At 37.4% G+C, this 144,179-nt stretch overlaps 1 protein-coding gene across 3 annotated transcripts; it reads right to left on the bottom strand.

Annotated features, from left to right (window-relative positions):
- Positions 1-18,998: 18,998 nt before the first annotated feature.
- LOC145984514 (uncharacterized) lies at positions 18,999-103,407 on the bottom strand. Of its 3 annotated transcripts, none has more exons than XM_083118169.1 (6): positions 103,325-103,407; positions 73,304-73,480; positions 55,142-55,367; positions 45,151-45,496; positions 34,359-34,497; positions 18,999-19,832 (listed from the first exon to the last, which is right to left on the bottom strand). In XM_083118169.1, exons 2-6 carry the CDS (start codon positions 73,459-73,461, stop codon positions 19,769-19,771), a joined length of 933 nt encoding a protein of 310 aa, XP_082974295.1. In that variant the 5' UTR covers positions 73,462-73,480; positions 103,325-103,407; the 3' UTR covers positions 18,999-19,768. The 3 variants fall into 3 exon arrangements, with proteins under 3 accessions (XP_082974295.1, XP_082974293.1, XP_082974294.1); XM_083118167.1 differs by lacking the exon at positions 103,325-103,407 and adding an exon at positions 94,824-94,977; XM_083118168.1 differs by lacking the exon at positions 103,325-103,407 and adding an exon at positions 94,913-94,964.
- Between the last annotated feature and the right edge of the window lie 40,772 nt (positions 103,408-144,179).

Consider the following 144,179-nt stretch of genomic DNA (forward strand, 5'->3'; position numbering starts at 1 on the left):
TCCCTACGCGGGCGAAATTTAGTGAAAAGTCCCTATGAGTAGGGAAATGTCCCTACGGTTGGCATCACTGCCGACACGTGCAGTATGAAGCGCCCTCTCGCGGCTGACAACTCCCCGATAAGCTGCTGGCGCTGTCGCGACAACTGAGGATAAAGTAGCGATGTCTAATCTAAGATTACATGTCAGAAATAAGGTGCCAGAAATATTTGTATTTGGGAGGGCACCTTTTCCAGCATCCTTGCAACAAGTTACGTGCTTATTTCAATTGTAATTGTAACTGTAATTGTGAAAAGTGGAAACATTACAAAACAAGCAGTTTCTGTTATGGACTTCCTGCAATGCAATTTGCCGGGACCTGTTGCATGAAGAGTCCGCCGAACGGCCGTCACTTTGGCGGTGAACGACTGAAATAACCTCCCTGTATATACTTCGGTTTCATTCCAGTTTCAGTTCGATAACTGAAAGTGAACCGAAAGGTTTCATTCCGGACCGAACTGAAACTAAAATCCCAGATCATTTCAGTTACGGTTCAGATAGATATACTCAGGTTTCATTCCAGTTTCAATTCGAGAACTGAAAGTGAACCAAAAGGTTTTATTCCAGGCCGAACTGAAACTATAACCTCAGATCATTCCAGTTACGGTTCGGACATATATATTCCGGTTCCATTCCAGTTTCAGTTCGAGAACTGAAAATGAACCGAATGGTTTCATTCCGGGCTGAACTGAAACTGAAATTGAAAGTAGGTTTCAACTGCAGTCCCTGCTTAAAACAAGCTTTTACATGTTTGGGTCTCAATATAAATGTTTGTCATAAAATATGAAACAAATGTTAATAACAAAATATTCAATGTTTCGGTACAATTAAAAATCTTTACTGTTCACAACACTATGCAGAAGCATACGACGAATTATGTGAATTTGTGTATATATCCTGTTTAACAGAGCTTTGAGATGAAAGCGACACGTAGCTCTTGGAAACCAACCCTTAGAAGTACATGCAACCTATCGAATCGAAGCAACATAAGCTGCAAATGTCGCTTGTCACTTGGCCTGTACCATTTTCTCAGGGAACTTTCAGACCAAAGCAACAAGTGACATGTGTCACTTGGAAGCAGACCCTCAGTAATCCATTCAAACTTTTGAACTGAAGCACGACAACAAGCTAAACATGTCACTTGCATGTTGTTCAGACTATACTGTTTTCTCAGTGGCGTGCATCGTGCCGCTTCGGTCTGTTATTCTTACATGCACGGTGAATGTTTCGCTTTATACTGAAGGAGACTGTGTCGCTTGTCATGTGTGACTTCAGTCTGAAAGCTCCTTCATTGGCACACATCATGTAATCTCGGTCTTGTTTGTGCATGTGTGGTGGATGTTTGCTTAGACTGAAGGGGTCTTTGTCTCGTCAATGTGACACCCTCCACTGTCATGTGTTGCTTCGTTCTGAATGTTCTCTATACTTAACAAGATTGTTAGCTACTTCATCAGAGATTAAGATCTAATTTAGCCTGTAAATCACAAGAGAACAAATTGCAAGTACTGTTGATGGAAAAAGGCTGGCTTTTTGATAGAAGGTTCCTTTTATAATCATGAATGACGACCCTGGAGTGGAATAAAGTAATGCTGTTGCCTTGTAATAAGAAGAGGTCTGAGGCTGAATTCTCTGTGGAGGCAGAGTGCTTCGGATCTCATTTCAAACTTTGGGTCTAGTCCACATATCTTTAATTTATTATTTTTCGCCATTTCCACCATCTTATTTGCTTCTACTTCAGTTTTAGTGCAAGTGTTTTTCAACCGCCAGGTCGCAAATGGTCCGTTGCACCCAGGGGTTGACGACTAATTTTTTAAATCTAATTTTATATTTCACAGCAAGTCTATACATAATTGAACTATGATTATGGCATACTTCATATATTAATATTAATTAAGGTTGCATATTAATTTTCATATATACTTTAAAGATCAGAAATTTATTTATGAGTGAAATTGTTGGGATCAGGGTTTCGACATGTAAGAAATAAATTTACTGGGCTGTGATCTCACAAAGGTTGAGAACCAGTGCAACAAGCAGCCAAAATACATCACTAGTTGCTCCGTCACTAGGTTTAGCCGCCATTTAACCAAATTATACATGTTGTTCTGGAAAGCCAGAACACAAATATACAGGGTGAGCACAAAAACAGTCCCTGGATTTAATATCAAAAGTAGTTTTCTGCGGAAACATTCACACAAGTTGCATAAACTCATAAAGTTCTTGGTGGTGTTCATTGGAATTACAAACACCCAATGTGCGTGCCAACTGTTACGTGGGAAACATCGAGACGGTAATCCAGCTCCAACCCCACCTTCTCAAGCGTATCCGGTGTAATGAAGTTGACAGCTGCACTGATGCGTTCCTGAAGATCATTCAGGGTTGTGGGTAGTGAAGGTACATAGACCTGGTCCTTCACGAACCCCAAAGGAAAAAGTCACACACTGGCATGTGCGGTGATCGTGGGGGCCAGTTGCATAGATTTTGATCTTTGGGTCCAGCTCGTCCTATCGATCGGTGTGGGCGGTTGTTGTTCAGAAAGCTGCGTACAGATTGATGCCAGTGTGGGTGCGCTCCATCTTGTTGTAGAATGCAGTCACCTCTCTCCGCAGCAAGTTGAGCAATTAACCAGTCACGTAGCATTGTCAAGTAGCTTTCACCTGTGATTGTTAGCTCCTCAAAGAAGAACGGACCGTACACTCGACGCTCTGACACTACACAAAAAACATTCACCTTGGGTGAGTCACGTTGCATATCGAGAGTGGCATGCAGAAGCTCGCTTCCCCAGATCCTAACATTATTCCTGTTCACTTTTCCACTCAAGTGGAAGTTCGCCTCATGACTAAAAATATCTTTCTCAGAAAGGTGTCCTCGTGCTCCATTAAAGTGCGAATAGTTTCGCAAAACTCAAGTCGATTTACCTTGTCTTGTGGATATAACTTTTGAACCAATTGCAGCCGGTACGGGTGAAACCGCAAACGCTTCTACAAAATCTTGCATACGGTTGTTTGTGGCACCTGCAACTGCCTGCTAGCTTGACAAATTGATTTCCTCGGGCTGCGTACAAAGGCTTCTCACACACGCTACACAATTTCCTCAGAGACGGACGATCGGTCAGAATGTTCTTTTCTTCGATCAGAAATGCACCCTTTCTCCACAAATGTTTTATGCCACTTCAAAATGGATCAATGTGTGTTGGTGGATTAACATCAAAATTCCGTTTAAATGCACGCTGCACTCTCACAACACTGCTTGTTTTGGCAAGTTCTAACACATACCAGCTTCTTTGCTGTGGGGTGAACGACATTTTCGATGTCACTGCCCTCTAGCTGCCGATGTCACAACTAGCGATTCTGAAAAGAAAGATATGAAAATATTTTGAGTTAACTGAGCTTTGGATATCAATTTTATCAATATATTCAAGTAACTATTAATTTTATGACATCTTCAAATCAGGGAGTGTTTTTATGCTCACGCTGTATATTTTACTGAACACAAAATTTAGTGTAAAGAGATTTGATATTAGTTTTTCAAAAGGTAGAGCAGTATTTCCTTTCTTGCTTTATGTAGAGGAGAAAGTCTAAATATGGGCAAATGTTTAAATATGGGTTTTGGAGTTATCAGCGCTCACGGGTGCTGCAGCCTGGCAAAGGCTATGGGAACTGGTTATCTGTCAAGGACAAAGGTTGCGATGCCAATTTGCAAGAGAAAGTGGTGGTTAGTTTATGCCTTGGACGCTGTTATAGAATTGCGACCTCCAAACACTTCTTGCAGGTAAGTTTTAACTCAGCGTTTTCTGAATTCTCATCTACTTTGTATAGGTTATTATATTAGCAGTACATGAAACAAATGTGGGCTTTTATAATGCCATGATTTGTTTGTGAAATATATCCCACAGAGAGCGAAAATAAATTGAAGAAGAAAAATAGTGTGATGGTCTAAATATGGGCTATGACATGAGGTCTAATGTTGAGATCACATTTTGAACAAATATTTGGATGATTTTCTTAATTTCGATTTTTCCATTCCGCGTGATTTTCAAAACAACAGATTATTCATAAATAGGAATTTTATAATGTTTTAGCGATAAATGACTGTTCTTTTAAATGTTAATTGCTTTTTGTGATATTGCCACTAGTAGCCCACATTTAGACCAAAATTTTGAAATATATCATTTTACCACTTTTTGGAAATTACTTTTTTTTTTCAAAAAAATGAAGACCTTCCATAATTTAGCATGCTATTACATTTAAGTACATACAGGGTGGCTCAATAAGTCACTTAACACCCCCAGTAGAAGGCCACTGCGGCATGGGACGTGAAAATGGCAATGACCAATCATTATCAGGCCAAGGGGGAACCACTTTGACGTCACCCGCATGGTCGGCAGCCATCTTGATGTCCGCCATCTTGAATTCAACTTCAGAAATTTAAATGGGAAGGGGGTCGTGCGACATATCAAAATGGGCTAGAATTTCACCGGGAAAACAACTGTGACATTTGTTTTCACCTAACTTTAATTGTTGCAGAGTTAACAATACCACAAAGTTATGGCTCAATAAGTCACTTAACACCCCCAGTACAACGCCACTGCGGCATGGAACGTGAAAATGGCGATGACCAATCGTTGCCTGGCCAAGGGGGAACCACACTGACGTCACCCGCATGGTCGGCAGCCATCTTGATGTCCGCCATCTTGAATTCAACTTCAGAAATTTAAATGGGAAGGGGGTCGTGAGACATATCAAAATGGGCTAGAATTTCACCAGGAAAACAACTGTGACATTTGTTTTCACCTAACTTTAATTGTTGCAGAGTTAACAATACCACAAAGTTATAACACATGCTCAATATGACGTCCCTCTTGCGCAACACACACGTGTAATCGTCTCTCCCATGACCTTACCACATTCTGAAGAACCTCAGGAGTTATTGCAGTACAGGCATCCACAATGCGTGTGCGCAAGTGGACCAGATCCCTGATTTTCGTAGCATACACCATGGCTTTCAGGTGTCCCCAGAGGTAAAAGTCCAATGGTGGCAGGTCAGGTGAGCATGCAGGCCATTCCACAGTCCCTCGGCGACCAATCCAGTGGTGAGGGAATTGTTGATCCAGGTACTGACGGACTATCATCCCATAGTGCGGTGGAGCACCATCTTGCTGGAACCATTCAGGATAGCTCCCATCCTCGGACAGTAAGGATGGTAAGATCTGCTCCCGTAGCAGAAGCAAGTAGCTCTCTGCATTTAAGTTGCCCTCAATGAAAAATGGACCAACAAGTCGGGAATCCCAAGTACCACACCACACAATTAGCTTCCCGCCTCCCGTCACCTTGCTGGGATCTGTCCAATGTGGATTTTCGGTTGACCAGTACTGCAGATTTTGCTTATTCACCTCTCCCGACACATAAAAATTAGCCTTATCACTGAACAGAATCTTGCAACGGACGGCAGGGTCACGTTGCAGTTGTGCTATAGTCCACTCACAAAACTGCAAACGCCTGTCTGGATCGTCCTCACTAAGGTGCTGCTGCAGCTGTATCTTATACGGATGCCAGTGGTGGTCACGTACAATACTTTGAATTGAACCCCTGCTGACACCGCTTTCCAGCGCCAGGCTCCGTATGCTACAGGTTGGGGACTTTGCAAATGATGCCAACACCACTACAGCAGTATCCTCATCCGTGGCTGTTTTTGGACGTCCATGTCGCGGCTTGTCATCCACAGATCCAGTATCTTGGAACTTTGCCAGCAACTGGCTGACGGCCACATGTGACACCGGTTGTCTTGCAGGATTGTGGTTATTGAAGTCTGCGGCAATGTCACACGTACTTCTCTCCCCTGACATCAATATGATGGCAATCCGTTCCTCACGTGTTAGTGGCATTTTCGTTCAGATCAGTGAAAAAGGAAATGTGCTACTCTTGACACGATCAATTCACATCATCACTCTTTTAAACTTTTACGTAAAGACAAAACACAATCGTAATTCCCATGCCAACCAATACTACAAGATATGTACATACCGGTAAGTCAATATCCGGACATTTTCAGTGATTGGTCTAACAATAAATACCACATAATCACATACTAACGATTATTTGAACAATAAACATTTAAGCAAAAAGGAAAGGACGTGTCACTCTCCCATGCGGAAATCGCCCTTCAATTTAAAGTTAGGTGAAAACAAATGTCACAGGTGTTTTCCTGGTGAAATTCTAGCCTATTTTGATATGTCGCACGACCCCCTTCCCATTTAAATTTCTGAAGTTGAATTCAAGATGGCGGACATCAAGATGGCTGCCGACCATGCGGGTGACGTCAGTGTGGTTCCCCCTTGGCCAGGCAACGATTGGTCATCGCCATTTTCACGTTCCATGCCGCAGTGGCGTTGTACTGGGGGTGTTAAGTGACTTATTGAGCCATAACTTTGTGGTATTGTTAACTCTGCAACAATTAAAGTTAGGTGAAAACAAATGTCACAGTTATTTTCCTGGTGAAATTCTAGCCCATTTTGATATGTCGCACGACCCCCTTCCCATTTAAATTTCTGAAGTTGAATTCAAGATGGCGGACATCAAGATGGCTGCCGACCATGCGGGTGACGTCAGTGTGATTCCCCCTTGGCCAGGCAACGATTGGTCATCGCCATTTTTACGTTCCATGCCGCAGTGGCCTTGTACTGGGGGTGTTAAGTGACTTATTGAGCCATAACTTTGTGGTATTGTTAACTCTGCAACAATTAAAGTTAGGTGAAAACAAATGTCACAGTTGTTTTCCTGGTGAAATTCTAGCCCATTTTGATATGTCGCACGACCCCCTTCCCATTTAAATTTCTGAAGTTGAATTCAAGATGGCGGACATCAAGATGGCTGCCGACCATGCGGGTGACGTCAGTGTGATTCCCCCTTGGCCAGGCAACGATTGGTCATCGCCATTTTTACGTTCCATGCCGCAGTGGCCTTGTACTGGGGGTGTTAAGTGACTTATTGAGCCATAACTTTGTGGTATTGTTAACTCTGCAACAATTAAAGTTAGGTGAAAACAAATGTCACAGTTGTTTTCCTGGTGAAATTCTAGCCCATTTTGATATGTCGCACGACCCCCTTCCCATTTAAATTTCTGAAGTTGAATTCAAGATGGCGGACATCAAGATGGCTGCCGACCATGCGGGTGACGTCAAAGTGGTTCCCCCTTGGCCAGGCAACGATTGGTCATCGCCATTTTCACGTTCCATGCCGCAGTGGCCTTGTACTGGGGGTGTTAAGTGACTTATTGAGCCACCCTGTATTTCATATATATGCAATTTAAAGGCAGGTGCTTGATATATTAATTTTCTTCCTCCGAAAATTACAACATATTTCATATTGTAAATTGTATTTTATATTTAGAAATGAGTGTCTATTTTACAGCAGGGAGATAAACGGAAACCATGGAACAGGAAAAATACTGGCAACTTCTGTATTTTCATTGATTTGTGACACTTTTGTGAAAAATGTTGAGAAAAGCTCAACCAAAAAGGCCGAGAAAAAAAACTATGTTTTTTTCCAAAAAAGCCGGTTTTTTCCGACCTCTTCCAACTCTACATGTGAGGAACTACAAGAAGTACTCATCAGACTTCAACGTGTGCACTCTACAAACTGCATAAGGATGCAGGGACGTCGCAACTTATTTTGGGGTGGGGGGGCAGGTTTTTAAAATCGATCAACCAGTTTTTACAATATCTCTCCCCACATACCCCATATATATGTATTAATTATTATTAAATAGCTTATTATATTTTATTGTTATATTTATGTATTTATTACATAAATAATAAATATATGGTTATTGAATATATGAAATTCCACAGTGGCGAAGATTCATAAGAGAAGGCTCAGAGGTCTCTATTATGGATTATTTTATTTCTTACAATTCCATCAAACGGCGCTTAGTACAAGAAAACTAAAATATTATGTTTTACGATAATTACTGCAAATTTCCATCCTTGCCTGGTACTAGATCTTCGCATGCAGTGTTTAATGATTAGTAGACTAACATAACTGAAAACACGCTAATGTAAAAAGGGGACAAAGTACACGTGAAAACGTATTGAGAAATACCATGTTTCTGAAACTTTCTGATCGATGTGTTGCAAAGAAAGTTGCCAGTGTTCTCATTTACCATTTCATCATTTTATAAATCGTAGTATAATTTTAACAAAACGTTGCATACTAAAGAAGAATTACATGAACGAAACAGTTAGAGAGAAATAATTTAATGATAGATTTATATCATTTTACTTCACATTTCTGCCTTTTTGACTAATCGCGAAGGCTGTTGAGGAGATTGAGGCAATATGGTATCTCTTATTTTGTAGGCTCTATATTTTTCATATTTTAGCATATGAAACATTTCTGCTTCTAAAATGACGTACAAAAACGATTATTTCACCTTTTACTTATATTTTCAAATATCAGACTGCTATTCAGAGATTGAGATTGAGATTAAGAAATGAAACTATCAGCGATTTGAGAGCATTTGCTAGGCTAAAGTTCTGCAACGAAAAGTTTCAAATATAGTGCATGGCTGAAGAGGGCCGAGGTGTCAAATATGGGGCAAGTCCCACGCTATGCCAACAGCTTTAAAATTAGATATTTTTATCAGTAATTATCAAAGCTGCTAGGTGCCTGGTATTACATTTGAATGAAATTAGTCTGAACTTTACATGTCTTTTCAGATCAATGATCCTTCTCAGATGTTTCAGATTTGAGAGAATACCCTAAAACTGAAGACGAGAGGGGCGATCGCCCCCCCCCCCCAAGTCTAAAATACCGATCATGCCTCGACCTTGCCACCTAAAACTAAACAATTACTCCTCCCAACGTAAAAATAAATCGCCCGTGAACATAGGATAAATGGTGTTACTTCTCTCTGAGGCGTAAAACTAAGCCATCAGCCTTGCAAATGACGTTTAAAACAAAGAGTAAACTTTTAATAAATCTAAATGGTCAAGTTCCTCCTTTTCCACAAGAGAAGGTGGTTTACACACTCCAAAGTTTGCAGCGTTTAAATCCGAATGGGCAGAGAACTGAAGGTATGTTGAGACGAAACTTGTCTGTCTCTAGTCTCGTCTTTTTCTGTCCTTTCACACAGAAAATATAAATTAGTAAAGAAAACGGAGAGAAGTAAAATTTACAAGTCTTTTATTCTACAGGGTTAGTCAAAAGTATCGGCACAGGCCAGATATAACGAGACGCATGGACGAGGAAAAGTACATGTTGCAAGTGGGTATTGGTGCGGAAACTACATTGAATTGGGGTGTGGCCATCATGACAGCCATCTTGGATTCTGCCATATTGGATATCACACAATATTTTCAAATGGAAAGGGGTATGTATGACACATCAGTTTAGGCTAGAATCGTCCCACAAATGACAACCCGAACTCATTTTGGACCTATCGCCATTCTTGGAAGAGATAGGGTGTGCTATGTTTGACTGCAAGAAATGAGATTTGTCTGAAAGAATTGTTTACTGTATTCCTGTGGGTAACTGTACACTGCAAATTACAGAGGGTATGAATAAGAAAACATAACACTTACTTACAGAATGCCTCAAAGCAAGTGCTCAAACTGCTTCCCGTCGGCTGTCTGACAATATGCCGACGGATCGTAAAAACTGCAAGGTGCACGTTGTATCATATCCAGAGAATGTCCTCTTGATTCGTCCACAATGCGATTCCGTAGATCATTCAGGGAGTGTGGTTTGGTGCGATACATTTTGTCCTTCATGTGCCCCCATAGAAAGTAATCCAGGGGTAATAGATCGGAGGATCTTACAGGCCATATGATCATACCTCGTCTTCCAATCCATCGTTGTGGAAAGGTTTCATGTACGTATTGTCGAACATAGTATGGCTGCGCTCCGTCCTGTTGGAACCAAAAGGTCCTGTGTGCACACTTGCATGGCAGGGACAATCTGTTCACGAAGCATTGTCAAATACTTCTCACCTGTCAGATTGCCGTCAATGAAGAAAGGACCAAGAATGATGCCTCCCATCATTCCTACCCAAACATTCAGTTTCTGTGGATACTGGGTATGATGTTTCATCATCCAATGCGGGTTTTCATCGCTCCAATAGTGACAGTTATGTCGGTTCACCTGCCCATTTAACGTAAATGTCGCTTCATCAGAGAATACAATGTGAGTGAGGCGAATACTATCGTTATAGATATTTCGCATCATTACTTCGCAAAATTCAATACGGCGATCAAAGTTATGTTCCGTTAGTTCGTGCACTAAACTCACTTCGTAAGATTTAAACTTACTGCGCACTAAAATTCATTGCACTGAACTCTTTGAAATGTCCAGCATGTTGGCAACGCTGGTTGTCGATGTATGCGGATTTTCCACAAAAGATTGTAACACACCCAAAGAAACTGCCTCGTTGCTATACGATTTTGGTCTTCCTGATCGCACACGGTCTTTAACATTTCCACTTGCTGTAAACATAGAATGGTTCTTTTGACCGTTGACTTCGAAATTGGGTTATGTTCAGGGAATGTAACATTAAATAACTGTTGCACCTCGGTATACGATCGCTTGCGATCTCCATAACCACATATCATTAATAACGTAATACATTCTCGTTCACTGAGCTCCATTTTGACCACTGACATGGACACAAAGCTCCTTCCTTTGGCACAATACTCACCAACATGAGCAACATGCAGAACGTTCGCAAGGACGATAACAAATGCAACTGACCTTCGAGGAAGTTGACTACAATCTACAAGGGATATGTAGTAGCGTCCATATCCAGACGAACACTGTTATTGTTGTCCGTGGAAGGGAAAGTAAAACAAATACGTACATGATGCTATTCATTCATCGAATATGATTGTTAGCTACAAAAGGGTATGTTACTATGTTGTAAGGAACGATTGTTTAGAATGGCATTCTTTAATTCGGTAATTTGCGATATTATGTTGTTTTCAACAAACTATCAAAACAACCCGGGAAAAGGACTAGAGGCAGGAAAGGAAGAAACAAAGAGAAGTAGAAGTCACGGCCTCGAACTAAGGTACCATCCCGGCATTCGCCTGGGGGAACTGAGGAAAACATATCTCCCGAACTATCACCCCTGGATTACTTTATTCGGGCATATGAAGGACAAGGTGTATCGCACCAAACCACACCCCCTGAATGATCTACGGAATCGCATTGCGGACTAAACAAGAGGACTCTCTGGATATGCTACAATGTGAACTTTACAGTTCTTACAATTGGTTGGCATATTGTCAGACAGTCGATGGGAAGCAGTTTGAGCACTGCTTTGAGGTATTCTGTAAGTCAATGTCATGTTTTCTTGTTCATGCTCTCTGTAATTTGCAGTGTACAGTTACCCACAGGAATACAGTAAACAATTCTTTCAGACAAATCTCATTTCTTGCAGTCAAACGTAGTGCACCCTATCTCTACCACGAATGGCGATAGGTCCAAAATGAGTTCAGATTGCCATTTGTGGGACGATTCTAGCCTAAATTGATGTGTCATACATACCCCTTTCCATTTGAAAATATTGTGTGATATCCAATATGGCGGAATCCAAGATGGCTGTCATGATGGTCACACCCCCATTCAATGCAGTTTCCGCACCAATAGCCATTTGCAACATGTGATTTTCCTCCGTCCATGCGTCTCGTTATTACTGGCCTGTCCCGATACTTTTGACTAACCCTGTATATCAGGTGATTAAGTGCAGTGCAGTGATCTTCCGAGGTGACCTTGCAGTCAGTCTACTTTCTGCAAATCATTTACACGTAGCCTATATATGCACAGTTGTATCGCTTGGTGCGGAAGGAAATCCAAACTCATCACTACAATTTCCAGAGTAACTGCAGAAACACAACGTCTGCTGTTATTCTACTCTGAACAATGAATGTGTCGTCTGACCAAGTCTAAATTTTGAAAAGAAAGGGCAGATTAGTGTAGACTTGCATTTCCAAGAACCTCCAAGGTGCACCTTTTCTCATGGCCGATGGCCTTTTGACAGCAAAGGGTTCCGTGTTCGGAAAGTGCACAGGAAGATTTAAAGTTAAGCTATCCTCTGTCTCCCTACCCCGGTGTATTGTCATATGTAAGGACACTTGTAGGTACAAAACCTGGCAGGAAGTCTGGAAACAGAAGCAACGAATTCGTACGGGGAGATTGATTGCAGAGACCTGACTGCGATGTCACGTGCTTCTTGCTGTTAATGGAAACTTGAGTGCACGTTCACAAATCTAATGCAAAAATATTTTTCCAAATATTCTTCAAAACCAAGATAACTTGAAATAGATATAGTTTAATTCTTTAGGGCGTGACTGGGGGGAGGGGGGCAAAAAGACAATCGTGCCCTTCCTCTGTGGTCTCTTCACAAAGGCAATACTGATAGGACTTGTGGGTAGAGGTGGAAGAACCCAAGGAGGAACTTTTGTTTCTTGGCCATTTAGATTTATTAAAAGTTTACTCTTTGTTTTAAACGTCATGTTCAGGCCTGATGGTTTAGTTTTAGACCTCAGAAAGAGCTAACACCATTTATTCTTATGTTCACGTGTGATTTTTTTTTTTACCCATACATATAGCACAGTACCATGAAGGCACATGTAAGGGTTGTGAGGGAAGGGCACACACATTCTCAATCTCGGACATTTTGGTGGTGATGTGATCAGCACCATGCTCCAGACACCTTGCCGAGTACCCCCGGTACCCATTGATTTGAGGTTCGATGAGCCCCGGAACTGCTTTATGCAGGGACAAGGATGAAAAAATTCCGACCTTAGATCACTCACTCCGGAAATCGAAACTGGGTTTCAGCGTGGCAGTCAGCCGCCCTACCGACTAGACCACCCCGTCGTCTCTAATTTTTTTTACCTACAACTTTTTACCTAGAAAGCTCAAGCTTCACCTGCCCCTGGTTTGGAGTCCTTGCATCCGTATAATGTAGTTGTAGGTGGAAAAGAAAATATTTAAAATTAAGCAGTTCTCTGCTCCCTCCTCCCTTCCCATCGGGGTACACTAGATTTATTGTTTCACACCGATCGCACCTGGACGTACAAAACCTGGTAGATACAAGAAAAACTGGAAACAGAAGTGACGAATTCCTAAGAGGATATTTCCACCTTACACTTGATTTGCGGAGACGTTGATGCGATTGTTATCTGCACGTACTTCTTCCTGGTAGCAACCGAGTCCACCTTCATTTAACTAGTGCAAAAATATTTTTTTCCAATTTTTTCCAAAACAAAACATAAGATGGAAAAAATATAGTCTCAATTTTAGCATGCGACCGGGCACGGGGGGGGGGGAGGGGAGGGGGCAAAAAGACTATCTTGCCTCCCTCGATGATGAGTGGGGGCAAGTCGCCCCCCTCTGCCCCCAGGTTCCGACGTCCCTGTAAGGATGTATACCTTGTGAATTGTAACGCAGAAGCTGACCCAAGATAGTGCAAATAAGGAATTTAAAAATCTCAAAACTCTCAGTGTGACAATTTTAATGAGACAGAACTTCACACTGTTCACCTTCATTAAATAAACTTCTTTTTATACCTCAAATCCCTGTGCAATCTGCAGTGGCTTTTCACGCTCAAGACCATTATAACCAAGCACGAGGTACCATACTCTGTCCCTGGAATCTATGGAGCAAGCAAACGAAAGCAAGTCTCGATGCAAGTAGTAACTCAAGAGGGCTCGACCAATGAAAACTTGAGAGTAAACGGGATTGCATGGAGGGGGAAAAGGGACTGCCTTTAACAGCTGTTTGCATCACAGATTTGCTCCGCCCTCTCGCTTTCTCCCCGTCTCTACCGTTATGCGTGGCCATGCTCCAGAGATTCCCGGGTTAGAGTATAGGTGTTTGGTATTGAATGGGAAATCTTGCATGTATGATTTGAATTGAAGTCCCGATCAAAAAGGGAACCAATATAATGAGAAATTCATATCAAAATATTTTGTAGAACAAATTTCAGTATTTTCGTATATCAAATACAATGAATGTGTTTTTCTTTCAAATAATAAAACAATTTAATACTGTATAAAATTCAATAACTCCTACTTTTAGAAATCAAATTGGGCTGTATAAAAATTGTATTTCTTTTTAAAATGTTATTAAATATAAAAAATTGTATATTAAGGGTTCAGTTCATAGTCTTCTAACAAACATCTCGTAACTTTACAAGTTATAAAATACTATTGTTCACTTCGAGAATTTAATAAGACTTTCAACTTGCCGTTATTCACATCAACTATTATAAATAGAAAGTTTTTCTACAAAACTACTATTTCTTATTTTTCAAAAATAGATTTATTAATACAACCTTAGTGACAATGAAGTTCGACCAGTCACAAATATAGGAGTGTGTTGTGTTGTCACATGCATATGCTGAACATATTTTATTCAGCAGGCTACATGGAACAAAGGAAAACATAAATTTCCGCTGCAACGCAGCAATGTATGTTGTCTACACAAAATAAAACATTTTCGTCCATCTACACGTGACATTGAAGTTCGACCACTGTTAGAGGGGATCCTGTTTACCATGGTGTGACGCCGCCCCGTCGGCGAATAACTGTGGCAATGCGTCGGGGCATGCTGCGGACGAGTCGTTCAAGGCATTCCACATCGATGCGGTGCCATTCCTCCTGCAGGCAGGCGATAAGAGCAGCCACTGCCGTGGGTCCCCTTTGTTGCACACGTCGCTTAAGAACACGCCACACATTCTCAATGGGCGAGAGGTCAGGACTCGATGGTGGCCATGGCAGAGTTCGCACGTTTGGTTTGAGTTGGTGTTTTAAGTCCACTTTATGCACAGTAAGGCTAATCGGGACTGGACCTACAGTTTAAAGTGGGATCCGAACCACTTGTGCCTCCACCGGGTATCGAACCCGGGACCCCTTGATTACAAGGCAATGACGCTACCACTGCGCCATGGGGGAGGCCCGAGTTCGCACGTGATGGCGAGTCAATCATTCTCTTGTCAGCCGCGCTGTATGAGGCCTGGCATTGTCGTGTTGAAAGATGAGACGCCGCCTGTGGAACAGGTGCCTTCGCACTGTGGGAAGATGCCGCTCCAGTATGCGTGTATAGGTGTGTGCATTCACAATGCCCTCACAGACGTGTAGTGGGCCAACCCCAGATGCCGTCATGCATCCCCATACCATCACTGACGCAGGTTTCTGTACCCGACGTGCATAACATTTTGCTTCATTCTGTTCCTCCTTCCGACAAATGACTGTTTTCCGTATTTTCCCGTACACAACATTGAAAATGGATTCGTCCGTCCACAAAACCCTGTTCCACTGCCGAAATGTCCATCCCCGGTACATTCGTGCCCACCGTAGTCGATTGCCTTTGTTCAACATGGAAAGGAAGGGTTTACGTTCGCCTTGTACACTCGGTAACCGCATCGCTGTAGGTAACGGCGAATGGTTCTGGTTGACACTTCAATGTGAAAGCGTTCTCGAGTCCACAGTCGTAATTCGGTCACAGAAACGTGATTGTTGGTCTGGATATAGCGCCTAAATATCCGTAGGTCACGCACGCTCAGCAGGCGTTTTCGACCGGGGGCCTTACCTGGCTCTGTAGTACCCGTATTTTGGTGGTGTTTGATGATGCAGTGGACGGTTGACTTGGGTAAGTTCAGTTGGCGCCCTATTTCCCGTTCACTGAGTCCATCCCGTTGCAACTCCACCACTCTTTTCCTCACGGTGCTGTCAATAGGTTTGTCCCTGGCCATGGTGATGATGCACTGCGGTTCCTCAGTGCACAGCACGCGCTTATATACGGCGGACTCCCTTATCGTGTCCTTGACGTCATGCTTCCGTCGAATGCGCCACTATCTGGAATTTTCCGTATGGGTCTGGTGCCTGGTCGAAGTTCAATGTCACGCGTATAGTTCCCCGTTTTCGTTCTTTACATGACCTTGGGTGCAACATGCTGGAATCACGATTCTTGCCTGCTCACACGCCTCCTCTTACACACATGCGTCACTTCTGCGGGTCACCCATTCCACCACCTATGCCTCTGTGCATTTAATCACATATTCCTTTCTGGTCGAACTTCATTGTCACCAAGGTTGTATATTATTGAAGTTTGCACTATTTGGAACATTAAAAACTGAAGTTGATAGGTGCCACACTGTTCCCGAGATATATCAAATCAAAAATATCCAATATGGTGGACTCTTTTCAAGATGGCGGCCGTCAGAACACAGATGGCGTTTGGCTACTTTACTGAACATATCTTAAGTGGTACAACAATTAATTATACCAAGTCTCTTGCTTTTATTAAAAAGTCAATGATTCCGGACTGCCGAACTGAGAGACACATTCTTGGTACTATCCTCCATTTGAAGACAAATTTTATGGTGTACCCTTCATTAAAATACATTAAAACTTATATAATTTTAAAGCTTATAAAATAGGCTACAACTTTTATTCGAAAGAATTTCCATGCATTTAATTGGTTCAAAAGTTAAAAGGCAAAAATTTCATAAAGTACAAGAATAATTTCACTTTTTGAAGATTATTTTTTAAATTACGGAAAAACCACCGACATTATCGAAAATTTAAACAGAATCTTTTTCGTAGCGCATTTAAATAGGATTCAGACTGAAAAAAGGTAACATGCCTATGATGATTGGTTACGGAGATATAGGTCAATAACTGAGTGTCTGCGAAATTGATGTTTGGGGGGCACGGGGTGGGGGGAAGCACCGCGAGGAGGGATTCTGTACTACTAGTAGTGTTCTAACAACTGACCAAAATTTACGGAATTATTCCCGACATGAAACCCTTTATGACTGGGCTAAAAGTACTTTCTGTTGAATTATGACAAGTTTCGGTATTTTTCGATCCAGCTTGATGAAAGTTCTTATTGTGTTTTAAAGAAAATAATAAAAATAATTGCTTAGAGTGAATGGCAATAATAATTAAGAATATATTTTCTAAATTAGTTTGAAAATAATTGCAGACTTTTTAGATCGAGCATGCCTACATTGAGTGGAAATTGATTGATTTGCTTTATTTTACTTCGCTTCTTGTGCCACTTTTGGCTCATTTGCGAAGATGGGGATGAGTGATGATAGGTATGATGAAATTGATGAATGGACACCCACAAATATCCATGCCCAGGCTAGGATTCGAACCCGGGACCCTTGGCGTTGTAGCACAATGTGCTAACCACTCCGCCACGAAGGCCGGCAGATTGAGTGGAAAGTTAGTGCTTTGAAATAATTCTCATTTCTGAATTGTATACCTTAGTGCCAAAAAAAATGGAAACATTCGTCGAATTCTACACCGAATTAATTATTGTGAAAATTCTGAAACAAATTTATTCAACTTAATTACGAAACACCATGCTCAATGCCATACTTACAAAAAAAAATGTAGAATTTGGGATTTGAACCTGCAACCTTTAATTTCTAGGAAAAAGGATATCCTACTTTACTAAATACTCTACAACATCGCCGGTAGCAAACGTGTTGAAACCTGTTTATGATTTCGCTGAAAATTCAGAGAATTATTAATTTTCGCTCATTACAGAGTAGTTTGCAAAGTATTGTTTTATTTATTTTGCATAAACTACTCATAATTACGCCCCTTTGTGTTCAAACTAGACAGAGATTTCTTCCAGGTGGACCACTAGCGAATGCAGTGTTTCCAACCTTGCAAAAGTTCCTCTGATTACAATTTTAACATGCCAAAAAGCAAGTATTCTCTAAAATTCTAAATTCTAAAATAAACAAGTATATAAATTTTATACCTCAGTGTTTCTAGTCTAGTAAAGGAACCTATAGTAAAGTTGGCTACTCTCTGCTGGTTCTCAAGAGCTATGTTGCCAAATTAACGATTTCTGGACTTAGAAATCTTTCAGAACGGTCAGATAACATTTGGAGAAGTGTACATAAAATGTGGTCATGACATATAAAAGCCTCCTCTAAAGCATGATGGATTATGTCATTGTGTTGTATTCAAAGTATCCCAGGTTTAATTGCTTCCTAGGTCTACAGTCTTTTGGATTCCTCTAAAAATCATAGACTCAATTTCCAATTAGTCTATCTGGGCATGTAGTGAACTTCAACATTGACAAATATTTTGAGAACTACACATAAGACACAAACCCATTTAGAACCCCCCCCCCCAATCAAAAAAGAAAACAGAAAAAAAACATTGTAGTTTAGCATAGGTACCCAGTTTTGATTCCAAGTGCATGCTCATTTCAGAGGTTTATATTGCACCATGAACTTTACAATCCATCCTGATTTGCTTATTCCTGCATCAAGTCCATTTACAATAAACTGCAAAATTCTCTTATAAGCATATTTGTGAATCTCACAAGATTTGCATGTAGTTTGTTTTTATCGACAAATAATATAAAGAAGCATAAGAATATTTCATTTTCCCAAGCTGAGTAAATGGAAATGCTATATTTTCAGGATGGTTGATCAGACAAAATGGACCTCTCTCTCTTGGTTCACAAGAGTCGTATTTCGTTAAAATTGCTTGAGTAGTCATACTAAGACACATTGCAAGATCTCAGAATTGGTCCACCTCAAGGAAAACATGAATAAGGCTATTGCAGCAATTATTTCAATCTTATGAACTAGTAGCATGGCATGAATGTGCCAAACATGGTTGTTGTTTGCATTGTTTCTGACAAGTAATTCCTACCAAGAGTCCACAGAAATTGTCCTATTTCTCCTTTTTCTTCATTCCGTAGTTCATTGCTTCACAAATAGGTTTGTTGTAACTGCCACTTGAGAGCTATTATCACTTTTTACTACTCATAATGCATTTAACCAATGGAGTTTTTACTTTAATGCACATTCATTTTCTTTCCCTATCATTGGATTTCCTTGCAGTTAACCACACAGAACAAATACACAATTTTAAAAAGGTCAGTAACAATACTACAATTAACTTTCAAATATTATAATACATCACATTTGAATACATAGTTTTTTCCATTTACATATTTCTTTGGGAAAATTTTGTACGTACTTGTTCATAATAGTTTTCAGTCTTTGCATATATTTTTTTTATTCACATTTTTCTTTGGGATACTTCTTCACTTTATGTTTTGAATATGTTTAACATATAATTTTCAATATAAATTCAATATATGGTAAATACAATACAATAATAAAGTCCAGCAACAAAAATAAAACAACAGTGAATTTATATGCATGAATTATATGCTAAGCCAATACAGAAATATGAAATTGATAGTTTGTCCATTTTGGCACACTCATGTAAATGAATGATCTATTCTACCAGAATTATATTCAGAGTGGTTCTTGTGTTTTATTATTTGAGAGTTAGGGTAGGAGTAGATACAATCCAGTACGTATGTAATGCAATGTAGCCTGGTGATATGAAAAATAAATTTGTGAAACCACCACTTGCAATGACTGAATCCCATTACTATCTGAAGGTACCCTACAAAAAATTCACAATTCAGTCCAACAGACTAGTCAGTCAGTCGTTACAAGACAAACTTAACACAACAGAAATACACAGCTACAACATTATTTAATATTTAAGAGATGAGATCATTATCCACTCAAATGTCAGAAAACTTGCACATGCATGTTTCACCATATCATAACCAATTCAATCTCCATTTAAAACTCCAACTGATACTTTCTGGAATGAGCGTACTAAGAGTTTATATACATATCAGCTCTGGCTCAGCACTTGCAGAAATATAAGACACTACAACAGATTTCTCATTTGCCTTCTAACCCGTAGAGCAGTGAAATCTTCTATATCACAAATTCTGCAACAGAAACAAAACATTTCATTAAGTTGTTAACAATTGAAAGTAGGAATTTAGTTCACATATCCAAGGGTGTACAATATCAACAGAAAAAGTTGAACTATAATTGGAATTGACCTAAAGAGTTTGTAGAGAAATCTAAAGTTGTAAATGGTAGGGATCAGACTTTAACTCAGTGGTAGAACATTGGTGTGAAATGTCAAAAACAAAGGTTTCATCACAATTTTCACATAATATTTCTAATTTACCACAGGATGTTAAAAAAGTGCCTACTTTATCTTCTAAACTAATTACAAATAGAAATAAATTTGTGTACTGGTATTTATTTGTATTTCTGGCATATGTTTAGTTATAACACAATATTTCAACTGTTGCAGTTAGCAATAGCAAGTATGTAAAGTCTAATGTTGGAATGTGCACAAGTTGGTTTGACTGTTCACATTTTGCTAATCCAATTGATTTGGATTTTCTACTTCCCGAATGGCACATGTGTGCATTCTTTGCAACTTGTTACTTGACCGCCCCGAAATAATTTTAGAGTCCAGAATTCGTTAACTTAGCAACATTGCGCTTCGGAGCCAGCTGAGAGTAGCCAACTTTGAGTTGGTTCCTCCACTAGACGAAAATTGCTGCAGTGAGAGGTTTTCAACTTCTTACATTCCATGAACTTAAAAACTATAACCTGCTATTATAATACACAATCAAACAGAAATAATAAATTTGATAAATAACTTTGAGGAATATTTATGACTGCTTGCTTGACTTGAAATCAGAGGGGTTTGAAACACTGAATAGAGTTCTTCTCCACCTGGAGGAAATCGCCATTAAGCTTGTGCAGAAAGAAGCAAATTTACGAGGAGTTTATTAGTCATTTTATTTACAATGCCTTGCATAATATCGAACAGTTTTCAAAACAATAATATTTTTCATGACTTGTCGAGAAAATGTGCTTGGAACATAGGAAAATGGATGTTTTCGTAAACGTCAACATGTTTTTAATGGTGTTTTCGGTAAGTTAACATAAAGCAGTTGGACATTAGACTCATGTGGCTTCGACACTGAATTTCTAGCCTCAAACCGAGATGTTAATAAGAGCCTCCTCAAGGGGGCCTATTTATGTGATTTCGTTCCTTCAGAATTGTAAAAGTTTCATGAATGAAATTAATTATTTCTTACAGTTTAATTCCGTGTTAATTTTAGTAAAGTGGGTAATAGCAAGTAATTGTGCCTATATTTAAATCTCCCACACGTCATAGAAACTAGTTGCAAGCCTATCATACGAAAGGAACGTGTTTCACAGGTTATTTTTAGGGGTCAGGAAACCGTCGCATAACATAAACCCGGCTAATTGTGACTGTCCATGCCAAATCCTATACTTTCTTTTCCCGGTCCGGCATCATTATGTTTCGTTTACGGTTCTGTTTATGTGTTTTGAATCCACAAGATGACCACAAAGAGCAGTATTATATTTTGTTTAACCTGTTAGGCTAAAAACTGAAAAAGACTGGATCTAGACACCTACAGTTGTCATGGGTCAAGTGTAATATTTTACGCGCATTTATGCTAAGTGAAAAGAAAATACACGGCAGGCTATAGCATGATGTAGAGTAGTCTTTTCCTCTTTTCTGTTTAACGCACTGCCTTAAAATTTGGATATTTTCTTTCCTTTTGTTGTCAGATCCGTAAATTTACTTCAAGGATAGCGAAGAAATGTTTTCTAAATACTTATTTTCTTCATATTCACGATTAACCCAGATTAGTTTCACCTTAGAATTTACAGTTTACCTAGGGGTGACACCCACCATTTTTGCTGACAGTTTTCAGACCGGCCAAGGCAACCTCCTAGGGTCACACCTTGCGATGTTTATGGTTTGCTTTAAGATATTTTCAATTGATTTTTCTTTAATTATTATTTTTTTCTTTCTCAAATTCTTCTCCACCTTCCTTTTTACATTTTATTTTTGCTTTTCCCACATTTACAAATATAACATACCATGATCACAATTTACATATTTAAAACACTTCATTCACAGCGGAGTGATACCGTAATCCTGACACCCAAATTAAGAGTTCAATTTTTTCGTCCATGAGCTGAGACAGCGCTCGATAGGGCTCGCAACGACGAGAATGATACCTATTTCTGACATTACAAGCCATGGCCACATCCTCGGCAGCAGCAGCACTGATGCCATCTAAATCCCCCAGCGTGCGATTGATCTGGCGGGTCCTCCTCCAAAAAATATTTTTGGTCAGTATTTGGAGATCCTCACACCAACAGGGGGAAAATCTTGCTATGTGTAGCGCCATTTCCACATCTGGAATCCGGTTAAGGATAGCCAAACAGACATCCATAGGCATGGCTTGAAAATTCATAGTTGCTCTTATGATCGAGGTCAGAACAAATGATACATATAATACACTAATTTCTTTTTTATATACTTCAAAAATTGTCCAAATTTCAATTTTTGAGTTTCTCACCGGCAGAATTCGTATAGAAAACAATTCTCATCAATTTTGAAAAAAAATGTTTTGCTGATTTTACCCTTTAGACTCCTGATTGTCATTTTGTCTTTCATTGGTTTACTAGCAAATATACAAAATTTTGAATTTTAGTATAATTTGCTTACATCACCAACATGTTTTTCTCTCTCCCTTCCAGATATCAAGCATGGCTGACATCGCGCAATTTTCTTGGGAGGTGTCTGTCTCTTTTTATTTCTGACAATCCTTCCAACCTTTCAATATACAGTTGCAAATGAAAATGAGGATATTTTTGTAAGTTGGTTGGGTTTATTTCACGAACAACAAGGTCTTATGGTTCACAGTTCCGATTACATATATACCACCGCCAATATTTATATTGATATTAACATTCGGACCGATAACCACTCAGGCTGTGTTAACCCATGATCGTATTCAAACATAACTTCGTGAAACTTCACTTTATATCCCTTGTCGTTTTTAAACCAGCGATAGCCGGCCGAACTGCCATGGGGTGTGGAAAAATGTGTCTGGGAGCACCGGAGGGAAAAGATCAATTTTCTTTAATTTTATGAATTTATTTTCGGGAGGCCTCTTAATTTACAATTCCTTTTCAATTCATCACCTTAGCTCCACTGTTCAAGCTCTAAAACATAATCAAGATCAGATTCAGGCAGAATTGACGGAAATGAAAAAAGACTAAATCCAGGCTTTCCGAGTTGTTAATAACATTTTGGTAATATACAAAACGTTCTTTTATTGCTCTTAAAGCGGATTTAGTAGTGAAATTTTGTACTATCTATATGGAGGAAAAACATCTAATGGCACTCCTGCATGCGTCAGAATTATTTACCCGCATCGATTCTATGATTGCCGATCTATCAATGAATAAACTATCTTACCATATGATTTCTTCCGATTGGCTCCGTGTTTTTCTGAGTCTTCCTTCTGACTTTAAGGACACCCTGTACCAGACGGATATTGGTCTCTTTTACGCCCTGACCAATGTATACCTTGTCAATTATGATTTATCCACTAATTCCTTTCAAATTTTGTTAGAAACTCCAAATTTACCTCAACGCTATTTCTCCCGTTTTTCGGACTATCAACGTGGGCACTTTTGTTGATAATAAATGGTTCTTGGTTAAGGTTCTCCAATTATCATATAAAATGGAACATAATGGTCAAACTCAAATCATAGAAATTATTGATAGTCATTGTAAATTCAATTCCTTTATTCACGTTTGTATTCATACAGAGCTCTCAATTCACGAAAATATCAAATGCTTAACAAATATTCTCTTTCATAATTCCACTATTTCCTGTTCCAAAGAAATAAAATCCAACGTCAGGGGCCACCTCACAAAAGGACGAACAGGAGTGATAGTCTCCGGCACAGGAAAATTCCTCCTTTCGCAAACTATAAATGGCAATTTAAATACACACAGTACAATAACAGTGTCTGAAGGTACATCTTTTTTTCTGTAATTATAAGAATTTTGATCAATTGATTTTTGATGATGAAATTATCCGTACTCGTAGGGCTTTAGATACAGAAATAGCTCTCCGTGCAATTTCTCCCCTTTTTAATACCTCCGTGAATTTTTTAAATGTAATTCTGCCTGATTGGACTGACCTTCGCCTGGCCATGGAAAAATTAAATCAGTCAATCGTGAATGAACCAAAATTTCATGAAATAATTTTGTCACATTTTCCCGTTACTGTTATTTTTTTACTCATTTGGAACTTCATTTTAACTGTTTATTATGCAATTCTTCAGGAGTATGCAGGCGCAAAAAAACCTTGACTAGTGAGAGTTAAAAATGCGTCGCTATGTTGCTATTGTTTTATTAATCCATTTTTATTATGTATATTTAGTCAATATTGACTCTTATTTCATTGGAGCTATGTCATCTACTATTTACTATATCTCAAGGATCCAGAACTTGCTTTCTTGGCTTGGTCCACTTTAACAGCTGTGATGTTACCAAATTTTGGGTCATTATTTTTTCCCATCAGTTCCTAATTTTTACAATGCTTCGACTTTTCTGGCATGACGTTAATGGATTTTGTTGGGTTACTGTTCTGATACCACGGGTTATATGTTATTACACCCATATTTTATTCTCTATATTTATCAATATTTAATCCCAGATATTTTCGTTTATTTTTTTTATTGCCCTTCCTTTTATTGTATATTGATCACATGCCAACAAAGGGTATTTAGTGCCATATAATCACTTAAGTTTTATTGACACATTATTCTATATTCTTGGGAGAAGCCAGGGGCTATATAATTTAGTCAACTTATATTAACTCTCAAGACGTCATATTTTCATATTACTAGTGTTACAAGGTTAAGGTGTACACTTTCCGCCATTTTATTTTTCCTCATTTCAATTCTGTTTTATAATTTATATCAGTTATTGGGTAGTTTATTTCATTTTATTTTACTCATGGTTTTCACTTGTCTATAAAATGACAATAATTTTATACCCCCTTTACATAAATACTTCTGACTGAGTAATGCATTTTAACGCTTCTTTACCTATGTTTCCTTTACCCTGTTCGGAAGTCTACTCAGTTATGGCAGCATCGCACAAAGTGCTCCTGAAAGTTGGCTACACAAGGAACAGTCTCCTTTCATACTGGATCGGGAAGCACCCAGCCTCTCCATGGATATCAGTTACTCTAGCCGGTGGTTCTCTAGTCCAAGGAATCCAGAAACCCAGGATCTGTCCCTACATCACTTTGAGGCTAGTCCAGAATCCACCACAAATGGACAACGAACGAACTAGCCCTGTGGTCGTCTCCGCCCCTGTTTCCAATTACCTCTCATCAATTGGGATAGAAGCTACAAACATCCTACCTCACGTGCCAACCCAGAAACGGAACATACTAAACATCAGACCACACGTAGATTTACAGAGCAAACCTCTCCCTCCCCAACACAGCTCTGACCTCATTTAGAAGAAACATCAGCATCTTTCATGTCCATCCTCCCTTTTTGCTGTGTCCTGCCAGGCAGTGTATCTTAACGACATATTGGAACTTTCCGGGTACAGTCAAATACCTAAATGTGTTGAGACACCACCCCTGTGAATATGCAACCTGCCAGGCCATCTTTTCACAGTTTCACCCCAGCAGTGGCCATGTTTAGTATTCCCCTTCTTGGAATGGCTGAGGCGTCGCAACCCCTGGATACTTTGCATACCGTATGCAACGGCAACGTACAGTTCCGTTCTCGTATGCAACCAGCAACATTTTTCTCTCTCTCCAGTGTCGGCATAAGATGTGTGCCGGAAATATGGAATGGTGTGTGCTTTGAACTTTCGGGGTCATGTCATACCCCCACCACCACCCCCCAGTGACCGCCATTGGACATCGCATATTTTGGGGCCTGCTAACACTACTTGAACTGGCTTTTCCTGGATTGCCCTGTGTTCGCCCGCCCCACTGCCAATGTGCTTTTCATCTACTGAACTGTATTCCTGAACTTTCCACACCGAGCTTCGAACCCGGTCCCCCCAGTGCAATTGTGTTCGGCCCAGGACTGTGCCTCTCCCAGAACAGTGCATCGTACCCCAGGACTCTGGGGTTCGCGTGTGTGTGGATTGCTCTGCTTTCTGACTTCGCATGTATTGCAACAAAAACTCATATGTTTCCCGATATCCTAAACATAGTGTGCTACGAACATCAATGACAAGTGAAAATATAATCTTCAACTATTTTATTATCTTCGTGAGGTTGTGGGTAGCCAATACTGAGTGTGTTGTTTATTTTATTGGCTTCAGTGCGTCCGCATCAATGCTGAACAATCCAAGTGGAGATTGGTGTTTACCACAGTCATTTTCTCTCGCCTCTTGAACTTTCGTCCTAACAAGGGGGAAGACCTCGAACATAACGCCTCAAGGTTTCTCACGGATTACGTTCGGCGCTTAGTTAGCACCTGTTCAGATGCCAGTATTCATCTCTCCGTGTTGTTATGTGAAACGCAGAAGCCATTACCATGTCTCGAGTTACAATACAATGTGTTGAACTGTCAGCTGACTCCACGGGCCTGCGAACAACACTTGCTATCGCATGTTGATCAAACGTCAGCATTTCTCATTAGGAAAGACTCTCCCAGCGTGTGGATAATGAAAACAAAAGACTTTATTTCTGCAGTCAAGCTTTGAGCTTCAATTTTGTTCAACCAATTTTAATTTTTAGGTGAGGGTTTTCGACATTATTATTTTATTTTATGTAACCTTTTTTTCATGTAATAAAATACCTTTTAAATTTTGGTGAATGGCAGAAGGTTCACTTTAACATTTTAATGATTACAATTTCAATTCGGGAAATTGTTTTGCAAGAGGGAGATCCTAGCATATTCACTCGGTTTAAGAAATATTGACCCTGGCAGACCTTGCCAGAGCCTGCTTAGAAATGTGTACCATAAAACTTTTACAGGAAATGGTAAGAACACTGGCCTTTGGCTAGAGGTGACAGGAGGCCAAGCAAAGGTTTAAATAGTCGAAGAAGCAGGAGCTATTGGTCTATTTCCTAAACCGATCAGGGTAAGCTATCCTTCTCTCTCATCTGCCATTCACATTGCTCAGTTCAGTATAAAACCTAACCATGAGTTTATATTAATGTTCATTTAGATATTTGTACCTGCCCTTTCAGGGCTGTCTTAACCATAACTAGTATTAATTGGGAGGGCAAGTTACATCCCTATTTAAGGTCCCCGCATTCATGATGGAATGCTACGATATTACTTCCATACAATTTCACTCCATATCTGTACCAAAATCTTTCGGTCAGGATTCATTTATATGAAAAAAGTTGGTCGTCTTAAACTTCTGGTAGGGACTCTATGAACCTGATTTTTTTTTTCCTGTATTATAAAGTGGAGATATGATACGATCCCTGAGGCAGGAAAATTTACGTAAGCCACCTCCTTCCCTCCAACTTTTTCAAAGATTATAATTAGTAATTATGGTCTCGAAGTTCATGAAAGATGAATTTTTTTTCTGAGTCTTAAAAACAATGATAAACCTGATACCATGTCTATTTACCTTCCGTTAAAACCAGAAAACACTTCTAATTTTGCATATTTTTTTTCTGGCCTTTTTTGGATTTTAGGTTATTTTTCAGTATTCTTAGCAGTTTGTGTTGCATTTTCCTTTATTTTTTAGGTTTATTTTTCTCCTCGCCTGTTGTTTCGTGATTTATAAATGCATTTACTATCAAAACTTACATATTTAAATTTCCTGGCATGGTCCTTTTAGCAAATTTGCCATGAAGTGAAAATACGGTCAATGGAAAAGCACAATGGTATTCTTAACTGAAATGTTTGGCAGTGGTCTAAATACTTTGTGTGAAGCCTACTTTCAGGTTCTTTTGCTTGACACTATTGTTGCTTTAATTTGTGGTTTTAAAGCAAAATTAGTCACAATATTAAATGAAATTATACTCTTGTAACACAGCTGTATTTCGGATGCTGGCTAACTACAGTACCGTAGAAGGCCCATTCTGAAAGGAGATGAATGATTTATAAAGAAAAACTTTGTTGTGTATTTTATGTAACCTTGAAATAAGAATAAAAGAAACTACATTAGCACTTAATTGCTTCAGTAGTTTAAACCACCAAACAACCGGCTTATCGAATTATTCAACTACTCTTGTAATCTATGAAAAAAAATAAGCTTTCACTATCAGAGCGAAAATTATTTTCAGGTAATTTTTTACCATTTCTATAGATCATTTTTTGACATTTTTTAGGTCATCAATTTCCAAGTTCTAGTCACAATTTTCAATGATACAAGCATTGTCCCGTTATCCTAAAGGCTCAGCAAATATTCCCCACCTAAAACTTTCCCTTCACACTACACTACACCTCTACAGAAATGTGTATGTCTTCATCTCTCGAACTGAATGCTTACAATAATGTGAGAGGTGTGGTGTTTGCTTAATGAATGGAAGGTCATGGGTTCAAATCTACTTCTATGTGGAAACTTTTTCGGAAAGAAAGTGGCCTTGGACGAGAATGTTTATCTACATTTCTTGGAATTTGGATATTTATGCAATTTATGTTCAGCATTTCTGGATGACATTTTAATCATAGTAACGAAAATGTAACTTGAAATGTACAGAAACATCCGATGCAAAGTCTGAGGTGGGTAATTTCAAACTTTGAGTATAGCATAAAATTTTTGGTTGTATCATGGAAAATCTGATGTATGTTTTAGGTCCGCAGTGAAGAGCACAAACAAAGACCATCGTGTGTGTGTTTATTTGTATTGTTTTAAGCCTACTATATGCACATATAGGTTAATCGAGATGACCTACAGTTTAAACAGAAATCCGAACCACTGTGCTATGAGCCTCCACCGGATATCAAAACCTTGATTACAGCAATGAATGAAAAGAAAGGTCTTGCCAAAATCCTGCCAATCACTGAAAAATCAATAAAATGAGCAAGAGGTATGCATCACATGAATATTTACAGTGATTTAATATAATCTTATTCTTATATTACATTATTACAACACTTCATACTCGGTAAATAACAATAAAAAAAGAATAAGAATAGAGTAGGATTTGAACCTATGATGTTTCGTTCTTGGCAAAAAAGTATAACAAGACAACTGTCTAACCAACTGCTCCAGGAGATTACTAACGTTAATTCTGTAAAACAAGTTGATCTCAGTTGAAAGAACATTGTCTCGGAGTTCTCAATCATTTTTCGCCACAGATCAAGGAAAAGATGCACTTTGCTGAATTGTCCGGTATTGTGCAAGGTATTTTTACTGTAATTTCACCTAAAATCATGAGAAATTTGCCTCATTGCATTCAAATGTGATGCTAATTCTCTCCAGGTGGAGGAAAACCAGTTCAGCATTTCAAATGGCACATAAATTCCCCTATCTTCAATTTCAAAACAAAAAATCATAATGAAATTCAACATTTGTTGAAGATTGTAAATAGCATTGCTTTCAGCTCCTCATTTGTTTTTATTTTACTCCCGCTGGGAGCTTCTTGCAAGAACGTGGAATTCTGGGAGCATGATATTCTAACACAGCGGCATGGTGTATGTCGGCTCGCGGCAGCGGGAAGAACATTTTTCAGCTAGCCTATCGGATGCGGGCTTTAGTGTATCTTATCAGTGTGCAAACGTATTAATTACTGTATAATGCTAAGTGAATTAAAGGACTTGTATGATATGCAAATTTGTTGCTGTATCCATAGTTCCAGTCCTATGGTAAGGTATTCAATATGGCATCATCCCCCGAGGTGCTACTTTTCTTTCATGGTGATACCTGGAAGGAATCTACAGACAACATTCGTATTTCCAATTTACGATTTTTGTTTAATTATGAATTGTATTACTGGATTAGGGTTTCTAATTTCATGGAATGTGAAAGAATGGAAAAAGTTCACAAGACCTTTTTCATTTAGAAAGAAAAACTGTTGCAAAGTTGGATACTATTTGCTGGCTTTGAAGTGCTATGTTGCCAAATTTACGAAGTAAGGACTTTGAATTTTTTCAGGGTGGACAAATAAAGTGTTGCGAAGAGTACATCATATGCCTACTGTAAATGGCCTTTGGAAAGATTGCAGACAGGAGTGAGAAAAAATAACCTTCCCTCAGTTGCTTGATAAACTGATCTGAAACATTTGGCTATATTGATAAAGTACCAATATAAAATTTACTAATAACTTATATTCTACTAATTCATTATAAATTGTAAATACCCATGAAGCCTGATTAGATTATTTGCCTTTTTAATGTAACCAGATTGTGGTAAAAGGTTTGCCCTAGAAAACAAATTTCTGATTTTGACATTTTATTTTTCAAAACCAGAGTGCATGAATTATATATTTATTATTTGGAAAGTTTGATGCGTGCAATAGCTCAGAGCAGGGTCCCAGATCAGCACAACTGATAGACGTGATATAGCATGCAGTAGGTACATAACCAATCAAACTCATCTGGGTGGGTACCAACCAACATCTGTATTGAAAAGTTTCTCTTTTATTCAGTCTTGCACCTTGTGTTGGAAAGTATGTTTCTATCACTATTTAATATTTAAAACAGCACATTTCTTTTTTATACAACAGGTGACATTCCAAAAACATCTTGTTAAGTCTACTTATCTAGCAGACAGCTGGCCCCCATGGCGGAGTGGTTAGCACATCGCGCTACGATGCCAGGTGTCCCGGGTTCTAATCCTGGCTTGGGCATGGATGTTTGTGATGTCTATTCATCAATTTCATCATATCATCACTCATCCCCATCTTTGCAAATTAGCCAAAAGTGGCACAAGAAGCGAAGTAAAATAAATCAAATTATCTATCAGACAGTTGTACACTTCTGTTCAGAGAAAGTGGCACACTCGTTTGAGTTGAAGTCTGAGAGAGAGAAAATTCCCTGCATGTGGTTAAAATGATTGATAGTAAGCAACACTGCTGCTTTCCGAACACTTACTTTGGCTGTACTACCAGACACGATCGCCTACGAAGCTGGACTTCAACTCAAACAAATGTGCCACTTTCTCTGAACAGAAGTGTACCATCAAAGGAACACTTGTTATATGTTAAAGTGCATAAAATGTCAACTGTGTTAACATGAACAATTGCAAACAATTTCTAAATATGGACGGGTTAAAGTTACAGTGGTGTAAGTCACTTTTTTAAAAAAAAAAAAAGACAGACACAGAAACCAGATCTACAGCGTGTCCGTAAAGTCATGGTGCACTTTTGACCAGTCACAGGAAAGCAACAAAACAAGATAGAAATGTGAAATCTTCACCAAATGAAAGGAAAACGCTCCAAGTTTCCGTACTATGATGCACAAGTGTGTGCACACACAGGTGATGACGCAACACCATGAACTGCGCAGCAGCGGATCAGCCATCGACCACGCCAGTCGAGATGTGTACGGTACAGAGGAAAGTCCAGTGTGTTCTGTGGCTTGCGAAGTTCGAATCCGTGAGCAAAGTGCAACGTGAATATCGTCGTGTGTACAACGAAGCGCCACCACATAGGAATAACATTAATCGGTGGGATAAGCAGTTGAAGGATACCGGCAGTTTGTTGGACAAACCCTGTTCTGGTAGGCCATCGGTAAGTGACGAGTCTGTAGAGGCTATACGAGAGAGCTACCTAAGGAGCCCTAAAAAATCTGTGCATGCGTGTGCTCGACAATTACACCTAAGCAAGACTACAGTTCATAAGGTGTTAAAGAAACGTCTGCATTTTTCGGGTTACAAATTGCAGCTGTTGCACCCTATCAAACCGGCAGATAGACCCACATGATTTGCGTTTGCTACAGATATGCTTCATAAGATCGACAATGATGAACGATTTCTGCAGAAGATTGTGTTTAGTGATGAGGCGACATTCCATGTCTGTGGACATGTTCATCGCCATAATGTCCGAATATGGGCTGCTGAAAATCCTCGTGCCTACGTTGAGTACAAATGTAACACCCCTAAAGTGAGCGTGTGGTGTGGCCTGATGCATGATAAAGTGATAGACCCATTTTTCTTTGCGGAGCAGACTGTGATGGCAAACAACTACCTTGACATGTTGGAAATGTATGCAGTGCCACAATTTCCAGAAGGTGTCATCTTTCAACATGACAGCGTGCCTGCACACTACGCCAACATTGTTCATGAGTTTCTGGATACAACATTCCCCCAGCTGTGGATAGGCAGGGGTTCTGTCCAGCCATGGCCACCACGATCCCCAGATCTGACACCCTTAGACTTTTACTTGTGGGGTTATGTGAAGCAACATGTGTACAGTGAACATATCAACGACATTAATCATTTAAAACAGAGAATCACAGACGTTATTCACTCTGTGACACCAGACGTCCTTAACCCTGTGTGGGAAGAACTTGAGTATCATTTAGATGTGTGTCGGGCAACAAATGGAGGCCACATCGAACTGCACTGAATAGGTAAGAAACTTGGAGAGTTTTCCTTTTATTTGGTGAAGATTTCACATTTCTATCTTGTTTTGTTGCTTTCCTGTGACCGGTCAAAAGTGCACCATGACTATGGACACACTGTATATAAGTCAATCTGTTAACAGAGAATGTGAAGTATATCAGAGATTCATTCAACTGTCAACAGATGACAGTTTAAGGTCTAGTGATAAAGGAAACAGCTGTTGTGTTGATCAGCAAAGTGCTGTGAGTCAGACTTTTTTTTATTTTTAAGAAACTGACTTACACCACTGTAACTTTAACCAGTCCATATATATCTTGACAATAGCGTAAATGTGAAGGATCTTGAGAATATACTGATGCATATATACATCGAACTGTTTATAAAATCAAGACACATGCCTACATTCAATATATTTATTCTTGGCACAAAAATTGTTTTAAATTTCCTCATTATAGGGCTCAATTTCTTTTGAGTCTAATTCATAGAGTGAGGGATCCAAGACAGTTTGCAATGCACCTCCCGTGGAGAAAGAGTATTGGAGTACCATAGCAAGTTTTAGTGCATTTTGATTTACCTGATTAAACAATTGTGAACTTTCATATTTAAAGATACTTTTCTGGATCTTAAAGATTACATTCATATTTATCACAAATAAACTGATCTGAAACATTTGACTATATTGATAAAGTACCAATATAAAATTTACTAATAACTTAATTCTACTAATTCATTATAAATTGTAAATGCTCATGAAGCCTGATTTGATTATTTGCCTCTTTAATGTAGCCAGATTGTGTTAAAATATTTGCCCTTTAGAAAACAAATTTCTGATTTTGACATTTATTTTTCAAAACCAGAATGCATGAATTAATTATATATTTAAATAATAATACTGATATTGCAGGATTTAGCACCAAGTTAGAGCCAATCTACATATTCCCGATAAACCACTAATGTCCATATCAGCTGATACTGTGATTGATAGAGCATCTCCCCATCCCTTACATTGTTTTTGTAATTTTCAAATTTAACTTCTAGCATGTGCTTTTAAAGCCACTTTGAATGGGAACTTTCCAAGCTAATGCATTTCAAACTTGGCGCAAATTACAAAAAAATTGAAACTCAAGAACTGTATTAGAGGATTGAAATAGGGTTTTTTTTTTTCCAGAATGACAGGGCTTTTAGCAGAGATGAAATTTATACATTGAACCTCTGAATAATGAAAGTTAAAGGAAGAAGAAAATTAATTATATTTTTTTAAAAAAATGGTGTTTGACATGCCCCTGTGGCCACCACGATATACCCAAGTGAACAAAAACTTCAGAATATAGCAGTGGTACACCAGAATTTCGCTTCTGGCATTGGTTCTATGGATGCAGAGAAGCACAACAAAAGACCAGTCTTTGAAGACTCGTAATGTAATGCCAATCCCCAATTTTGAAAATATAGAAAATTACGCAAGATTTTCAGAAGTCGTTCATCATTTATATACCTTCATATGTATACAAATAAAAAAAAACAGACAGAAGAAATTGCATGTTAATTGCTATCATGTAGTACTGGTAAATATAGCCATCACCTACTCTAAGCACAACAGTGGCAGTGGTAGCACTTGCTACCAATTATTCTAAAAATGTCAACATCATTTTTCTGCCTCTTTATGATAATTGCAATGATGGGGATAAATAGTTATTAACTGAAATTGATGAAGAGACATACCTGGAACTTTAAGACAGATCAAGAGTTGACTGTCAAATGCACTCAGTTACTGAACAGCTCCTTTAACCTGATACAGTACAGAGAAAATTGCTGTTATGGAATCATTTAAACACACCTTCAATTCCTATATCCCCCCCCCCCCGCCCCTTTAATTTTCAGCAGACAAGCCAGATAATGGTAAAATTCAAGAGACAATACATGATGGATAGGGTGTAAGTAGTAGGAATTTCAGCTTGTTTTTCACCAAGTCCCTTTAATGGTACCTTTCTCTCAACTAAAAATACATTGGTGATTTATGGGAGAATGTATGAATTCTGAAAAATCAGCAAAACTCTGAGATTGTGTGATGTGAATAAAGAAAAAAAAAAGTAATATTTCTTACTTCTGTCGTCTCACTTCATCCACTGCACATTGTCTCAGCACAGCACGTGCAAGAGTTTTCCAGAGATCAACTAGAGAATCTGAATTCCCTGCACATGCAGAATCAAATAGTTCTTGCTCTCTTTCATAAAACGTTTTACCTAGAAAACAAATAGATATGATAGTAAATTAAATTTTTAACCAAAATGCAATAATGATGAAAATCTTTCTGATTTATTGAGGTTCCAAGTTTTTGAGATCTATGTTTACTTTTATCGTCAAGAATTGAAGTGAAGTATACAATACATTTGGTTTAGAAATACATGGTTCACTGTGGGAGGAGTCTGGTAGGCCAATCAAATGTTCCATCTCAGTATCTACTCATTCACAAGTGGCTCTCCACTGAGAATAGTGATCTAAGTAGGTTTTAGATGTAACCCAACAACAAGGATGGCAGGCAGAGGTTACACCCCATTGGCCTAATTACAAATCAACATGGTCTTCTCCCCCCTGGGAGAATAGGACATAAAATAAGACAAATAAAATATCAAATTACTTAATGCAATAAAACCTAAATCTGTGTAGCCAGAGTCTTAGAACAGTATTTGCAGTAACTGTACAAACATCTTGAAGTACAAGTTTTGACATATTGTATGTGTCTCCAAGAATATAAACAGAATGCAGTTTAGTTGCTGCAAGTACATGTTTATTGTTATAATACTTGAAATAAATGTTAGTATTTAGTGCAAAAATAACTGCAGGAAAGCTCTTCCTGTGTATTGATCATGTCATAAAGATGCATCCAGAGTAGGGGAGTAGGGACGCACACATTATTTTCTCATTCACAGTGATGTGGTCAGTACAAGGCTCCAAGTTACCACCTTTACTTCCAGTCACTCCAAAGGTACTCACTGATGAGAGGCTGGGTAAGCCCAAGAGATGCTTCATGCAGACACACTGCTGGAAAAAATTCCCAAATGAACTAGGATGGCTTAATAAATAGCTACAATGATGTTAAAAACACCCAAAATAGAACTGATGAATATATGCAATTGGTATTGGGACTTGATAATACTTACTACTCTTTCAATATTTTATTATATTAGTAAAGAATCAAAATTTTTAATGACAACTAGAGACAGACAAGTATAGTCCCGATACACCATCATTTCCCTGCCATATCAGGTTTGAACGCTGTGAACTTTGGAGTGCATGAACCATCTCCTCTCGTGGGAAGGGAGGAACGTTTATTTCTTGGCCATTTAGATTTACTGTTTGTTTTTAAGCACCGTGTTCAGGGCTGATGGCTTAGTTTTAGACCTCAGAGAAAGGTAACACCGTTCATTCTTATGTTCGCGAGTGATTTATTTTTACGTTGGAGGTTAGTTTTAGGTGGCAAGCTCGAGGCATTATCGATATTTTAGACTTCTCGGGAAGGGATGAGTGAGGAGGCTCGCCCCTCTCACCTTCGGTCTTAGTTTCTTCTCACAAATCTGAAACATCTAAGAGAGCCCATTGATCTGAAAAGTTCAGACTGATTTCATTCAAATGAAATACCAGGTACCTAGCTGCTATGATAATTACAAATGAAAATATCAAATTTTAAAGCTGTTGGCGTAACGTGGCGACTTGCCCCATATTTGACACCTCGGCGCTCTCCAACCACGCACTATATTTGAAAGTCTTCATTGCAAAACTTTAGCCTAGAAATGCTCTAAAATTACTGATAGTTTCATTCCTTAATCTTAATCTCTAAATAGCAGTCTCGGATTTGAAAATATCAGTAAAAGGTGAAAGAATAGTTTTTGTACGCAATTTTAGAAGCATAAATGTATTATATGTTGAAATATGAAAAATATAGCACTTACAAAATAAAATATACCATATTGCCCATCAACTGCCTTCGCGATTAGCCAAAAATGGTAGAAAAGTGAAGTAAAATCAACTAAATCTGTCATTAAATTATTTCCTTAAATAACTCTTTAATTAATGTAATTTTTCTTTAGTATGCGACGTTCTTGTTAAAATATACTAAAAATTATGAAATGGTAAACGAGAACACTGCCACGGGCAACTCTTATTGCAACACATTGATCAGAAATATGGATTTTCTCAATATGTTTGCATGTGAACTTCGCCCCCTTTTAAAAGTAGCACATTTTCAGGTATGTTACTACCTAGGTAATCATGAAAGGAATGCCTCAATACCATCATGCCTCACTGCATGCGAAGGTCGAGTACCAGGTGAGGATGGAAATTTGTGGAATTATCGTAAGACGTAAAATTTCAGTTTTCATGTATTAAGCGCCATTTAATGGAATTATAAGTAATAAAATACTCTGATCTCTTATTAGTCTTCTGCACTGTGGATATTCATATATTCAATAAGTATATATTTATTATGTATGTAATAAATATAATAATAAAAGAAAATAAGCTATTTAATAATAATTTTTATATATAATATGGGGGAAGAGGTTGTAAAACCTGTTGGTGGTTTTGAAAACCTGCCCCATACTCCAAAAGAAGTTCAGACGTCCCTGACTTTGCCTCTGCTAACTCAGCAATAATCCAGTGTACAATAATGCAATAACATACAGACCAATTTATAGTTATATAAATATTGGCTTTTTAAATGGATTTTTTTTCCTGTTAGAAAGCTGGTTTTAAAAAAAATCTGGAAATGTTGACTTTTTTGCCATTTGCAGTGTCAGTTGTGAGTTTAGAAGTTGGTAATGCCATAGTTTGGAACCAGCAAAATGTGTGATTTTACATTATGTAGCAGCAAAGAGACATATATTGCCCTTTCTTCTAGTTACTAACTTGTTTTTGCAATACGTCTATGTTAGTGATTGCCTACCCAATGGGATAGCAGTAATACTCTTGTCATGCAATCAAGGGGTATCAGCTTTGATCCTCAGTGGAGACACATTGCACAGTGGTTCAGATTCAATTTTAAAACTGTAGGTTCCATCTCGATTAGCCTATCTGAGCATAAAATGGACTTAAAACACATTTTCACGTGTTTGTGCTTCTTACAGTTTGTTAACAAATGTTAGTATCAAACTATTAGATGTTTCAGGATAATAAAAAATCTTACTATTGATAATACATATGCAGAAGTACACCTATTACATTTTACATTCTATTACATTTTACATACACTCCATTTAATACCAAGATAAGTATGAGGAAGATTAAGAAGTAATTTAGCCTGTAGAGACAAAAGTTTCTTATAATTGTGAGTATTATTGTTTGAAAAAGGCTGGAATTTTGATTGAATGTTACATGGATATGAATTAGGATCCCCCAATGGCATAAAGTATTGCTGCTACCTTATTATCAAAGGGATCCAGGTTCAATCACCAATGGAGGCACAGTAGTTCATATCCCAGTTTGAACTGTATGTCCAATCCCAATTAGCATGTCTGAGCAATGCACTTTTACTGAGCAAAAACATAACTTTTGTACTTCTCTAATTCCATATTACTTTTCTGCATGTTTAGGTAATCTCTATGATGGCAATGAATGATGACTAGATGAAATTGATGACGGGACACTCACAAAGGAAAACACATGAGAGTGCCATGACTCAAACCTGGAACCACTGGTCCAGCACACAACAGGGTGTTGGCGAGTTCTGGATACTTTCAGACTTAGTAAGCAGCACCGGGAAGGGGCCACTTTCACTTTACAAGATATGAAATTTCTCTAATGATGCACACATACATACTTTGCAAACAGGAATCTGTCAATTTGAACATCTCCCTGAAAATAATATCCTGGTTATGCCTCTGGATTTTAAAATTTACAGCAGGAATAACAAATAAAAGTGTAGAACTTTATAATTTCCCTTCCAAAAAGATTTGCAAATTTTGAACGTTATTAATTTTATCCAATCATAAGCTAACAAATGTTCATTTTCATGGAAGAAAACTAGCTTTTAATCATATTTTTTAATAACTGTAATGCACCATTGCATTTTCTCTATAAGTGCTTAATTTGTTTAATCAAGAATGTTGGCATTAGAGTAAAATCTAATATATACTGTATATAGACACACACACACATCATAGTGCCTTTCTTAGCCTCGGTGTCAGCAGTCACAACTGGTGCGACAGTCAACAAGAAATGAGAGTGTGTCTGCCAGCAAACTGGATTGAACATCTGCATAAATGGAACTTCTAGCTACATAATGAAATAAGGTTACATGGACACTTACAATTAAAATGAACATGTACCTTTTTACAAGACGTGTTGGAAATTGATGTTCTCCTGCTTCCTCACATTTACGGCATGTTTAAGGAAATTTTCAATAACATGTATCAGCTCTTCTTCTGAAATTGCTTCAATTACTTCTGATATTTTCTTTCAATTCTTCTAATGAAAGTGTCAGGTTTAAAATCTTTGTAACTCACCATGCAGATGACATGCAAATGTTTGTTTCTTGTGTGAGGCACTGAAGGGATTTGAGAGGTGTATGTTCCAATCAATCTCCAACGTCGTCTAGTTTCTCCTCATGCCATTACAAGCCATTTTACCTTTTGCTTCTTACCAAGAACAGACCCTGTTTCCCTAAATTTGTTCACAAGTAACCAAAAACTCTCTATGTGTGGAATGGGGACATCTGGAAATTCTACTACAAAACACCTTCTAACTTCCCTACAAATATTCATAATGACGTAAGAGTCCCACATAATAAGGTGTTGTTTGAAATTGTATGGATAACCTGGCATTATTACACTGCAGAAATGCACCAGCAATATGTAAACTAAAACAAAACAATCTAAAACATTTGTTAACACCTTAACACTTCACAAACACGTGCAAATTGGACACCAGATTTCTGGCAAGTCAGCGTACAGCTGCGGGTCTACATGCTGGCAGATGCACTCTTACTTCTCGACGAGCTAGCTGCCGCACTGCGGCCACGGAGGCTGAGAGAGGTATTGTATATACAAGGTACATTCAATAAATAACCGGAAATATTTTTTTTTACAGAAAACTATTATTTGAATGGAACACAACACACGATAATTATTCAACGTAGTCCCCTTCAAGTTCAATGAACCTGCACCAGAGCTCCACAAGCCTCCCAATTCCACGTGCAAAGAATTATTTTGGGCATGTGCGTAACCAGTCATGCACTGCTGCCTGGACTTCCTCATCATCCTCGAACCTTGAGCCACTAAGAGCGTCTTTAAGTGGGCCAAAATTGTGATATCTGAAGGAGCCTGATCCGGGGAATATACTCCATTGTAGCCCGCTTTCGTTCAGGTTCATAAAAATATACCCAACTTTCATCTCCCATGACATTACAGTGAAGAAATGCCTTCCCTTCAGCCTCGTACTGTCACAAATGCCCCCCGCACACATCCATTCACCTGTCTTTCATTTCTGGTGTCAAATGTTTTGGAACCCACCTCGCATAAACTTTCTTGAACATCAGTACGTCATGAACAATATGGTGGGCTGATCTGACTCTTTGATGCAATCTCACTCAAGGTAATATGCCTGTTTTCCCGTATCAACTCGTCAACTCTCACAATGTTGTTCTCGTGACTGCAGAGACAGTGCATCCTGGACGTGGCGAACCTTGAACACTTGTTACACCCTGTTTGAACTTCTCTGCCCACTCGTACACTTGTGTTCGACTCAAACAGCTTTCACCATATTGTACTGCCATCCGACACAACACTTCAGCTAACAGAAATCTAATGACACTTCGCTGCTCCAAGTTGGTGCAAACCTGCAAGGGTGCTGCCATCTTGTTTAACTGATTCCCAGCACCCCGTTCACAAGGCAGGCGTGCCAGGCCTATCTGTTAATAGTTCTAGGATGCCACAACAAAATAACAAACACCAAACATGGTCGTATTTTCGATTTTTTATACAACTTTTCCGGTTATATATTGAATGTACCTTGTATGTTAGTTGCAAAAAAGCCTGCTTTTTAAATGGACTTCTTTTTATATAAAAAGCCAGCTTTCTTGAAGAAAAAAACAAGAAAGTTTGGCTTTTTACCAATTACGGTTAACCTATTTCACTCGTTGTATCAGTTAAGGGTTTAGAGGTTCGTAATGTCATATTTGGAACTAGCTAAATAATTTTACATGTTGTGGCAGAAGACACATATTGACCATTTCTTCTGAAGGTGTTTGAAAAGTCAGTCAATCTAGTTTTTGAATGTAGGGTGGAGGCATTAGATTTGGCCACTACCTTACTTATGGCCACTTTGCTGTTCATATTCAATTGGTAGCTACCTAGGTGATCTAAAGCCAATCAGTGTAAAATAAGCTTTCCAATTTGATATGCATGTTTCCTCTTTGTAGTTCCTGTAGGAAGTAAGCTTGTTGTAAGGAAGAAGCTGTTTGTTACAGTAGAATTTCTTATGCATTTTTGTAAGAAAAGAGAGAGCTACAATAATGTTTTCCACAGTTGTTATATATATCAGGAACATGTAATTTGTTCAGAGGTGAGTTTAAATGTTAGAATTGCAGTATGTATATCCTGAAATAGAAATAACCACAAAACAGTATGTGTAGACCACATGGCCATTACTAGATGCAGGTTTGCAAAGATTCTTTGATTATGGCCACTGAAGACAATGATTGCAGTTTATTAATGTATGTATGCATGTGTTGATAACAGTACTCCAGTGCAGCAACCATTGGCATCTGCATCGCAGTTGACTCCTAGAACTACCATCCAGGTGACACCAATAAGTTTTCAATGATGTTGCCATTTGGGCACAACCAAAACAATCATCCAGCAGAAGGAAGAAGGAATTCACTCCTAGTGTAGTAACCTGTGACAAATGGGTTGAATATCATGAACAAATGGAGAGATAGAAACAAGAGAAAGAAAAACAGAAACAAGAACATTAAGCAAACATGGAGCTAAAGAGAAAACAAAACCGGTCCAAATCATCTAGTTCCGCTGTGACAAAAAAAGACACAAGTTCATCTGAAAAAGACTGGATGGAAACTGGAAGTTCTGTTGATGTTACAGAAGAGTCTGACAAAGACTTAGAGGAGTGTACATTATCTTCAACAGAAAATTTGGGAACTGGAGATCTTATTCTCATTAAATTCAGTTGCAAAGGGTAAAAATCTCCTCTTTCCACCATATTTCGGTATGTGGCTGTTATTTTAAAGGTTTTGAAAAAAAGTGAATATGAAATACAGTTCCTGAAGATTGCAAATGTGCAGAAGACATGCTTTGATTATATAGAAAATGATTTTTCAACAATAAATGTGAATGACATTATGGGAAAATTGCCGGAGCCTATCCTAATACAAGAGGGGCGACACTTGATAACAAAATTTCCTGGTCCTGTTAACACACTGGAAAAAAGTAATTTTCTGTATAACAATATTGCCAGTGAACTGGCATGAGACATATAATTTCCTTGTGATATGAAGCTACTATCTAATGTGTGAAAACTTTTATCTCTCCTTACTTTCATTTTTCGAACTGATATTTTGTTTTTTTTGTTTACTACGGAGTGACCGGAGAAGTCTGGATATGTTAATTTATGTTGTTCTACTACATTTACACTATGTTCATACATTGAAAACTATGTTATTTACCCTTAACATATTGAGTTTCGTCTGTATTACTTCATTATTTGTTCATAGACAAGGTGGCCTAAGCGGGCAAAATCGGTGGCCATAAGTGAATTTAAGTGGCCATAACTGAAGAATAGTGTCACGTTTGGTTAATATTTTTAAAACTTTTTTCTGACTAACTTCTTTGTATTTATTAATACTTAGTCATAATGTACTTACTCTGTACCAGTGATCATAATTTTTGTAAGCTATCAGAAAAATTATCATCATGTTAAAATTTGTATACTATTGTACATTTCCCTTAAGATGTCCATAACTAGTGCCTCCACCCTACATAACTTTGTACAAAAAGTAATAGGGTATTAACTTTCTATGTGGATATTTTTAAAACATGTTGGGCACAGGAAATTAATTAAAACATGAAACAAGAAAATGATTCTCTACATGAACATTCAGTATGGAGAAAAAGTTACTAAGGTGTACAAAAAAGTATTTGTGCAAAGGAAAAATAAACATGGATAGAAGTAAGATATGGAGTCACTTTCAAAAAAGCTGTGGAAAAGGAAAAATGCAGTCAAGTAATGTATTTTCATCCATTTGAAACATTTCAGGGGAAAAAGCCAGTTTCTTTTAGAACCACATCCAACTCTAATACATTGTACATAAGCTGGCAGTAGCAAAGAAAAAATGTTTATGTTTGGAGGCAGTCACATTTAATACATGCATGAATGTCATAAGAAATGTTTATCTGATCTAAAGAAAAAGCATATTCAGTCTAGTTTTTCTTGTTTGCTGGGGATAAAATCAGACTAATCACAAGAACTATAGGACTTAGTTCTATGATCAATTATTTCTCTTAATTACAATCATATGTTACAAAAAATAACAGGTTTGCTAAATATGTGTGAATTAGAAGAAGCAGATGAGTCAATGTCTGGCAAGAGGAAAGAAGTTCAACTGATATCTTTGTTGGCACTGAAGACAGCAACTTGTACCTCAACTCATGCCCACAATGTAAATAAATGCAGGGTGGGTGGCCACTGGAGGAAGGGGCAGATTCACTGCATTTTCTTGGAAATAAATACTTTTTTTCCCTTTCTTCAACAGCAGCAGTCCAAATGAAATAATAATCAAGTACTGCATGATTTGCTTGGAACAAAAATGCACACATGTTGTAAACACTGCTTTTTAAGGAATAAAAAATGTCGAATATTGATTGTATCATATTTGTACACAAGGTTAGCAAAAATTGGGATTCATTTGTAAGGTCATCAGTGATGACAATCTATCCATAAGTTGAATTAATTGTTTTCAGTCTAAAAATACAAAATGTCTCAATTATTTCCTTGGCCAGACAGATTGGTTACTCTAGTTATACGTTATGTGTGAATAGAGAGCAACCTATTTCTTTCCTTTTCGGGACAGCATGTCTTACATTTACATGTCTGAATAGAAATTTACTTTGAAGTTCAATAGTGATTGAAAAGCCCTAACTTTTCAAAAAGTCATTAGCAGAAAAGAACATATGTGAAGTACATTCAAGAAAAGACAAATGAAACCACATAATAATATGTCTAGGAGCATGAAATTCTATTGGATTTATGATTTTCCAACTTTCACTAGCAATCCATTCCTTCTGAGGAAAATTTTCAATGTCAAATTAAAAACATTGAAATTTTTCTGGGGATCATGAGCAATTGTGAATTATCTGTACAAGCTTTAAAATGAGACCATGACCAGCCCTGTAGTTGAAACAAGTCTCTTGCAGATTGTCTTTAAAGTTTCAGCGGTGAGCAGTTTTTGGGCAATTTTGTCAATTTTCAAATTTCAATAAATTACAAACTGGCAACATGAAAAATAAAAAAATAAAATGTTTTCTATATTTCAGATGATAAGATACATGTATACCAAAAATTAATCAAATCCATAACATCAAATTCCAAAATGTATTTTTCCTTGGTTGATTTGACATGGAATTACCTGGACATGAGTGTATGTTAGATACAAGTATGGAAGGATTGATTCACATTTAATCTCTAACACTAGTGAACAACTTTCTGGAATCTGGGTACCTCGAATGAGGTGTTGGGTCTGCAAATTCATGTGCGGTACATTTAGAGATTCTAAATAGTCTCAAAATTATGCAAGATTCAAAATTTTCATTAACTTTCAAGTATTCTCTGAATGTGAAGGTATTCCCTTATTTAAAATGTATGCCAAGTTAGGAAAGCATAGAGATGATGGTGGGTTATGAACATAACAGATGGTTGGTTGATTGAGATTAAAATCAAACAGGTCAGATCCTGTGATGTAAAAAAAAAGTGTCTGGATTAATGCTTGTTTTTGAATTTTTTGAATTTGAATTAAAATTTTTTGGGTACTATTTTGGGGCTATTTTGCACCCATCACACTATACGGTGTCCAGCCCCTTATCATAACAAAAATAAAAGCTTGTCTGAAAACTAAAATTCCCTTACCTTGGTTTAAAGCTGAGGCTAAAAAGAGTGCTCAGCACAAATAAGGACAAAACACAGGACGCCACAGAATTATACTGGCCATGGGTCAGTCGCCAGAGCCTTGTGAGTCTGCAGTCCAGTGGAAGTGAGGTTGACTATTGGGTGCACTATGTGGAAGGAGCACCCCTTACACCCCGATTAATGCTTGTCTTGGGAAAATAAACTCCTTATCATAACTTAAATTAAGCCATGTATGTCAAATGAAAACATATACTGATGTCTAGAACCTCCATACCTGTGCCAAGAGCTGGAAATTTTAAGAGATACTCAGCACGCACAAGGACACAAGAATATGACCATGTTACTTTTGTGACCATTACAGAGTCTCCCTTCTTCCTCACACATAAGGATGCATGCACACACACACACACTCATGTAAGAACATTTACTACTCGCATAATATAAAACTTGAGTATATCCCACATATTCATCTGAATATTGAATTTATTCAAGTAGTAAATTTTACAATATAATATTAAAATGTAATTCTGATGGTCACAAGAGTAATGTGGGCATGCCCAAAACACAACACTACACAGGAATACTAATTAGGCTGTGCTTCCAGACACCAGTGCCTTGTATACCTGCAGAAATACAGTTTGTACTACATGCATTATGAGGGAGAAGGGTTGACATGTGATCAAGTTCTTCCCTACTAAATTCAGTATTACTATATGTAGTTTAACAATGTGCGATGAAACTAAGAGTAAAACTGAAAATCTACTCACCATAATTTGAAACATTAATATTGACTTCAGACATCATTTTCTGTTCCAGACTATTGTATTTGATTCTCCACGTCATACCAAAGTATTCTTTTAATTCTGTGCTTAATGCCAAAATTGAAAATCCTCCTTCTCCCAATGGTCTTACACCTATGCATGCTGCATAATCCCTTAGCATTTCAATCACTTCTTTTCTGCGTTGGCTGAGAGTCCAGAAGTCATTCAATCCTTTGAAGAACAGAGACAAATCCTTCATTTGCTCAGATATTTCTATAAGTTCTTTCAACTCATTCAAATTATCATAGTCACTCACAATAATCTTCAATGGTATCATTTTTATTTCACCTGCCTGCATTAAAATCAAAAGAAAAAAATTATGAAAAACTACACTGTAATGAAGGTGCATTTAAGTTAATAAATTACACAATGTAACAAAAAATATTTTCTTTCTGTTCCTGGGTAATAATTGTTATTTCCTAATTCATTGTGTTCCAAAAGTATAGAAAATGGGTATTATTCCTCATAAACTTTGTTTTTGTAGCCAGGACAATGATGTTTTGAGATTTACCCTTTTCCAGTACACGTTTTTTATCATTATGAATAAAGAAGATAAATAACGTGTCATATTGCACGCTGTAACAATATACTGGTCTCCCCTATAACTGAAATGGACAGGTCTTGGCATTCTGCCAGCAACAATAGTGCAAATCGTGCAGTTTGAAGTGGTTCATTGTCGTCCTAGCTGCCTAATTAGATACACGTTTACAATGCCATCAAGAAGCTGCAAGTATATGGCAGACGAATTTTGTTATGTCTGTGGCCATTTTATCAAGAAAAGAGGAAATAAGTACTCTGTGAAAGCATCTGCTAAAATGTGTGAAGCATACAGAGCATATTTCGGCATGTCTGTAGGGAAACAAGACAAAACCTGTGCACCTCATTTCACCTGTGATAACTGCAAAAAAACTCTGGAAGGTAAGACGGAAAATTAAAATGTAAAATTTTAATAATTTCAATTATATATTAAATATTTAGGGTTTTCTTGAAGAGGCCTAGAGTTTTTTGTTTATTTCAAATGTATTTTGAAAAATTACTTTTACTAACACCTTACATGTTTAACATTTAATAAACTGCTATATACTTTATTTCTACCCACATTAATGTTGAATTGTACATCCTGTTTTGTAAGTTGCTTGTGCACCTAACCAATAGTAGTGCACCTAAGTCACAAGGTTTGGGTGCAGTTGTGCACCTGATTGACAAAGTTAATAAAGTATATAATTTTGTGCATATTAAATATATATCTACATATCTCATATGTGAAATATGTTGTGAAAATACACATTAGTTTATTTTTGTCTTTTGTCTTTTGCAGGATGGTACAGAGGAGAAAAGAGAGCCATGAAGTTCACTATCCCAAGAATTTGGCGGGAACCCACTGACCACTCAAGTAATTGCTACTTTTGCATGGTGGATCCTTCCAAATGTCGGGCTGGAAAGAATGCGCAAGCTATTATACAGGGTGTCATTTTAATGGCGCCCACGGACCACAGATTCATATAGGGGACATCAAAACAAACAACTTTTCTCAGTAATATATTTCTCGTTGGTGCGTCGATTCGACGCTACAGCCGTTCAAAAAAGACCGTTTTGCCGCCTGGATGCTGGCAACCCAACACAACATTTGATCGTATCTGTGACGTCATTTCCTGCGCCGAAACAGCACACGGTAGGGTTGCAAGTAACACGCAAATTTTGTGAAAAATGACAAACTACCAACTACATTATTAGCTGTAAAATGAAGCGAGAAACGCGTCCAGAAGACCGAACAGCATACCAGCCAGAAGATCAGCAGTCATCTCTGAGGAAGGGAGAAGTGAACCAACGATATGAGAATGGTAAAAAAAAGTATTCAAAATGAAGTGTCAATATCGGATTTTGTCTCAGCCTACATATCAAATATCAACACAATACATTTTATTGTACTTACAACTTACATGTGGCTGTTTACGCCCAGCTACATGTCAATTATACGTATTTGCAAATCTCGTTGCAAGGTTAATATCTACAGGTTTGTGTCCAGATGCCTTGAGGTACTTTTGTGCTGCTAACTGAAGTATCCGAGATTCACGTTGTTACATTACGACTAAAAAACGTACAAACACATTAACAATGTAATGATGAATCAGTAGCGAATATACTACCCTGTTCAGAGTTGCAAACTATTACATATGTATCCGGTGCATAGATAAACACTGTCATTGGAGAGCTTGTAATATTACTACTACTTACATCCCTGTGTTTTCAACCATTTTTGCCACTTGCCTCATAATGCCCTGAATATACATTATATTATGTGTTACTTACCTTTGGAATTTTGAGTTCTTTCATTTCTATTTTGTTATCTGTTCAGTGTGTCACAGACAACTAGTATCAGAAGGACGAATTGGATAAACTAAATTGTAGGTGCCAACTTAGTAACTAGATTAGCAAATATTTGACATCTAAGCCAAGACAAAATTCTATATGGCCATTTCCATTTGAATTCTATTTCCTTTCTACCATTTTTCGTATAGTTTGTTTACTTCCTGTTAGGTTACAGAACGTGTTTTCTCGTTTTGTTTTACGGTACATAATATGGCTGATTGTAGCTATGTCATTTTTCATAGAATATGTGTGTTCCTGGCAACCCTGGAACGCATCGCTTCACGACCGGATATGACGTCACAAATGCAATCAAATGTTGTGTGTGGTTGCCAGCATTCAGGCGGCTAAACAGTCCTTTTTGAACGACTGTAGCACTGAAACGATGCACTAACGAGAAAAATGTTACTGAGAAAAGTTGTTTGTTTTGATGTCCTCTATACGTTTCCGTGGTCCGTGGGCGCCATTAAAATGACACCCTGTATATCCGGATATACCTTCGTCCATCGCCCCTGTGCCACATTGCCCTGAGTTTCCCGTGCCCACTCCTCCGGAGAAAAAGCTGCCCTCTTCAGACGAGAGTAGTAAGTCAGAGAGCGAGGAAGACATTGATCTTCATACTTACAATTTGCGAGCCGAAGAGAGAAACCCATACTACCCCAATCAAAAAGATCTTAACGACTCAATAAGAGATCTTGGTCTCACCAAGTCCAATGCAGAACTCTTGACGTCCAGACTTAAGCAGTGGAATTTATTAGATGAAAGTGTGCAAATAACAGATCAGAGGAAGTGTCATCAAAGTTTTTCCAGCTTTTTCATAAGTCAAGATGGACTCTGCTTCTGCCACAATGTCACCGGTCTGTTTGAAGCAATTGGAATTGACTTCAGTCCAAATGAGTGGCGCCTCTTTATTGACAGTTCGTCCAGAAGTCTTAAAGCCGTGCTTCTTCATAATGGAAATACATACCCAGTCTCTTCCACTAGCTCACTCAGTCCACCTCCAAGAGGATTATAACAGCATAAAACGATTGCTAGATACCTTGAAATATGATGAGTATGGATGGGAAGTCATCGGAGACTTCAAAATCATAGGATTTCTAATGGGTCTCCAAGGCGGTTTTACCAAGTTTCCTTGTTATCTTTGCCTATGGGACAGCAGAGATACCAAAGCGCACTACAACATGAGGTACTGGCCACAGAGGACCGAGTTCTCTGTGGGAAAAAACAACGTCAAGTGGGAGCCACTGGTAGACCCCCACAAGGTGCTAATGCCTCCACTCCATATTAAATTGGGCCTGATCAAACAATTTGTCAAAGCTTTAGATAAGGAGTCAGCAGCCTTCAAGTACCCTCAAGACTTCTTTCCTAACCTGTCTGATGCAAAGATCAAAGCCGGTGTCTTCGTCGGCCCACAGATAAAGAAGCTTTTGGCGTGCGAAGAATTTCCCAAGAAGCTAAGTGAGAATGAAAAAGCGTCTTGGAACAGCTTTGTTTTAGTGGTTAAGGGCTTTCTGGGCAATCATAAGTCCGAAAGCTATGTGGAAGTGGTTGAGACTCTGGTGAAGAACTACGTCAAAATGGGCTGCAGGATGTCCCTGAAAATTCATGCCCTCGATGCTCACCTTCATACATTTAAGGATAACATGGGAGCGTACTCGGAGGAGCAAGGCGAGCATTTCCATCAAGATATAGCTATTGGACTTCGAACGTCGCTACCAAGTCCAGTATAACGAGAACATGATGGGAGACTATATTTGGGGGCTGATTCGTGAAAGTAATGTACAGTATAATCGTAAATCCCGGAAAACTACTCATTTTTAAATCTTTTGCAATAATTTTGTTCACAACTAGATTGCAAATATATGTCACTTTTGATGTATGTGTGTTTGTATTTTTCTTTATGTAAATGAAAAGCACGAATTCGTATATTTTCTCATTGAAAACAGGTAACATTTAAAAATAACACTGCCCTGGTCACAAAAACAAAGTTTGAGGGTAATAATAGGCATTTTCTATGTTTCCAGTCAGAAGCTTTTAGAAAATAAAACTCACTACACAGGAACAAAAATCATGTTACAGGGTGTTATCATTTCTAAAACTAAGCTGGATAATAGACCAACACTTAATGGTACATGTAAGTATCTCCTCTTCATTGAAAAGAAAATTTGGTACAAGCATGTTAAGAAATGCCAATTCTAAGATTTATATACAAGTGAAAAATGAAAGAAATCAGAAAAATTCAAGTTTGTGACACAATTGTAGTGCAGAATATGACAGGTCACCTCAAAAAGTGTTATTACCTATTAAACCAGTGGTAATACTGTTGTCTTGTAATCAAGGTGCACTGGGTTCCATACCTGGTGGAGGCACAGAGTGGTTCAGATACATATTTAAACTGTAGGTCCAGTAGCAAGTAGCCTTTCTGTTCATAAAGTGGATTTAAAATCAAAACAAACAACAAAAAAAAGCTATTGAATCAGCAATGTAGACTGTTGCAGATTCAAAATAACATTAAAAATGTCACACACCTTGGCCACAATAAGGACACAAAGTAACCCTTCCAACTGAACCCCATCTCCACCACTCAACTATCTCTGCTTGAAACTGGCAATTTTGAAAGTTGAACACTCACTTTCATTACCACCATTCTTTATCTACAACTGAAGATGCAGCATGCAGATGCAAAAATTCAAAATTTTCCAGTGCCTGGTGAGTGTTTCCTACTTCCTTCTCATTTGCGACACACACACAAACAAACACAGAGGCAGAGAAGAAGGGGGGAGGGGTTGCTGTATACATTTAGGCAAACGTTCATAGCATGTAAAACACATCAACTTTACTAAGTGAGCCCTCATTTTGGTATGGGGCATTCTACAGGGTGTTCTATAGAAATATGGTGAATTGTTTCGATTCCAAGAAATATTGTCAGCAGTGACATCTTTACTGATGCGCTCATGCAAGTTTCAATCTGCTCTGCTTATCTGTGTTTTGTTTAGGGGGTTTCATTTGTTCCTGTCTGTGTGGCATCAGTCGCCTGCAGCTATGGAGCTGGAAACAGATTACTTTCATATGATGATTTTCTATGATTTTAAAAGTGGGCTAAATGAGTCCCAGAAACTTGGATTTAGCAGTTTGATCCAGAGAATAAGTGTCAGTCGACAGTGTGGATTTTTTCCATGAAATTCCAAAAACAAAATTGAAGCGGCCCTGAAGTGTCGAAAAGAAAATTGCTGCAACTTTGTTCTCCAAAGGATCAGATGTGAGCCTTTGAAGGAACAAAAGACTTTTACCGCTTAGTGGTATGCAATAGTTTGCATACCAAAAATGTTCGAGAAGTTTCAAGAACGACGACCAAGGACAGGACTATGAGTGATCCTCTTGCACCATGAGAATGCATCTGCCCACACAGCCAAAATACTCATTCAGTTCCCGGAGCCCACAGAGTAGGACTCACCCACCATACAGTCCTGAATTGGCCCCATGTGATTATATCCTGTTCCCTACAGTAAAAAATCGTATGCATGGAAGAAGTTCTCCAGTCCTGAAGAAGCTGGTCATGCCAATGAATGCCAACTAACAACCCCTGGTTGCCTTTAACCCCCAGAGTATGTGTAATATGGTCATTAGATGCTTTTAAAAAAACAATGTGAGAAATGTTGATATATTGCCAGAACAAGGAAATGTGGTGCTTGTTCAAAGTAATTGTAATGCTCTTTTTAGGTAATCTGCTATCATAAATGTCCAACTTTATAATTTTACTTAAAAACTTTTGATTGCAGCCATGAAATGCCACAAGCCTGTTTTGTAACACAGGCTGGTCACAAATTAATAGGCATTTTTCAGTGATAGGACAACTACATTATGCATCAAATCAAAACAAGTTATAACAGTCTTTTTTCACATGCACAAACTGTTATAAGAATTGAAAATACATCAAATTTCAAACTAATTTGTGCAATATCCAGTCTATTCTTTGAATGCTGCATTATGGCCATCAAGTGGTGTATGCAACAACTGGAAACAGTTTCAGCTTATTGATGTGATGTGTAACAGAAATGTTCTTTCATTCCTTTACTATTCAACACCTAATAATTTGTGATAACATTGAGTTTCAATATATGTACATTCACTCACCCATGTGTAATTTATAAATGTTACTTCTTACATTACTTACAAGGGAGGTTATCTAAGTGTCCCCCTCCGATTTCCATGAAACTTGGCAGGTGTATAAAGGGGCCCAAAGGAAGAAATATGTGTTTTTTTGTTTCGGCTAAAAAATGGTTTTAGGGGGCACCCCTCAAATGTCAAGATGAGGGCAAATTGAAGTGGGATCTGACCCCTGTGTCACCCTCCGATTTCCATAAAACCTGGGAGGTGTATAGAAGGGCCCAAAGGAAGAAATAAGTGTTTTTTTTGTTTCAGCTAAAAAATGGTTTTAGGGGGCAAAACCTCTCCCCTAATGTCAAGATGAGGACAAATTGAAGTGGGGATCTGACCCCTGTGTCCCCCTCCGATATCCATGAAACTTGGCAGGTGTATAGAGGGGCCCAAAGGAAGAAATAAGTGTTCTTTTGTTTCGGCTAAAAAACTGTTTTAGGGGGGCAAAACCTCCCCTCTAATGTCAAGATGAGAACAAATTGAAGTGTGGATCTGACCCCTGTGTCCCCCTTCGATTTCCATGAAACCTGGAAGGTGTATAGAGGGGCCCAAAGGAAGAAATACGTGTCTTTTTTGTTTCTGCTAAAAAACGGTTTTAGGGGGCAAAACCTCCCCTCAAATGTCAAGATGAGAACAAATTGAAGTGGGGATCTGACCCTTGTGTCCCCCACAGATTTTCATGAAACTTGGCAGGTGTATAGAGGGGACCAAAGGAAGAAATACGTGTTTTTTTGTTTCGGCTAAAAAATGGTTTTAGGGGGCAACCCCCCCCCCCTCAAATGTCATGGACAAATTGAAGTGGGAATCTGACCCCGAAACCACATAAATCTGGCATACGAAGAACACACTCATATAATTGGAACACACACAGCACAGAACTGTAGGATTGTCGGTACCAAACGCAGTGTAATTGTAGAGAGATGCCGAATTCATAGACACCGTTGTTCCCGGATAGGGATGGGCATAACAATAGACGGACCAGAGCAGGGTAACGGAGCATCAAAATAGCCACACACAGGAACCATAACCCTATCAAGCATGGCCTAGATATCATATAGGTGGTATCCATAGCCAAGGACACAAGAGGATAGTTCCACAGATGAATACACAGCATGTATAAAACATTTATTACCATCAGAAAGTAACACGAAACAATGTTATGGTAACCGATCTGCCAACACAAAGTAAAGACAAGCACCCATGCATCACATTGAAAACCGCCCCCATTGTTGCTTCCACGGTGTCAATGTACATACTCGTCACAGTAATGGTACTCCTAAAAAAAATGATTTAAACATAATGTTCGGTTACACCATGCACATCTGATTACTGCACTGCACCACAAACATCACATATCGCATTACTGTCACCCCCAAAACAGAATGCCACCGGATTCTCAAATGGAGGCCTTTCGGGAAGATACCCACTCTTACACCGTGCGTATTGGAAGACGTGTCGTAACCTGGTGACCTTCCAGCAAACGATGTGATGTGCTTTCTTGAATTTCCAAAGCCAAAACCGTGATGCTGTAAACCGAGGAACGTCCAATTCAGCTTTAGCTTGCAGAGCCCATCTCCGAATATCAATATCATGAATTGGAACCTGTGCTTGCACGGCATCACTAAAGTTTTCTAAAACGTATTTGGAAACCTGACACAGCTTTTCTTTCTGTGTTCCTCCTGCCCCTGCTCTTCCCATCTTCGTAGTTGCTGTGTTGAGGTAACCTTCTTATACTGATTTTGCACGGTGGTCAGAGACAAACGTCACTTCTATCCACTCCTCGAAAAGTCAACTGCTCTTCGTTTATATCCAATGGATACAGTATGTGGTGAACAATGGTCGGTATAGTCTTCTTCTGTGTCATCATCTGTATCTTCCAAAGCGTGTGCATATGTATCGTCTTGCTGGTCAAAGTCCAAGGAAGGAGCAAATTCAACGATGTACGCAGGATCTTCGGTACATCTTTCAATGACGTCCTTCACAACGTCTGTGACATATCCCTCCTCTGCTATTAAAGGAGATGGGCTACTGGTATTAAATGCCTGTATTAAAAGTGTGACCACATTCACTACATTCAACAAGGTACCTCCATACAGAACGATTGTCCTCATTTCCTTCTGTGAGCCTTTATATACGGGGTCACACATATGGAATTTGGATTCATGATGTCTTATCGTATATACCATCCCACTACAGCACACCTGATAATTGTGTTTAACTGTGGCCTCTTGGCACCATTTCACGTTTCTTTACTCTTATCTCCTCTGCTTGTGAGGTATCTCCTGACAGACTGCCCTGCCCATAGGTGATACGTCGTGGTGGGTGCGTTGCACATGATTTGTGTCAAGCATGAATCGTGTGTTATGTAATGCATTTTGTCACATTGTATGCTCTCACGTGGCATATTTGCCTTTCTTCGTCTCGTCCGTGATAGCTGTGTTTCCCAGTGACATGCACTTCATATCTCAAATGCTCCAGTTGTGTATCTGCCAGTTTTTAACTGAAACAAAAAACACCTATTTCTTCCTTTGGGCCCCTCTATACACCTGCAATGTTTCATGAAAATCGGAGTGGGACACAGGGGTCAGATCCACACTTCAATTTGTCCTCATCTTGACATTTGAGGGGTTTTTGCTCCTAAAACAGTATTTTAGCTGAATCAAAAAAACACGTATTTCTTCCTTTGGAACCCTCTATACACCTGCCAAGTTTCATGGAAATCGGAGGGGGACACAGGGGTCAGATCCCCACTTCAATATGTCCTCATCTTGACATATGAGGGGAGGTTTTGCCCGTTAAAGCAGTTTCTTAGCCGAAAAAAAATATGTATTTCTTCCTTTGGCCCCTCTATACACCTGCCAAGTTTCATAAAAATCGGAGGGGACATAGGGGTCAGATCCCCACTTCAATTTGTTCTCATCGTGACATTTAAGGGAAGGTTTTGCCCCCTAAAACCATTTTATAGCCAAATAAAAGAACACGTATTTCTTTCTTTGGGCCCCTCTATACAAATGCCAAGTTTCATGGAAATCGGAGGGGGACACAGGGGTCACATCCCTACCTCAATTTGTCCTCATTTTGACATTTGAGGGTTTTTTTTGCCTCCTAATACAGTTTTTAGCTGAAACAAAAAAATACGCATTTCTTCCTTTGGCCCTTCTATACACCTGCCAAGTTTCATGGAAATCGGAGCGGGACACAGGGGTCAGATCCCCACTTCAATTTGTTCTCATCTTGACACCTGAGGGGAGGTTTTGCCCCCTAAAACAGTTTCTTAGCCAAAACAAAAAAAAAAAACACGTATTTCTTCCTTTGGGCCCCTTTATACACCTGCCAAGTTTCATGGAAATCGGAGGGGGACACTTAGATAACCTCCCTTGTTAGTTCATATGAACTGTATAAATTCACAAACCTCTGATCCTAGTTTAAAGTTCACATGAAACATCACATGGCCAATCTCTCCAAATACCCAATATGCATCTAATTTACATTTATCTTCATCAATTACATGTTTAATTCCTATTTCCTTCCGAAAGTTTGTGAATTTAATACCATTCACTATTTCATAATGCTTCATCATTTCCCTCACATCTGTGAAGTTGGGTCCAAAAGAAGGATCTGGTTCTTCAAAACTTCCACTAGAAGAAACCCAATGAATGCAATTAATTACCAGTTAAAAATAAATAAAAACTAATCGCACAAACACAGACATAAATACTTATGTATTCATAAATTTTAATTTCAAATGCTGAAAAACCTGAAAGCCTAAATGCATCATTAGGAGTCAATAATGAAATAAATAACACAGATCAAGAATTGGATGAGTTCCATTTTGCATCAGATCAAGAAAATATTTTAAATGAATATTTACATACAGTAATTCTACTGTTCATAAAAACATTTATCTAGCATTCTACTTTGTGACACTTTCCAGGATTTTCTTTCTAATTTACACTGCTTTTCTGATTCTACTAGCTAATCATGGTAGAGTGAATGATGCTTAGATGAAATTCATGAAGGGACATTCGCCATGGAACACTCACATCCTGGCAAGAACTCAAACCAGTAAGATTCAGTGGAGACATCTTGAGTTCATCACTCAAGGTGCTTGGCCAGTGAGGCAGTGGTTTTAATTTGAGATCTGATTTATTAAGTATTAGTAATTAATTTTTTTGTTACTTGTGAAGCCTTTTGTCACATGAGCGGTACTCACTTGCATGTTGGGGGGGGGGGGGGGAGAGAATAGAAATAAATAATACATTTCACAATATGACCTACTGCTAAAAGCAGCTGTTGTTGTTGATTTAGTTTATTTTACTTCGCGTTTTGTGCCTCTTGGCTAATTTGCGAAGATGGGGATGAGTGATGAAATTGATGAATGGACATTCACAAACAACCAAGCCCGACTGGGATTCGAACCCGGGACCCTTGGCATCGCAGCGCGATGTGCTAACCACTCGGCCACAGGGTCGGGTGCTAAAAGCAGCTGTTACGTTTCTGCAACCAGTATGGCTATTCCACCAGTTAAGACAAAATTCAAGAATAATTCCAGGTTTTACAGAATACATTCCAAAATTTCAAGAATATTTTTAATAATGTACAGAAGCCCTTCCCCATATTTTTTGAGAATATTTATCGGAAAAATATTATTAGACACTCATTGCTACAACGAATACAATGAGATCAAACCTTTGACTTATGATTTCACTTCTTTGTTTGTATAGATCTCATCCAGCCCCATGAGAGGGGAGGAGGAGAGGAGAGGGTATAAGAAATAAGGAGTCCTTTCAGCACAATGTGTTCCAAACATTTGTCGGCAAACGCAGCACACCTACGATGTGACACGAGATAATGTATTATACTATGCACTACAAAATGCATGTTTTTCACTATACAGGGTAAGTCAAAATGAAGGACCCGATTTCAGACATTTACATGAAAATATGTAAGTCAAACTAAACCACCTGCAAGAGAAAGAAATTTGGATTTTTTTAGATGCATTAGGAAAACAGGCCTTGCAGGACATTTAATAGAAACATGGTTTCATCTGAAAAAGTTAAACTGAATTTGCCACCACTAGCAAATTGAAATGTTACAGATTTGTTTGTGTTGAAAAACAAAACAATATTGTCAGCACTGAGACTATTTGCAACCTTCTCTTATTCTACTTAGGAAAACATGTAAGTGAGTACATGGAAGGAACAACATTTTTTTGGAGATGAATTCCTTATCAAGAACAAATAATAATAATAATCAACATTGAACAGCTAAAATAACTATGAACATTATAGAAGCTGGTCTCATTAAGAACAAACACGAAGCATCTAAGAACTCTAATCACCATTCTGAAGTGGCACTCAGCAGACATATAGACAAGAGACAGGATCATACACAACCATGCATGTGATTATTCTGACTGTGGACCCTGGAGTCATCTCTTTGTTAGCCTTCTAGCATGTAGTTTTCAGATTGTACCATGTGGAAAGAGGTTAACCGCCTTACACACAACATAAAAGAAGTAATTTTATAAATAAAAAACGAATAACTCAAATGAAAATGAAATTAGAGCTATTATTTCATTTGGGTACCATCAGTAAATAATGTCATGGCAGTAACATCTGTAGTAAACAGCATGAAAGTAGTCCAGTCAAGATCATGCCACCTATCTACAGTTTTGCAAATAAACAACAATTTCAACTTTCAAAAATAATTTTTAAAAAAATGCTAGAAAAGAGTCTTAACATAAAGAATATCATGAGGTATTAAAATCTGAATACTTTCTTTGCCATTCAATCAAATTCACAAGGATTTTTTTTTTTACTTCAAAGTGTACAAAAAGTATAGAATCAAGTTCATTCCATGCCGAATCATCACAACTCCCAAACGACCATCTCAGATTGTAATGAAATTTGGTAGGATGGTAGAGAACATGAAGTAACTAGCATGTGTACAATTTTAGCCTTCAGTGATACATGGTGCTCATACAGGAGGGTTGCCAAATGTCAAATTTATGTCAAGGTCAATTCACAACTTTTCTTCTAATTATGGTATAACTTTCATGTTGGGCTTATTTTGAAGATAAGGGAGCATAGTTTTTATAAAAATAGTTTCATATGAAAACATTGAAATTTTCATTAGGTCGTCACATGATGTGACCTTTGACCTTGAATACCTAAAAATGGTACTTTCAATTTTTGTGGAAATAAGTTATGTTATTCAGTTAAATGTAATCTTTCTTTGGTGTAAGTTTCATTTTGGGATGGCTTGGGGAACAGAAATTAAAAGAATCTGACATTAGTAAATGCTACATTCAGTGAACACCTTACAGTCTAGAAATGTCCAGGGCCCCGAAAGTGGGGGACCAGGGGTGCCCGGGACCCTCAGTTCTCATTTGGGACCCCTGTATAATGGTCCCAATGTTTAACTTTCAACACGATTTCTTTTTGTAACAAAATATTGTTTGTGTGATGGAAATTTCATACATTATTTGAGGACTCTGTGGGAAATTAGTCAGGATTCTGCTCTGAAATGGGCATTTTACTCTATTAGTATTTCATTTCCCAAATACACAGTTAATTAAGGAAAATGCATGGTATATTATGATTATGTGCAAGAATAGAGGAAGATGCATGGGAATACTCTAGTCCTCGTGATCTTGAATGAGTCAGTTCATCAAAAAATATGTAGATGCCTTTGTTTTCCACATGAATGTAAGCTACTTTTAACTTCCATTGTCTGTCGTTAATGTATTGGTTACCTCACCTTATGAACTTCTGAGCCACCAAAATTTGGAATGCTATCAGATGCATTCGAAAGAGTCAAAAGAAAGGAATGATTATCATTATTATTACACATAATATGCTTGGCTCTGACCCATCCCAAAAATTAGTTCTGCATATGTGCCTGGGATGGGGTATATAACTACAATAAAAAAAGGGGATGTCTTAGCCCAGGGTGACCAGGTGCATGGTTTCGAAACTGTAAATGGCATTCAAGTGGCCTAATCCTGTCCCTATTTCATATGAACTAAATGTACTTTGATAAGATAACAATTTGGTGGAACATTAATTATCTAAATTCAACTATTATCGAACTACGATGGTAAAATGAATAACAAAATATATATGTTTTTAATTTATTTGATATTATCCTCAGTAGTAAGTTCATAAAATATCTATAAACAATATGCTATAGATATTCTATGTTCTGATCAGTACTCATGGTGCATAGTTAGGACTAGTACCAGGCCCATATCCAGGGGAGGAGCCATGAAGCCTGCTGCCCCCCTCCTTGAGCTCTCAAATATTTCAATGTAAATCTATAAAAAGCTACGAAAATAACATCGAAGATATTTTCAAATTTGCAAAAATTTCGATTTTGTCCTTGCATAAATGAATGTGTGAGTTGTGGAAAGAGGCAGGCTCCAGAAGTATGCAGTTTGCCATATTTGGTAGTTTAAGTTTTATAACCATTGATGCCAGGCTACTAGATGTCCGGATTTAGTCTGAACAATCCATTAATTTCAACTCCTGTCTCGACATTTCTTTGAAGCATTTGTGATGCGAAAATGTCTCATATTCTTTGCATAACTCACATTTATGATAATTGTTAATATGTATAATTTAATTTATAAATATATTATTTTCTAAACATGGAATTATAATAGCTGTTCAATGGTGCTGCTTTAAGAAAATTGAAGGAAATTTGAAATCATTGTTAATTTGTGGAACACAGTACTATTCGAGCACTAAGTTATGTGTCGTATGACATCCTTGCCTGTAAGCAACTCTGTTGCTGATCACTGGGTCGTAGGGGAGAGTGGAGCAAGTGAGACCCATTAAGAAAAAAAAGGTCATAGTGTGCTCATTATTTATTTGAAAGGAAATCAACTTTTTACCACTCTACACATAGAACAGTTATGAACATTTTATCTAGTTCAAATACAAAAAAAAAATATTAACTCCACTGTTAAAAAAATTAAATAATTCAAGTCTGCATGTGGACTCACTTGCCCCATAGGGTGGGGCAAATGAGAGAAGCCAGATACAGAAATTGGACACTGAAACTTGACAAATAACTTTAACCAGACAAACGTTCTAAATCACTTAAATTATGTGTTCAGATTAATGGAAATATAACTGTCACATAACGCTTGTAGTCCTGGCAATTTACACTTTGACCTGGGCAAAATTGCTTCAGAAGGATTTTAAAGAGTTTCTAGCTCAAAAATCATTGCTGAATAACATATCCAAAATCAAACAAAATCGGACAACGAGAAAGCCCCCAAAAACGGATTCCAAAGTGGCGGACTGACTGTTTTCTACTAAAGGCAAAAATAAAGTAATTTACACTTTATTATTTACATTTAATAATATTTAAACTAAAACTATATTTCAACAATATACTATTTCTTACATAATTTTGATATTAAAAGATATTTATAGAAAGAGAGAAAGAGAAAATTACAATTACTTCAAATAAAATTATTTGTTAAGTTCTCTTAACTATAAAGTCAACTTCTTAAGATGGACAAAGTTTAATTAATCATTTTCATCACTGCAAACACTGGTGTACACATGTGGGAGGAGGTGCAGATGGTACAGTCCCTCCCAAAATTTTGAGGAAAATCAAAATTTTTAAATGAATGCAGGAAAGAACTTGGGAAAGTGCTAAATGCAAATGCCTTTTAAATTAATCCTCAGAATACAATTTTGAGTGAAAGTTCCAAATATACTAAATATTTTATTGTGTATCCCCCAATAGTAGAGCGTAGGTTTGACTATTTTTACAATTCCAACACTTGCTCTCCCTCCCCTGCCCCCCCCCCCCCCCAAAAAAAAGAATCCTACATATGCTAGTGACTGTCGTCATATTATTATTGTGACCACTTGCCACCAGCTGTTGAAGAGGACAATGATTACGCTTGCATCCACATCATGCAGGAACAGCAAAGCATCTGAAGTAGGAAATCTGGATTTAGTGGGTATACAGCAAAGCAGCTATTATTCTTTACATACCAACCCCACCCTTCTGCATCGATCATCTCTTCTGTATACTTCCACATTCTCGTTGAAAGTGTGTGCGAAACCTATGGTACTTTGTGGATGAATTGGTAGGTGAGTAACAATGATGTACCTGCAACTATCTTCAATGAATAGTTTGTTTGTGGATTCCAATGACTCGCAGTCATACAACAGAAGCATTCGTTTTCTTCCAACAGCTTCAATATCTGAATGTTGGCAAGAATGTAAACAAAATGAATTTGCAGGTGAACGGAGCTGTTACCTTCATCAGTTTGTTTAATGCTGAGGATTTTCTAATTGAACACATTCTGGATGTGGTTTTGAGTTTTTGTTTTAAGTCTACTTTATTCAGATATGCTAATCAAGACTGGACATTCAGTTGAAAGTGGGATCCTAATCACTATGTGCCTCCACCGGGTATCGAACCCTCAACCCATTGAATACAAGGTGACGGATGTTATCACAATGCCATCGGAGAGGCCAGAAACACTCTGGGTGTGGTATTACAGCCCGTGGAAACATACAGAAAGAGGAGCAGTTTGTGGATGTCACGACCCAACAATGATTGAATTCCAAGGATATGGGAACACATTATTGGGAGATGTTCCCCACCTTATATTACTGCGATAGTATGATTTGAAACCATTGTCCTTGGCCTGGTACAGAAGCAAGTCAGCCTCCTGCCTCTATTACTGTTGTACAAATACTTGCATTTTGTTATGACACTGCAGAACAAACAATGTCCACATGGCCATTCTCACCTGTGTTGTACACAGCACACCATTGCTTCTTCAACATGTCACATCTAAGGGAAATAATTGCTTGGTTGTTGTCTTCATTAGCTAGGGAGTGTAATTTCTTGCCCACACTGAAATAACATTCCTACTGGAGTTGATGCAGATACTTCTGAGGTTATGCCCTTGATCACAGGAAAGTCACTGTATCCATCAGAAACAATGATAGTCCTTCCACCTGTCTTCAGAGTGATATCTACACAAGAGCAATGAGCTTGTGTGTTTCTTTGTTACATGAAACTCAATGTAGGATAGATCAAACCACCATCCAGAACTCACTGGCTTGCACACTGAATTTCTTCCATTCGCAAATTGTTGGTTTATTTTAGTATTGCATGACCTAACTGAGATTTGTTGGCTCTCCTAAACATACTTTGTCATTCGAATAATGCATGAGGATATGCACAAAGCTCATTAGGCATGACATCTTCTGGTGGCAAAAGTCGTCATTCTCTGAAAGAGAGCTGCATCTACTTGTTATCATGTCCGACAGGGCTCACAACAGCAGCAGCAGAAGAAGAAAACCCTACAGTTTTTCACTTTGTCAACCTTTTGGTAGAATATTTAAATACCTTTCTCAATCATTTTGAAGATGATGTCCATAACGATGTATTGCAATTAATCAAAATTAACTCCTGGATCAGCTGTCACTGCTGTACTAGTGTTGCAGAAACTTGAGTCAAAATGGAATGGGGATATGGATTCCAGTCATTCGATTACTTTTTAAATATCACTATTGTCCCTTGTTTGTGCATTCTCGCATTTCATTGTGTTGTTCACTACTCTTCAACTAAACTCTGATATATTCTTGCATTGCTAAGTTGTAAGTGGAACACAGGTGCATGGAAAACAGCCATGTCTCCTCCCGGATTTCTGCAAATCCACTTCCTCTTGTCAGTCCTCTCTTGCTTTGCAGGGAATGCATTAGTGCTTGTTCTATTACATGGTCTGATCAGAGTTTGACCCAAGGTCCCAGATTCGATACCTGGTGAAGGAACATAGTGGTTCGGATCCCACTTTAAACTATAGGTTCAGCCCCAGTTAGCCTTTCTGTGCATAAAGGACTTAAAACAAAAATGCAAAACTCAATCCGAGTCTGGCCCATAATCTATCGCTTCATCTCGTCTCAAATTTACCTCCCAGGAACATTTTCTGCATGGTTCGATTTTCAGACGACAAGCAAAGTTTTCTGCAAGTACAGGTATAGGGGCATGAGGCAATTGTGATGTCAGGCTGCTGTAATGATGGAGAGAATCTTCAGCATAGCTTGCAACTGCATATTGTCCATGAACCGGTTCTATCAGCATTTACCAAGATACATTCAATGCTGGCCATTTGTGGTGATCATATTTTAACTAAGGTAACTGGGGGGAATAACGCCATGCTAAGCTTCTTCGATTTTTCCTGGCATTATAAAAACATCTGGCAATGTAAAAACTGGATAAGGCAATAGATGCATTTTTTCGCTAGCAACAAAAAAATTATGGTATCTTTATTTCAAATAGTACATATTCTGAGAGCTGTTTTCTAAGAAGGTGCATTTTGGCATTATTTCCCACTTAGCCGGGTAATAACACTACATGTGTAGGGGTAATAATGCCATACTATAAGAATGTCCTAATAAAATAGATAAATGGTAATTACTCACTTTATACACACTTGAAGCATTATTCATTCTACAACTATTTAGAAGATGCCATAACATGCAACGTATAATATATTATATTAACATTAACATAGTATTAGTGTAATACACAAAAACAGATTCTATTTTCCACGTTTATTTATTTCCTACAGTACTGATACATTTTTTTTATCTCTTGAAATCTGTAACTTCAAGTGAGAAAACAAAATTAAATGAAATAGAAAAAAAAACTGAAAGCAAACAATAAGTGCCCGTGTTGAAGATATCTCATATTAACAATAAACACAATAGCAAAGTTGGCGTTGTTACCCCAAATTGAAGTTGGCACTATTACCCATAATATGCAAGTTCTTCTTTCAGAATGCATTTTGCTTCTTCCTCAAAACAAAGAGAATTAGTTAGTAGTATGTTTGGAAAACATAACGAGCCACGTACAAAAATAATACAGAGTGTGAACCTCTAACGTGAGCAAAGAACTTACCTTCTCAATTTTATATCAGCGTCTCCGAATAGCCGCTTTCACCACAAACAGCTAACTCACACTGGGAAGAATGGCTCAACATCAGAACAAAGGAATCACGTGACTTACTTGCTAGTAACGCACACACTGCATATGCCATCTATCGAATTCACTTTCAACTTTTCAAGATATAGCCACCTGGCATTATTAACTCAATAGGTGTTATTCCCCCCAGTTACCTTACCTCTTGTCCATTGTCCATTTTTTCTCACAAATTATGCATAATTTAGAGATTACCATTCTTAAAAGGCAAAATATAATTTGGCATAACAAGAAAACACAAGTTGTAAGTGATAATACACAAATTATTAAAAATTATTCACAAATATACATAACATCTTAGGAAATTCACAATAGCCAGTCTGCCATTTTGAAATCCGTTTTTGAGGGTTTTCCGGTGGTCTGATTTTGTATGTCATTCAGCAATGAATTCTGAACTAGAAATTGTTTAAAAAGCGTCTGAAGCAGTTTTGTTAAGGTTGGATGGAAAAATGTTTTTAATTGCCTGAACTATTGTAGGAAGCTCACTTTATGACACACAAAATTGTTTTGTCCAGTATTCTCTTCTTCCATTTCAGCTATGAATGTGAGGTTAAACTTTCCCATATTTTGTACCCTTCCAACAGTGCCTCAATCTATACTTGAGATGAGAGTTGTCTGGGGTATACTGCATCCCACTGCTTCATTTCTCAATGACAGAAAACCATCCTTGAAACTCTGCAATGCAATGCCTGATGTCATCCTCCATCTACACCATTCCTCTCTCTGTTTCAAACACAGACAAGAACCATATCTGAATGAAGGTACAGGGATATAAGACATCACGACAACTATGATATTGGATTTTCATTACAAGACTTGAAATTCTAAATTAGGATGTGAATTTAACAGAAAGGCAGGGGGGGGGGGGCACAGAGTCCTTCCGATAGAAAAATTAACTGGCAAAAGAAATGAGTGGGCATCCACCAGAACACATACACATGGAGGCATTGTCATCGAGAATAACCTAACGGTAGTAAAGCAATGTAAATTAACCTACTAATGAATCAATCAACCTGGAGAATGTGCGACCATCTAATATTCTAGGTGGATGCTCTTGCCCCACCCCACATTTTTTATTTACTCGACCCCTGTATGAGAGTCTAATAATGCTACATTCACCCTATGTAAGTATGAGGTTCGTAAAGAGATAGATTATGCAATAAATATATTACACGTGTTAAAATGTATTGATGATATGTAATTGAGGTTTCTGTATACAACATAATCCTTATAAAGATAAGACCGAAATATATACTATATAATACCTACAAAATCATCAATTTTCAAGAGTAGCGTACGGCTTCACACACAGCCTCTCCAGCTTCTATGACACCAACTATCTCTTCGCGGGGTCATTTCCTGTCGTGGTATACAATTTAGCTAGGCTGGACATACTTGCCCAACCTGTCTCACTTTACCCACCCTCCCCTACAAGTGAGTCGAATTTTTACAGTTACTTTGGACCATTATATTGGAACTCTATAATTGTACCTTTAGCTCTAGTTGAAATATTACCATATCATTTGTTGTCACATCTGATACTTCAACAGCTTTCCGCTGGCCACAGTGGTGCAGTGTGCTACATAGCCAAGGGTCCCGGATTCTAATCCCGGCCTGGGTGTTCTTTGTGTGTTCCTTCATCATATCATCACTCATCCTCATCATCTTGATTACAGAAACCTTTCAGAAAAGCGATGCAAAATAACCTCAGTCAATCTACCCCACATCATTTCAGATCATATCTTCGTTGCACATTTTCGGATCTGGCCAGAGGCCTGCACGAGACCTGGAAGAAACCCATCCACAAGGAGTCGTGCCAACAATAATATGCAACACATACGTCAAGCCAGGTTTTACTCTTCAGTTTATCACAGTTGTGTTTTCCTATTATTTTTCTGGATGTTTCAAGCAAAAATACCTCCTCCATATATTAACCATGATAAATTATAAGTTTGCCATATTTAATTGTCTGGGTGTTTCATCCAAATGGAATACCTTATAAATTTTCCAAAACATCTGGTTGCTGTGAGAATGGCAATTCCCATGGCCAAAACATTGGTGATCTCCAATTTGGTCCACAACGATCCCCAAACATGCACTATATTTCAAAACATTTATTGTCAAATTATAGCTTAAGTGAAGCCCTAAAATTCTTAAGACTCTTTTCTTAATCTCCAAAAATGTAGTTTAGGCAGAGATTTGAAAGTGTCATCAGAATTTGGAATCTACCTCAACATAAGAAAAATCCATTACTTATCTACAATCTTGAAATTCTATAAAATACATTATAGGACCATTAGGATTTGATTGATTTGCTTTATTTTACTTCGTTTCTTGTGCCACTTTTGGCTAATTTGCGAAGATGGGGATGAGTGATGATATTGATGAATGGGCACTCACAAACATCCATACCCAGGCCAGGATTTGAACCTGCGAACCGCTGAGGAACATTAGGGAAACTTCAGGAATAGTGGAAATGGTTGTGGAGGAAATTTAGTAGCTTTGAGAAAGTTCTTAGTAGAGTCAAAAGTTTCAGATAGCATAAATGGCTCAAGTTCCTTTTGTTTCATTGCGATTTCATCATGCCACATGTGCATTTTGTACATGGTTCGATTTCAATATATATCTGTTAACACATACTGTGAAGTTTTAGTGATTACTTACTGCATCATTTCTTGACACTGGTATTTTACTTCCATTTACTTCTGTACTTGCCAATAACCATTAGTTTACTATCATCTTAGACATGAACTGCCCCTCCTACCTAGGTCACATGTGTGAGGTATGAAGGGGTTTCTGGTATCGGTTCATGGAATATGTTCGTTTAGCGTCAGGTGTTCAGATTTGCATTTCCATCTCGCCTCCAACAGCCAGTTAACTAATCGTAAGTTTGCTCTCCAAAATAGTGTGTTGGCAATGCTGAAGCATGGAAATTACATAAAATCGACCTTCACGCCATCTCTTAGTGTAGTTTCAAACTATGTGGATTGGCACACAGCCTGGCCAGAGGCCTGCACGAGACCTGGAAGAAACTCATCCACAAGGAGTCGTGGCAACAATCACATGTAACACACACGTCAAGCGAGGTGTTCGACATTGCAAAAACTAACTTCCCTTCCACAGGCCTCAATGCCTGCAAGGTTTTTCTCTTTACCCGTGCACTAGAAGTCACGTGAGACCTGATGCAGTCAGACGCAAGCACCATTGTCAGTGTTTCCAATGGCCATTAAATTTCACTACACAAGGAAACATTCAAATTTATTCTAGTCGCAGGTGCCTTGAGGTTGTACTGTTAGATTTTGTTAACCTCTCAAATTAGTTCCATTATTATTTCAAACGAACTACCACATATTTTCAAAATTTGTTTTGAAGATCTTGAAAGAGGGTTGTGTGTTTTGCTCATTTTATGTCACATTTCTGGTCTTGAAATCATAAATATTCTCTCAGTTTCATTTTTACGTTGTTTGATGAAATGTGTAAATAGCATTCCCTACTATTTGCACCCATTTGAAGATACAAGCTAACAATTTCTATATATTTTGCATCGTGTTACTATCAATGTGTTCTGCAGAACTAGATTACTTGCGACAATATGAGAGAACGACTATTCATTGAAATAGATGGCAATATTCAAAAACCTTTTTAATGTAAATTCTGATTTCATGTTCCATTTTTATGGACCCCTGTGCTTAAGTGTTCAGCATCACGTGATATCAGAAATGTAATGGTTGAAAAAGAACTATATTTCACCTATATTGAGTATAAAATTCCCTTCAGAATGAAAGTTATGAAAAAAAAACAACCTATCATTGTGCCGATAATAACATTAAGCAAGCCACGAGCAGTATAAGTTTTCAAAGAGAAGGGGGATATCTTTCTCAACTAAATCGGATATTTAATTGGCAAAATTACACCAGAGAGAAAATCTGTAACAACAGTTTTCAATGTTTTTAGAAAAATAGTTTAATTGATTTGGTGTTGACTTTATGTACGATTAATCGGGACTGGACCAACATTTAAAGTGGTATCTGAACCACCATGTGCCTTAGGGTGTTTCATTTTGTAAGGCAAAAAATAAAATGTAAAATTTTTGCAGACTTTGCTTACGCCCCGAGTCTCAGTGATGTAAAAGATATATATGCCAAATTTCAAGAAGATTGGATAATATTTAGAGGTTGCAAACTTTGATCAGTTTTGTAAAAGTAGGCAAAAAATACAATTTTTCAATGTTAATTACTTATATTGGGAAAACTAGAAATCACAAACTTAAAATAATATTAAAACTAGACACTAAGATTAATAGGTAGTATGATAGGCAATACATGTGTTATATTAATCAACTTTGAACGATGCAATCCCTTTTTTTGTTCGCTTGGTGATGACTTCTCTGTGATGCTCGACTGCCCTCAACAAGAATTGTTTTTCTTGTTCGTCCCTGACCGATTCGTTAAACATTTTTAATCAGAGCAATTCCTCTTTCTGCGGTATCATTGGCCACCTTAAGAGCATTCACATGGATTCTTAGAGAATCACTGCAGTATTCTGTCACGTCGTGGATCCCAAACAATTCAAAGAACGTCTTTGTTTTATTAGTAACGAAATGGCTCAGGTCTTTTCCTTCAAAAATTAGGTTTTTACCCTCTAATCGTTTCATTTCGTTTTTCTTTGCAGGTTTGGTTTCTAAATTTTTAGTCATATTTTCCTTATCAGCCTGAGTAATACGTTCGTCCAAAAAAGCCAATCCTACGTTTGTTTCTGATGGATACCAAAGGTGTCTCTTAGCAACTGTGGGAGCACTTTTTTTGACGTCTGCATCTGGCTCAGAAGCTGTAGCATATCCAAATCATTCTTTGGAGCCCATCGACTTACAATTGCCTCGTGCCAAAAGCGAACATATATGAGGCTGACAAAATGTGTAACCCGTTTTATTCCTTTCAATTCTCGTTGAGGAATATTCAACTATTTAGTGAAGAGGACAATTTTAAGTGCATATATTGCCTTTGCCAACCACCTTGCTTGATGCAGAGTCCCTGGGATCCTGAAACTGAAGTCGTTTTGTGACCAACCTCCTAGGTACAGGAGTGAGAGTTGTAATAACTCTTTGTAGTCTTCTCTTGGATGACTTTCATCTTTTAGGACATTTTGGATGTAGTTAACCATTTTCACTCGTTGTTCTTCTAGAAAGCCTTGAACGGGACTTTCTTCATCCAGCATTGTCGCATATGACTTCTTATCAAGTGAAGCCCACAGACTTTGGAACTTCCGAAAAATCTGGATGTCAGGACCACTTGATGGTACGCCACAACACTCCTCAAACACTCCTTTCAATATTAGGTCATGGGTCATGGGTGTGATGACGGCAAGCCAACCACAACAATGTTCGTCCGAATTCCCTTTCAATTCTGGTACATGCCCCTTGGATCAGTCCTGTATTAGATGCTGTAGTATCAAAAAACATACCGATGATATTGTCACATAGCCCAAATCGGTCCACTTCCCAAATAACTACTTCAGCCATCTGCTCACCAGTGCTTTTCAGGGCAACAGGTATGCCAAGAAAATGCTCAAATCTTTGCCAGTCACTAGAACTAAAACTCTATCTTCCCAAAGTTTTGACACTCCCATGGACAACTGAGGGCAACAGTTTACTATCCCAATGCAAGACCAAATGAGGAGGATTTTCAAAGAGTGATTCTTCGATTTTCTTTGCCATTTTACTTCTATTGATCGCCCGAGCTCGGTAAACAGTAGCTGGAGATACGGAAAATTTTGAAACATCGTGGCCAAGGCTCTTTGCAGTTGCTATAAATGAAGTACTTGCTTGTCGAATAGAGAGCTGTTCTCGATCCCAAGTAGACGTGAGTGTCTGATCAAGAGGTTTTAATCTAGGACTTGAACGTAATTTTTTCGTTGCTGGAGGCGAAAACTCAGCCTCGTCACTAGGTGCTGATGATGATGGAGATGAGTCTTCCAGTATAACTGTCTTATTGATGTCAGCGATAGCTTTGTAATGTTTATTCTTATATGAATAATTTTTGTCTTCTTTTGTCCACTTAGTTCTTATTTTCGAGGCAAAAACTTTGTCTACTCCACTCATTGATGAACTCATACGATCTTCTCTTTGTGATCTAAGAAATCCTTTATCTTCTTGTCATACGCTATTCATGTCCATCACATTTTGCCGGGAAATGTCAAATATCTCGACGAGATCACCTTTCCAAATCTGCCGTTTCACATTTGCTTATCCGTGTTTCTCGATTTCTCTTTACCCAGATTTTGGTATTCTTTGTACAGCTTCTGTATACCAGCATGGATATTCTCCTCCGTCTTAATAGGGATATTAGCTTTCCTCCACACTTCCTGTAGTTTAGTACTGGTAGATTTAGCAGCATCCGAAAGTGTTTCTTTCATTTCCTTGTGATGGTAAATAAAAACTAAAAGTACTTGTTCCTTTGAAGGGAGCCGAGCTCCTAAAAACTCACCACTAGGCACCTTTTCTAGCAGTCAAATTCCTCTTTCAGTTCCCATTTTAAAGTTCAATTACCTGCACAAGATGAAAGAAATACATGAGAAGCCCATTAGTACAAAGCACTTCAATATTAGAAATTTCACTAGTTTGAGATAAAAGTGATCAATGTGTGCAACCCCTAAATATTATCCAATCTTCTTGAAATTTGGCATATATATCTTTTACATCACTCAGACTCGGGGCGTAAGCAAAGTCATATAAATATCACATCTTTGGAAAAATGAAACACCCTAATGTGCCTCCACCAGGTATTGAACCTGGGACCTCTTGATTACAAGGCGATGATGCTACCACTGCAACATCGGGGAGCACCCCCCCCCCCAAAAAAAATAGTTTAATGTAAAACCATCACCAGTCACAACGTTCCAAAATATTTACAATGGCACTTTTTGTGAAACTTGGTTCGTACTCCTTTACAGGTGTCAGCAGTGGAGGTGATTAGGAGGCAGTTGACCCTCAACACACTTCTTGCCACTTTTGCCTCCGCACCATGCTAACCTTATGTACCAAGGGAAATTAGACTGTCCTTGCCCCCCCCCACTTTTTTGCACCTTGCAAGCCAACCCCCCCCCCCCCCCCCAAGTTTTGGAACCCAATTGCCGCTACTGGGTGTGAGTGATACAAATGTTTCCTACCACGGAATAAATCTCTGCAGTTTCAAATTGATAAATGTGAAGAATATTTCAAGTCCACCTTGAACAGTTTAGAATATAAAAGTTGGCAACAGTGACTGCATGACTCATGTACCTGGAGACTGTGCAAAACCTGAAGGAATGTTTGCTGTATATAAGTGAGCTGGGTCTTGCAAGGCCTGCCAGTTACCCGTGGGCTTTCGATGCTTGACAGTTCAAAACTTAGGCAAACAGTTTTACTCGCTCGCTCGCTCGCCACCCAAGAGGGCCAAGTAAGTGTATTTTGTGGATGTGTAGTGCTCTGGACCTGGCCTCCCTTAAAAGAATTCTGGGTTGGGGCCTGACTAGTCCACTTACTTTTGACACTGTATTCTTCTTGCAAGGCTGAAAGTAGTTTGTGTTTTCCATCACCTCAAGAACTAATTACAAAGTATGATAAGACAAAAGCATCTTAACTCTCTGGCACTGTGTCAACTACATAAGGAAAAACTGGATAATGTTGACCCTAAAGGGGCCATGAAATTTTTCATTAATGTTGTTTCAATTCGTAAAAGTCGATTCGAAGTTGAAAATATTCTGTTTTGCAATATGCCACTATTTCATTTATTCAGGGCCTCCCCGATGGTGCAGTGGTAGCGTCATCGCCTTTGCAATTAAGGGAGGCACAAGTGGTTCGGATCTCACTTTAAACTGTACGTCCAGTCCCGATTAGCCTTACTGTGCATAAAGTGGACTTAAAACACCAAATCAATAAATCAATCATTTATTCAGGATTAGTAGGTTTTCTTGGTTATATCTGTTAACATATGTGTGCTACTTCATAATGTATTAATGTGACTAGTGTTACATATTCATACAATGCATAACCAATGTTAAAAAAATATGTTGGTGTGAATATCTGTGTAGATATTAAACTCCCATAAAGGATTTTCTTAAAAAAAATACAGTATATAAACAGATTATGATAATCAATTCCCAACCAAAACTTGCATATAAAGTATTAAGTTACATAATCATATAATCACAATAAAATTAATAATTTGTCCAGTTCATGAAGTTTGATGTACCTTGATATGTCTATTTTTGTTGTCGGAGCTAGTAATTTTAACCACAATTTTCCAAATGTTAAACTCAAGTGTTTATTTTTAGGTCTCTACTATTGATTTTAATAAAAGTAAATAAATAAAAAAAAACTTGCTCGCTCATGAATTTCAAACTCATATTTACCTAATCATCCTCAAGAAATCTTATCTAGCAAAAATCTTCCATCTGTCAGATGACACTAACAAAGTAAACAGATTGGGGGAATTCTGTTTCCTCGATAAAGATAAATGCTAAACTGTGAAAAACTTGCCTCAGGGCATTTATAAATATGTACAGGGTCATCAAGCATGATTGCCGGGATTTTAAACTGTTATTATAAAAGAACTATTTAATGGATATACAGGTGTGGCATCTTAAAATGTTCAGAAAAGTTTAAAGTTTCGTGTGACCTTGTGTTACCATGAGGTTTAAAATGGCGCATGCGTGGGAATACCTTAAAGAGAGTGTCACTGCAGCAATTGCAACTGTAACTCTGGACACGATGTGGCAGGGGATTGAATACCGTCTAGACATCACCAGAGCTACAAATGACACCCATATCGAAGTGTACTAAGGTAAGTCTAAAACTTTAAACTTTGCTGAACATTTTAAGATGCCACATATGTATATTCATTAAATACTTCTTTTATAATAACAGTTTAAAATGCCGGCAATCATTCTCAATGACCCTGTATAAATTCAATGGGCTTTGGATTAATAAAGGTTGTAATTTTTCATATCTACAGAGAAAAATTCATGCATAATTCCCGGAGCCAATAATCCATGTATAATTGTTGGAATTAAGTAGCCACCCTGCCAGACACAACTTTAAAAATGTAGAAGAGATTAGGCTGAACAATTTTCATTACTAACCAGTGACAATCTGAGTTTGATATTTTTCCAGAGTAGTGGAAAGCAGTAAAGTTTAAATTTCTCAGTTGCATTTGAAAGGGTGTAAATTACACAAATTTGTAAAAGAAAGAAACAAGAGGTTTCTTGTGCATCTTATTTACATAGAAGACCACATCAATTCAAAAATTAAATACAACACAAAAATGGGCAAAGAAAAAAACCTTAAAAGATACTTTCAATTTACACAGATTTATGGGAAATTAAATGGTAGAATAATACTTAACCAACACACTAAACTTCCTGACATAAAGATACTACACAGACATACATACACATAGAATTAAATGTACATGCATGAATATAAAATTTGCGTTACCCCCGCACCCCCAATATGCCTTCATGGCATGGTGCTAAGCACAGGGGAACACTTTACTTTACTTTTCATCTTTTTTACCTGCAGCTTAAGGAATCAAGAAGAATTTCCCATGAGTCACTATTGCATTCTGTGTGGTGCTCTAAAACAGCAATTTCGTCAGTTATTTTGTTGACTTCTGTTTGCAAGAGCTGTAATTGTTTATCCAACTCTTCTTGATTTGCTTCCTCTTCTTCCATTTTATTACCACTGCTTCACCTTAAAAGAAAGAATATGACACATGTATACATCAAAAATGATCCTCTCATTTATAAGAATTAAACATATAGAGAAATTAATGAATATAGCCTCATTTGGTGAATTACATAACAGGGTGCAAAATCACTGCAGATTGGCCGGTGGGAAGGAGCAGACAGACAGACAGACAGACACACATGCACATTATACATATATATGCATAATGCCATTAAATATATGTCAATTATTAAATAATCAAATTATGTTATAAAATATACAATATATTATATCGACTGTTATTTCATTCAAAATGTAATTGCAAATTGAAGAGTTTGATGTACTACTGATGCTATGAACAATAATTTGCGTAAGGGAGGAGGGCCAAAAATAAGACACTTTAAGAAGATAATAGTTTCCTGTATAAAATTCACATATAAGTGCTATTACGTGTTTTATTAATATACATATTTATATACTTTGTGCTTGCTAACGAAAGGCAGTGAGAAATGGAGAAGAAATAAGTCGATCTAATTTCTGTGTTCTGGGGATTGCTGGCTGGATTCAGTTTCCTAAGAGATGAGGCTCTTTGTTGTCAGTTATGTTATTGATATTATTCCAGTCAAGTATATTCGAATCCCAAACTAATTGTTTATGATCGTTGTTAAAACAAAAACTTTCCCCCCCGGAAGAGTTTGGTGGGGGGGATTTCATGACAAGATCATTCGTGGGGGAATTCCACCCTGTCACCCCCGGGATTTCACACCATGTTACATAATATCAAAACTAAGCAGTTGACACTATTGTCAGGAGATGAAAAATTAACAAAAAGTATTCTTTAAGTCCACAACATGCTCCAATATGCTAATCAAACCTGACATAGGCATGCTACATCTCATGTGAAATAGCCCCTAAAGACCTTTTCAACATCGTCCCAATCAAATCTTAGGTGCCCTGATTGCCAAAATTTTGCAATTTACAGTTAACAAGATGTTGGAAGAAATGATCAAAATCAATCACACAGTTTGCACCACTGTAATTTCAGAAATACAAAAAATATGGATCTACAACTTATTTTCCTACCTCAAGTGCCCCTTTCAGTGTGCCAAATTCCAAATGAATTAAAATATGAAAGGTTAAAAAGTGCATCTTCGTTAGTTGATTTCACACTGAATGGTCTCTCTATGGCTGGAATCTTATCAGGTGCTCACTTTTCAAATGCACCCAGATGTAGAAAATAAATCATAGCAGGAGAACTATTTATCAGGGTTTTTTTCTTTTTGTGAATGAAAGGTGTCTCAGCCATAAAATTTATACATTTTCTTCCCATTAATAATAGTTAAGAAGAATAAAATATAAATTTTAGACAAAAGTTCATCTTTGGCAGTTCTATGTTGCCACCACAACATACTAAAGTGAATGAAAATATAGTAAGTAGCACTATTATGTTCCTACAATCATACACAGTCACATTGAAAATCATTATATACTTCTTGCGGGAAAATATAATCGAAATGCATAATGCACCTGAATAAAAAACAGTGTACCAATACTATTGAAAACAGGTCTGAAAAATTGGTTGTAGCTCCGGCCCTATGGACAACCATGTTTTGAAATTTGCAGTGAAGCACAAAAAAGACCACACTTGGAAGATACACCACTTTCATCCCCAACTAAAAAGGAAAATAAGCAGTAAAAAAATCATCATAATAGGAATTCTTTGAAATCTGGCATCAGCCACTGGAGGCTTTGAAGGACATACATCTTCCATCTATAATTGGTAAAAGTTTCATCGGCTAATTATGAATAATAAAGAATGTACACTCTTGAGTGGGAAAAACTGCCCTCCTTGAAAATTTCAAAGTCAAAATCGGCACAATGTGACAAAACAGAGCAGGGCAGTGTAGCAAATCTCATGTTTGTTGCAACATTAAATCTTGATAGGCTCATTGATATATTTTCCCCCATAGTTTGTGTCCATGAAAATTTTTACATTCTTTGCGTGATTATTTTGGGAACATAAGTAGCTGCTTTCAAAACCTCCCACAAGCCAAATGATGACTGCGGGTGCCTCCCCGATGGTGCAGTGGTAATGTCGTTGCCTTGTAATCAAGGGGTCCCAGGTTCGATACCCGGTGGAGGCACATACTGGTTCGGATCCCACTTTAAGCTGTAGGTCAAGTCCCGATTAGTAACTGTGCATAAAGTGGACTTAAAACACCAACTCAATCAATCAAGAAGACTGCCACGATTTGATTACGGATGATAGTGTTACAAACAGTGAAGAACATACTTCAAGTTATATGCAGCTATAGTAATTATTGACAAAAGCAGCAGGAGCAAAGTATGTGTAATATTTTGATATTGTTTTTGATCTGCTTTATTTTACTTCACTTTTTTGTGCCACTTTTGGCTAATTTGCGAAGATAGAGATGAGTAATGACATGATGAAATTGATGAATGGACACACACAAACATCCATGCCCAGGCCAGGATTCGAACATGGGACCCCTAGCATCCACGCCAAGAGGGCCGGCGTATGTGAAGTAAAATGGATCAATGGAAAATTGTTTAATTACACAGGCCTGCATTTTGAGACTTTTTGAAAATTGTCTTAACCGCAATAACTGATTTTAATGTTTTTAGGTGCGCTGAATCGGAAAATGACCCCCGTTTTCCTCCATCACGTAAGGATTTTCCACAAAATGGAGTTAAAAGTTAAGAAAAATTGGTAAGAATTTACAATATAGATATACTGTGTAATTAGTTTACTAGTTGTTATACTCACTAAATATGCAGTCGTACTTACGTATATGCATATAATATTTGGGGTAATGTGTTTAAATTGCACATTGAGTTGTAGAACTTGTAAAATAACATTATTAATTATAGCGATGATTCCCCATAAAGAAACATAGGAACCATGTTTGATGATGTGAAGAAATGACGATCAACGTCCGTTCTGCTGTCTAGAGCATTGCGATGCTGTTCAGAGCGATTCTCTTTGGTTCACAGCATTGGTCGTGGAAGGTCGTGGAAGAATGGCGGAGAGGAATGAAAAGATTGTTAATGTGCTACAGTTATATAAGTGGAGTGTAGAAGAGGATGGTCGTGGTTTGGTTAACAAATTGAAGGAATTTGGTGTTCTGCCGAAGGAGAGTAGATACATGTGCACACATTTTGAAATTGTACAGAAACCGTGCGTGTATTGATAAGTATGCGTGGAAGTGTTTGACAAGTGTTGTGCACGGAAAGAAAAAAACTCAGCCATGCAATTACTCAGTGTCACTAAGGAAAGGGACTTTTTTCGCTAGATCCAAGTTATCCTTGTTACAAGTGTGTGTCTTCGCAAGATTGTGGGTCTCGAACTGTGCTTTGAATATTATTTGCGAGGAGGCTGAAATTTCATACAAAATGGGAGTTGACTGGGCTTCTTTCTGTAGGGAAGTTGTGGAACATTCTTTTTACAAGAACCGGCAGAAGATAAGAGGTGTTGGAAAGATCGTGGAGATTGACGAATCTAAATTTGGAAAATGAAAGTATCATGGCAGTCATCATGTGGAGGGACAGTGGGCGTTCAGAGGGATAGAAAGGGGAAGTGGATGGTGTTTCTTTGTACCTGTTGATAAGAGGGATGCGGAGACTTTAATAGGTTTGATTAAAGAGTGGATTCTGCCGGGAATGACAATTACTTCAGACTTTTGGAAGGTATATGATACGCTCAAAGATGAGGGGTATGAGCACCTGAAAGTGAATCATAGTATTAGCTTTGTCAATGAGGAAACTGGGGTTCATACAAACACCATACAATCTACATGGAGACAGGAAAAAGTGACAAATTCCAGTGGTACAAAGAAACTGTTATACTCCGGTTACCTGGCTAAGTATATGTTTCTAAAGTTGTGCATTATGTTACAATCGGACCGAACATTAGAATTTTTCAAGCTTGCAGGAATGCTGTACGATACCACAAACGGGGAAGAGGAAAATGAAGATATTGAACGTGAGAACCCGAAAGGACAAGAGCACGTAGAATGCAGATTTTAATTAGAGGTAAGTTTGAAAACGGTGATTCAATTCCTTTGATTCAAAATGTCTGGTCACCAGTTACATGCTACAAAAGTGTAGAACCATGGACATATAGGTCACGCACCATTCACAGGAAGGTTAGGTTAGGCTAGGTTAGGCAGACATAGTTAAAATTTGGGGTCGTAGAACCATGCATGCATAGGTCACGCACCATTGGCGAATAGCCCCACGCACCATTCACAGTAAGGTTAGGTTAATTGCAGTTGGGTTAGGCAAACATAGTTAAAATTTGTGGTTGTAGTATATCAGGAAGATGTATATTTTGTTGTGAAACGATAGATCTTGCGATAAATAATGAGCAATTCTACATTGTTGGTTGAGATCATGGACCCCCTTATTTTCCGATTTCTAGACGTGACCCCCAAATTTTAAGTTCAGATTCGTGGTTTTGATGCCTAAATTAGTGAGTATGCGAAATATTAACAAAATATTGTAAATTTGCTCTGAAAAATTGGTAAAAATTTGAATTTTGAGTTTCAGTCACTTATCGAATTGCTACAAGTCCTTGTAATACCGTTTTTACATCCCTTCAAAGCTTCAAGAGCTTTTTCTTTTGTAAGTCACCTGTGACAGGTCCCTGTGAAGCGTCCAGCAGTAGTCTACCATCTGGTGATGTTCCAGCTGCCCTGATACAGTTGTTCCATCTCTTTGATGTCCTGGTGGAACCTTTCACCGTGTTCTTTGCTAACAGTACCAAGGTTTTCTGGAAAGTAGTTAAGGTTAGATGCCAAGAAGTGCATTTTCAAACTCATGGAGCACCCTAAATTTTTATATTGTGTCAGCATGGTATGTACTATGCCTTTGAAGTTGGGATCTTTCTGGTTCCCTAGAAACTTCATGATCACATCCTTAAATGCAGTCCATGCTTCCTTCTCACTGTCCTTCATTGTGGAAATGAAGGGTTCATCTTTCATGAGCCTGAGAATATCCCGACCGACAAAAATTCCTTCCTTCACTTTATCTTCGGACAGCCCAGGAAAGCTCTTTACCAAGTATTTAAAATACTCTCCCTCCTTATCTAAAGCCTTTACAAACTGCTTCATCACTCCAAAATTAATATGAAGAGGAGGAAGCAGTACTTTCTTCGGGTTCACCAAGCTTTCATGTTGGACATTTTTTCTTCCGGAAAAACGGGATTTTCTTTCTGGTCACTCCATCTTGGTCCAGTGTCGGGCCCTTTCATGACTGTCCCACTCACACAGGAAACAGAGTTATGTTTTATAACCTCCTTGCTGTCCAAGCAACAAGCTTAGCACTTTCAAGTTTACACATGTGATCCATCCGTGGTCGTTGTAGTTGATTTTTTTCAGAAACAGATCCAAATTTTCATACCGTTCCTTCAAGTGTAGAGAGTGTCGTACTGGTACTGATGCATATTTGTTTCCATTGTGAAGAACCACCACCTTGAGACTTCTCTTGGATGAGTCAATGAAGAACCTCCATTAGTCTGAGTTATACTGAATGTTGGACATAGACATAAGACCGCGAGGATGTCATGACAGTAAACAAGTTCTCAGCCTTGAGAAAAAAATGAGACAAAAATATTTTTCTCTGTTTCTATACCAGTTAAATGAAGTTCCATTCCAGGAGCCAACAAGTTATTTTGCTTCAATCTGGAGCCAAGGAGCTCTGCTGACTCTTTGGATAGGCCCAAATCTCTGACCGAGTCGTTTAACTCTATTTGGGTGAAGAGTTGAGGCTCACTGGAGGTAGTATTGTCGAGGAAGTCATCACCTGAGTCTTCACACCTGCCCACTAGCCGGGGTTTCTAGTTTCTGGAGGTGACTGAACTGGAATCCCGGGTCCATGAGGCACTGGACGCATTGCAGAGGGTAAGATTTGATATGAGATTTCCTTCCTATGTTTCAGATTGAACCCTTGTATGTTGCAAGAGCAAAAATAATAGTCATTACTATGGTTGTGGGACTCTCTCCAAACCATAGGCACACCAAAACGAAAAGATTTCTTCTTACCTTGTGACCACTGCCGAAGTTTCTCCACACAAACAGAGCAAACCTTATGTGGGGCTCACGTTTATCTTGGTCTCACAGTCTTACTCCAAGATAAGAAAAGTAAACTTTCTTGACAAAGTCTGTAATGTTCCTTTGCTTTTTTTATACAATAAACTTGCCACAAACATACAAAAGTTGTCAGGAGAATTCTTGCAACCTCCTCCAACCATTTCGTTTCTTAAAAGAACACAACGAAACACTTAAGAAAAAAACTTGTTCACCGGAACACACACAAGTGAAATGAACCGCAGGGATTGGAGGCAAGGAACAGATTGTTTTATGGAGATAAGTGGAGGAGTGGTTGAACGGGGATTTTAGGATGACGCATCGGGGAAACCTCGCCTTCAGGGTAAAAATAAGGCTGTTTGCCACGTTATTGACTAATATATCCTTGTCTCAATAGTATAAATTGAAAGTTATGAGGAACAGCTTATTTTAAGTTACAGAAGATGCTACTAACTGCTCATATTACTTACCATATAAGGGCCTACGTGGGGTGTCAAATCCAAAAATAGAGTTTTGCGCAAAAATGGTACGTGATGGAATGTTCTTACTATTTTCCCCGTAATCAGCACAAAAAATACACAGGAATCAGCCATTCAAGTTGAAACAATTTTTTCATCGCAGACCTGTATTATCTAATTACATATCTGTTTTAACATAACTAAGTCTCCGACATAATCGCGATGTTAATTTTTTGTACCAGTGTTTGGAAGTAACTAGTTACATTTCTTCAAAAAAGGTAACTGTTACTTGTAACTAACTAGTTACTTTTAAAATCAAGTAACTGTAACAGAGTTACTTTTTTCAGCAGAAGTAACATTTCAACAGTTACTTTACAACACTAAATTGTTATTGTGATGTAAAGTACTGACAATTTGGCTATTTTCTTTTTCCTCTTTGCCATTCATTTGCAAGCTGTGTTTGGCGAACACAGTAGTAGTAGCCTCGAGCAATACCCTATTCTTGGAACTGCACAAGTTGCAAGCATCAAGGCATCACCCCCTGAAATGATGGTCAAGGCAGAGATAAAACAACCAAGGGATCAAGGACAACCTCCCCTCATCCCTTTCCTCTGTCCATGGAATTTGGAATAAAATAGTTTCACAATGAATGAGAGAGTTGTCATGGTGACTCTGATTCGGTCATCCACCGCAGAACCTCTATTTGCATGAATGAGTGGAACAATAAGAGTACGTGGAAGATAGCCTACATTGATTTTTTTGCGTGAGCACAGTAGTCCTTTACAAAATCATTTAAGAACAGTGTGATAATTGCAACACTCATGTGCCAAACCAACGAAGAAGAAGAACCTAGCCATCACACATGCTTGTTAATGTAATCTTCTGCAGGAGGACTGGAAGGGTAAGTTTAGAATGTAATTCTTGGCCTCATTGATAATGCACAAGCACTTGAAATTTATTTCTCCCTGTCACACACTATACCTATATACCTCAACTCCACCCCTTTCCTCCTGTGAAAATATGATTTCATAGTGTTTAAGTTCTTGAAAATTTAAATATATTTAATAAGATATAAATATGTAGCTTCCTTTGTAGCAACAGTATGACACTTTTTTATTTCTTTTTCTGGACTCGTAATGGGTAACAAAAATTGAACAAACTAACAAGAAATATTACACCAAATAGATTTTTTTTTTCTCATGTCACACACAGGACATATAAAAATGATAAATTCGTACTTGAATTATAATTGTTCGAGACTTTTGTGGGGAGGTGGAGGGTAGTGAGGCGTCTGAACCCTTGTTTACTTGTGCAATTCAAGAAACGTACTTGCCTGAGAAGGGGGTGGGGTTTCGGAGTTATTTTATCATTAAATTTCAAGAAACAATTTTGTTATTGATTCATCACTTCCTCTATTGTTTACATGTGAGCAGATATATGAGCTACAAAAATTACCATCATTAATAACAAATAAGAACCAATTATTGCGCACACAAATCTGATCATTAACTAAAGCACAGAAAAAATATTAATGTTGAATCAATGCTTTTCTTGTTTACATAAGTGCAAGTATGTAGTAATTATATTAATTATAAAAATTACCATAATTGTTGTAGGCTTGAGTGTCATGTCGGAACACACATCCTAAGGAAAAGTGGGGGGGGGGGGGGTGACAGGCGCACCAATTGAATTTTGCCTCTTACGTATGATGTTACCTTTGTGACTTTATGAGCAAAAGTAATACAGAAACATTGGAAAATGCACTACGGAAGCAGGGACCCCAGGTTCGAATCTGGCCTGGCTATGAGTCTTCTTTGTGAGTGACCCTTCATCAATTTTATCATATCATCACTCATCGTCGTGATTAGCCAAAAGTGGCAGAAAAGCTATGTAACATAACCTAATTCAATCATACGAGGTGTGGCTAGAAAGAAACCGGACTGTTGCTACAAAATCTTTTATTGGTTACTTTGTACAATACGAACATTATCCCCCTTCGAAGTACTCCCCTGTACTATCGATACACCGATCCATATGAACCTTCCATTGCTGGAAGCAGTTCTGGAAATTATTTTCTGAAACCATGTTCATGACCTCCGTCACTTTTCTTTTCACAGATCCTACGGTCGTAAATCTGGTTCCTTTCAGTGCTGATTTGACCTTTGGAAATAAAAAAAAAGTAGCACGGAGTGAGATCCGGCAAATAGGGTGGATGTTCTAACACTGGGATCCCATACTTGGCCAAAAAAGCCTTGACTGACAATGCCGTGTGGGCAGGAGCATTTTCCTGATGAAGAATCCATTACATGCTTTTCCACAAATCAGGTCGTCGTCTTCTTACTCGCTCACAAAGGGTCGTCAGCAGCGTAATGAAATAATGTTGGTTGACAGTTTGACCTTCAGGTACCCAATTCGAATCAATTCACCGACATTAATGTTTTATTCCGTTTTTGACGTGCAAGGCCGTCCGGGACGCAAGTCATCCGTGTCACTTCTCGTCCCTCTTTAAACCTTTCAAACCCCTCAATCACTTGCGTGCATGATAAACACTCATCTCCGTACACTTCCTTCAACAAACCATAAGTTTCTGTGGCGGATTTCCCGAGTTTCGTAAGAAACTTCACATTGATACGCTGTTCCACTTTCAGACTTAACATTTTTCCGATGGAGCACAGATGTACGGTTCACTTCGTCCACAAGCTACAGCGGAACTGACTGCCACACACCCTGGGCAATCACACAGTCGATAGGCAAGATATCACGTTATACACTCATGCACCGCTTGAGCTTGACGGGCTTGCCGTTTATCGACAGCAATATCAATCCGGTTTCTTTCTAGCCACACCTCGTATGTGTGTGTGTGTGTGTGTGAGAGAGTGTGAGTGAGTAACGGTATGTTAGGAGGTATAAAATCATTATTTCATGCTATTTCCATACAGTTAGTATAATTCCCCTCACCCACTGCAAATTTCTAAAATACAATACTGATAATATAAATATATGAACACTTATAATATGTACCAGATTACTGATTGTGTGTAAATTATTTGCAAGAAAATTTCGAACAGATAGTAACTGTAAAAGTAACTGAGTTACTTTTCAAAATGGGTAACTGTAACTGTAACTAGTTACTTTTAAAAAAGTAACTTTCTGAACACTGTTTCATATGTGAGGTTTGCTATACTGCCCTGCTTTGTTGTCACATCATGCAGACTTCAAATTTGAAATTTTCAAGGGTGGGCATTTCTTTCTGCTAAAGGGTGTACAGTTAAAAATATTGCAATGGGAGCACAAATAGAAATTTTGGTAATACAATTTGTATATATAGAAAAAATATTTTATTTCACTTATTATACTGGTGGTGTCATCTCTGCTGATGGGAACAGGGGGCTTGAACTTACTGGACAGTGATACAAAATGCCAAAAAAAAAAAATAGGCAAAAATATGGAACTTGCTATTTGATAATTAATACAAATGTGTAAGATTAGCAATTTTAAGGAATAATTGACACTTTGGGACCACAGAATGGATGATATTCAGAGAAAAACTTCCAACACAATTCATTGCGTGAAATTAAGCCTGATGCCATGATTCCAACAAACATTTTGCAGAATGTTGAAAACACTTTTGAAAAGTAATTCTCTCACAGCTTTTGTGGCAGTGATTCGGGGGTACAAATACAACAATTATATGCCAAATGTAATCCTTTGCATTTTGCTTAGTCTCGTACCAATGACCAGAGTATCTAAAAAAATGTCATTTGCCACAAAACAAAGTTGTACAAAGGCATACAACATCTGAAAGAGCCTGTTCTCATGGAATTAATCTGGCATATCCGATAGTGTAGCAGCTAATGTTATCCCATTGTAATGGAACGATCCAAAATTTAATTGGTGGTGGAGGCACATTTTTAACGGTACTAGTCCATCTGAGCATAAATTGAATTAAAAACAAACTTTGTCACGTCAAAATGATAATTTATAGGTATGTTCCGAAGTGTAGAATTGTGTATTTTTTTTAAGGCAGCAACATATAATTGTCATTTTTTGTGTGTGTATCGAGACATGTATAGAAGATGTGCTGAAAAGTGTATACAAATATGGCATACAGGGAATGCATCTCCTGATTGATAAACAACATTTCAACATTTTATTTTTTTTTGTGAACATTATTAGATCATACAGCAATCACACATATTGCAAAGCATCAGGATGTAAAGAGTAGCATAAAATTCACAATGTGAGCCATAAACTGATACTTGCCTTTCAAACACAATTCATATTTCACCCCAGATTGATAAAAATCATGCCATCTTAACCACAGTCAAAACTGTCTGAAGATATGATTTTCTCTCACAATTAATACAAAAACAGTGGTATATATACACACGCACACAACACATTAATTCACCAAAAGGAAACTTCAATTGAAAATCTACAATAATACAATTTAAAGTGTTAAACACCAGGTTGTTTTCATGCACACAGCATTTGCTTTGCTTCACTCATGCCAGACTATGTCCCATTCCAGCCATATTCCCTATCATGCTTTGCGCTGCTGACATCATATTGAATATCATAGCTGGCCTCAGTGGTGAAGAGGTTAGAATAGCATGCTATGACTCTAGGGGTCCCGGGTTTAAATCCCAGCCTGGGCATTGGTGTTCTTTGTGAACTTCATTCATCACTATCATCTTCGTGATTAGCCTAAAATGGCAGAAAGGCGAAGTAAAATAAACCAAATCAATCAAAGAATACCATCCATTGATGCAAGATTGATTATATAGATTTTTGTACGAAAAGTATATTTAAGTAAACACTTGGAAGAACAGTAATACTAAGCAAGGCACTTGAAGACTGAAATACTTTCCCAAAAATATATTAATAATACAGTGGTTACCAAAAGTCTGGAAAATCATCAAAACTTTCAATTATTCATACTTTTTAATTCTCTCACACTTAATACAATTGATGAAATTTTATATTTTATTTTTAAAATGTATACTATAAGATTACTTGAACAAATATAGATACAAATTATCATAATTTCCATACTCTAGTATTTTGTAGCATGTCCTTAGTTTCTTAATACTTCCAATATCCGTTTAGGCATAGAGTGTGCCAAGTATTGATGGTAATCTGGCATAATTTCAGTGACCCATACTTCCTTGATTTTTTGTACCAGGTCATTGTATGATGTTGCGGACTTCTCAGAGACCTTCATCTTCATGATGGACCATGAATTTTCTATGATGTTTAGATCTGGTGAACTGCCTGGCCATGGATGGATCAACTGGTAGTCGCGTGAGGTTAGCCAGGATTTCACTTTCTTAGTACCGTGGCAAGTAACTCCATCTTGTTGAAAATAAGTACACTGATGAATGTCCATAAGAGCTGGAAGCTTCTGTTGAAGGATCTGTAGATACACCCTTCCATTTATGGTAGTGTTCCTTGGCACTATCCATAGTGATCCACGTCCTTTTGCGGAAATACAACCATAGACCATCACTTTTTCTGCTTGCTTCACAGCAGGGACGACATAATGTTGGTCATACCTTTTGTTTTTGGGGCGTCTTACACATTTCATTATAATGGAAAATTGAGTAAATGTTGATTCATCAGAAAACATCACTGATTTCCAGTCCTCTGCTGTCCAAGCCATGTAATGACGACAAAATTTTATACTATCAGTTATATTTTTTGCGATAGTTTCGGCTTCTTTGCTGGAATGTAGGATTTCAGACCTACATCAAACAGTCTACGTCTAATGGTTCGGCAACTCTGTTTGTTGATGTCTTCTGGAAGGTTAGATCTTATTTTAGCAGAAGTAGTTTTGGGAGATTGTTTGCAAAATCTAACGATTGTTGTGTCTGTTCGATTGGACAAAACACGTGGCCTGCCATTTCGTGTGCGAGACTTGATTGAACCGATTTCTTGAATTCTATTCAGTGTTTTTGTGACAGTACTTGGAGCTATCTTGAATTGGGCTGCAATTTCGGATTTTGACTTACCCTCTTGATGCAATATGCTGATCTGGGCCCTGGGCTCAGTTCAGATCCCTTTTTGCTTCTTGCCAACATTATTCCTGGAAGCACCGGTGCAGGTGATGAAAATACACACTAGCTAACACACTAGCACTAGTTTATATTTGTGTAATAAACGAGAAGAGTTCAAAAAACACAGACAGAAAAAACTAAAAGGAAGTCTCTCCTTCCACTTTCAATTTTCAAATCCCACTAACAAGTGTTCAGAATACAGCTGTACTGTACCTTCTCAATTCACAGAATATCCACTGCTTCGCAACAACAATCACTGGTATTTATCAAGCAACAATGTGCTCACAGTAACAACAAATAAAGCCAAAAATGTTGCAACAGAAACTTCAACAGTGTACTCAATAATAGTCTTATAATATTGTTTGCTACATCAGAATAAGTTTTGAAGTCATTGATAAAATTATATATAGTTCAAATGAGAAACCAACCTTTGCATAAGAAGAAGAAAAATATAATATTATTTACAGAAACCATTTATATAATATAATGCCACTTCTATGTAATATTGACAATAGTGATGATGATGATGATAATAATAATGGTAATAAAAAGTGAAACTTCAAAATGCAGTTATGCACAATAAATATTCAATGCTAGGAAATCAAAGACTTCCTATCAAATCAATGTCAAAATAAATTGTCTGTTAAGCAATGTGGATTGATTTAAATCGGGTGATTTTGTTAAAAAAAATCCCTGATTTAAATCACTTTAAATAAATAATTTATAGATTAATGTACACAAGGATTTCGTAGATATCACAATCACTTTTGGTGAAAGTAGTAATTGTAATCATCTAATGGTGTTTATTAGGCTCTAAGGAAAAGAAAGAAATCAAAACATATGTACTGATGGGATGTAGCTCACTCAAAAGAGAATGTAATATGTAATCTGTAAACACACTTAAATTTCTCTTGATTTAAAATTCAATAATTTTTATAGGCAAAGATAGCAAATAGTTTGTGTAGAAAATTGTACAAAATACTAATCATGTTAAACTGCAAAAAGTGTCATTTTATTATCATTAAACTGTAAATAAAAATGACAGCTGATATTTTGCTGTCATTACAAAAAACACCAAAATTCAGCTACAAAGACTATAAACAATATTTTCAGAATGTTTTATTTTCACTGGAAGAAAAGTAACTGAAATGATGATAGTTTTATTAAGACACTCAAGAAACATATATCAAAGTACAGTATCAGAAACAGTGAAATTTATATTTACATCTAAAGTTTTATTTGCTTTAATCAAACTGTTCAAATATTGTTTCTTTGTTTTCAATATTTGCCTTTGTATGTAATCTTTCAAATGTTGTTTCCTAATTTTCATATGCTAAAATTTTGGTGTAAACATGGTTAAGTGGTAGAAAAGGCTACAATACAAAGCCTTTACTTCGCCATGATAAACAAGACATAATAAATAAATAAAAATAAATTTCACAGGGACATTTACTAGAGAAAACCTTTCTAAAAAACATATCTATATGTATGGTGCCAAAACACACGCAAACATTTTTACGCTTTTCTTTAATAAAAAAAATAATCGAAAACAATTTCTAAAAAAATCATGATTGTTATCCACCCTGCTGATAATATTTATTCACTAGTTCCGATGCCTTTCCTTCTATTTGATGATTCCTATCTTCACCAGATTTTTCACAAAAGGCATTATGTGGATTTCCATAATGTACCACCATTCACCCATAAGCATGTGTGTGTAAAAATTAGCCAGACGATTTTGAAACATATTTTCAAACCAATTCCAATGAGTGCCACAGGCCACCCTTCTCAATACTACCTTTCCAATGAACCCTTCCGAATGTCAGAACATTAAATCAGGTGTGAGACTTTGTTAGTTTTGCTCACAGAGCCGTAGAAACACTGTCTTGCCCATATAGGCTATATGCTCAAACATTTCAGTATGATATTTCAACATATTCTCTTTCTTTTCATTTTAATCAATTGCGTAATACAATAAAGATGTTCAAAATTAATAAAATTAGTTTAATAAAGGTATTGTTAATGAATTGCTTTAAAACAATTATAATTCAGACTTACAAAGTAATTTTGTTTCTGGGCAACATTTACCCAATGTGTGTCCTTAAGAAAAACTATGAGCATACTGTTACTTAACCTGGACTGTATTAAATGCTGTATCTTCAATACTGGGGTCACACAAACAATATATTATACTATATTAATATATGAGCACTTGGACAACATTACACCCCACAAAAAATATTAGTTTTAATATTGATTCATTGCCACTTTCCCTCTCTGTCCTTGAGCCTGGTACAAGCAGCTGTTGCTGGGAATATCCCCTTCAAATAAAAGTAAACTAGCCATTATGCCATGTAACCAAACAGACACCTGAAAGTGGTTGGCAGTTTGACTCACTAATTACCTTCAATGAGCTTGTTTAGTAACAACATGAAACACAACATACCTCACTTAGAAGTACCCAGCACTCAGCGTTCTTTCTTAAGAAAAAAACTTCAACAAAATATACTGCCTTGTAGAGTCAGGATCACTTCTGAGTTTTAATGGCCCCAGTGGACCTTCAATACAGTAGTTACAACACAGAAGTTGGCATTTTGCACATTTTTTTTAAAACCAACCTGAGTGGGCTTCTTCAGGTTATGTTAAAAAATTAAATAGATCTTTCCCCTAGTAGTAATGTACCAGTAACATTCAATTTGTATTGCTTCATACCCTTGTCCCAACTATCTCTGGAGAAAGCGAAAGAAAAAAAGTTTCTGCGCAAGTAGTAACGAGAGATGGCTCCACCAATGAACACCAGAGGGAGAAATAGATTGCCTGCAAGGAGGGGGGTGTAAGCAACTACAGTTACCAGCCTTCACAACAGCATGTACTGCTTCACTCTGCCCGCTCTATTTCCTCCCCTTCTCTGATGCTATGCGCACCCTTGCTCCAGAGATATCTGTGAAAGGGAATAGTTGACTGAATCAAAAGCTATTTAACACATCTAAAACATCTGTCCAACAGTTTGGTTCTACTCTTCCTGGAGGGTGTAATAGTTAATGCTGTTGGTTTGTGATGAGTTTTCACTGTTGCATTCCCTCAGGAGGCACATACTTTGGTGTATCCAAGAATCAGACTACCAGGGAGGAGGGTAAAAATATGTTATGACCAGTCAACAATGGTAGTCCATAATGGCACCTTATTATAGGTGAGGGCTAATAACATTTTATTCTAAAGCCGGCTTTAGACGAAAGCATTTCAATTAACATTTTTGCTAGCATAAATGCTACGTAAATGCTTCCAAAAATCTTATCGCAAATGCTTCCAAAAATCTTATAACAGATAGTACTTTACACGAAAGCATTTTATGAAACATTTTGGTTAGCTGTTTCAATTACAATCTACAATACATACAGCACAAAAGGCACGTCTAGTTACACCATCTATGCTGTGTGCATGGTGTTTACAATTGAAAAAGCTAAAATATTCTTCGAAACGTATACAGTAAATGTTGTACAGTATGTATTTAATCAGCGCCATTCATCTCTACCTGAAAGAATTTAATACGAAGTCATATTCCTCTAGATCGAATAGTTATCATCGTTTGAAGTGATATGTTGTATACATCTCACACGACCACCATTACATTTGCACTCCTAACCATGAGGTCGCTTCTGATTGGTTATGCTATGGAAATAGAGCTGGTTCTATCCTTCAGAAATGCCATGAAATATGCCATAACATTTCTCACTTTACACAGTAGCTTTTTGATCATGGCATAAATATTAAGATAAATGCTTTCGTCTAAAGCGGGTCTCACAAGGGAAATGCCTACAATGCCAGATGTCCTGGGTTCGAATCCCAGCCTGAGCATGGGTATTCTTTGTGTGCCTTCATCAATTTCATCATATCATCACTCATTCTGATCTTTGCGATTAGCCAAATGTGGCAGAAAAGAGGAGTAAAATAAAGCAAATGAATCAATCAACCAGTGAAACAAACAAGAGAAATGCATATGCACGTATGTGTGTGCTTGGATGCATCATCGTTTATGAACATAACACAATTTTGAGTAGTTGTTATGATAAAAACATTAACAAGCATGGTAACATAACATATCAACTTGAATAGTGCGGAACCTTTCTTCCTAGGAAAAAAAATAACTAACATTTAACACACTTATTTTATCAATCACTTTTGCTACCTTCTTCCTCCATAATGATACTCAAATTTTGGCATGATAAAGTATATTATTTTCTTTTTCTTTTTAAAGCACACTTTTAGTTAACCCTCCGTCATCCGCATCCTTATTGCAGCACGAATGTCCCGCGTGCGGCACTCAGTGCCGCCTCATCAAAACCAACGTTATGTACGTGAATTATTGACGCAAATCGAGGTTGAATTACACTAGCACTTACTGGAAATCAGGTGAAATATACATGAACACCATCATGTCCATTTTGGACATTTTTATCAGCTATTAAAAGAAAAGTAAAAAATAAAAATGAAAGAGTCCCATAGAATTACAAGCATAGGCTCTTGAAGCAATTGCACCAAAATATTATTCTAAAAGAAATTAAAACTTTGCTATATAATAAAGGCACTACAAAATTAACTCACCATTCACAAAATTATCATTTATTTTCCCAAAACGTTCAACATATTTTTCAAATCGAATTGAAATTTTACAACTTATATGTGTGCAGAAAGGAACTATTTGTTCCAAAACTCTTGGTCGAAATCTTACTGACTCGCAGAAAAAGCAATCAAATGTAGAAAATATACCTCGAAGAAACTTGATAAATATTTTCAAAATGTTAAAATCTCAATTGGTTTCTCGTACTCTTATGAGGTATACGTAAGAAAATACATTCCGACTCAAATACCGTGCGTTCAATTCGATCTTCAGCCGAGAGATCGGGAGAACCGTGGCGGGCGGCGCTGACTGAGATGCCTGTATGATTTTGAAATAAAGTCATGGAAAGCAAGTGCTACAAATTGCATTAATTCTGTATGATTATGAAATAAATTTATGGAAAGCAAGCACTACAAATTTGGCTTTCTTTCAATAATGGCTAATTTCCTATATCTCAAATGCTGTTATGGAGCACAAGCATACATACTTTCTTACGGAAGGAGAGTCAGGAACTCGAAGGTCGAAACATTAATATTTTCTGTCTGTTTATGTAAACACTATGAATATACAAAAATTTTACATGTAATTTGACTGCAAGCTTTATACCATCTCTGTGCAATGTTTGTTTGTTGCTCGAGAAGAGGAAAAGAACCTTTTAGTAAGCATGCTTTGCAGGAAAACTTCTAAAGATATGAAAGTATACAAAGAGTAAATATAATTTTAAAATTTACTGTAAGATTTTTATGAGATAAGATCCTTCAACAATAAAGCCTGAAATGAAGGGAACATACATAATAATTAATTGACAAAAGGGAAAGGACAGAGATCAGGACTCGAACTATTATCATAAATGTAAGGCACTTCAAAAGGTGGTGCCTCTTAAACACTGAGGCAAATTATTCTATAGCAATGGTGCACTTGGTAAAGCAGATATTCTTGTCACAAATTCTCCAACACAACCTTGCAAAATGAATTTTTGCAACCATACTGCTTAATTTCCTTGATTACTTGAGATATAACTTTTTAGTGAATCACATCTTTAAGCTGATGGGGTGAAGTTGTCAAGTGTGGAACTTCGATAACTCCATGGCAGGCATGTTGCTTCGCAAGTTCCAGTTAGGCTGTTAACTGCAAGAAGGAGTAGCGGTTAAAATAATCGCCACAACACTTCCAGTTACGAGCTAACTGTACATTGAAAAAGCAAAATTATCACAAACTTCCAGTTATGTTCTAACATGAATCTTAATAGTACAGTGAAAAACTGGCTTAAATGCTTGTGTTATTAGGGTAAAAATTTACTATCCTTCGGACACCTCTAATTTTTTCGTTTCGTCAATTTTTGACATTCGTACTTACGTATCTGCTTCGCGGAACATTCCTGAAGGTGTATTAACGTTGTTTTGATGAAATTAATTGCAATTTTTCACATTACCAGAACGTCTTTCTGGTAGGTGTTTTCCCTTGCCTGAGACACAATATCGCGAGTACACCTTCCTACATAATTGCGCGTCCGGCTTCTCTTTTGCCAAATTTTTGACATTCAAACTTACGTATCTGCTTCGCGGAACATTCCTGAACGTGTATTGACGTTGGTTTGATGAAAGTAAGAGCAATTTTTCACCTTACGACTACTTCTTCCTCCTACCTTTCCGTTTGCCTCACACACAACATGGCGCGCACACCTTCGTAAATAATAACGCTTAGGAATGACGCATCGGCCTTGTTTTTTTCTCGATTTTCAATTGTTATGCAGTGTTTCAACCTTCGGAACCCAAGAAAAGCCCGTCGACAAACTTAATCAGATCTATTTCTTTTTAACTTTATTTTTCGCGTTCTGACACCAAATTTTAACTATGTATCCCAACCTAATCAACTAACCTATCCACGCACCAATGGTTCGTGGGGCTAGCGCCAATGGTTTGTGGGGCTAGCGCCAATGGTTCGTGGGGCTATCTTGTTCACTATTGAAACCTTTGCGTGGCCTACTAACCTATCCACATGCCAATGGTTCGTGGGGCTATCTTTTTCACTATTGAAACCTTTGCGTGGCCTACTAACCTATCCACGCGCCAATGGTTTGTGGGGCTAGCGCCAATGGTTCGTGGGGCTATCTTTTTAACTATTGAAACCTTTGCGTGGCCTACTAACCTATCCACGCGCCAATGGTTCGTGGGGCTATCTTTTTCACTATTGAAACCTTTGCGTGGCCTTCTAACCTATCCACGCGCCAATGGTTCATGGGGCTATCTTTTTCACTATTGAAACCTTTGCGTGGCCTACTAACCTATCCACATGCCAATGGTTTGTGGGGCTAGCGCCAATGGTTCGTGGGGCTATCTTTTTAACTATTGAAACCTTTGCGTGGCCTACTAACCTATCCACGCGCCAATGGTTCGTGGGGCTATCTTTTTAACTATTGAAACCTTTGCGTGGCCTACTAACCTATCCACGCGCCAATGGTTTGTGGGGCTAGCGCCAATGGTTCGTGGGGCTATCTTTTTCACTATTGAAACCTTTGCGTGGCCTACTAACCTATCCACGCGCCAATGGTTTGTGGGGCTAGTGCCAATGGTTCGTGGGGCTAGCGCCAATGGTTCGTGGGGCTATCTTTTTCACTATTGAAACCTTTGCGTGGCCTACTAACCTATCCACGCGCCAATGGTTTGTGGGGCTAGCGCCAATGGTTCGTGGGGCTATCTTTTTAACTATTGAAACCTTTGCGTGGCCCTACTAACCTATCCACGCGCCAATGGTTCGTGGGGCTAGCGCCAATGGTTTGTCCACACCCGGCACAAACTTTACAACACACCCACCACACGTCATTCTCCAAACCCTCGATCCACAGTTCTAACTCTCGTCGCAAACGCAGGGAGTTCGAAACACTGGATACCAACAAAACACAATCACGACACGTCATGATAGTCACGACGGTGTATGAAGGTGATGGTGTATGAAGGTGTACAAACTTCATGGTATACGCAGATGTACGCACCAAACGCTATCTCCGTCGGAGAATTAATTTTCAACGAACAACATGAATTTCAGCTATGAAACATTGCAACATCACACAAAACACCTTCCCGATGTTCGACAATGCTACAGGAACTTATTACGGTAAGTAGTCTCTTCTGTACAAATAAATAAATGTGTCCGAAGGATAGTAAACTAGTACCGTTATTAGTTTAGGCAGGTCAGGTTTAGTTCTCTTAGCATTTTAGTAATAATCAGAGTTATTTTTATTTTATTTCATTGATTAGGTTAGGTTAGGCTTGAAAGCATAATGACACCTTCGACTATGTTCCGCAATATATAATTGTTAAGTACTAACCACGAGAAACACAAAATATCCGATTTAAATGTGTCTCCGATCCATGAAACTGTTAATAAGTTAAACATTTGCCAAAAATTATTTGGGTGCGTCAGCACTGAGGCTCTTTTGCACCTGTCACACTATACGGGGTACAGCTCCATATCATAACAAAATTAAAGCATGTCTGAAAACTAAAATGTCCTTACCTTGGTTAAAAGCTGAGGCTAGAAAAGGCACTCAGCACAAATAAGGACAAAACATAGGACGACACAGAATTATAGTGGCCATGGCCAGAGCCTCATTAGTCTGCAGTCCAGGGTGTACTATGTGGAAGTGAGGTTGAATATTGGGTGCACTATGTTGAAGGAGCACCCCTTACACCCCAGTTTTCTATCGAGAGTTTTGTCATAGGTGTATCAGTTTTTGTTTCTTATGATCTTGCAACATACATGCATGAACACCAGCAATCATACATATCCAAAAACCTGCTAGGGGTTTAGAACTTTTTTAATTTTAGTCACATCAAAATGTAAGGATATGCTCATAACTGGAACAATGCCCATTACGGAGTACCTGCTATATGATAAGGTGTCCATTCTTATTATTTACAGAAGTGAGTGGTGCGTGCATGGTCTGAATAGAAATCAAGTGCGCCGCTTTTCTATTCACATTACTCGATGTCCATACCCACATCACACGTGTATGTGGTAATTAGCTACGCATTCATTAATTGGATAAACAGATTTTCCCGAAGCTACATGCATCTTTGCTGCAATATTTAATCAACACTAAAGAAATTGGTACAACAGTACACTTACATGGACACACAACTGGACAGGACAATTTAGGTTTCCATTCACTTTTCAATTTAAGTTAATACTGTTAACAGGTATGAGTTTGTAGTAACCACAATCAAGCAAGATAAAAAGATTTTCTACACTCCTAGACTTCGAGTGATTTGAATCATGAGAATCAAGCACAATCTATGCACAGACTCAAAGTATATAGAGGCACAGAATATTAGCGATTAAAATTAGTCGCCATAGCAACGGTTGACCTGGCGTAATGGGGCTGTTCATTGCCAAACTTTTCCGCTAGAGGAAAATAATTTCGTTCGTCATTTGGTTGCCCTAAGATTTACATGGGAGAGCGAAAGGATGGCTATTCAAACGTTATTTTCAACGAAGGTAAGAATTTCTCGTGTAAATCTGTAACAAAAATGTGTTTAGCAAACCTTTAACATTATACAGCAAGTCATAATCTTCCGAAAATTATATTCTCCTGAACCTAAGAATTAATATGTTAAAGCGCAACGGCAGGGTAGCTCAGACGGGCTAAATATAGTATATTTATACACAAAGAGCACTAAACTTGACTTAATTTGGTTGGGTCTATGGCCGCGTCCGAATCGGCAGCAGATGTCACCTAGAGCACCGTTCCATCCGGGGACTCAGCCAACCTCCGTTGTCCGAATTCGCGGCAGACGTGGAGTCGGAGGGGAGAGCAGAGAGGCGCGACAGATGCACGCTTGAACTCGCTGTGACCCTGCGCTTGGCAGCCATATTCTAACTTTCACTTTGTACAGACAACATTTACTGATTAGACGATGTAAAACTCAGTGATACTTTAACATTTTATCGATAATACTGAATGTAGAAAAATTATAAATGATGAAATAGCATGTTACATTTTTAATATGAGTAGTAAATAGGTGGAAATCATTGTGATGTTTGTTTGGCGTCTGCCTTCTGCTTCCGTGCGGTGCGCCTGCGCCCCAGAGCGCGGTGGGTGAAGTTCGGGTTGACACCTGGCGGGAAAAGTGACAACCATACTACAAGGGGACATGCAGATTCGGACGACTTGGACGTGACTTCTACGGCACGCGAGAACAACGGGAGAGAACGGTACGGAGCGCTTGCCAATCCGGACACGGCCTTAAATACAAAAATTTAGATTTTTACACCACGCTTTTATGTTTCCCCTTGTTGCGACTTGCGAATATGTGTAGGTAGGTGGGGGTAGAAATCGGAGAAACTCACCAAATTACAAAGATAAAATATATTAAGTGAGTAAGCGCACGATATTTAATATTTATTATTATACACTATGCCTTATCTAACTAACTAACTAACTAACTCTCTAGCCTTCTTAAACCCGAAGGTTCATGGCTGCAGCAACACAGGCCTTCCATCTGTCCCTATCTTGAGCAAGATCTATATACTCTTTTCCATCCCTACCGATTTCCTTTAGGTCCATCTCAACGTTGTCCCTCCATCTTCGTCTTGGCCTTCCTACAGGTCTCTTACCATCTGGTTTCCCAACAAGAATCCTGTAAACTCCTCTTTCCTCTCCCATTCGTGCCACATGGCCTGCCCACCTAAGTCTTCTTGATTTAATTATTCTAATAATATCTGGACATGAATACAAATTATGTAGTTCTAAATTATGTAACCTTCTCCACTCACCCGTCTCCTCATCCCTTTTAGGTCCAAATATTTTCCTAAGAATCTTATTTTCAAATACTCTCAATTTATGTTCCTCTTTTAATGTAAGGGACCAAGTTTCACACCCGTATAATACTACAGGCAAAATTACTGTTTTGTATATTTTAACTTTTAGATTCTTAGATATTAAACGAGAAGACAAAAGTTTATGAAGAGAGAAGTAACATGCATTTCCTGAATTAAGCCTACTTTTTATTTCCTCTTTAATATAATTTTCATTTGTTAATATTACTCCTAAGTATTTGAATTTGGAAACTGGTTCAAACGAGTTGTTATCAATAATTAGATTTTGATTATTACCTAACACTTGGTTTCGGCCTGTAAGCATATATTTAGTTTTCTCTTTGTTAACTTCCAAACCTATCTCTTTAGCAGTTTTGAAAAATATTTTAGCATTATTCTTAATCGTATTTATATCATCCCCCAGTAAGTCTACATCATCTGCATATGCTAACAACTGAGTCACACCATTTAATTTTAGTCCTTCTTTAGTTTCTTTTACCTTCCGAACAGCATATTCTAAGGCAAAATTAAAGAGCAATGGAGATAATGCATCTCCTTGTTTTAACCCATCATGAATTAAAAATTTGTCAGACATATTATTACCCACACGAATTTTACTTTCTGTTTCACTGGTGCATATTTTTATCATACTAACAAGCTTCTTAGGTATTCCAAACTCTACTAATATATTATATAATTTATCTCTTTTGACCGAATCATATGCTTTTTTGAAATCAATGAATAGCTGATGGACATTTTGATTATATTCCCACTTTTTTTCAAGTGTCTGTCTGATGTGAAAAATGTGATCTGTAGTTGATCTGTTACGTTTAAATCCACATTGATAATCACCTATAATTTCATTAGCATATGGGGTTAGTCTTGTTAAAAGAATGTTAGACAATATTTTGTATGTTGTTGAGAGTAGAGAAATTCCACGGTAATTATTGCAGTTCATTTTATCACCTTTTTTAAACACAGGAACAATTATGGATTCTTTCCACTGTTGAGGGATTTCTTCTTTATTCCATATTAAACAAATTAATTTATGAATTTGACATATTAATGAATTTCCACCATATTTAATTAACTCAGCTGGTATTAAATCAATGCCAGGTGCTTTGTTATTCTTAAGCCTTTTAATAGCATCTTTAACTTCAGTCAAGTTAGGTTCTGGAACTAAAGGTTCTGCTGTGTGTACTTCATTCACTTCTGATTTATCTCCTACATGGACATTTAAAAGGTCATTAAAGTAGTTCTTCCATCTATTTAGAATATCGCTTGGGTCAGCTAGAAAATCACCGTCTTTATCTTTTATCAAGTTTACTTTAGGTTGCCACCCCTTTCTAAATTCATTTACACCTTTATATAAATCTCTGATATTTTTATTTTTGCTGTTTGTTTCAATTTCGTTAATTTTGCTTTTCAAGTAATCTCTTTTTTTACTTCTAAACGTGCGGTTAACTTCTCGCTTTATTGTATTATAATTGCTTAGATTTGTATCATCCGAGTTATTTAACCACCTAAGTCTAGCCTGATTTCTTATTTCTATTAGATTATGACATTCATTATCAAACCATGGCTTACTTTTTCTTGCTTTATGGTATCCTATAGTTTCTTTAGCTGCTGATTCTATTGCATTACGTATGTGCTCCCAATTCTTATTTACGTCTGTTTCATTTATATTTTCATCATCATTTAAATCCTGCAAAACATCAAATCTATTTGACAGTTTAATTTGGTAATCTTTCTTAATTCTTTCATCAGCAAACTTTCCTGTATCAAATTTTATAACTTTTAGATTTTGTTGCTTATGATTTATCACTGAGAGTCTTTCTCTTAATTTAGCAATTACTAAATAATGGTCACTGGCACAGTCAGCACCTCTATGTGTACGAACGTCAATTATACTAGTATGCCTTCTCTTATCAATGAGAATATGATCTATCTGATTATGAGTTTTACCATCTGGAGAAGACCAGGTATATTTATGGATATCTTTATGTTTAAAAGTGGTACTTTTCACAATTAAATTCTTTGAGGTTGCAAAAGTAATCAATCTTATACCATTATCATTACTTAATTCATGAAGACTTTCTTTACCAATCGTGGGTTTAAATGTCTCTTCTTTGCCAATCTGTGCATTACAGTCACCTAACAGAATTTTCATATCATACTGAGAAAATTTATCAAAGACCTGTTCTAACTCTGTATAAAAATCATCTTTAGTATTATCATCTTTATCTTCCGTTGGTGCATGTATGTTTATTAAAATAATTTTACACCACCTACCCTGTAAAACTGCATATGATATCCTATCATTAATAAATTCTATTGTTTTAAGAGCCGAGATAATTCTATTATTTATGAAAAAGCCTGTTCCAAAATTATGATTTTCAGTACCACCATAGAAAAAAGTATAATTTTTAGTTTTACAATTCCCTTCTCCTGGCCACCTAACTTCCTGGACAGCTACTACATCTAATTTATACTTCACTATCTCATTAACTGTACACTGAAATGCCCCAGGCCGGTAAAGGCTCAGAACATTCCAGGTGCCTAATTTAATATCCTTATTCCTAATGAAGATCTTATCCTTAGTCCAGGGACCTCCCAAAGTAGTCCCCACCCGGAGATCCGAACGGGGGACTATTTTACCTCCGGAATATTTTACCTTGGGAACATCCATGGCCTTATATTTCTGTTTCTTGACATGTCTTTTTACAGTGCAGAGTTGTCAGCTCTACGCCTAACCCCCGATATGAATGGAGGAACTACTACACAAGACAAACACAAACATATTAGACAGCACAATTACTACACAAGACGAAATAAAATACAATTAAGAAATCTTGAATGATATATTATTACCATTCCTATTACCGAATGAGTTTAGGTGAGTGGTTTATTCAATTGTATAAGAATTTAAAACTCAAATTTAACTAATGAACTTCAAGATATCTTGCAATATTCTTCCATTTGCCAGATTGTTCTGCAAAGGACACTGACAAAGTAAACGGATTAAGAGAATTCTGTTTCACTTTCCACGAAGCTTTCTTTTCCTTCCTCGATAAAAATTAAAGCTAAACTGTGAAAACCTTGGCTCGAGGCATTTATAAATATGTACAATTCTATGGGATTTGGATTAATAAGAGTTGCAATTTTTCACGTCTATGGAGAAAAATTCATGCACAATTCCCAAAGCCAATAATTCACGCAGAATTCCCGGTGATAGGGGATGAGGGGTGTTACTGGGTGGCCTTGTTCAGGCCTGGAGGTGTGGTTGCATTCATGGTCGATATGTAGGCCCTCTCCCATCTTCTACGTATTGAGGTGTTGGTGGATTGGGGCAAACACTATGCCTTATCCGATAACTTAATATCAACATATGTTTTCCTTGTATTAAGCCTATGATTGATTAAGCAGACATTTTCCCCCTATATTTTTGTCCTTTCTGTTTCGGGTTAAAACAATTTTAAAACAATTATTCCTGTAAATAAGATAGCCCTAGAGGTTGCGAGACAAGAAATAGAATATAAAATATTCTTTCTAATAACTATTCTTCTCGATAAATGTGTATGTATAAAATAGAGAACCATACTTACTGGTAGTGTGCGGGATCCCGAAAAGTCGGGACCGGGAACAAAATATCTAGTAAATTTCTCGTATCGGACAAACGGATTTCTTCAAATTTACAGGAGAAACTACTTACCGAATGCAGTTTCTTTATAGTTGTGGAAGTTCGGGGAAGTGGTTTCTCGCATCGTTCATTGAATTTTGCCGGTAAATAATCTATTTTCCTATATAAATGTGTGACCGATGATCAAAAGCTCTTGCATCCATTTACTTCCAGGTGAATGTAGCCTGTGTGTGATGACGTAATCCCGGTCAGTGTTTCCAAACACGTGTTTTTGTAACTGAAGAAGGTATTCCGCAAATGGTTTGTGGCCTGTGCAAATGGTTCGTGGGGCTATGCGAGAATAGTGTGTGGGGCTACGCATATTTTTTTCGAAACCAATTTTTAACTATTGTAACCTATACATGACCCTATCTAACCTAACCTTACCGGATATGGTTCGTGGGGTCTATGTACGAATGGTTCGTGGGGCTCTACGTCAATGGTTTGTGGGGTTGCGTGGGTATTTTTGGGTGCAGTGGGGTGAAAACACTGCATGCCGAGTACGGTAGTGAAACTGTGACCGCCATTTTGCGTGTTACCAAAGGCAAAAAGAAACGAAGAAAACTACTCGATATGTCGCAAATATAGCTTATTTCCGTAAAATAAACGAAATGCTACCTTCAGCAATGTTTCTCAATGCAGAATACGTAAGTACGAATATTCAAATTAAATGAACTAGCAAATTTCAGCCGTTTGTCCGATACGAGAAATTTACTAAATATCTCGTCCCGATCCCGACTTCAGGAAATGACTTCCCGACTCTTCGGGATCCCGAGCAGTCGAGAAATACCGAATGGTCATTTTAAAAAGTTGTTAATTCTCGACGTTTTCTGCATTGCAAGTGTCTGGAACTTATCGTAAATTGTTTGTTTTTATTCCAAAAATGCAAAAAGAATCACTTAAGTTGAAAATAACGTGTAGAATTCGAGATTTTCAGAGCTTCGGGAAATTTCGAATATTTTGCGTCCCGAAAATTCCCCTACTTTTCGGGAAAGGGCGATTTTTTCCCGTCCCTAATGTCGGGATTAAGAAAATTTCTTGTACCGATCCCGTCCCGACCAAAACAATTCTGTCCCGCACACCCCTACTTAGTAGCCATGAGGAAAAGTATGATATCAAGTTAAAAAGAAAAGTTTGTTATTAATAGCAACTATAAAAATTAAAGTACAGTCGCGTAGAATTATTATGTATTATTCTTTACCAGATTCACAAGAATAAAGCACTTAAATTGTGAAAATTGCAAGTGACGTAAACAAGTGCTGTGCAAATTTTAAGGCTTTTTTAGTTCCGATATCTTTTCTGTTGTAAACAATCGTCTTATTAAAATTCTTAGTTTCACACAGTGGCGGATTAAGGACGTTCTCTCGGAGAGGGGCGTACACCCATTTCGGCGCCCCCAGCCCCCTGAACTTTCGGCGCCCTGACACTTCCCTCACAAACTACGGTCCTGTCTTAACTAAAACTTTGGAGGCCCAGCCGTGTCATGTTTTTGCCCCCCCCCCCCCCATACTTCCTGCCAGCCATAGTATTTCTTGCGCTATGAGGGCAATAACAATTATGAATTGCATGCTTGTAATGTTTTTAAGTCAGAAAATTCACATCGTGTGGCTGATGTTTATTGAGAGAAAATTGCATTTTACAGCAAAACAAGTAATGAAGGTGTAGGTAACAAATATCGAACAAACAAAATTCAAGAAGTATGTATCGATATTAAATTCAGCGTAAAAAAATTAGGCTATTAAAAAAACTAAAACATTCGCTTGCGTGCTTTGGCATGAGCAATGTGTTTCACAGTGTGTTCAACGTTTAGCTGCTCTGTTCGCCTGTGCTAATTGTTCAAAACCTATATGCATGTTTATCTTTGCTGAGGAGCACTATTCCACAGATGATATTTTATTGGCTGAAGTTTGGAATGTCCGCTTTCTGCAGAGACGAAAGTCACGGGTAAAGTGAGGAAAATCACACAAGCAGTAAATAAATCCGGAGGAGAAGTGTAATAGTCGTGTTCCAGGATGAAAGTAGTGAAGTCGCGAATAATCTGGAGTTTTGTTATCAGACACGTGCCAAAGGGTGGTTGATGGGAGTCATAACACCCCTTTCGAAAATCCAGGACACGCGACTGTTGTGATATCTTCCATTGTATAGTGTCTGAATGTATTAGATATACAAGATTAGAACTAACGTCGCTGGCAGTGGTGGTGATTGGGTTCCAAAACTAGAGGGTATGGTGCCAAAATTGGGGGCAAGAATAGTACCTCAGGACAAAGAAACGATTTTGTTAAAGGGCCGCAAAATCACTAGGTACTCTATCTTGCGGCGTCCTGCTGCGCGTACGTTTAGTACAAGCCTGTGTTACTTAATAAGTGATATATTATTGTTTTCTCCAATTTCATCTTTATTTAAGTGTAGAACAAAAAAAAAATAAAGGAATATTCATTCTAAATATATTGTTATCTTCCATTGTATAGTGTCTGAATGTATTAGATATACAAGATTAGAACTAACGTCGCTGGCAGTGGTGGTGATTGGGTTCCAAAACTAGAGGGTATGGTGCCAAAATTGGGGGCAAGAATAGTACCTCAGGACAAAGAAACGATTTTGTTAAAGGGCCGCAAAATCACTAGGTACTCTAGCTTGCGGCGTCCTGCTGCGCGTACGTTTAGTACACGCCTGTGTTACTTAATAAGTGATATATTATTGTTTTCTCCAATTTCATCTTTATTTAAGTGTAGAACAAAAAAAATAAAGGAATATCCATTCTAAATTTTTTAAAGAAAAAGCTGCGGCCCCAAAGTTTGAAGCACCGCTTTTACCTCCGGGTTTTATTGCATTGTATAAAATATACAACGTTTGCTGAGCACACCAATCTTTCTAAGTTGTTAACTTAAACAAAATAAAGACTGTAATAAATTTCTAAAAAATCACAATAAATTGATGTTTGATTACAATAGATGTGAAAAACAGAAAAATGTGCGGCAACAATCCTTTTTCGCGAGGAGAGATGCCGCACCAGTTGCTTTTTACTGGTTTTGTAGTTTCGGTGTAAAATCGTGCGAAAGGTAATCGCAATACTGTAACAAGTATTCTATAAAATATTTGTCATGTAGAAACTATTACGATCTATCACACTTACCTTTCATAAAATTTCGACGGTCAATTCACCAGGAAAGTTTCATATGAAGGCGCCCCACTCCTTTCCACTTCACTTGACTGGTCTCTACTGCACTGGCGTGGTGGAATGAACGACAGTTACACATCCTTGCAGAATGTTGCTGCCATCTGATGTGTACTAAGCAAACTACAGCATGTGCGGCATCTCTCCGCCTGCGGCGTTTCTCCTCGTTTTACCGTATAGTATAGGTGATTGCATGTAAAGATAAAGTACTCTCCTCTGCTTAGCACGACGCCATAAAGGCGTATAGGGGGTGTGGGAGTAACGCCCCACACTTTCTTGATCCGGTCGTGAGTGGGGGTGATGTGATCAGCATCACGCCCTGAACGCCTTTACCCCCTAGGGTTTCCCCCAGGTACTCATGTCATTCGACGCTGGGTGGGCGCCGGGGCCGCTTCCGACGTTAGAAAAGTTCCCGAATTTGAACCGGTCGGGGATTGAACCCGGGACCTTTAGCATGGTAGTCAGACGCGATACCGACTTTTTATATATATATATTTTTTATTTTATTTTATATAAAGGAAAGCCCCTAAGCGGAAGCTTCCCCATCACACTTCATTTACTCATATCATTTCACTCGAATTTCTCTTTCAGGACTTTCAGGATTCGAACCCGGGATCCCTGGCATAGTAGCGCGATGTGCTAACCACTCCACCACGGGGGCCGACGGCTGAGCCACCACAGCCACTAAAATAGGTGCTTGAATGAAAAGAAGAAAATATAACAAACACGAGACTTTGCTTTTTTGCGTTTGTGACTAATCGCGATGCTGAGGATTAATGGAAGGGCAATAATCTTATGGACTGGATATAACTTACTGCTGCAGAAGGCTATGTAGAAACGCTAGAGTACTGTTAGCTTTCAAAATTGAGGTCACACTGTACTGTTTCTTAACTATTTTGTTTGACAAGCTTATCAAGTTACATTTGTATCCATTTCAGGACAAATATTGTTAAAACTCAGATTTACTGTGATCGCACAAAACTACTAGCTAATTTTAATAACAATTTCTTTGACTAAAGCACACGTACCAAAGAAATAGCTATATTTTATTTATAACTTAACAAAGATACTAGGAATTGAAGGGCTCGGTGCAAGAAGGAGCTAACCCACAAAAAGTTGTTTTCGAGATTTTAGCATTTGAAAGTTTGAAAAAATCCATAAATCTGAATATTGTTTGTATTGTTGTATAGTTGATTTCAAAAGCATGTCTGAAGTTTCCAGTTTACATGGACACATTCAAATGTGGTACAATTATTGCAAAGATGATTCAATTAGTTGTTTTTTTCAGTTCATTATTTCCCATTGTTGGTTAGATCCTTATTGCATCACAATCTTCGGTGTCAATTCTGTGGAATAACAACAAACAGGAATGCATGACCATTATAGTGTGAACAAAACAATATACATAAGAATGAAAAGTCGAAGTTAATTTTATAGGGAGAAAAAAATGACATACAAGTTTAATTCATATGCAGTGTCAGCCGAAATATTCTCAGCACTGACACCAAATAGTGGCATATGAATGCAGGTCGCACAAACTATTCTGAATTCAACTGATCCAGGCCCTCCTAATGTAGCAGTCATCAAGTCCATCCAGAGTTTCTGCACTCTCCGCGGCAGTTACTTCCGTCGGAACAAGGCTGAGATAAAAATTATGGTATATTGGAGGGATCCATTCCAACAGGGACATTATGTCTGAATATTTCCTGACATCTATGGGAATCTGTTCCTTGTACTTGCATGGCAAATCACTTTAGGGGTACCTCTGGCAGTGGATGGTCTACTAGGCCACCCTCTTTCGTCAGCATCCTCGAGCATAAATCGCCTTTGAAAAACTATACAATCGCAGCTATTACATTAAAAAATCACGAAGACAAAGCGTCCATCCTCATCTTTACCTTCCTGTTTCCTTCAATCACCTTTCAATATCCTATGTCATCTGTTTCTTCACCTCGGCTAAAACTCAGTGGGCTAATGGGATACTCTGACCCCTCTCAGGTACGGGTATAGTAGTAGAAATACATGGGATATGAAGCTTCGACTGTTATGTACTAAATCATTTGATAGGCTATGGAAAAGGGAGATTTTATAAATGAATAACATCTGTTTCCGAAGAAAGGTCTGCGTCTTCAGTAGGCTTCTTTCTTCTTCTTCTTCTTTTCCCTTATGCCCAATTAGGCGTCGGGTCTTCTCTGAATATGTATTATTTCACTTCATGTGGGTTATTAGCCCTACGATGAAGCTAGGGCAGTGGGAGGAGTGCTCCCTTTAAGCCTCTGCCCTTGCTTGGTTTTCTTTCTGGGTTTGCTCCCATAGCCTTCGGGTCAAAACCCTTACCACAAGGCAGTGGGGTTGTAGCTCTTCCGCCTCTTAGGATGTTGGGACTCTACAGTCTTTTCCATCTCTAGAGCCGTTGGCCGGTTTTCTGTTAGGGTTCCTTCCCTTAGCCTTTGGGGATCCCTCCCCTCCCTACAAGGCAGTAGGGGCAGTGCTTATTTAATGGCGGCACTTCCTCGCCATGTCACAATGCTGTCATTGGGCTTTTCTGGGTTTTTATTGAGTATGGACTTGCCAAAGACCATCCTCCCCAGGCCCTGTTAGCATTGTCACCTCGGTCCGGGACGCGAAATTTCTTTTTCCACATAGGACAGCATTTTCGCGGATCCCACTCAGTTCAGCATAGGAGGAACAATTCTTGCTTCTGATTGGTCGACTTGGCGGAAGTGACCTAACACTTGTCTTCTGCTGGTATTTGGAAAGGAAGACACGTATTCTGCAGCCACACGATGTATTTGTTGAAAATGTAGCCTAATGATAATTGTAAAATGTACACTATTTTCTTAAAAATTAATGAAAGTGCGTATTTTTATTCTGATGGTACGTTCATCGGAAGGTAACTGTAGCTAGTAGAAAATAAAATCCATTCATTTCAATCGTAAAATGTATCTTTAAATATTCCAACTTGGTGAAGCTTTGTAAGCAAAATAATTCTTGTACGTTCTTTGATTTGTTTCATTTTTCTATCTGCGAGAAAGCAACATAAATATACTTGGAATATTTTATCAATGAGTAGTACTGTAAATTACTGGAATAATGCCTGCTTCTGGCAAATTTCAATATTTTGCAATTCCCATACAAAGACACCCACAATGTACATAATTATTTGTACATTTTTAAAAATCAGTGACTTCAAAATATTTATAGAAACCTTGTATAAAAATGTTCCTAAAATTTAATGAAGTTTATTTAGTGAATTCTTATTCAGAATTTGTACACAATGTATAAAAACTATCAAATGCAAATGTGAGCATAGCTCATAAGTTGTATGTTTCATTTGTAGGATAAATCTTACACATGCATCTGACTACTTATATTTCTCCTTGAAAGTGATAGCTATATGTAAAACAACAAATTCAAAATGAATAAAAAATGAGCATGTCAAAGATGCTAGTAAATTAAAAATCTTTTCTTGGTAATATATGAAAAAGATCAGCCTGTTAGACATATGACCTGAACGCTAATAAATAAATAAATAGATACGAAAATTCAGCATGAATGTTTTCAAGATTTCACTTTCCATTTTGTGTTTTTTCACTACTTTGTATTAATTAAAAACTTCCAGCAGCCCTAAGAGCTCTCGAGTGTCTTTTACAAACGTTGATTTTATGCTCAGACAGGCTAATCGGCACTGAAATTGCCATTCCTTTTTGGATCTTTAAGTCCACTTTATGCACAGTAAGGCTAATCAGATCGGGACTGGACCTACAGTTTAAAGTGGAATCCGAACCACTATGTGCCTCCACCGGGTATCAAAATCGGGACCCCTTTAGGTGGCGACGCTACCACTGCACCATCAGGGAGGCCCTGTACCTAGCAGGAATCTTACCTGAGACCATTTGATTACTACACGTATCTATTGATTGATTGATTTGGTGTTTTAAGTCCACTTTATGCACAGTAAGGCTAATCGGGACTGGACCTACAGTTTAAAGTGGGATCCGAACCACTTGTGCCTCCACCGGGTATCGAACCTGGGACCCCTTGATTACAAGGCGACGACGCTACCACTGCACCATCGGGGTGGCCACACATATCTATTATTTGTCCTAAGTATGACATAGCATAATATGGTTGCAAACACAAACATTATTTATTTCATGTTATCAGTTGTTTGAAGATGTAAACAAAAATAATTATGGTTTCCAACATAGCCTGCCCAAATATCAAGAAATGAAATCCCTATTCACTGAGATATTATTGTTCAATTTCCAATTCAGAATATCAATAATAATTAATCATGATAGGGCTTGTACACTTCATAGAAGACAAAATTTAAAAAAGAAAATGTGTTTTAAAACAAACATATGTAGAAGAATTTTTGTATTAATACTTTGTAATTACTTGTAGAGGGTTTTTAAGCAAACTAATTTGTTCATATATGGACAAGCACATTGAACAGTGCTCTTAGAATGAATAATTTTTGTTACACCTTTGCTTCATGTGCAATGACGATCATGTCAGGCATCTTCCTCCAAATATGTAATGATGATACGTTAACATCTCAGCATCATGTGCTACCGAGTAGTAGTGGAAAGAAAAGTCTTATGAAAGTAATCGCAACCTTTTGAATCGATTCACTTTTATGTAGCTATAGTTCGTTACAGGGTTCCCTCATTACACAATCTTTCAACACTGCATCTCTTCTTGTGTTTAAACTTAGAGACTCCCTATCAGCAAACAAATTTAACATTTGAACTAGATTAAAACAGGGCCTCCACAATGGCACAGTGGTAGCGTCGTTTCTTTGTAATCAAAGGATCCCTGGTTTGATACCTGATGGAGGCACATAGTGGTTCGGATCCCACTTTAAACTGTAGGTCCAGTACAAATTAGCCGTACTGTGCATAAATGGACTTAAAACATAGATTAAAACAGAACAGTCATATTTCAACAACTTGAATATTATCTCTGCCTCTTTAGGTTGAATATTGTTATGTGAGGACTCAGTCTGCTTTACCTTTAAAAGTAGACCATGTCCCGGTATAAACGTACAGTTCAATTTTTCTTTATATATTTATGCATATGTAAAATTGCAAGTTCAAGAAGTGGCAGAGGTTACAGACAGAACTTTATATATATATAAAGCTCACTTTATGTATTAAATCAGGGTGGCTACTCTCCAGGCATTATGCATGAATTCTGCTTGAATTTTTCACCGCAGACGTGAAAAATTGTAATTTGTATTAATCCAAATCCCAATCAGTTTATACTAATTTATAAATGCCCTGAGGCAAGTTTCACCATTTATCTTTATCGAGGAAAGGGGAAAAATATGCATGGAAAATAGAACAGAATTCTCTCAATCCATTTACTTTGTTAGTGTCCTTCGCAGAACAATCTATGTGACAGACGAAAGATTATTGTGAGATATCTTTAAGTTTATTAGGTAATTCGAGTTAGAAATTCTCATACAACTAACAATTTCTGGTAGGTTACTATATCTTGTAACATTTGTGACTTGTGTTTGTAGATGTATTTCAAGTCTGAGTATGTGAAATAGCAAATGTAAATTATTTTAAATGTATACAAACCATTTAATTGAATTAGACTTTTTGGATAAGTTTGAATCACACGGACTCTTTGTATTGTTAATATATTTGTGTGGATGGTGAGAGGCGGTAATACGTAATGTTGAAATAGAGAAAACATCTTCTTGTATACCCCTGAATTTTTTGAAAGTTCGTCTTGAAAACTGGCAATTATAATTGAATTTTATCATGTTCCTAGAGTAGCCACCCTGTAAATGTATCCATGTTATAGCTTGTTAATTATTTATTTTTATTACTTGTTCAACATACCAGTGACCATTACCTTACATACCAAGATTGAGAATGGTTTCTCCAGTGTGTCTGACATGCCACTGTTGATTTCTATTTTGCAACTGCAACTACATAATTTCAGAATGTCCACAAGTACTGGAGGTTTATTACCTTCGCATTTCATAAATTTTTGTTTGTGAATAAAAAAACTGATCTGGAGTCTTATACAGAATCTATTTGGTGAACAAATAATACCATGGAAAGAAGCATGCTAAAGGTAACGAATGTTAATATTCAAATATCCTGCTTCATCGATTTGAACTTAGAAATGATTCTTATCTTGGATAAAAATGATTGATTTTAATGTGATACTTTAAGTGGTTCTGCTGTCTTCACTATATTTTATTTTTTACACTTGTTCATTAACTGAAAAACTCCCACCTAAAGTTTAAAAGAGATAATAGCAAAGAAATTGCATTTTTTCGATGGTAATATAATGTGTCTGTTAATGATGAACATCTTGAAAATACTAAGCCATACAGAAAAGGCATGAGGATGGAGAGCACAGAAGATTTTATATAAAGAAACTTCAAAAGATAACAAACTCTACAGACCAATAAACTTCATTATACATTCTTCATATATTTACATATGACTTAATTTAGCCTCTTCATGAAGCAAAGTTAAGTTGACTCATGATCTCACCACCAAACGTTCCAGTCAAGTGGTCAGGAGTGGCATGTTGAATTGTTTCTACAGGTAACTACTGACTTTAGTGTTTGTATGTGCCTATGTTTCAGAGACTGGTTCTGTCTCACTCTTACGTGGGACAACATGGAAGGAAATACAGTACACTACCCAGAAAACAGGAGCAGAACCAGTTTCTGAAACATTGGTACATATGGAAACTAAAGAGACACTTCACACTAAAATGATGCGTCACTTGGAATGAATAGCAACAATTCACACTGATCCACTGCACAAGCCACCATTGGATTGTCTCATCCTCAATTGACACATGTTGCTTCGGTGTAAAAAAATCCCTAAAAAAACAAGCAATGCAAAGTCCCAACCAACTTTGTCTTGGTTGTTTCGATGGTGTTAATATGTGATGTACAACCTTTTTGAAATAAATTCCCCATACCCGTCAGTAGCTTCCATCACAGGGAACATTGCCTATCCATCCTGAATGCCCTTTTCCACAGGGCAGTAACATAAAAGCCCATAGTGCCCATCTCAAAGCACATCATCTCCTAGTCGTGAATATTCTCACCTGCAAGGTTGACACACACACACAGAAAGTTGGAATCTATATTCATTTTCTACATCTCCTGCAAACCAGAAGAAACATGCATGCCTTGTCCAGGTTTGAAAGTCAGCATCCCTGGTTTCACAGTGCAGAATAGAAGAAACAGCATGCCAAATACAATTTGCTGGTATTACAAACCTATGTATTGTTTAACTGCTTGCTCTTTTAATGCACTGATTTCTAGGGCTGCTTGTAGACATACCTTCATGACCAGTGCTTTAAGTGGTTTCAGTCAATAGCCAGAATGTCAACCACAAATGAATCAACATGAGTACTACTACTAATGATAATAATAATAATAATGGTGATTGGTATTGTTATTATTATTGCATACAAAGTAAATATAAACACAAACTATCACATCTGTTATTTCAGAAAATTTAAGTTGTCATTTGGATTATAAAAGACAGCACTTGCTATTTATAATATTTTTTCCAAAATTTCCACACTGCTTACTGACGAGAGACAAATTTAGTACAAGAACTTTCTCTTCATCTATTGTTTGCAAAATATACTGTAACAATAGACAGACTTTTGTAGTGTAGTAAATAAATAAATAAAATGGATGACCGGCAGGAACTGAGTTCTGGCACAAAAGTGATTTACCAGAACGGAGTTCCAGCTTACTTTAAGCCCTGTTCATGACATGGCATTGTAAAGGACTTTCTAGATTTGTATGCATCCATCATTGGTTTCAAATTTGAAGCATTATGCTTAAGTAAGAAAAACACATGTTTATGTAACTCAATACAAAAGAGGAGCATTTGCACTACTTTAATTTACAACCTAACAAGACTGTTGCATGGGTGTATTTAATCCAGGATCACTTGTCTCTATAATTGTTACAAGTGCTCAAAGTGGCGGGTAACATGGAAAAATTTCCATAAAGCATCCCTCAGTTTGGATAATTTGCACAGGCATCTTCCCACCTACTGCATTGTTTCCATGTTGGTTCATACAAGCACCCTCCTATCCCCAAGCATTCCACCAGCCCAGCTATTAATTTCCACTTCAAGCACTGATGATAGGGAGACTCAGGAGGACCACTAGTGGCAAGATATTTTCTATCTTATTTTCCATCAATCTTTGTTTCTATGATTACAATTATTATGAATGGGAATGAATGGCAATTTATAGTAGATTCGATTGCTGAATATATTAGGTGATCACATTTCAAAAGTGTCACTGAAATTGCCAGGTTTGAGTCCCAACCTGTTCATAGATGTTCTTTGTGGGTGTGTCATCATCAATTTCATCCAATAATCACTTATCCTCATCATGATTAGCCAAAATGACACAAGAAGAGAAATTAAATAACAATACAACAATAATTTGAAGGTAATAAAGGGTGTTCCGTATAGGATGCCGAATTTGAATCGAGTGCTATTGTTTTGTTTTGAGGTTGGCAGACCAGTTCTTACCAATGTTGGTATCTGTTGTTATGCAGATTAATGTAGCCTCAATTGTTTTGACTCGTTTGTTATGGTTACGATATGGAACTCCATGAAAAATTCCCGCAACAAGTGATCTCTTTGCACGGTGACCAGGAATGGCCGGCAAGGTCATGTGATCTTACACCCTGTGATTTCTTCTTATGAGAGTGAAATCACAGGTGTACGACAACAAACCACAAACCCTTTTGGAACTGAAGGTGGAAATCATACGGGTGATTGGAGGCATCAGGACAGACATCTGTGAGAGGATTATCAATAATTTTGTGGAGCGCATAAATGCATGCAGACTCGGTAGGGGTGGACATATGCCTGACATTGTTTTTCATACGTAAATGGGAGATGTTACTGCTTACATATATGTTAGATATAACTATTTTCATGATATTTTCCCTATTGTAATTTAATTTTCTAATTCGGCATCCTATACAGAGCACGCACGCACACGCGCGCGCGCACACACACACACACACACACACACACACACACACACACACACACACACACACACACACACACACATATATATATATATATATATGTACACCTAATGGCGAAAAAAACAGTAGGCGAATTGTCCACCGCCATTCGGTCTGAATTACACAATGTGATGACAATAAATTGAAATAATGACTTCAATAAGCAATGCCTGCTTCGAACCAACATAGTTTCATTCCTTAAAACAACACAGGATGTAGAATAAAGAAGTAATGAAAATGGCAGTGGACAATTTGTCTACCATTATCTTTGCCGTTGACTGTACATGTAATGTATATGTATCGCTAGTAACAATCTACCAGCTGCGACCACATGCTATATAAGCAAAGAACAAAAAGATGTAGAACTAAGTAAACTTTTCCCCAAAAATATTATAATGTTTAAGAAGAGTGGATGTACATTTTATGCATAAGTTCAGGTTGCACTTATTTTTGGTTGTTTTTTATTTTCGTTAGTAGTGTGAATTGGAATAGGGGTATGGGTAAAAAGCTAAAGTGCTCCCCTGTGCATAGCACCACGCCATGAAGGCGTATAGGGGGTGTGGGGGTAATGCCTCACACTTTCTTGATCCGGTCATGAGTGGGGGTGATGTGATCAGCATCACGTCCCTGACTACCTTTACCCCCCAGGGTTTCTTTCCTCCAGGTACCCATGTTATTCGACGCTGGGTGGGCACCGGGGCTGCTTCCATCGTTAGAAAAGTTCCCGGATTTGAACTGGCCGGGGATCGACCCCGGGACCTTCAGCATGGTAGTCAGACACGTTACCGACTGAGCCACCGCGGCCACAGTCTACAGTAATAGGGGTATGGGGAATTAATTATTTTATTGGGTTATATTTATCAACGTGCGAACGTAAGACATTTCAAGGTGACAAAAATTAGCATTTTAAGTTAGATATACACTTATACTAAAATTCTAACACACATAGACACAATCACCAAAGCAGCTGAAATGTTAACATTTTATCCACCCCTTGACAAATGACCATCCTAATTAACACACCCAAAGAACATGAGACGGAACCCTTTAACTGGTTTATTGGACTTCGCATACATGACCCTCCGTAGTTTATCTTTATTTCTTGATTTGGTTTCACTTTGTTTATTTTACGTCACTTTTATCCGCAACTTTGGCTAATCACGAAGGTGGAGATAAAGCGATAAAGGGATCATCACAAACACATATGGATGACACACAAACAAACTCCTGGAAACACATACCTGTTATCACATATTCTGAAGTGTAATTGTTTGGTTTGCAATAGCGAATTTCTTCACTCGACAAATGCATACCAAATGAAATTAAAAAGATGATAATGAATATATAATAAAAAATATAATACTACATCTCCTCATTTTAAGAGATAACAAATTTTGTCAAGGAGACCAGGAGATACTCCCAGCTGTTCCGGGAGAAAGCCTATTCATCTCATGACACATTATCATTGTTTTCACACTCAATGTGTTAAACACCAAACCATTACACCAGGATAGCATACACTAATCCTGGGTATATGGAGTGTTCGCCACTGCTGTTTAAATCAGAAGTTTATTGAAAATTAAAGTTCTTGTCTTTGTTAATTTAAAAATGTTGACTGGATTTAATGAGATCTGTCAAATGTAGTTATTGTATATATATATTTGGAAATAGATTAGTTTTTCCAATGGTAACACTTATAATAATCTTTTAACTAGCTAAAAATAAATTGTATGACTGCTTTTTTATTTGCAGAATTTATGATATCGTTTGTAAACAAAATACCATTCTTGTTCTAATGTTAGTTTGGTATGATATATTTAACCATAATATTCAAAATTAAGAGCATGCCTAATTTAGAAATTGAAACCAGACTTGAATACCACACTGTTAAAACAGATAACGGATAGAGCTGGTATGTGTATAATAAATATATCCTTTGCGGCAGTTTATCTGGCAATGGCTATGGCAACATGAATGGAATGCTGTTTAAACCTTCATCCTATTTTATACTTTGTACTTTATATTTCCTACCACCTAGGTAGCTATGCATGGTGAGCAGTCAAATCACAGCCTAGCTACCAAACTTCCCTTGCTCGAGATCTAGCCTGCAGATGGAAGTTACTTTGTATTCCTTAATCTATTTCATGTGATCACCATTTCATCTTCATCACCACTATTAGCCAAAAGCGACAGAAAATCATTATCAAGTGAGAAAAAATAAAACTACAATGCATTTATGTTCCTTATCTGTATTGTGACTGTGACCAATAAATGTTAAATACTGAAATACACAATGAACATACATTAAGAAACAATCACGTCTTATATTTGTTGAGAATTGTAAGGAAGAATTCCTGGCTTCACAGCCCACAGTGGAAGAAACAACTCTCCTAATGGGATTTGGTAGTGCACCATTAAACTTAAAACTCTTATTTTGCACCATTTCATGGTGTTTCACATTGTAGACATGCACACAACATGAATAGGCATTGTCTATGCATAATAATATAATAACATTTTTTAGTGGTTTTCATTTTTCCTGCAATGTTTCGTCTGGTTTCCCAGAACATTTTCAAGCTTACATCAAAATTAAATAAACACACACACATGGCTAGCCATTATACACTTCTACATAGTGTGCTACACTGTGTATCAGAAGAACTTTCCATGTACAATTTTTTCACATCAAAACACAACAGTGATGTTTATTTTTTTTACTTAAAATTAAATAACAAAGCTCCCCACATGCATGCATGAACTGAAGCTAAAACCACGGTACTAATCTGATATTCCCTGGACAGATTTCTTCATTTTTACACAAGAAACTACTTACGATAATAAGTTCCTGTAGCATTGTCTAACATCTAGAAGGTGTTTTGTGTGATGTAACGGATTTCTTCAAATTTAAAAGTTCTGGGGCTCATTTGGGGGCAGGTGACTCCGACCAATGTCTAACATGCCTTTAACAGGGACTCTAGATAAAGCCGGGGCGGAGGCGGGGCTGCGGTAGGTCAACTACCCCAGGGGCGGAGCCCAGAATCGGTGGGAAATTTGGACTCAAAAATTTCAAACAAAAATATTTTTTTTAGTTTAAATTTCCCACCGATTCCGGGACGAAAAATGTGAATACACCTTAAAGAATGTTCTGCGAAGAAGATAGGTAAGTACAAATGTCAAAAATTGACAAAACGAAGAAGTTATAGGTGTCAGGGGAATATCAGATTTTACCAAAACCACCTATCAGTTAAACAGGCATATACTGAAGAAATTAGCAAATTGCTTTTTCCAAACTTGAAGCTTACTTCTGCACACATTTCCAATATTCTAAATGAAGTGACCAGGTTTCTAAACTCCACATGTGCATAATCTACCTAACCTGGGCTGTTATATGCATACGTGCACTCTCTAGTTGTTAGCATGTATCAAGCTTATGTCAGTTTGCATTTATTTTTGTTTGGGTCACAAGTACTTCTACTTCTGCACACCATGGGTTTGGAAAAATTACCACAAGGTGTTCCGACTTTCACTGCTACTGCTAATATGTCACTTGACGTAGGTACGAACGTGTACTTAACACATTCCCAAATGCTTTTGTTGTTAGGTTAGACAGGTCAGGTTTAGAGTTATTAGCGTTAAAAATACTTCTGTAAATACTTCCAATACCTGATAATCATAATGTGATTTGTGGTATTCGGCACTTTCCACTGTCCCATATGTTATTCTCAGAAACTGGTGAAAATAGCTCCACATGCTATCCTCACAACCTGGTGGCAGTAGCCTCATATAATATTCTCACCTCCTGGTGAAAATAGTCGCGACCTATCTAAATGCATTTTCCACCCTTCTATACAAATTGTTAAAATGATTACACAGTCAAAACTTGGGCGCATTTTAGTGTAAAAATAGCAAGAAAGAAATATTTAAAGGATAAAATTAAAGTTATCAAGAATACTGCTTCGTACTTAACGTGTTTTTATTTTCTGCACATTACACCATTACAATATTTCTCTGCTGTATGAAACTAAAATTTAGCAGGTGATAAAGAATTTCATGGTTCACTTCAAATGTCTACATTTTCGCTTGTATTGATTTTTTTTTAAACTGATATATGCTGCAATTTTTCCAAACAATCGACAAATACCTTTCGTCACTATTGTAAACTATAATGTTAAAAATACATACAGATATCCTTCTCGCTTTGATATGCTCTTAACTCAACTAGCACTATAGTTTGTTATATCTCCTGTTTACAGTACGAAAGTGACTTTTTTTTTGTACACACTACACACAATGTCCACCGTTGTTACATTAATATATATATTTTTAATGCACACACGCATGTTTGTTGTTTATCAATTCGCATTATCCATTCAATTGTTTTTTTGTTGGTGTGACGTCACATCCGCAAAATCAGCCAATCGGAGAGGAGAATCAAATCGCCTATGCTGAACTGAGTGGGATTGGCATATATGCCATAGGACAGGACTAGCACCGGAAGTGCTAATGAAATCCCGATTAAGGGGCCTCCCGCATTCGTTACGGAAACAAATGAAGTTCAGTTGGCGAAGTGCGTTGTTTTGTGTTGTCCTATTCTGTGTATTAATTGACTCGTGTTATTTATGAAGAATAATGTGAACACTTTGTTCAAATTATATCATTTCTAGATGAAATAATTTTAAAAACTCCCGAAAGTCGAAAGTGAGTAGACAGTTTCAATCAATAAGTAATATACAATAATTGCGTACAAAATTATGATATTGAAAACCGTTCAAGACGAGCTGGGACGAATGAAATGTTTGTAAACGAAACTTTAGCAATGGTATAATCATAAGCTGTACGAATTAATGATATTTTAGTGCACGCTTCGATACCCTTGACCCTCTGTACCCCCGAGAGAAAGTAAAATATGGTTTTTGAAGATTTTGTTGTTCGTTTGTAACGTTTTCAGTTGATTTTAGCTGTCGGAAATGTGTTATTGTGAAGTAAAGTACGCCTGTTACCTTAGCATGTTACTTAACTGTGAAGCTAAACAGCCCGAAGGCTTCACGCAAGTGAGTATATCACCCGAAACTACTTTCCGCAACAGCAGATATAATTTTACGTAGTTAGGTTTCAGTACCGTACTCGGCATGCAGTGTTTCCACCCCACTGCACCCAAAAATACCTACGTAGCCCCACAAACCATTGACGCATAGCCCCACGAACCATTTGCGGTAAGGTTAGATTAGGTAGGGTCACATGTAGGTTACAATAGTTAAAAATTGGTTTCGAAAAAAATATGCGTAGCTCAACACAACATTCTCACATAGCCCCACGAACCATTTGCGGAAACGTACCTTCTTCAGTTACAAAAACACATGTTTGGAAACACTGACCAGGATTACGTCATCACACACAAGCCACATCCACCTGGAAGTAAATGGATGCAAGAGCTTTCGTGCGTCGGTCACACATTTATATCGAAAAATAGATGATTTACTGGCAAAATTCAATGAACGATGCGAGAAAACACTTCCCCGAAGTTCCAGAAGTATAAACTGCATTCTGTAAGTAATTTCTCCTGTAAATTTGATGAAATCCGTCTGTCCCTTACAAGAAATTTACAATGATTTCTTCATGCTACATATGCAATTTTTACATGGTTCGATTTCGATTTACGTTGTTAACACATACTGCGGAATTTTAGCGATTACTTACTGCATGTTTCATTGAGACTAGTTTTTTACTTCCATATTCTCCTACATAATTCTGTACTTGACAACAGCCATTCGTAACTATCAAAATGTTTGTCTGAAGATTTTGTTTAATACATGCTTTCGCAGTTAGGTTAGGCAGGTCAGGTTTAGTTCCATTAGCATTTTAATAATAACCCTAAATGCTTTTGTTGCTAGGTTAGGTGGGTCAGGGTTAGTTCTCTTAGCATTCAAATGAGATCCCTATGATTGCAGCCCACAAGGTACCTCTAAGATCTTACTTCACCGTTAACATTAATCAGAATCAAACCATGTAAAAAATGCGGTAACACTTTACTATACCTGAGACAGATTTCTTCAAATTTACAGGAGAAAGTACTTACACAAATCATTTTCTGTAGCGTTGTTGATGTTTGGGAATGTAATTTTGATTCATTTTAATGCGAATGCATGTGGTTTTGTACGAAAATCTATTTCCGACGCGCTATTGCTGCTGCCGCCATTTGCTTCCTGCATGAGAGCACAATACGCTCTCGTATTGTCCGTATATGCTAAATTGAACGAAAGGAGTGCTAATGGAACTAAACCTAACAGGCCTAACCTAACCTAGTAGGCATAGCTCGTCCCCGTGATGGTTTATGGGGCTATCGTGAATTTTTGGGCTAACGTCAATGGTTTTTCTGGCTCAAGGAACGATCAATGGTAAGCTATCGCCATGTTGTGTGTGGAAATAAACAAGAACAGTAAGTACTCGTAAATGTAAGAAATATACATTACTTTCCTAACAAATTCAATTATTTCACCTAAATAAGTGTTCCGGAATGCAGAATAGTACGTTAGCAATGTAAAAAAGTGCGAAAGAAATGATTCCCAGGTGTCTCAGGTATAGTAAAGTAGTACCAAAAATGCATATGTAGCATGAAATTGCAATGAAACAAAAGGAACTTGGTCCATTTTGGCTCTAAATTTACCCTTACACTCCTCTAAATACGATGGTACATCTATCCAGATGAATATTTCTAGATTAGCCTCTGCTGTGAGGCGTTGTAATGCACTGATTTTTTGGACATTAAATATTTATTAATGTTAAAGCGATGAAGTACAAAATGAGTGAAATAATTGTAACTATTGTGAGAAATGCTGCCCTGGGAGAAAAATTAAGGAGATTCCTGTTCATGGTGATCAGAACTGAACTATTCTTTTAGAAAACTGTCCATTAATTTTAGGCACCTCATAATACATGTGCTTGTTTTTTTCTTTTTTTAAATTTCATTTTGAGTTGTAAGTCCACCCTATGCACAGAAGGCTAATTGGGACTGGACCTATAGTTTAAAGTGGAATCTGAACAACTACGTGCCTCCACCAGGTATCAATTAAAAGGCTACGAGGTTACCACTGCGCCATCAGGAAGGCCTGCATGTACTTGTTGGGCCATTACACGTGAAATCAACCAATGAAGAGGCACTTCTCAACCTCACATACTTTGATTTATTTGAAATATGACACAGTGGAAAGGCAGCCTGAGGTAAGAAAATCTGCAAAGTTCTAGATCCATATCTTGTATTTCCGAAATTACAGTGGTGCAAACTGGAATTTTCAATTTTTTTTTGCAACATCTTGTTATCTATAATTTGCAATATTTTGGCAATCAGGGCATCTATAGAACTGATTTAGATGGCTTTGGAAAGATCTTGAAGCATTCTTTCATATGAAATAAATATTACATGTTTATGTCAGGGTAAAAACAATTTAAGGTGGTGTATAGAAAACTTTCCATTTTTCGCTATGTTCACTAGTAACAGAGTTGCCTAAGGGACTGGACTTTTGAAACACCCTGTATTTCTAATGATTGGTATGTAAACGTCAGTTTCACATATGCTAATTGAAACATTATTGTGTGATTTCAGTTACCCATTTGCTTTTGAATTATAGTAATTTGTCTATTAAAATATGCTGTCATGCATTACATAACCTACCCTGCTTAACCTAAATCCAACATAACTCTGGATCCCATTGGCATCCCATTTTCAAATTTTGTACAGTTATTGAGTAATAGATAGTAATAATAAATATTGAGTATGACACAATTTTTTTAAAAATTTTTTTTGAGAAAATGGTTTCCAAAATTTTCTTTTCACCATCTTAAATTGTTACAAGAAAAGTTACAAGCAGCAAAGGACAGTTTGCAGTGATGTCAAACCTCCTGTGACTTCAGGCAATATATTCCCGTTACACAAAGCAAAGTGTCCAACCATATTATTATTTTACTATAATTCTAGTAAATGTCGAGTAAAGTTTGCTTTGTGAATTTATAATGAAATTGTTTCAGTAAACCCATATATTTCACAGAGTTTTCTGAAAGTCTAATTTGTTTGTGTTTGTCTTGTGTAGTAGTTGTGGTGTGTTTGTGTTTATATTGTGTTATAGTTGTGAAGTGTTTGTGTGTGTCTTGTGTAGTAGTTGTGCTGTCTAATGTGTTTGTGTTTGTCTTGTGTAGTAGTTCCTCCATTCATATTGGGGGTTAGGCGTAGAGCTGACAACTCTGCACTGTAAAAAGCCATGTCAAGAATCAGCAATATAAGGCCATGGATGTTCCCAAGGTAAAATATTCCGGAGGTAAAATAGTCCCCCGTTCGGATCTCCGGGTGGGGACTACTTTGGGAGGTCCCTGGACTAAGGATAAGATCTACGTTAGGAATAAGAAAAATATTAAATTAGGCACCTGGAATGTTCTGAGCCTTTACCGGCCTGGGGCATTTCAGTGTACAGTTAATGAGATAGTCAAGTATAAATTAGATGTAGTAGCTGTCCAGGAAGTTAGGTGGCCAGAAGGGAATTGTAAAACTAAAAATTATACTTTTTTCTATGGTGGTACTGAAAATCATAATTTTGGAACAGGCTTTTTCATAAATAATAGAATTATCTCGGCTCTTAAAACAATAGAATTTATTAATGATAGGATATCATATGCAGTTTTACAGGGTAGGTGGTGTAAAATTATTTTAATAAACATACATGCACCAACGGAAGATAGAGATGATAATACTAAAGATGATTTTTATACAGAGTTAGAACAGGTCTTTGATAAATTTTCTCAGTATGATATGAAAATTCTGTTAGGTGACTGTAATGCACAGATTGGGAAAGAAGAGACATTTAAACCCACGATTGGTAAAGAAAGTCTTCATGAATTAAGTAATGATAATGGTATAAGATTGATTACTTTTGCAACCTCAAAGAATTTAATTGTGAAAAGTACCACTTTTAAACATAAAGATATCCATAAATATACCTGGTCTTCTCCAGATGGTAAAACTCATAATCAGATAGATCATATTCTCATTGATAAGAGAAGGCATACTAGTATAATTGACGTTCGTACACATAGAGGTGCTGACTGTGCCAGTGACCATTATTTAGTAATTGCTAAATTAAGAGAAAGACTCTCAGTGATAAATCATCAGCAACAAAATCTAAAAGTTCTAAAATTTGATACAGGAAAGTTTACTGATGAAAGAATTAAGAAAGATTACCAAATTAAACTGTCAAATAGATTTGATGTTTTGCAGGATTTAAATGATGATGAAAATATAAATGAAACAGACGTAAATAAGAATTGGGAGCACATACGTAATGCAATAGAATCAGCAGCTAAAGAAAGTATAGGATACCATAAACCGAGAAAAAGTAAGCCATGGTTTGATAATGAATGTCATAATCTAATAGAAATAAGAAATCAGGCTAGACTTAGGTGGTTAAATAACTCTGATGATACAAATCTAAACAATTATAATAGAATAAAGCGAGACGTTAACCGCATGTTTAGAAGTAAAAAAAGAGATTACTTGAAAAGCAAAATTAATGAAATTGAAACAAACAGCAAAAATAAAAATATCAGAGATTTATATAAAGGTGTAAATGAGTTTAGAAAGGGGTGGCAACCTAAAGTAAACTTGATAAAAGATAAAGACGGTGATTTTCTAGCTGACCCAAGCGATATTCTAAATAGATGGAAGAACTACTTTAATGACCTTTTAAATGTCCATGTAGGAGATAAATCAGAAGTGAATGAAGTACACACAGCAGAACCTTTAGTCCCAGAACCTAACTTGACTGAAGTTAAAGATGCTATTAAAAGGCTAAAGAATAACAAAGCACCTGGCATTGATTTAATACCAGCTGAGTTAATTAAATATGGTGGAAATTCATTAATTTGTCAAATTCATAAATTAATTTGTTTAATATGGAATAAAGAAGAAATCCCTCAACAGTGGAAAGAATCCATAATTGTTCCTGTGTTTAAAAAAGGTGATAAAATGAACTGCAATAATTACCGTGGAATTTCTCTACTCTCAACAACATATAAAATATTATCTAACATTCTTTTAACAAGACTAACCCCATATGCTAATGAAATTATAGGTGATTATCAATGTGGATTTAAACGCAACAGATCAACTACAGATCAAATTTTTCACATCAGACAGACACTTGAAAAAAAGTGGGAATATAATCAAAATGTCCATCAGCTATTCATTGATTTCAAAAAAGCATATGATTCGGTCAAAAGAGATAAATTATATAATATATTAGTAGAGTTTGGAATACCTAAGAAGCTTGTTAGTATGATAAAAATATGCACCAGTGAAACAGAAAGTAAAATTCGTGTGGGTATTAATATGTCTGACAAATTTACAATTCATGATGGGTTAAAACAAGGAGATGCATTATCTCCATTGCTCTTTAATTTTGCCTTAGAATATGCTGTAAGGAAGGTAAAAGAAACTAAAGAAGGACTAAAATTAAATGGTGTGACTCAGTTGTTAGCATATGCAGATGATGTAGACTTACTGGGGGATGATGTGAATACAATTAAGAATAATGCTAAAATATTTTTCAAAACTGCTAAAGAGATAGGTTTGGAAGTTAACAAAGAGAAAACTAAATATATGCTTACAGGCCGAAACCAAGTGTTAGGTAATAATCAAAATCTAATTATTGATAACAACTCGTTTGAACCAGTTTCCAAATTCAAATACTTAGGAGTAATATTAACAAATGAAAATTATATTAAAGAGGAAATAAAAAGTAGGCTTAATTCAGGAAATGCATGTTACTTCTCTCTTCATAAACTTTTGTCTTCTCGTTTAATATTTAAGAATCTAAAAGTTAAAATATACAAAACAGTAATTTTGCCTGTAGTATTATATGGGTGTGAAACTTGGTCCCTTACATTGAAAGAGGAACATAAATTGAGAGTATTTGAAAATAGGATCCTTAGGAAAATATTTGGACCTAAAAGGGATGAGGAGACAGGTGAGTGGAGAAGGTTACATAATTTAGAACTACATAATTTGTATTCATGTCCAGACATTATTAGAATAATTAAATCAAGACGACTTAGGTGGGCAGGCCATGTGGCACGAATGGGAGAGGAAAGAGGAGTTTTCAGGATTCTTGTTGGGAAACCTGATGGTAAGAGACCAGTAGGAAGGCCAAGACGAAGATGGAGGGACAACGTCGAGATGGACCTAAGGGAAATCGGTAGGGATGGAAAAGAGTATATAGATCTTGCTCAAGATAGGGACAGATGGAAGGCCTGTGTTGCTGCAGCCATGAACCTTCGGGTTTAAGAAGGCTAGAGAGTTAGTTAGTTAGTTAGTATCTTAAATTGTTTTTTTTTTTTTTACCCTGACATAAGCATGTCATACTTCATGTGAAAGAGCCTTTGAAGACCTTTCCAACGCCATCTCAGAGGCGTAGATATAGTACAAGCAATGCAAGCACTGCTTGCATAATTCGAATATCATTTAATGTACTTAATGTTCTAACCGTATTTAGTTTCCATCGCACTCGATTTCGCGAAAAAATGCGGCCGCAAACTCCCCCAGCAGCTCTGTAGCAAGCACCAGCCTCAATGCTTGCAGCCGTTCTGCTGGAAAATAAGGCCTCCGAAGGAGTCACATGGCGAAGCGTGAAATTCTGGTGGAACCCGTCCACAAAGCTTCTACAAAAAGCTGTGCTTTCCGAGCTTGCATGATTCCCGAAAATAGCCAAGTTCAACCGAAAGCAGAAGGATTCATCTATGGGTACGTTGCCAGCAAAAACTAGTAACGAATATATGTCTTCATGAACACGTAAACAAGATCGCAAATATAATAATAATTGTTAGTCATAAAATAACTAAAAGAAGTTATTATCACTGTTCTAAATTCCATATATATCATATTATATTACAAATTATTTTAGATTTCGCGAAATGTAAAACGCGTAAAAAAAAAGTTGACATTGGGAGTTGGGGCAGTGGAATTTCTGCACCCCCGTGAAGAGTTTTCTCAGGGAGGGAGGGAAGATTGGACGGACCTTGGAAAGCACGTGGGATAGTGTGAGTGTTTGTTGCTTCGTGTTTTGTGCTGTGAATTTATCGGAATGAACGCGTATTTAGGAACGGTTGATGTGAAGTGCGGGTGTATTATTGAGCAATTGAAAATTGCTTCGTTTAGCTTGAGAGAGATAAGTGTTAAAATGAAAATCGTGGAAGGGGGTCGACCAACACCAAGAGTTTGAAATTTATTGTGGTGAGTACATCGTCTATGCATGTGTTTCTTTGCTTTGAAATGAATTTTTTATTGTTTGTGTTTAAGTTACTCCAATGCGGTTTTTAGGGTGCCCAAAAATACTAAATTACATCATGCAGCGTAAAATAAACAAATGATTCCCATTTTTTTTTATCTAAATCGGTTTGGTCACCGTTTGACCATATTAAATAATAATGAACAAATAAAGGTACTAATAAGTAAGTAAGAAATTCCGTCTCCCTTTAGTCGTATGCGGAAAGTTCACATATGCAAAACGTTTAATATCATATGAATAACGTTGCCTGGATTTTTTTAAAAAAGTAAATGTGACGTTTGCGGATCATATGGTTTATTTTTAGTACAGTCACTTTATTACGATATTTTGACAATCCAGCGACTGGGTAAATGAGGCTATAAACCTTGAATCTTTCCCCTCGGCATGTTGTTGTACTACATGTTTTGTTGTACTGAAACATTGCTTGCCTCCTTCGTAAGACTACACTTCGCTACTGTGCCATCTAAATCACTTCTATGGATGCCCAGATTGCCAAAATATTGCAATTTAAATTTAACAAGATGTTCGAAATAATAATGAAAATCGTACAGTTTGCACCACTGTAATTTCGGAAATTCAAAAGATATGGATCTACAACTTTGTATGTTTATGTCTTAGGTAGCCCTTCCAGTAATATGCCAAATTTCAAATGTGTCAAAAATTGTTAGTTTGTGGACTATATAAACACTGTCATTTCACATGGAATGACATTGTTTATAATTTACTACACATGCCTATTTGAACCCAGTGTTTTTTGATTCATACGTACATTCAGTGCTAAAAGCAAATACTTTCTCAAATTATGTGTTACAGGGCCACTTCTATTTCCTAGTATAATGGATAGCAAAATTATCAAAAAACAAAAATTCTAAACATGAATTTAAAATGTGCCCAGAGAGTGATGAGGAGTCTCTTCAAACTTTGGGATGGGGTGCAGTACCCTCAAACGTCATCAGTCCAGTTTATACCCTTCCATGCCCCATGAATTTATCTGTAAAATGCAATAATCTGATAAGTTGACCATTAGGAAAATGACAATTGCACATCATATATATTTCAATTTAAAGTAAAACATTTGTCATTCTGTATCAAAGTAGTGCAGATTGACCATCAGTTTCTTGGATCTTTTATACATCTCTATACTTATTAGAGATCATTATTCACTTTCTTTAAAAATGTGACACATCTTCCCTTCCCAATAGTGGTTTATTTAAGAGGTTTCAAAATACGCAATGCTAGGCTCATTGGAAAGGTTAATAAATAGAGAAAGAAAGGATCAGGTAAATAACCTTAGAACATGTGGTAAAACTTTGATAGCATCCCAACACCATTTGCGTTAGCCCCACTAATCTTATCCGGTAAGGTTAGGTTAGACAAACATAGTTAAAAACTCCACGACGCATCCTAGACACGTAATCATCTTGCGAAAACACGGCGTGGTTTGCAACACTTATTGGGGGTTATGTCATCTAAAACATGGAACATCGGTGTTCACATGCAGAAAGAAAGCAAATGGCAGCAAGAACAATTGCGTGTCAGAGAGAAATTTTCCCAGAAAAAAAACGACATGAATTGGCGTTGAAAAGGATAAAAACTACATTCCCAAGCCTCAACAACGCTACAGAGAATGATTTCTGTAAAAAGTAAGAAATCCATCTCCACTATACGGAAGTGTTACCATTTGGTAAATAACTGTGTTGTAACAGTTGGGTTGAAAAGTTCGTAGGCTGACTCATAGATGGCGTTACTAGAATTAAATCCATGCGATTTTTACTTAGTACTAACCTTCAAAAGATACGTGTATAAATTTCACAGCTGCCGGATAATTAGTTCGTGAGATAAAGCATTGTGAGTGAAGCAGCTTTTGTTATTGCGAAAAAATGGATAAAAAAGAATTTCGTGTGTTAATAAAGCATTGCTTTTTGGCGAAAAAAAAATACTGTTGAAGCCAAGGCTTGGCTTGATAAACATTATTCGGACTCTGCACCAGGAAAATCAACCGTTGAGAAGTGGTTTGCTAAATTTAAACGAGGCGAAATGAGCATCGAAGACGATGCACGCAGTGGACGCCCCAAAGAGGCTGTTACCGACGAAAACATCAAAAAAGTCCACAAAATAATTTTAAATGATCGTAAAGTGAAGTTGATCGAGATAGCTGAGACTTTAAAAATATCAAAGGAACGTGTTGGACATATTGTGCATGAATATTTGAACATGCGAAAGCTGTGTGCAAAATGGGTGCCGTGTGTGCTCACAATCGATCAAAAGCAACAACGTTTTGATGATTCGGAGCAATGTTTAGCGATATTCAACTGTAATAAACACAAATTTTTCCGTCGATATATTACAATGGATGAAACATGGCTCCATAACTACACTCCAGAGACCAATCGACAGTCAGCCGAGTGGACTGCACGTGATGAACCGAATCCAAAGCGTGGAAAGATGCAACAGTCGGCTGGCAAGGTTATGGCATCAGTATTCTGGGATGCGCATGGTATTATATTCATCGATTACCTCAAAAAGGGCCAGACCATCAACAGCGATTATTACATAGCGTTGTTGGAGCGTTTAAAGGATGAAATCATGAAAAAACGGCCCCATTTGAAGAAGAAAAAAGTGCTGTTTCATCAAGACAATGCACCGTGTCACAAATCAATGAAAACGATGGCAAAATTATATGAATTAGACTACGAATTGCTTCCCCATCCACCATATTCTCCAGATCTGGCCCCCAGTGACTTTTTCCTGTTTGCAGACCTTAAAAGAATGCTCGCTGGAAAGAAATTTAGCACTGATGAAGAGGTAATCGCCGAAACTGAGGCCTATTTTGAGGCTAAAGAGAAATCATACTATAAAAATGGCATCGAAAAATTGTATGACCACTATAATCGTTGTATCGCCCTCGAAGGTAACTATATTGAATAATAAAATCGAATTTTGTCATATTTTTTACTATGTTAGGCTACGAACTTTTCAGCCCAACTGTTATATTACTCTTTATTACTTTGCTCCTAACTTGTAAATTTCAATAAACCCGAAATTTGGGGGGGGGGCAAGCACCCCCCTTGCCCCTGCCAAGTTATGCCTATGGTTAGAGGAAATAATCTATTACGAGGGACATAACATGCTATGACGCTAGGGGCCCTGGGTTTGAATTCCAGCCTGAGCATGGTTGTTCTTTGCGAGTGTCTCATCATCAGCCATCCTCGTCTTCGCGATTACCCAAAAGTGGAAGAAAAGCTAAGTAAAATAAACCAAATCAACCAATTATAAAGACCGATGCAACACTTCGAGATGTTTGTTGTTCCTGTTGTATATCGCTATTAAACGTCGCTTTCCTTACTCCTTACGTTCATCAAAAGACTAAGAAAGAATGATCAGTGAAACTTAGATAGCATCCCAACACCTCTCACTCGTTTATTTCGTCATTTTCAACATTTGTACTTACCTATTCTGCATTGCCAAAGATTCTTCAAGGTGCTATTTTGCTTTTTTCACGAAAGAAAGTTCAATTTTTGACATAAAGAGTAATTATTAAACCATTGACGTTAGCCCCCAAAACCATTGACGTTAGCCCCACAAACCATTCACGATAGCTCCACGAACCATCAAGGGGACGAGGTTAGGTTAGGCTCCATTAGCACTCATTTCGTTCAGTTTAGCATATACAGACAACATCGGGTTTTCTCGATGAAAGAAAATACCAACACGAACTTCTAAATGCTACAGAAAGTCATTTTGGTAAGTAGTTTCTTGTGTAAAAGTGAAGTAATCCGTTTGGACGCTATCAAAGTTTTATCGAACATGCTATTCAGCTTCTACTGTTCAAAAGTTATAGTTATATTTTGAAATTAGCAATTTTCAAAATGTGATCTTTGTGCCTTCTCACCCTGAAAGGAACGTGTATTAATGTTCTGACATATTTATTCATTCACATTGTAAGGTTTAACAAATATTATCAATATGCCAGGGAGAAATTAAAAACAGATTTATAAAATTCATAAAAGGTAAAGTTCTCCCCTGTGCATTGCACCACGCCATGAAAGCGTAACGCCCCACACTTTCTTGATCCGGTCGTGAGTTCATAATAATGTTTATTACAAATACATACTGTATATGGTGTTCGTTAAGGGCATTATAACAGCTACAAGAGATCAAATTATGACTGCCAAAATTTAATGATAAATTGCAGGACACAAAGTCCATTATGCCCATGATGATAAGGACCAACATTAAAAATATACTTTAGGAAATGAGTCCATGTTAATGCTAGTATAAATTCTGCTTTTTATACAGTAACGCATGTATTCTAAAAATTTGACCTGGTTTAGCACAACAATTTTTATTTATTGTATGTATTTATTACACACTCCATTTATATTATATATGTAACAGAATAAAAATACCATTGAAGGCATGCAAGAAAAACAAAAAATGGAAAGCCTACAACTTCAAATTTTTCATAAAATCTCCCTTTTTACCTACAATTGGGCCTAGATTTCCCTTCACACAGCAACACTGCCTCTGCTAAGCACTCTGCAGACCTCGTGTTTTTAAATAGCCACTTTCCTACTTTCTCCTTGCCTTCCCTGCCTACAATCTGGTAGAAAACCTGACCATCAGAAGGGTGAGATGGAGAAGGATCAGTGGCATGCATAAACCAGTCTTTAAGTTCTTTAAAAAAAAATACTTAAATTCTGGTTTAGAAGCTTGTTTTAATAGTTTGCAGAATACATAATGAGCAAGAAACTATACATTAAAGCTAAATATATGAAAAAAGTTGGTTTATGTGAATGTGGAGAATACACCACTGTAAAGTACATATACAGAAATAAGATAACTTAAGTACTCTTTACACTTTATTTATTTCAAAGGGCTAGGCAATACCAAATTCAAAAAGTTACATATATTTTCAATCAGAAATGATGTAAGTATTATTATATACATAGCTTAAACAGTTTTTAAATATCAGTAAAAAAATTATATAGGTCAGACCAATTTCAGAAAGTTTTGGATTTTGATGAAATTTGGGCTGATGGTCATGGAAGGGTCCTATACAAATATTAGGTTCCTCTGAGAAATACAGTGCGATCGAAAAGTCCCCGCACTCATACTTTGAAAATATGCTACGAGGTCAGTAGGCGACATGAGTTGGCAACGTTGTTAGTAGTGACTGGTATGACCTTGAAGAATGCGATAACGTCCCGGGAGAGCTGCACTGCTATTACAGTCAGTGGTGTGAGTCATTATTGTGCAGTCGGTCGACAATGCCTTTTAAGCGAGCGCAGCGAATCGCTTTGTTAGAAGCATATTTTGAGTGTAAGACATACAGAGGTTGTGTGGTCTATTCCCTGATGATCTGGTGCAGTGTATGATCTTGTTCGCCGATTTCGTGAAACAGGCTCAGTGCATGATCGACAACGAAGTGGAAGACCCAAGGTCGTCACACACGAAATTCCTAGAGAACGTGAGTCAGTGAATGGTGCAATCTCCAAGAAAATCTATACGACGTTTGTCACAAGAAGTTGGAGTATCATATGGATCCACACAGAAGGCACTGAAAGTAGCCAAGTTTCACCCATATCGTGTGAAAGTCGTCCAGGAGCTGAAAGCGTTAGATAAAGATAAGCGTATCAAGTAGTGCCGGTGGTTCCGTGCTTTCACACGCAACAATGTGGCCATTCTCGATAAAACTTTTTTTTACTGACAAAGCATATGGTTTCATCTTAGTGGATACATCAACTCACAAAACACCTGAATGAGGGCAACTGTAAACCCACATGCCCTGCATGAAGTACCGCTACATTCTGCAAAGGTCGGTGTCTGGTGTGCCATTTCGCGACGAAGGATTGTTGGACCTCTGTTCTTTGAGGACACAGTGGATGGCGATGTGTACAGGGATTTGGTGCAACAATTCGTGGCTATGTTGGAAGAGGATGAGCATGAATGTTGGTTCCAACAAGATGGGGCAATGTGCCATACTGCAAACGACACAATGGCTATGTTGCGCGAGTTTTTCGGGAACCACATCATCTCCAAAAATTTGTGGCCCCCTCATTCCCCTGATTTCTTTCTTTGCGGGTTCCTGAAAGAAAGAGTATATACACACAACCCTCGCATATTGGATGAACTCCGACAAGCAATTTCTGACACTATTGCTGCAATTCCAGCGGAAACATTGAGGAAGGTGTCGCGGAACATGTGCAAGCGTGTAGACATGTGTTTACAGGAACATGGCGGCCATTTTCAACACTTCCTATGAACTGGAAACCAAACACTACTTTGCAATGTCCATAGAGAGTGCAGCATAACCTCCATTGTGTGTTTATGTGATTATGTTCTGTTTGTGTTGCGTTATGTTTGTGTTTTGGAAACTTTTTCCTCATGCGCTTAAAGTTATATGTCATCTAGTTTGTGTTTTACCGACCGTTGCCATTACAGTATACCTCACTTTTGGTTTACATTTATTTTTCTGTGTAGTACAAGGACTAAAGCATTTATATATGTATTCCTTTCGTTCCCATGTGTATTACTTTCTACACAATAAATTCTTAAAAAGTGAGTGCGGGGACTTTTCGATCGCACTGTAGCTATATGTAGTCTGTAAAGGAAGGTGGTGCAGAACAAAAAATGTGACCCCTATTTGACCAATAAGCATTGGAGCTAACTGCGGGGCTCAATAACTTTGTAACTATTGATCAATTACAGCTCAGTGATGTTTATGTACCCAAGAAAGACACACATTGAATAAAAATACCCACAGCTTGTTCAGCAAATACAAGATCAAATTACGAGTTAAAAGGTTTTACGTGTCAGAACAGGCATATTTTGTGTGTATGAAGTTACAGCTAATCCACCCAGGAACATGGTACTAATATTTCTAGTAATCCTGATGTCTGCTGAATAGACACACATTAGATTATTTCAATATCTGTCAGATGTGGCTGAATATACTAGAAATGGAAAAATCACTGGAAAATGTAGCACAAGAAGGGTGATATCCAAGCAAAGTTACACACATTATCTAATCAGACTTTTCCTTAATGTGTGTCATAATACTAACTTGTTATTGCAAGGCATTAGTGCACAATAAAGGTTTAAAACTATGTATTGGGATAGGTGATGTAAACAAAGTTCTAAAAATTGTTGATTCGAAATCTCTTACATCACCATGATCTTATAAGTAAATCATTTGGTAATGAAGATGAGTTGAAGGGGAACAAGAAAATGGATGCTCTCTACAACAGTGGTTCTCAACCTTTGTGAGCCCACAGCCAAGTAAATTCATACTTGGAAAGTTGATGCTCCAATCCCAACAAGTCTACTCGTAAATATCTTTCCATTTTTTCTTTAAACTTTATACATTAATTAACATGTACCCTTAAAATTTAACATTAATAAATGAATTATGGAATATTCATAGAGAGTATTAGTTCAATTATGTCTAGGCTTGTTGACAAATATAACATTTGCTTTAAACTTGATGACAACTGGATCTAATGGAAGCCTTTAACTTTCCTCTGGCCAGTTTCATAAAATTAATTTTGTAAGAACATTCCACTGAAAATCAGCACTATTTTGAACACCAAAAAATTCCAATGAATCAGAATATTTCCACTTCAGTATATTTGTTAATTAAAATTGCTGTGCAAACTAAATTGGCCATTGTGTCCATCCAGCAACCTCCAAATTTGGAGGTGGGAAGCTACGTGGTTAGATGGTATGAGCTGTCATCACCACTGTCATGAAAGCATTTGTGGGAAACTCCAGAAAACATCCAATGGATACTCGATCAACAAGCTATCTTGCCAGGTAGTTGCTAGCTTGGTGTGCAAGTTGCTTCACCCTTCTGGCTCTGACTCAAGAATGGCCCAACAGTTGTAATTCAAATTTTGAGGCTGCATGTGTGACAGTCCCGTCAGTGGCTTTGATTTCTCACCAGCACTGCAGAGAAAGAATTTCCTCTTTATTTTGCTGGTGAGGCTCCCAACAAAAGGCCATCTTTCCTGGTAGTTGCCACTTAGGCTGTTAAGTCTCTTCACCATTCTCGCTCTAACTCGAGAACAACCATTGCGTCAACCTGCAAATTTGGAAGAGGGAAATAATGCGCCCCCGATTAGATCGTTGATCACTCACCACCACTGTCCCGAAAGGATTTCCTGTTATCGCAATCGGACTCGAAACCCGAATGAAAGATCATTATTCAAGGTGGTTTCCAGCTTGGTATGCAAGTCGCAAATTTCAGAAGAACCTCTCACAGCTCGGTATAATTGATGCCATGGCCTGGCAGTTGAAAAACACTGCTTTACAAGAATTACAATAACATGAAATTGTCCCTGAATCTAATTGAAAGGAAATTCAATACAAACCACGGAGTACAATTCAATCCAAAAGTAGAAAAACTGATTAGTCAGATGATCATGGACTTGGTAAATCATCAGTACAATATAAAAAAAGATTTTATAAAATACTTAAAAGTACTTACGTTGGTGAGTATGTGATTTACATGAAACTACGTTTCGGGATATAACTAATCCCTTCATCAGGTAGACATACTATGCCAATTTAATTGACATTGGCTGAGTTAGACAAAACGTGGATCAAGAGGTATGGTAAAAATAGGTAAAAATATGATACACCCATCAGGATTTTAACGTCATGGTAGGAATAAGGCACTATTACGCGTTCAGCAGCCTTAAGTTATTTTTTAACCTTTTTACCTATTTTTACCATACCTCTTGATCCATGCCTTGTCTGACGCAGCCAATGTCATAATTAAATTGGCATAGTATGTCTACCTGATGAAGGGATTAGTTATATAAATGTAGTTTCACGTAAATCACATACTCACCAATGTAAGTACTTTTAAGTATTTTATAAAATCTTTTTTTATATTGTACTGATAATTTATACTACGTAAGTCGCACCTGCATCAACAGGAAGAAACTTTCTAAATCAAGAGGGAGAACAAACTATGTCAATTATGCCATTAAGGTGGAAAGAAGTAAATGCTGAATTCCATTAAAACTTAAAAGATGATGGTGTATGAATATGGAGATATCTATGGCAGCGGTGGCTAACCTTTTTTTGGTTTCAGGGCTAATTTACATTTCAAGAATCACTGGCGGTCTACTTATCTTCTTAGACCTAACAACGAGAGCCTAAAAAAGAAAGCAAAGGGCCAATACCATAAATTGGACATTCATTATTTTATTTATTTATTTATGAAATAAGTTTTGGCTTCAGTACTGTGGGCATGGTACCTGTTTTAGGCCGTATCTCCCCAGTTCATCATTAGCATCTTTTCATCGTTTTAAAGAGAAGGTAAACTTTTACATAAACATAATTAATACAATTTTATTCTATCATAAACACTCATTTTAACAAAAGTATTTCACTTGTTGCTGGTCATCAGTAAAAAAAATTGCACAACTATTTTGTACTTTACAGCAGTCAGTTCACTTACAAAGAAGACACACACACTTGTCTTTCGTCATAATAAATAAGAACTCTTGCTCCCATTCACTATGATAAGTCTTTTGTTTCTTTTTAACTGGTTCACTCAGGACTTGGCGGCTTGTAGCATGACTAATAAACTGATGACAGCAGCCTCACAGCGAGTTTAGTCTTATGATCGTGAATTTTCAACAAACATCACAGCGTTCCACATGGTTGCGAATAACTGCCTACTAGCCCAGTATTTTGTGAAAACAATGTTGCATCTAAGAATATAATCAAACCAGCCTTGTCACTAACAACAATGTAGTGTAGAAGAAAGCTTTTGATCGCCCATTGTTCAATCGTTGAATAACGAATTGTTGGTTACTCCGAACGGAGAAGGCAAAGAATGTTTGCATTTTTTATGGTTAATTATTATGTGATTCAACAAAAAAAGAAATTAACTGTTCCAACAAAGCTCTTTTGCTGATACAACAGTTGAAAATACAGAGGTAAGTAATAAAATGTTTTGTGACTATGCATAATAAAATCCGTATAATATGACAGAGCACCACAGGCTACCTCTCACGGCTTGCCGGTCAACTGCTGTCGACATGGTGGCTACTCACCAGGAATTCCTTGAATTCTAGGAATTGTGCGTGCTTTCTGCACCTCCTTCCTAGTGGTAATAAACACACAGAATAGCTGAAATAATATATCATAACACAACAAATACAATGCCAAAATATGAGGGAAGAAAATATTATCCATTTTGTTATACCTGCTAAGTAAAGAAAATTGGACACTGGTCATTGAAGACTCTGGAACCGAGAACATATGGGAGAAGTTTATGAACATTTTAACTTGCTACCTGCACTTCACATGTCCAACCAGATGAGACTAAAAAAACTTGGCCCAAACGTGAAAAAAAAACAAATAAATTTGACAAAATACACAAAACTAAAGACAATAAATTTAATAAATTATACAAAACAAAGAAAATTAATATAAAAGCTTAAAGTGAGAAAAATATGAACACCTCACAGATTACATTAAGAATAATAGTAATGAGGCAAAAGCAATTTGGAATATCATAAATGAACAGAGGTAAAAGATTCAATAAGTGTACAACTGAAAATAAAAACAATATTGAATTCAATTTTTTCTGCTGAAATAACAGTAAATGAAGTAGAAACTGCCATAAAAAATTGAAATATGAAGAAATCAGCAGGTTTGGTTACATTACCTAATTAAAAAATGTTCACAGTTAAATATATTACGATTAAATATGCAATAAATACCTCAAAATAGTGACAATTTTCAAGAAGTATTGACAAATAGCATAATCGAAGCAATACTGAAAAGAAAAAGGATCCAAGGCTGATATGAAAAAATTACAAACCAATAATGATCTCGTCAAATTTGTCTAACTTGCTTGAGAAAATCGTATGTAATAAAGTATGTAATTCTTGAATCCAGTGAAATATAAAAAAGTCAACTCCAACATAGATTTGGAAAAGGTAAATAGAGAAGTAGAAACACAAATAATTTGTTATATATTAAAATAAATAAATAATCTCCAAAGCTTTTGACTCCTGAAACCACTCTATTCTTGTGCAAAATTTGTTCATTCTTGGCATTAGAGGGAACACATAAACAGAAAAAAATCTTTCCTCACATACTCATATCCAACACACTGAAAATTTGCTGCTTGGCTGTTTATCTGGCACTGAAAATGCAAAAATAAGAGTCTCTCAAGGCTACATGTTATGTCCACTACTGTTTGTACTACATATCAAAAATACATATACCCCAAACAGAAAAGCTTAATATATGGTGATGGCACAACTATAACTTGCAGTGCCAAAACACAAGAACAGTTAAAATTACAAATCACCATAATAATATAAATTATCAAGAAACAATGAACATAAACTATCATATAACAATATATGTACATCACCAACCCAGGAAACATAATTTTGATAATATGAATATACTATAGATTATAATGAAATCAATTATGAAAATCTTAGGTTTAGTAATTGACAATAAATATCAAGTACAAATGCAAAAAAGTAGGATAATCCTTATACCCTCTAAAATTCATAGCACAATATGATGTATCTGAAATAAACAAAATTCACTCCTAGATTACCTAGATTTTTGCATAATGGCATGGGGACATAAATGGTACACAGGAGTGTATTTTGCAGTAAAAGAGCGATAAGGTAACAGTTGGGCTGAAAAGTTCGTAGGCTAACATAGTAAAAAATATTTTTTTGACAAAATTCGATTTTATTATTCAATATAGTTGCCTTCGAGGGCGATACAATGATTATAGCGGTCATACAATTTTTCGATGCCATTTTTATAGTACGATTTCTCTTTAGCCTCAAAATAGGCCTCAGTTTCGGCGATTACCTCTTCATCAGTGCTAAATTTCTTTCCAGCGAGCATTCTTTTAAGGTCTGCAAACAGGAAAAAGTCACTGGGGCCAGATCTGGAGAATATGGTGGATGGGGAAGCAATTCGTAGTCTAATTCATATAATTTTGCCATCGTTTTCATTGATTTGTGACACGGTGCATTGTCGATTGTGAGCACGCGCGGCACCCATTCTGCACACAGCTTTCGCATGTTCAAATATTCATGTCCAACACGTTGCTTTGATATTTTTAAAGTCTCAGCTATCTCGATCAACTTCACTTTACGATCATTTAAAATTATTTTGTGGACTTTTTTGATGTTTTCGTCGGTAACAGCCTCTTTGGGGCGTCCACTGCGTGCATCGTCTTCGATGCTCATTTCGCCTTGTTTAAATTTAGCAAACCACTTCTCAACGGTTGATTTTCCTGGTGCAGAGTCCGAATAATGTTTATCAAGCCAAGCCTTGGCTTCAACAGTATTTTTTTCCGCCAAAAAGCAATGCTTTATTAACACACGAAATTCTGTTTTTATCCATTTTTTCACAATAACAAAAGCTGCTTCACTCACAATGCTATATCTCACGAACTAATTATCCGGCAGCTGTGAAATTTATACACGTATCTTTTGAAGGTTAGTACTAAGTAAAAATCACATGGATTTAATTCTAGTAACGCCATCTATGAGTCAGCCTACGAACTTTTCAGCCCAACTGTTATATGCTTAAAATACCAATTGGAGGCTAATGTAGAGAACCACTCAATGATATTCAAATTATGACTATATTTCCTATATATTTATGAAGTATTTGCATGTGTACTGGTATAAGGTACGATAGGGGGGAAAAACTTAATGGTCCATTAATACAAACACATGAGAGAACTATCATATGCTATCTCGTAGACTTACCCTTTTAAAGAAAGCAACACAAGTGACAGGAATAAAATACGCACTATAACAAACTTCCTCCCATATCAAACAAGTTACTGACATACACAAGAGATGGAAATCAATAAAAGAGTACATAACCAGTAAACCACTATATATTGTTTATGGTAATTAATAAACTTGCTTCTGAAGCTGTGATTAACCTTCTTCCTTAATTTAAGCAATTGTATCATTCATATAGTCATACTATTTCTCACTCATCTATCCAAATAATTTCCAGATTCCTACATACTTAACAGGCATGTTTTATTATTGATTATAAAAATGGTTACAATCCACCTAAAACCTTGCTATCTCAACCCAACATGATGTATGCGCTCTGCTAAGATGTAAGGATGCACACTGGGTATAAATTTCCGAGAAGAAAATTGCTTCTAAAACCCAAATTAAAATTGTTTTAAAGCATGTAAGTAGTAATACCTTCATTGATTAATGTATTTTATTAATTTTAAACATCTGCATTGAATCAGACAATTGATAAAAATGAGAAATAAAGAACATTTTGAAATGCCAAACTGAAATGTATGAGCTCACGATGGGTTAAATTTACTGAGATACTCTTTCTACAGCCCTGTGAGCTTACCTAACATGACAGCTAATTCAAGGTCCCGACACTTGAAAGGTACTGAGAATGGTGGCCTCAGACCCTTATTGAAAATTATACATGCATGAGGGGAGAAAAATTTGAAATAGGCTGTGTAATTTTTACCCACATGTACATCCTTACTGGTTAAAGCAGATGTCCTCTTATTCTACTAGTTTTGGGTTTCAGCAGACAATACTTAATCATACTTCTATGCAGTACAAACACATCCTTTTCATTTCATTAGCTTTGTATGACATGTAATTGACCTCGATTAAAGTAGCATGAGTTACAGATGGAAAAAAAAATATTTTTTTTCTGTATTTTTGCACAACACAACATAACATACCTGGAACATAGGTGTTAATGTGCTTTTCCTATTGAAATATTCTGTTCCACACATGTGGCAACACTATGGGGAGCACTTCTTTTTCTTTTTGGTAGAGATGATTTTCCAGAATTTGATTGAGTATAGTTATGATCTGGTGAAAAATTACGTTTTGGCACTCTTCCTGCTTGTAAACACTTTCTCCCACCACAGGCAGTTTTCCTACGAGAATGAGCTGTAGGTTGAACCCCAATAGATTTTGTTCCAGGTAGCTTCGAATGTTTTGACTGACTGAGTCCACTGTACTTCCCAAAAGTATGCAATGCTGACAAAAGACTAACATCTGTCTGCAAATACTTTTCATATTGTTTTATGAAAACTTTTGCACCTGACTCAAAATACTCAAAATCATTATCAATTCTATTTTTAACCTGATTCATAACATGATCAAATGTATGTAACAGTTGTTGTTTTCTATTGATGTGTTCCATTTCCTCAGTTGGATTTTCTGATGATCCTTCTTCACAACCAGAGGTAGTTATAGATATGTTGCTGATGGTCTGATCATCTGAAGGTAAATCTGTTTGTGGATGTGGTTTGTCTGTGCATTTTAACAAGGAGTACCATTCAGTGCCAACATTTGATGACCCTGTGGCAATGTAATGCAACAAATTCTTTGTTCTTTCCTCCATTGGTAGATCTATGTTCACAAACAAATTATACTTTTCAGCCACAAAAAACTGGTGCTTGCATGGTCTACCTGTTACACCAACAAAACATGAACATACTCCTACATCCATTGCAGTTGTGTACTGTTGTCCAGTAGTGCTGTTTTTCACAACAAATATTGTTTGAGTTATCTGTTGTGCTTCCAAGTGCATCATCTTTTTCTTGTCTTGAGCAAATCGCTGTTTTAAATATGGTTCAGCTCGATTGGAAGCTACATCTATTAGTTTCCTGCTGTAAAAGTTGGATAGGTCGAGTGTAATGAAGGAAAATAGCTGGACAACAGAGTATGCTTTGGTACGGTGAAGAATTTTGTCTTTTAGTACTCGAATGGCTGCCTCACAGAGGTTGTTCGTGCTCTGCCCTCGAGTCAAGAGTTCCTTTCTCAAGCACAGTGCCCATTCTTCCCTTCTTTCATACAATTTGGCAATATGGGTCATCAATTTTGAACTGGAGATGACAGCTGGATGGCTGACAGCACTTTTGTATTTGTTTTCCAGTTCCTCCACACTTTCTGCATACAGCAACTCTTTTATGCTTCTGAATATTTCTTGCCTGTGTAATAAATGTACACCATTTTTACTGTCACACAGGTATCTCCACAAGGCCTGTAAGACATGAAATACACAAAGCAGGAGATTGGCACTGGGAAATGCTCGGTGTAAGCTATTTCTCTCTGCAGAGCTGTCATCGGTAATTATCACATTAGGTCCAATTTCTCCTTTTCCATGAAAGGAGGACTTGTCAAGTAATGACTTGTATGTGTTAAAGCCACGAAACAACACATCTTCAGCCTCGCTTGAAGTCAAAAGAACTCCTACTGGTAAACCTCCTGCACAACTATTTACCATCATGAGAAAAATCCTGCATCCAAATCTTTCAACGTTTCCAGATGAATCTACAAACATAACTTCGGAACTTTCTGATATGTTTGCAGACACACGTTTCATCATGGGTGAGCATATAGCAACAATGAAATTATTGCCTTCATGAGTATACTTCGCACAAATTTCACCACATTGTTCATTGTACTTATGAATATGGTCAACTAAAGACTCAAGCATTTTCTCACCATAACTGTCACCAAATTCCTCCCTAAATGTTTTGTAGTATAATTTATAAACCCATTGGGAATCAGGACATAAAGATCTGTCTGCAGCTGCTTGGTAGTAATTGTCTTCATGTTCCTCCTGTAAATCTTCTTTGTGGATTTGCATTGCCTGTGATGGTGAATGACCGGCTTTGAACATCTTCAAAAAATTTTCTCTTACATCATCTGAAGGTTTCCTGTATTTTAGAGCATCTGCTGCATTGATTACATGGTTGTGTGTATTAATCAGTTTCACCTCCAAAGGATAGTTTGCATGTATGTTTGTCATTCTAAAAAGAAGAAGAAAAAAGTGTTAAATATCATACAAAAATGAAGTACAGTATAATAATAAAATATGTTTAATGTGTGCAGGTGCGTGCCCAGGATTTTCATAAGGGGGGGGGGTTATGAATCCAACACATTTTCCAGTTCACAGGTCAATTTTTTTGTAATAAATTAGATAATTAATATACTTGGAATTTACCCCAATGCAATCAATGTATTTGCTATGGATGCTTCATGTTTTTATTGCATCATATAAAAGCACCTGCTTGAATATTTCCAAATTATTAATATTTTATATTTAATTGCTCAAATATAATTTTTAAACAAAAAATATGTACACTCAATATTGTAACAACATTAAAGAGATTAAGACTAGATGTCTTAAAGACAGTAATAAATAAGGTACCACAGTTCAACAATTTAAATTCTGAAATTTAGGCATCGAGGTTTCTGTGCGAGTTCTGACAATATGTCATCACAAGTAACTTTTATATCGCGGTGAATGTTCAGAGCAGCTAACCCATTTAATCTTTCTTCGCAAATGGTATTTCGAAGATAGGTCTTCAACCGCCTCAAAGTTGAGAATGATTTCTCATTTGATGTTGTTACCGGGATTGTACATAATATGCGCAAACGTGTGTTTACCCAGGGAAATATTACTTCACTGCACATATCAATTGCTTCAAGAGCATTTACTGGACGTCTTTGCATTGCTGCAAGATGACGATACCACAGTTTTATTTCAGTGTGAGCGTCGTCGCCTTGTAATCAAGGTGTCCCAGGTTCAATACCCGGAGGAGGCTCATAGTGGTTCGGATCTCACTTTAAACTTTAGGCCCAGTCCCGATTAGCCTTACTGTGCATAAAGTGGATTTAAAACATCAATTCAATCAACATTGTACTTGTTGTGGAGATGATTTTGCTAAATATTGTGTACAATTTTAGCATTGTATTTTTATATTATTGGTCAAAACATTTGTTTGACAGTCGACAAACAAATACGAACCCCTTCAGTAATTAAAATTTTCTACTACAGTGTCATTAATGTGTCATATTCATTTTCATATTAGGTCTATGGAGAGGAATTTTGTATGATGTTAACATTATGGAACTGAGAAACCAACTGTTGAAGGGGCCACTCCCCCCTTCCCCTCCGAAGCCCAGTACCGCACCACAGGATCTGTCACTGAGCCCAACAAAATCTTGCCAGACAGTGCTCGAAATGGAAATTCGTAGCCGAAAAGGGATGGGATATTTGATCGATTTTGGAGATACGAGGGGGTACATCCTTGTATGGATTAACATGGAGACAATACAGTATGTGGAGGATGCTCAATATGCAAATTATTCTAATTGGGGGTATGCTTTGTGAAACTTTCTTAACTGGAGGCAGCATCCCCTACTTCGAACACTGATGCCAGAAAATATGCTTTCAGAAAATGAATTTATTACTGCACACACATATTACTCATTTGTTGCGTTTGTACAAGAGAAATATTCAGAAGATTTGTAAGGAATATTTACAGTTCATAGGATGCCTACCTAGATATCCCGTGTCGTAATACAAATTTTATCCCTTTCCTACAAAATAATAAAACTGTCCATGGCAACTGTGATTTTATAATGTCGTTGCATACATATACACTGTATAGTAGCACCAAGCTTTCTGGGACATCGGAAATTACGTGAACCACAGGCTTCCCCGTGGCTTTAACTAGCGACATTAGTGCCACTGCTCCGACGCCAGGGTTTCAAATACCTAGGTGGATCTATAAGATAGGTAATATCGTTTTTCGAGGGTTCGTGAACAAAACAAAAAGTAAATGATTTTAAAGTCCATTTTATATTCAGATATGTTAATCGGGACTGGACTTAAAGTTTAAATCGGGATACGTACCACTGTGCAATGCACCTTCACAGGGGATCAAACCCAGGACCTCTTTGATTACACCACCATCGGCGAGGCCCCTGAAATCATTGAGGAAACTTGTTCATCTTCATGATCTCTCGCCCTGCAAAAGTTTATTGGTGATATAGGGTGACATCCTACACAGGTCTTCCAGACATACACACATGGGCACCCCCCTTCCCTGCACACACACGATTGTATGCTTACAGCACATGCTGTGCCCTCCCAGAAAAACAATTCTAAATCCGCCTATGGATATATGTGCTATCAAATAATGAACGTCACTTACCTCGACAGTTCCTTGACATAATTTTGCAACAAGTTTTCCAATATCTTCTGTTATGCCTTCTTGTTGAATATCAAGAGTCTGAAAGTTCGCACGTTTCACTCTCGCAATTCGGATGGAATTCCTCTGAATTTAAATTGACCTTTTCTGATGCTCTATTTGTGGAAGGTGAAGCTTCAACTTCCATTTTTTGTTTCTTTTGGAAATAATCTAATAATGTATTTCTCCTCTTTTCTCTATCCATCTTTAGTTCCACGTCAAAAATCTATTACACACGCAGAAACGTAACACACAACACAACCACTTCGACTTGCTACCTTGCAGACTGCAACTCGCTACATACAACCCCAGTGAACACCAGGACTTTGGACAAAGATACAGGGTGGTCGAATGTCTGAACCATGCATCCAGCTTGGTCCAGCTCAAATTACGTCACCAGTGTTGACAGAAACCAGTAGTGTCAGTGTCAGTAGTGTTGGCAACTGCTAAATTATTTACGCACAAATTCAAGTGAGATCTTTCACAAATGTTACAAGAAAATTTAATAAACTGAAGGCTGGAAATTGGTTGAGAAAAAAATATCTAATTTGTAAAGAGCACAAGAGTAAAACATATAATATTTTGGCATATTAATTGTTTTTATTTTGTTTATGAAACTGACTGGGCCAGTTGGGCTATATAACGCATCCCTCACCCCTCCCTTCCTCCCGGCATGCTATTGTACAAAACATCGCTTGCCTCCTTTGTAAAACCATGCTTCGCTACTGCCTGCATTATTATAATTATTGATATTTTGAAATTAATATAAGATTTTGCGATATAAGATTTTGACTTACTTTGCCTACTAATTGTAGTGATTCAAATCTCACAGAACTTTGTTCTGCTGGCATAAATGGTATAAGAAGGGGAAAGAAAGAAAAGGGAAGTTAGAAGCACTGTCGTAACAGGAAAGGGAGGGTCATTCTCCTAGAGGGTCATCGTGGGTGAAGGAAAGGGGAGGAGGGATTCCTTCAGTTTGCATTCCAAGGGTTACGGCTCTTTTCTTGACCATACTGAGAAGGAAATTCTCCTTCCTTTTCAGTGACTAAGGAATGAATGAATGTCTGTGCATTGCTGTAACTCAACTCCAATATTATCAAAAGTAATTGAAGAAGCAATACATTTCTCATTGCCAAATGTAAACATTTTACAATATTGGCAATTTGGTACTTAAACACATTTATGAAATAAAATTTATTTTTGCTTTGAATTTTTTTAAATGACGAAACCAATGGAGGGGGGGGTTTATCCTTCACCCCCCCCCCCCGGCAAGCCACTGAATGTGTGCATCTTTTTGCTTTAACTGCATTGTAAATATTTTGAGTTTTTATTGTATTAATACATTTCCATTCTCTTTTCCTAACTTTC

This window comes from Lepisma saccharinum, chromosome 2 (genome assembly GCF_977018435.1).
Source record: "Lepisma saccharinum chromosome 2, izLepSacc3.1, whole genome shotgun sequence".
Taxonomy (NCBI): Eukaryota; Metazoa; Arthropoda; class Insecta; order Zygentoma; family Lepismatidae; genus Lepisma; species Lepisma saccharinum.

Excerpts from the sequence above, each read along its gene's own strand:
- LOC145984514 (XM_083118169.1), bottom strand. The coding sequence starts at position 73,461 with ATGGAAGAAGAGGAAGCAAATCAAGAAGAGTTGGATAAACAATTACAG. Across the intron at positions 34,498-45,150 it reads TATTAATGTTTCAAATTATG|GTAAAACGTTTTATGAAAGA; the intron begins GTGAGTAGATTT and ends TTTGTTTTCTAG. Across the intron at positions 19,833-34,358 it reads GATGAAGTGAGACGACAGAA|AATTTGTGATATAGAAGATT; the intron begins GTAAGAAATATT and ends TTTCTGTTGCAG.